General features: G+C 35.2%; 2 protein-coding genes across 4 annotated transcripts; one reads left to right on the plus strand and one right to left on the minus strand.

Annotated features, from left to right (window-relative positions):
- Nucleotides 1-516: 516 nt before the first annotated feature.
- Nucleotides 517-62,320, plus strand: LOC134842909 (glycine receptor subunit alphaZ1-like). 2 transcript variants are annotated; one of them, XM_063859441.1, is made up of 9 exons: nucleotides 517-1,241; nucleotides 29,440-29,531; nucleotides 29,865-29,932; nucleotides 43,319-43,539; nucleotides 44,087-44,169; nucleotides 47,730-47,882; nucleotides 48,494-48,708; nucleotides 55,745-55,885; nucleotides 61,805-62,320. In XM_063859441.1, exons 1-9 carry the CDS (start codon nucleotides 1,177-1,179, stop codon nucleotides 62,135-62,137), a joined length of 1,371 nt encoding a protein of 456 aa, XP_063715511.1. In that variant the 5' UTR covers nucleotides 517-1,176; the 3' UTR covers nucleotides 62,138-62,320. The 2 variants fall into 2 exon arrangements, with proteins under 2 accessions (XP_063715511.1, XP_063715518.1); XM_063859448.1 differs by lacking the exons at nucleotides 517-1,241; nucleotides 29,440-29,531; nucleotides 29,865-29,932 and adding an exon at nucleotides 37,713-37,772.
- Nucleotides 62,321-89,682: 27,362 nt separating this feature from the next.
- On the minus strand, nucleotides 89,683-106,051 carry LOC134842925 (intersectin-2-like). 2 transcript variants are annotated; one of them, XM_063859457.1, is made up of 9 exons: nucleotides 105,775-106,051; nucleotides 98,196-98,372; nucleotides 97,085-97,156; nucleotides 95,300-95,492; nucleotides 92,868-92,897; nucleotides 91,697-91,769; nucleotides 91,158-91,303; nucleotides 90,490-90,687; nucleotides 89,683-90,083 (listed from the first exon to the last, which is right to left on the minus strand). In XM_063859457.1, exons 1-9 carry the CDS (start codon nucleotides 105,793-105,795, stop codon nucleotides 89,944-89,946), a joined length of 1,050 nt encoding a protein of 349 aa, XP_063715527.1. In that variant the 5' UTR covers nucleotides 105,796-106,051; the 3' UTR covers nucleotides 89,683-89,943. The 2 variants fall into 2 exon arrangements, with proteins under 2 accessions (XP_063715527.1, XP_063715533.1); XM_063859463.1 differs by lacking the exon at nucleotides 92,868-92,897 and having other exon boundaries at nucleotides 89,684-90,083.
- Between the last annotated feature and the right edge of the window lie 38,128 nt (nucleotides 106,052-144,179).

The raw sequence follows: 144,179 nt of genomic DNA on the forward strand, positions 1-144,179 counted from the left end.
AGGGAAAAGTTTGAGTAAACTAGCCGAAACGAAAAAAAAAAGGGAAACGAACATTGGTGAAAAAAAGGATCTCTTTGACTACCAACCCCCCTCCCCCTCCGTTCACTCTATGGCACTTAGTAAATAATAAAGACCCCCCATACAGAACTAAATTAATTGTTAAGCATATGCTGCTACTGTACCTCTTAAATTGCCAATCCCCCTCCTTCATTTGCAATATACAGAGAGATCCAAAAAAATTTGTATAGCATGATGTAAGAATTGTTTTTCTTCAAATTACAACACTGATTTTGATCTTTGCTGTTCGGCTTTATTTCAATAAATGGAATGTATTTTGCTATGAATTGTTATCTATGTCGAAAGTGATTGGTTGCCCTTCTTTAATTTAGAACCAAAATACATTCTAAAAAAAAATTTGAAAACAAACTTTGAAATGATTGGTAATATTTTAATAGTAGAATAGAATTTCAATATTTTGGAAACCATTTTACTCCAATAAATTCGGCTGGTCATGTTTTCTACATTTCGTCAATATAAAAATGACCGGTTGGCATGAAGTTAGGCGCCCAACTATAACATTGCATAAATACATTGAACAATTTCATTTTATCTCTCAGCGAATCAAAGGCTCCCTAATATCCCTGAAAACCCAGTTTGCCTTCTTTGAAATTCTTATCGGCCATTTTTCATTTCATCTTTTCCCTCTTTCTAACTCATGAAATATTTCACAGAATAATCAAAAGACATTTTTTCAGGTCCGTACCAGGAAATCATAGTTATGAATCGTTGCGATTACTTCGAACTTACCACAGCTATCAAATCTTTGCCATGTCCTGGAAACGAACTCGATATGTCAATTAAGTATAGCTTTATGTAACTGACCTCAACTTTTGCAAAATAGAGGCGGTATATTAATGCAATTGAGGCTGAAATTTCCCTCCTTCTCTATCGAAAAGCGATCAAGCATCTATTATATTTATCGAGCTTGGTTCTTCTGGCTGATATTACAACTCAAAAAGTTAAAGTTCAAAAATTCCATCTCAGTAGTAGCATTCATTGATTTCTTACCACCATACTGACCCAACTGATAAATATGGGCCCTGAATTTTTCTCCAGTCTTTCCAGTTATTGATTGATTTCTGCTACAAAGTCCAAGCTTGAATTCAGTAGTGTCATATGGCTAACTTCGTCTTCTATTCTTGCCTCATATTTTGGACCACGATAACTCGCCCTTCTCAATCGTAAGTTTTATGCTTTTACAACTATCTGTAATCAATATAATCAACTATGTCATGTTCCGGTCATAAAATACAGTCTAGACATGAAGTGAACTTTGAAACTCAACCAAAAATTATCTTTTATAAAATTTCAGGCTCGGATGCTTTTTACCGGGGCGAGGTTGGCGTTTTATGTAAAGATTATAGGGACCAAATTTTGATATTTACACTTTATCCGTACTACGATTGGGTATTTCCAGAATGGGTATTTCTCAATTTCCAGATCGAAACTCTATAATTCCACGTTTTACTGGCCAAGTTGATTTGTCCGCGGCCGGCGCCACTGAAGCAAAATTAATCATGACTACGCGACCGAAACATTTTTTCCCCAAGAAGACATTCAAAACAGAATCTGTTCTTCTTTAAATTTTTTTTATTGGTTTGCTTGTATAATTTAAGCTAATTGCTTATTGCATATTGTCATGAGTCATTAATAAAAAAAACTCCTTGATAAATAATTTTTTTGGATTTTGTTTTCAAAAAATCTTTTACAGGTTACGCATTTTTTTATTCCTGATTAACTAGTATTACTGTTTATCAATATAATAACACAGTAAGATCACAATTCAATGTTGACAACACCCACAACTCTTCCACAACACCCACCACAACCATCTACCACTTCAACCACACCCCATTCCACCCCACCCCACACCCAACACACACACACCCACCCTCTGACACCCCAGACCCTCCTCCACCTCCACCCACACATACCCTTCCACTTCCCCCACACCGCCTTACTACCCCGTTACGTTTATCACCTCCCCCCGTCTACTACTCCAAGATTCCCCCTCCCCCACTTGGGGCTGTGGGCAACGTGAGGGTGGGGTAACGTTTCTTGAAGGGGGGGGGGGTAACTCGGGGAAGGGGATAAACGTGACGGGCTGGGGAAGGGGCTGTGCAGGAGGGAACGATGGACATGAATTGGATCAGGGAGAATGTAAGCAAAATCAAGTTTTGAAAAACTGAAAAAATGTAAGAGAAAAATCTAGTTAAATGAACTAGAAACAATGTATTACAAACTAACCAGATGATTTTCAGCTACTGAAACATAAAAGGATGACAATTGACAAAACTAATTGATTAAAAATAGATTATGTTTTAACCACCATTTTAATTGATTATATGAATATTTTTTTTGCTTAGAAAAACAGTCTCTTTATAATCTGTTTTTAGTCGATTACAATCAATTAAATTTTGTAATTTTTTAGAGAATTTTTTAATCTGACAATTTAATCGATATTTATCCATGGAATTATATTCATATCATATACATTTATCTTTATGCCGTTGAATGGGTGGCTATGTACCGTATGCAATCGGGCATATGGGAGTAAATTGATTAATTGGATGTACTTGCCAATCTTTTTTCAATTAAAAAATTAAACCTTAACTTTTGATGTAATTTGAAAAAAAAACTTTTGTTATGAAAAATTTTTTTCAGATATAAATGCGAGTAATTAACTGCACGCCAAAGACCTTACAATGAGCAAAAGAGTTGGATAATTGAGCGAACTGAACTTCATTTGAAACTACCAAAAAAAAATTTTTAAAGCGAGAACAATAGACTTTTTTTTGCATTTTTTTTGGGTACTGAAAAGTATTGAAAATCTGTATAGATTATTTAGGAGAGTAATATTATACAGACAGGTAAACAATAAACCGCATGTACAAATCAAACCCACCAAGGATCATGCAAAACGTTATGCAGCTTATTGAGGCATGACCCTGAAAAAAACCTATGCCAGAAGTTGCGAGATAGTATCCGACTTGATGATTCAAAAAAATAAATCTAGAAGATCTCCATTATCTTTAAAAAACAATGAAAACAATTTTTTGAAAAACCCATTTAGTTGATGCTCAGTTAATTGGTTTAGGTTATGTGGTATCAGCTCGTTTGATTTCAAAAAATTACAACATTTAAGAGACACATTTTTCCATGAACGTTGCATTATTTGTGTTCTAATTTTCATGCTTGGTAAAGTTTTTGCCACAGAGGCCCGAGTAACCCGACGATTATTCAAAGATTTCAAACTAAAAGTTTCAAGGGGAGTTTTACCACGAAGTTGATTAAAAGTTTCTTTGAGTATTTGTCTGAAATATAAGTCAAAAACGGTGTCAATCTCAAACGAATGTAGGATATATGAGGCATGCTCAAATTTTCTCTTGAAACAAATAGTTTTAAAAATACGTTTTTGCATGACAAATATTTTTCTAATAGGCTTTTTGATGTTGCACAAAATGCAACTAAACCGTAGGAAATGAGTGGCTTTGCATAGCAGTTATAAAATTTAACCAGCACATTTTTTTTCGAGAAATAGTTTCTACCCTTGAATAGTAAACCGCTAAATTTAGCTAATTTACCACAAACATTATTAATATGACATTCAAAATTGAGTCTGTTGTCCATTTGAATTCCTAAATACCTAAAATCAGAAATATCAGCGAGTACATTATTAACATAAAAAAATTTTTCATTTAAGTTATCCCGTCTAAACTTCATTATTTTGCACTTCTTTTGATTTTTGAGCGGTTTGTTATTATTGCATCAATTACATATTTTATTTACTTCTGTCTCGAACTTCGTTTTGGATGCAAATTTTTGAGCATCAACTACCGTTGTATTATCTGCAAATAATAATAGCTTAACGTTGCTGGCCGACGGCATATCATTTATGTATAAAAGGAACAGAAATGGCCTCAAAACTGAACCTTGAGGAACACTTTTTGTACATTCTAGCATATTCGAGACGGATTGATTCGAATGAACATATTGTTTTCTCCCTGTAAGATAGTTTGTCATTAACTTGTGAGTTTTCCCTCTGAACCCATCTTGATAAAGTTTGTCAAGCAAAACTTTCCGATCAACTGTATCAAATGCTTTTTTCAAATCAATAAAGCAGGAGTAACCAAATTTTTTATTATCAATTGATTCACGAAAAAAGTCAGTAATGGACAAAATGGCATGAGTACAGGAATGATTACTTCGAAATCCAAACTGATGCTTATCAATCAAGTTGTTTTTAGCGGCAAAATTAGATATGCGCTTGAAAATTAATTTTTCCAGAAGTTTAGTTATACAAGACAACAAACTAATTGGACGGTAGTTATCGGGTTTAGTTTTGTCGCCATTTTTATACAATGGTAAAATTTTTGCAATTTTGAGAAAATTAGGAAAACATTCTTTCTTGAAGCAGATATTGAAAAAATGCGCTAAATGGTCAGCCAGCACCGGAGCAGAAAATTTTACCATTTTACTACATATCCCATCATGACCAGTAGACTTTTTTTTGTTCAAGTTTTTAATTTCCTTCAGTATCTCATATCGATTGGTATCATATTAGTTTTTATTAACTGGAAAATTTGATCTATACACGTTTTGTTTGAAGTTTTTTGTTATTCATTCTCCAATAGTAGCAAAGTATTCATTGAAAACATCAACATCGAACGAAGCAGTTTTCACATTTTTTTACCACAAAAATGTTTTAAAGCTTCAAAAACTCCGGACGAGTTCTTCTTCCTCGTTATCAAGTTATCATAGTACCGGCGTTTACTCACCCTTATAGCCTTAATAACATTGTTCCTACATGAGGTGAAATTATTTGGTGGTTTCTGAACTGTTTTCAATGAATGGTGTCTGAACCCACTTTTTGTGTAACACATTTTGGTTATTCATCATTTTCTTGATTTTCAGATTAATCCATGGGTGGTTGTTTTTATTCTTTTTTCGGATTTTTTTTAAGCAATACTTTGAAAATTCATCAATCAAGATTTGGGTCATTTCAATGATGTAAAGGTCAGGATCATCATCATTAATTTTGTTCAATCAATTTTTCAGCGAAAATAAAATTTTTAAGCAATAATCATCATTCAGTAGTAAGTCATAGTTGAAATCTGAATGATAAGAAACCACGTTTTGCTTTTCTGAAATAATTTTTAGGTCACACATAAGTCCATAATGGTCACTAATATTACAATTTATTGTTGTTACCTGAGTTTCCTCCGCCGCAATTATATGGTCAATGCATGTACTTGATGATTTAGTTACTCTAGTTGGCTCGATATTTTGAACTTCTAAATCAAAAGAAAGCAGAAGATTTTTGTAGTCAAAAAAATTGCGCTGGTTACCTATAATATTGACATTTAAATCACCCTTTAGCAAAATTTCACCGCTTAATGCTTTAAATTTTTAAACAATAATCACCATTCAGTAGTAAGTCATAGTTCAAATCCGAATGATAAGAAACCACGTTTTGGTTTTCTGAAATAATTTTTAGGTCACACATAATTCCATAATGGTCACTAATAGTACAATTTATTGTTGTTACCTGAGTTTCCTCCGCCGCAATTATATGGTCAATGCATGTACTTGATGATTTAGTTACTCTAGTTGGCTCGATATTTTGAACTTCTAAATCAAAAGAAAGCAGAAGATTTTTGTAGTTAAAAAAATTGCGCTGGTTACCTATAATATTGACATTTAAATCACCCATTAGCAAAATTTCACCGCTTAGTGCTTTCAATTCAAGCAATAAATCTTCAAATAAATTCAGAAAAGTTCTAGTTTGAGATTTGGTGGACATTATATTATGCAAACATGTAGTGTAGTGTGATTGACAAAACATATTTTGATAATGCTGTGCTCCAAACTGACTGGTAATTTAAAATAACTATAGTTAAGGCCAGTTTTAATGAAAGCTGCAACGCGCCCACCTCTAGCGTTTACGCGGTTGGCACAGTCAATATTGTCATAACCTTCTAAGTTATATATGCCAATAGGATCGTTGTCTGAGAGCAATGTTTCAGTCAGCCCGATTAATGCAGGCTTGTTATCAAAGGATTCAATTAAAACTGATAATTGGTCATGATGGGCTCTTATGGATTGAACATTTAGGAAAAATGCTGTTTGCGTTGTTGTCAGGTCAGTCATTCTCGCAAAAGATTTTTTCTAATGAAACAAAAAAGATTCACGGCAAAAAACTGTAAAAAGAGTTGAAATGCTTTTGCCACTAATCAGAATCGTTTTCACGATGATTATTTCCGTTGTTGACGAATTTGGACTGTGGAGAATCTCTTTGAAGTGATTCCACAAATTGCACCAATTTGACGAGATCCGATACCCTACTGTACAATTCATCAATGAGATGATTTCTTTCCACATTAATTGGGGTTATTTCACTGTCACGTTTCGTTACTGAAACAATAGGAGGGCGAGAAAAATTGTTTTGATTATTTTGTACCACACGAGGATTTTGTTTTCTAGCATTATTTGCCTGTCTTGCCATCATTAGATTCTTGTTTTTGAATATTTGATCAACATCCTTAATATCAACTAAGTTGTGCCTTTGAAATCTACCATCTGCTTTCGAAACGAAAACTTGAGGAGCACAATTATATGTAACTGTGTACCTTCCCAAACCCCGGTTTTTTATATTAAAGTAGACAAATTTCACTATAACCACACATTTTTGGTTTTGACTCACAGGGCCGAGGGTATGGCATGCCTTCAGATCGTAGCTGTTGACCTCCACGCCCATAATTTTGTTAAAAAAGGCCAGGACATCTAGGGTAAAATTTCCGGATCGTAAAGGTAAATTTTGCAAAATAACACAATTGTTTGAGCTATGTCTTCCCATTTCATTGACTTTATTCTCTAGAAAAAGCACCCAATTTTGCAATTCAACAATGATATCATCCTTACTTTTTACATTCTCAGTTAGCCCCTGTAAAAGGCTTTTCAATTTAGGATCATCATTTACTGTATTTTTTATTTCATCGAACAAAGTATTGAGATTCGCCATTGAATAAGTTTGCGATATTTTAAATTTGTGGCAAGCAAAAAGAGCAGTTAAGAACCAACTTTTTCCCATTGAAGGTCGTCTGTTTCTCATTAAATCGGCTTCAAAAGCCTGCTTAAATTGCTTAATCATTTAAAAAATCAAATTTTACAAAATTAGCTGCTCACATAGGTGTTTATAAATTCTGTATTGTAAAAAAAAGGTAAATCAGTTATTATTCTCAGCAAAAGTTCGTTTAATTTTTTTGAAATCGATACCACCACTGAATGGGTGCGGACCAATATTTTTTCATTTACGAGCTTGAGATAACTAACATTTTTGAAAAGCCACGCATTGATAAAAAAAAATTTTGAGAGTGGTCGGAAACAATAAACTAATTTTTTCAATATTCAACTTAAATGGTCCAACCATCGATTTTTTGGTCTTAGGATGTGTTTTAAGTTTTAGTTTTTGCGCAAAAAAAGATCCCTCAAAAATCATGGATTGAGTAATAATTTATACTAAAATCCTTTTAGTCGTGATTCGAACGACTTTACAAAAATTGTGAGGGTGGGGTAACATTTCTTGAAGGGGGGGGGGGGGGGGGGGGTAACTAGGGGAAGGGGAAAACGTGACGGGCTGGGGAAGGGGCTGTGCGGGAGGGAACGATGGACATGAATTGGATAAGGGAGGATGTAAGGAAAATCAAGTTTTGAAAAACTGAAAAAATGTAAGTGAAAAATCTAGTTAAATGAACTAGAAACAATGTATTACAAACTAACCAGATGATTTTCAGCTACTGAATTATAAAAGGATGACAACTGACAGAAGAAATTGATTAAAAACAGATTATTTTTTAACCACCATTTTAATTGATTATATGAATAATTTTTTTGCTTAGAAAAACAGTCTCTTTATAATCTGTTTTTAGTCAATTACAATCAATTAAATTTTGTAATTTTTTAGAGAATTTTTTAATCTGACAATTTAAACGATATTTATCCATGAAATTATATTCATATCAAATACATTTATGTTTATGCCGTTGAACGAGTGGCTATGTACCATATGCAATCGGGAATATGGGAGTAAATTGATTAATTGGATGTACTTGCCAATCTCACCTTTTTTGAATTAAAAAAATTAAACTTGAACTGCCATTTTTGATGTAATTTGAAACAAAACTTTTTTTATGAAGGTTTTTTTTCAGATGTAAATGCGAGTAATTAACTGCACGCCAAAGACCTTACAATGAGCAAAAGAGTTGGATAATTGAGCGAACTGAACTTTATTTGAAACTACCAAAAAAAAAGTTTTAAAGCCAGAACAATAGATGTTTTTTGCAATTTTTTTGGGTACTGAAAAGTATTGAAAGTCAGTATAGTTTATTTAGGAGAGTAATATTAAACAGACAGGTAAACATTAAACTGCATGTACAAATCAAACCCACTACGGATCGTGCAAAAAGCTCTGCAGCTTATCGAGGCATGACCCCGAAAAAGAAAAAAACCTATGACAGAAGTTGCGAGATAGTATCCGACTTGATGATTCAAAAAACTAAATCTAGAAGATCTCCATTATCTTTAAGAAACAATGAAAACAATTTTTTGAAATACCCATTTAGTTGATGCTCAGTTAATTGGTTTAGGTTATCTGGTTTCAGCTCGTTTGATTTCAAAAAATTATATCATTTAAGAGACACATTTTTCCATGAACTTTGCATTATTTGTGTTCTAGTTTTCATGCTTGGTAAAGTTTTTGCCACAGAGGCCCGAGTAACCCGACGATTATTCAGAGATTCCAAATTAAAAGTTTCAGGGGAGTTTTACCACGAAGTTGATTAAAAGTTTCTTTGAATATTTGTCTGAAATGTAAGGTCATTGAAGGTCGTCTGTTTCTCATTGAATCAGCTTTAAAAGCCTGCTTAAATTGCTTAATCATTTAAGAAATCAATTTTTACAAAATCAGCCGCTCACATAGGTGCTTATATAATCTGTATTGTAGAAAAAAGGTAAATCAGTTATTATTCTCAGCAAAAGTTCGTTTAACTTTTTTGAAATAGATACCACCACTGAATGGGTGCGGACCAATATTTTGTCATTTACGAGCTTGAGATACCTAATTTTTTTGAAAAGCCACGCATTGATAAAAAAATTTTGAGAGTGGTCGGAAACATTAAACTATTTTTTTCAGTATTCAACTTAAATGGTCCAACCATCGAATTTTTGGTCTTGGGATGTGTTTTAACTTTTAGTTTTCGCGCAAAACAAATTCCTTCAAATAACATGGATTGAGTAATAAATTATACTAAAATCCTTTTAGTCGTGATTCGGACGACTTAAAAATTTTTTTTTCATTTTAAAAGATATTTTTCAGTGTCGAGAAAAACTGGTTTGAAGTTTTTAATTTTTTGTCTAATTTCGAGCGAATAAATCGAACGAGCAGGCTTGTAATAGGATTATAGCTTCATTTATAAAACTGGCCATTATTTGTCTGTGCTTCGGCCAAATTTTTTATGGCTTGACTAGTTGCATTAGCCATACATATTCGGATATTTAAAAATAAATGTGATGTAATGCTCGCTAAAGGTTTGTAAACTTTTGAATAGCATTTTAGCATCAAACATAGCGGAAAATAAAGTAAATCCTTTATGATCCCCTGCTAAGAAAAAATCCAATTTCAAACAATAGCAAAAAAATTTTCTTTTTTGTAAAAAGCAAGTCAGAATATTGTTTTGCCAGTTTTCAATTTTAATTCGTGTGTGAAAGCTACAAGGTTTCATTTTGAACTTTTTTCAGGAAAATTGAAAGAGGAAAATCTTCAATGCCTCAATGAGGTATCAAGCGATACCAAGAAAAAATTTGTAATGCCTCAACTGCTGATATTAATACTATAAATAACAAGTTTTGACAACTTCATAATGGGCAATCACGATGTGGAAAATCCTATTTCAACTAATGTGAAGAAAGTCAGGTTCATCGATTTAGTGGCGGTGTTATCTATCAAAGAAACTTAAAATCATCTGTTTTTTTTACGTTTTCAACTTCAAAATTTTTACAACAGTGTGATTGGTTTTTTTGTTTTTAAAAAATGATTTTACAGTTTATTGTCTATACTTTCAAATTTATAAGAAATGAAAATTTTTACCGCTCTGAGACTTTTGAAAACGGACCATTTGGTCTAACAACGTTCTATACGGATTCACACCGTGTTATTAATGGTACCAAAGCTTTGTGCCTGTCTGATTGTGAGTCTGAAAGCAATTTACTGGCAATGGTAGTCTGTGAGGACGAGCTCTCACTAGACCTCTAGCTTCAGTTTTACCACAGCCTGATTAATAATATTGTTACCACTTGAAAGTTCTAGACGCAAAAAAAGATCTTGAGTCGCAAAAAACGTCTGGAGTGTGGGGAAATAAGAGAAACAGTCTATGCTCAGACAAGCTGGATAGCCTTTCATAGATCCTCGCAGAAAACCACAATTATTTCTTAGTACATTATCATTATAATTAATATTTGTTTATATTAGTTATTATAAAACTTCATTTGCAGGCATGGTTCTGCATTTTTCAGCGGACATAATTCTTAAAATTCAAATTATTGCTGCAGAAGATCAAATTGGGTATATCCAGCGGGCACTTTTCTGAATTAACGCAATACAATTAGGGCCAGTCAATTGGAAGCCATTTTAATATTTTATAGATTTGGGTGGAGCCTATAAGTGTCGCTTTAATTTACGCACAAGGTCAATGACAATACTCAATTGCAAACATCAATACCAATCCCCCAGAATTAATAGGGGAAAGAAGACCACGCTAGTTTGCCCTCTTGTTGAGTTAGTACTTCTGGGGATGAAATTTAATCGGTTAATTAGGTTGAAAACACCCATTTTTTGAACCGCAATAAACGCTAGTGCATCTTGACTAAGAGAACATTCCGAATATTTGGGCTAACTTACCTAATATATCAAATACCTTCAGGTAAAATGGGTAGCCATTAATAACGGTGCATGTGTATGCAAGCTATAGCCCTTGCTATCAGGGGCGGATTTAGGGGGGGGGGGCGGACGCCCCCCCCCCCCTCAGGGATTCGACCCCCTGCCGACCCAAAGGGTCCCCCCTTTGATACTTTTTCAGAAATCTATTTTTGGCCGACCGACCCTAAAATTTTTCTAAAGGCGCCTTCCGCGCCAATACATACTAAATTTGAGGGGGAGCGCGCGCCAAAAAACGCGATTGTTTTGTCAAAATTTTTCAAAAAGTGCCCAAAAACGGCTTTTTTGACTGGTTTTTCAAAAATTTGCCTGCGGCGCAGAAAATTTAGCCAAAATAGGGGCAAAACAGTGCTTTGGGAGAGCTCGAAAAATCAATTTGGTCGACCTAAAAAAAAGGGTCAAAATTTTCGACAATTTTTTCAAAATCCGCCCCCCCCCCCTCGAAAAAATCCTAGATCCGCCCCTGCTTGCTATACTAAACAGTTTAGCTACAAAAACTCCAATCACATTCATTTTTGCAAAAAAAAATTGAGCAAAAAGCTGATTTCGGTTTTTTCTTTTTATGTGTGCATGAAAGAGCTTGCAGGAAGGCTAAATTAAGCTTCAAGATATTGTTATTAAAGGCTTCAATAGAATTATGATATGATTTTGTGCAATTTAAAGTGTGTGCAGATAACAACTTGTTTGCAGGTCATACCTAGAAATGAATGTTTTAATTAAAATGAGTTCCTACTAAGCCAAGTGAATTTATCAAGTCTTCGCTAGACATCAGCATGGAAACCAACAACTTTTAGACTGTCTTCTCCACTGCTGTGGATTGGTACAAAGCAAGAGAGCTATTTTGGAGGTTTACTTGGATATCAGTTTGATAATAATGAGCATGGGTGGTAGCATCTTCTTACCAACCTTCGGTATCATTCAACCCAGTAAAGCGGGGAAAACGAAGGAAAATTACCTGCCGAGAAATTAAACAGTCCAGGGATATTGCGACTTTCTCGACCAAATTTTGGTATGTTTCGACTTTGTCGACCAAGTTTTGGTATATTTCGACTTTCTCGGCACAACAAAAAAGAGTTCGATTTTTTTTCGACGCACCTCAGATATGTATCGACTTTTTCGACCGTCTCGACCGACCTTTTTAGAAATTTAATGGACCGACCCCAAATAGAGATGTTTCGACGCTCTCGACCAAAAATGGGTATGCTTTGACAGTCTCGAGTTTCTCGACCAAAAACAAAATTTGAAAGCCAAAACAGCAAGATTATTTGTATCAGGAGGAAGCCCTGAATCTATCAAGAGGAAACCCTCCTCGAGGAAACCCATCAAGGGGAAGACCTTCATAAACTCCCTATAAATTATCGTTTGGAGAAGTTTTGGATAATTTGGAAAGAAAAAACAAGAAAAATACATTTTAAAATTAATCTGTTTGAAAACATCCCGCTACCCCGATCGAGATTTGCATTTTTTGTTTTGACCGACTTAGGCAACATTTTGTATATTTAACCGTCTTGAACCAGGCTTGATATGTTTTGATCAACTCGACCCAAGTTGGCTAGGTTTCGTCTATGTTCGTCCGGGGAAAAACATTTCGACCCAGTTTGACCGAGTTCGACGGTATTGTCGTTGTCTCAAAAGATTGCCGTCATAATTTTTGGGACCATGTACAGGCTTTCTCGTGGCGGTTCTGTATATGATCAACAAAATTGGTGTTCTAGCTAGTTGCACTTTTAAATTATTTTATATTGACTTTTTTTTGCTAAAAGCAACTGTTTTACTATTTTGCAAGCTAAAAAATATGAGAATATAATCGAGTTTTTGGTGAATTTTTTTCGACGTTGCTTTAATCGACTCGACTCTATCTTTTGATTTTGAGTTCGATAATTTTGTAAATTTGAGTTCGACTTCAGGCTTCAACCAACTCGACTTTATGTTATGATTGCGTTCGACTGTGCTGTATACTTGTTTTCGACTTTAAGTTTTGACCAACTGACTTTTTCTTTCAACTGTGCTCGGGTTATCTTTCGACAGTGCTCGACCTATGTTTTGACTGTGCTCGACCTATGTATCGACTGTGCTCGACCTATGTTTCGACTTTGCTTGACCTATATTTTGACTTTCTTGTCCGAAAGTGGGTACGCTTCGACTGTGTTTGACATATGCATCGATTTTCTCGAACTTCTCGACTATCAAGTAACCTGAGATATTTGACAAAAAAATATATAATGTTTGCTTTTCGGTTGATTTTTGTGATGATTCTTGATTTAAAAATACACTATGAGAACTTGTTAAGTTCAAAACTCCTCCTCCAGAAACTTTTTTTTTCAAGTTTAACCTCCCAAATTTGCTTTGATTTTCTTTAACAATCTGGATTGAAATTGTTCATGTGAAAAATGTCCTCAGAAGAACTCCCGGTAGAATTTACATTGTCTTGCCGCAGGAATCTTTAAACTTCCAAAACTTTAAATATTACCTCCAAAACTTTCAGTATTGCGTTACGCAAATTTCTTCAATTAATTGTTCCGGGTTGCAAACTTCTGAAGGATGTTTTTTTAAATTAAATTTTCAAGAGCAAAAAATAGGCTGTGCTCGGCCTTGTTTTGTTTGTGATCGACCTATGTTTCGTCTCTTTCCACTAAAATCAGTCATATTTCGTCTGAGCTCGACCTATGTTTCAACCTTCTCGACTTATGTTTCGACTGTTTCGACTATGTTTTGACTTAAGTCTTGGGTATGTTTCAACTTTTTGCTCGACTTAAACTTGCTTCTCGACTGAAGAATTGCTGTCGCAAAACTGCACTTGCTGTTTTTCAAAATCGAAAAATAAGTCGAGCATCTCTACCCGGATTAGTCAGGTCTGGCCTCTAAGGCTCTACTTCCATGGACAAATATCCTGGGTCTAAGAAGACTAAAAACTAGCTGTTTTTCTATGCAGTTCGAGATTTCTCATAGCAAACGGAATGTTGTCCGATTGATCTAGTGGCATCATAATGAAGCAGTTTTAGTGGCTATTTGGATAGCAAAAAACTCTCTCACTTTTGAGAAGTGAAGTTTGATAAAATTTTAATCAGTAAATTGTGATATGGTCCAGTTGACCCAAGTAGCTCCAATTATATCAAAATGAAAATGCTCACAGATGCTTTTTCGCTATGGTTTTGCTTCTTCTGAAAAAATCTGACGAAAAAACGTTGAAAGAAAATAGAAAACAATTATGTTTTTGTAATATGAGTTGTCCTATGACAAAAAAAGTTTCGATTGGTTTTTGTGTGCTACTTCCACTGCAACCAGCTAGTGTTTTTTTTTAAAAATTTGTGAAGGAAATTTGACAAAGCAACAGAAAAATTAAGACCGTTGAAGGACTGCTTCAAACATTCACTTTTTCTGATAATCGGCTAAGCTTCACGATTTTAGCAAAACTGCTTGAATAATGCCTGACAGTTAGTTTTTAGAGAAAATAAATGTCGGAAATTTTTAATTTATCAAAACAATTCGGTTCAACTTAGCTGCTGATAGCAATAAAAAAGCAAAACTGATTCAATTCAGTTCAAATTGACAGCATCAAATATCATAATGTATTTCAGATAAATTCTTTCCTTTTTATAATTTAGTGAAGACCCGGGTTGAGCTCACATTGAAAATAAGCGCTAAAAAAGTGAAAAAACAGCGATTGTCATCGATGAATTATCGATGTTCATTGCCAGAATAGCAAATTTTATCGATAAATATTGCTAATTTGGCTTATTTTCAGCGATGAAACAGCGATAAAAAAACCAATAAAAGTGAGAAAAAATGGTGCTTTAACAGGAATTCGATCACCTCACCTTGAGAGTTATCGACCTTCATGCTGCCTCTGCGCTATCAATCTTTAAAGAACGTATAGCTTAAGAGATTATCAGTTATAACTCTCATTTGAAAGCTACTAGAATGAATTAAAATTTCTTAAGTTTTAGCGATGATTTTCTACGGAATCATTACTTAAATAGCTCTGAAAAATCGCAGGTTCATCTATGCAACAAACTCTGCATTATACATGAAAAAGTGCTGGAAAATATCGATCACTGGGATACTACAAAAATTGATAAATAACGGTGGGACTTCAACCCGGGGAGCCCTTATTCGTGTCTATGAAAAACCTATCTTTCATTGCCTTGCTGTTGTTTAATTTTAGTTCATTGTCAGATTTTTGAACCTATTTTTCTTGTAGCCGAGCTAACACTGAAGTTCGAAATCAAATGGTACCTCAATTTCTTACGTAATTATTGACACGATAAACGATAAAGCCGAACTAAGAATGAAGTGTTTTTGATAAAACCAGAATGAATTTGAGTAGATCAATTGATTTGATGAAAAAAAACACTTCTATTTTCTGACAAATAACACTTACAATTTGTCAGATTAATTAATCTGCGCAGGCAGAATTAGATCGAGCTGTCGATTTCATATTTTAATCGCCATCTTGGAAGATGACTTTTAAGACTTAGGTCGGAAGTAAAGGCACTTTATTCTGGAGATTTAACAAGACTGCTCGTATCAAGGCGAAACCCTGCATGTTCCGACTGACTTTCAAGGTCTATGGAGCAGTACTAACATGAAAACATTAATTGTAATAAAATAAAAATATATATTTTTTTAAATTTGAGAAGTTTTTTTGTGAAAATCATCCCCCATTTAAAGTACAAAGTGATAGATTTCGCTCCTAGTAACAAACAATTATGGCAAATAAGCTTCCTTCAAGCAACTCGGAACGATTATTAAGACGGATTAAAACTCCACTACCGCTTTATTAGCGCAAAACATATCGCGCGTTAATTGTGCCAAATTCGCCAAAATGGCCATCTTTAAATCCCCATAACTTTACAAAAAATGATCACAGGTAAAATATCTTTTCAAATTTAATCTCAGGACAACAATACTTTCTGAAAGTTATAAAAAGTTTTGTCAAAAATGTCTAGTCGAAATTTGTCTGAAGAAAAACCACCCCGAGCACAAATATTCGTTTACTTTCGTTACAAAAGTCCGAACAATAATGCGACGTCAGTCGAGAAAATTATTTTTAATTAACAAGGTTAATTCTTAATTCAAATCGACTACCTCGTTTAGCCATTAGAACTTGTTATCGTGCCACTGTCTTCTCGCGTTTGAGAAAATGTTTCAATTTTCTGACAGCCCTGAAAGCTTAGGACAACCCTGAACTTCCGGGCACAAGCCATTCAAGAAATCTACAAGGAAGTCTTAGATTTTATTAGACAAAAAAGGAGATCAAAATCTAAGAGTTCTAGCCAAGCAAGAAATTCAAGAGTCCAGAGAAATCCTGGACTTAGTGCAAGGCGCTTAAAATTGTATTAGCGGTTAAGGCAAATGGTTCTTAGAAAGGGGCACAGATGTTTGAATACCCCAGGGAAATAAATTTTTTATGTTGCCATGTTTTTCCTTCCAGGAAATCCCGGGTGATCTATGCAAAACTTTGATATGATGGTCAACTACTCCGAGTCTGAGAGAGAAAGAAGGAACTAAAAACACGTTTTTTAAACGCATTTTCAGTTTTCCAGAAACAGTTTTGACCGAGTGATCTTGTGACCTGATGTAAAAGACTTTTCAGTCGCTATTTCAATATTGAAAAGTGCTCCAAGTTCGATTATGTTTTAGTATGAACACTGTAATGCTTCTAAAATGTTAACAAATGAATCGCCAAATTGAGACAAACTGCTCAGATTGTATCGAAATGAAATTGCTCGCCAATCTTTCATTAGAGTACTTTTTTGTTATTTTTTTTGCATACGTTGGAGACATAAACAAAACTTTCAAAAAAATTTGAAAATAAATTGAGAAAGCTATGGTTTTGTATTTTGAGTGGAACCAGATCTAAACTAGTATTTTTCATTGGTTATTATTATGATATTTTATCTCTATGAAATATTAAATACTAACCAATCATACTCCATCAAACTAACAACCCACTTATTTGTAAGTGTTGAAACTACTTGTAGTTTCAACACCAGAGCAATTTGAATTAAACTTAGAATACAGTTGTTCTCACTCTGGAATTAACTCGCATAAGCCAGTACACTCTAGATCAATTGAGCCTAGCAGAGATTAGTTAAACACCCTGAGACTAGTAGATATAAGAGTGAGATTAGGATCGGTATTAGACTAAGAAGTTGCACGAATCTATCCGGCCGAAAATAAGATAGCGTGACGAGCAGACGGTGTACCCTATTCGAAATTACTCTATGAGTTAGAGATCCATCCTAACTCATCTGGTGCGACCAAAAAGTCTCGAACAGACCTTAACTAGCCTAGATTTAGAAAAAACAGATTAGAATTAGACAAATACAACATTTAAAAAATTGATATGTGACAAAAATTTAGTAGAAATGTCTCCACGACTCAATAGATCACAGCCAATTTTCCGAACAAAACGAGAACTACCCAGTATTGGAAGAAGACTTCGGACAAGAGACGATCTACGACTACAAAGAAACTTACCTTTAACTTTCATGGTCGTACGGCAAAAGCCAACACAAACTTTTATATTTAGAATACTTCCAGCAGTAAATTCAAAATTTCATTTACTGACGTATTATTTGAAGAATTATCTTCAATAAACTTTCATGGCGCTAAACCTATTAATTATACAATAACGACTGATAAAAACAACACTTGTCGTTTTCCTTAAATCAGCTGTAAATTAAATAACATCTTGAAAAAATATTTATTGAATATAAAACACAAAAATTAGTTAGTATAAAGCATTATTGTTAGTATATATAAATCATCCTTTCATCCAAGCTTTATCACATAAAACATAACAGCAAATCTCAAAACATTAACATCATCAAAACTAAACACTAAATTTGTTCTTCATTTAAACTTTTACCTAAAAGTTATCAAGGCTTATCCTTGTTTTCATTTAAATTAAATTCACTTAAAATAACAGATCATTAAGGCTTCCCTTGGATCTTTTAATTAATTTCACTTAACTTAAAACAAATTATCTTTATCTAAATATTCAGATCATCAAGGCTTCCCTTGGATCTTTAATTCACCTTTATCTCAATTAAATTTCATTTAATTAATTTTATATCCTGATCATCAAGGCTTATCCTTGGATCAAATAGAACAATTTTGTTCTCCCCCACACATTTATTAAAGTGTCTAACGACCTCAACTGTCGATTCACTAGCCAACCCTTCCTCAAGATCCAGGACTAATAGAAATTTTTCAATCAAACCAACCATTCTAATTAGGATAAACAGTGAAGAACTTCGGTTATTCATCCTTCACTTGAACCCTCCTCTTACTTTACCCAGGATAAATCTTAAACTTAGTAATTTTAAAATAGTATCTAACGAATTAATTGCGTTCTAATTATACCTGAACCTTGTGGATCGACTTACTATTCTCCAACCCTTGAACACAATCACTACCCCTAAGTAAGATTAAGTAAGTTTTAACACCTTAACTTAGACTAGCCACGAGAAAATAAAAATCATTCTTCGGAATCGATATATGTTTTTCTCTCCAACCCATCAATACGACCCAAGTTAAGCTAACCACAAAAAATTGTAAGAACTAACAGTTTAAGACATTGGAAATCATTAACCCAAATATTGCATCCATCATCCTAAACCTTATGTCAAGAGATATTTTAGGAAACAAACAAACAATCATAATACACAATTGCTTAATTAACGACAAAAATCACACCACACAGAAAAAACAATAGGATACATAATAACAAAAAGACAAACACTAAGAAAGAAAATTATTAACAAACAAAAACAAATTATTAGGAAACGATTTTCAAAACGAAGAAACGCAAGCACCAAAAAACTGAATTTAAAAGGTGAAACAAATTAATATACAGACACTCCGACAATGGTTGTCCGTAAATGTTAGACACTATTTTGAGCACAAGAAATGAAGTTTAAGACACGAATTGCACAAAAAACCCTCGAAAAACAGACCAAAAATGGCACAATTTTTAATGGACTTTAGGTCAAATTTTCCAATTTTTTCAAAAAATCGTGAAACCTTAATTTGCGAGACGCAAGATCAAGCCTATAAGACCCAGATTAGTGAATAAAAGCAGCCCCAGAAGATCAACAGAGAAAAATTCGCGTCCCAACCCAAACCTCTGAAATCCACCAAAAAACAAGAAATTTGGACATATTTTTCCAAATTATCCAAAACTAGAGTAAAAAATCAAAATTCTAAGCATGTTGGGCCCTAGAGATGACTATTGGCTAGGAATAGGATAAAAAATTAGATGAATACATTTTAAATTGCGCTAAGGAGAAATTTTTAAGATTTTAATATAATGAAAAACAAAGAAAATGCAAAGTGAAAAAAAAATGTATGATAACAGAGTTTGAGCGTAGCAGTACTTTGCACCCCGATAAACACGCACTGCAACCTCCACCAAATATATGGACACCTATTTAGTATTATGCAAGGATTGCTTAACATGCCAATCAAAGAAAAAAACACAAGTTTGTTGTCAACCCACTATAAAATCAATATGTTATAATCTACCACTACATACCCACGATGAAAATCAATTTCATCATCCACAAATTTTAGAATTAGCTTCCTGTTCACACACCGAATGGATTTTAAACAGAGCCAAAAAACACAAAAAAAATTACCAGAAAGTAACAAAAAAAATTATTACAAAGACAAAATATTAATTCCCAAATAAATTCCCGATTTACCCTAGCTAAAAATTTAAAAGTCGTACCAAATGTTTTAATTCCAAATTTTACAACACAAAAAGGAATTTCTAAAAAAAAATTACAACCACTCCGAAGAAGACCGTATCAAATAATTGATAAACCCATTGATGTAACATACAAACCTTTAGGCTTAAAAAAAAATCGAAACAATCTTTTACCTTATTACCCAAAAGAGTCCGCACTTCGAGAACTTAGTCAACTATACTCTTTTACATGACTTAAAGATATTCAAAATAGCTCAGAACAACATCAAAATCAAAGCACTGATATGTACCTCATCTAAAAATAATTAGATAAAAAGGACAAAGAACTTCCCAAACAAATATCAAAAAACTTAAACAACAAAAAAAATCACTCAAACACAAAGTAAAATCGAAAATTAGAAGAAAAAATTATACCACAAGATCGAAAAGAAAAATCTCTACATAGACAATCATCGCAATTTTGTAATCAGCCACGAAAAGATTACAAAACATTCATCTCGCAATCTAAAATATTAAAGAAAGTTGAATTTCAAAACCACTTTAAATCAGTTAACATTTTCCCCTCTTGAAGATATTTTTATGGACCAAACATTTTCTCAAAATTCATGCTGGAAAGCACTAGAACAAACTAGTTCAATTTCAGCCAATAAGAACCTTTCCGAATCATCACCCCATTTTTGACACGACTTCTTTAGCCGACAAATAATAACCTTCAAGCGTATCTCTAACTATAATTTTAAGACCTCCAGGTCAAAAATAAGCAATCCGCTCAAATTTGACAACTGAAATAAACAAAACCTCAATATTACGACCCTCCCCTATCAACTAGAACAAAAATCAACAATATTGTCCCAGCTTAGACCTCTAGTTACCCTCAAGCAAAAATAATAAAGTAGCCTAAAGAACAAAATCGACATGATCGTTTAGCCTAAAGTACAAATAACTCTCAAATACCCTCGATCATCCAAAAAACAAAAATAAAACTAGGAAGTCCCTTAATAGCCCTCCGACTTTCCCCTCACCAAAAATTACTTAAACCGAAACTACTTGTCAAAAAACCAATAAATAACCAGACCACACTCTAATTGTTTTGGCCACTTCACCAAACTAAATACATCATTCGCTTACTAGCTAAACTAATAACATCATCAGAAAAAATCCACGACGTTTTTTCCTATGGATTCTTCCCCGACGAATAAGGTAAGTACGAATTAAAAAAATTATTCTATTAAATTCGAAACAAAACTAACCATTCTTAATAAATGTTTTCTCTTTTTCTTTAGTCTTCCCAGTTACGATCATCAATCATCTACAAAAAAGAAAAACGAAACCAAAAATAGAAAACTTTTTTCTGAAATAATAAATTAAGATGAACCAATTACAGTAAATGAAGCAGTAAAATTTACCCCCAAAATAGCACTAAATTGATATATGAACTCTTTCCCATATGCAGTAAATATTCTTAAAATGAAAATAAATTGATAATTTCAACCCCCCAAATGAAGCTGTGAAATTAATAATTTCAAAGTAGTAAATTAATAAAAGTTTCCTAAAAAATTAAAGCAGTACTAACCTTTTCAAAGACGCTTCTTTGTAGTTTTAAATTTTCACTCGCCCATAAATTCTATCCAAATTCGCATTGCTCGCCCACAAAGATTTGTTTAAATTAGTGAATTTAACTTTTAACTTTCACTGATAATAACTCTAACCAATTTTAACATTTCAGTTTTTCCTTTAAACCGGTTGGAAAGGAATTATATAATATTCCAAACTAACCAACGCAAGCTTACTAAACACCACAAACCACAACCTAACAGCATGACTAAGAAAGGAAAACGCACGGTACCCAAACCGGATCAAAACAATCTTACAACTGGATATATTATTCTCTCAAAAATAACCGAACTAAAGAAGAACGCTTTTGCGATAAAAATTAATGCAAGATCATAACTAAAAACAGAATTAACAAAGATTTGTATATGTAAATAATACAATGCAGTATATAGATTACATACAGCCCAAAGACGAGCAGCAAGAAATTTGACAACCCAATCACACTCCAACTACGGAATGGCAAAATACACCCGATTTGTGCCTACAGTCACTACACTCAACGGATTTAAAGTACGACTTGGCATCGCAGCAAAGGAAACCCATTGCAACAGAACAAGGGCCATCTCGATGTTCAAGTATACGTACAGATCCAAGTCACCAGGCACTGCATCCAAAGTCAAACTACACGACACTCTGGAATGTGATTAGACCATTCCTATTCTCTAAAATCAACCAGATCAACACTCATCACAACCAATCAGAAATCATAATATGATCTCCCAAAACTATCGTGATAACATCTCTTCTTCCAAACCAGAAAAAAGAATATGCTCGCAACCTCTAAAGAAAAACACCATCTTCCATCCTACACTACAAAACTACATAGAAAAAAAGAAAACTCTCTAAACCCCGGATTGGTGCAACCAGATAGATCTAAACTAGTATTTTTCATTGGTTATTATTATGATATTTTATCTCTATGAAATATTAAATACTAACCAATCATACTCCATCAAACTAACAACCAACTTATTTGTAAGTGTTGAAACTACTTGTAGTTTCAACACCAGAGCAATTTGAATTAAACTTAGAATACAGTTGTTCTCACTCTGGAACTAACTCGCATAAGCCAGTATACTCTAGATCTATTGAGCCTAGCAGAGACTAGTTAAACACCCTGAGACTAGTAGATATAAGAGTAAGATTAGGATCGGTATTAGACTAAGAAGTTGCACGAATCTATCCGGCCGAAAATAAGATAGCGTGACGAGCAGACGGTGTACCCTATCCGAAATTACTCTATGAGTTAGAGATCCATCCTAACTCATGAGTTTTTCTATGAAAATATGTTCTTTAATCGGACATTTTGTGCTCCTTCCGAAGCAACGGGTTACATGTTTTTTCTTCCAGTTTTTATTTGGCATTGCAACAGAAGCTCTTAAGACAATTGCAGGAATGCTTAAAACTGTTACTGTTTCTAAATTAAGTTTATTGTTCCGACTTTCGATACGAAAGTAACCAAATATTTGTGCTCGGGGTGGGTTTTTTTTTCTTCAGACAAAATTCGACTTTTTAACTAGCGATTTTTGACGGAATATTTTTTAAAAAGCCTTCAAAAAGTATTGTTGTCTTGAGCTTAAAACTGAAAAGATATTTCACCTGTGATCAGTTTTCGTAAAGTTATGGGGGTTTAACGATTACCATTTTGCACAATTTGGGACAATTAACGTGCGATCTAATTCGCACGATTAATGCGTAAGCGGAGATTTAATCCGTCGTAGAAATCGTTCCAAATTGGTTGAAAGAAGCTGATTTGCCATAATTGATTTGTTACAAGGAGCAAAATTTATCCTTTTGTACTTTATATGGCGTGTGGGGGGATGATTTTCAAAAAAAAAAATTCAAATTTTAGAAAAAAAAATTTCATTTTACTTTATTAAAATTATTTTTTTAATGTTATTACTGCTCCATAAACCTTAAAAGGCAGTCGGAATTTTCAGGGCTTCGCCCTGATACGAGCAGTCCTGTTTTCATTCGAAAACGCTCGAATAATGTCTCAAAGATAATTTTTGGTAGTTTTTCATGTCAGAAAAGTTTTAATTAACAAATAAACTGAAGGCTACTTGCAGCTAGACAAAAAGCAAGACTAAATCAGTTCAGACTCCAGACTGACAGCAGCCAATAGCCTGAGGTATTTCAGCTAAATTTTCCCCCATTTTGATTTATTTGAAGATCCCTTGCTCGTGTCTAAGAAAGAGCCAATTTTTCATCGCTCCTCGTTTTACGATTTTCTACAAATATTGGTCAGAAATTCGGACCTATTAAGCCCGTGGCAGAGGCTAGCCTGATGTTAGAAGTAAAATTGTAGCTCAGTTTCTTTCAAAATTATTGACACGATAAGCCCAACCCATCTATGAGTGGAATATCTTTGGTGTCGCCAGAACGAAACAAAATCTATGAATTGGTTTACTTGAAAAAGCACTGCTCTTTTCTGGGAGATTTCAAGTTAATTCTGCCAGAATCTCTTTTTCGACGCAGACAGAATCTACCCTTGATGTCTAAATCACCATCTTGGAAGATGACGTTGTTAATTTAGGTCGGAATTAAAGGCATTATTTTTTGAATTTTAATTATACAAGTAAATGAGTCTAGAACTGAGCTTTAATAAAGAAGGGTTATAAAAACTTCTGTTCGCCTCCCTCGCGGCGCTTTTTGACTGTGAACAGTTTTTAGTTCAGGCCTTTGAAGCTATTTTTACCCCAACCGAAAGCATTTTTCATCACATAAAATCAACAGTCTCATTTTACCTTCCAAATTTTCCTTAAACTGCTAATATTTTCTACTGGAAGGACTGGACATGTCACTGCAATAGAATTGGAACAAAGATGGGTTCAATTTAACATTGTCTTATTGAGGAGATTTGGGCAGATGAAAGTTAATATCCAGACTAGCCAGAGTTGATTAAGTTGCACTTGGTTTTATAATCTGCAGCTTCTTTTGAAGTTACCTTCTACCAAGAAGGGCGAATGCAAAAAATGAATGAAGTGGCCTTTGCGTTGGTTTTGACAGGGCATGCTTTTTTGTCCAAGGGTGCAGATTAAACTAATGAGCTTGAAGCTATACTACCTGATTCGAAAAGTATATTGGTTTTGGGCGCTGCCTCGGGCTTAAAAGGATGAACTGGATTTCGTCACAAAGCCAAAAGGCGGAGCCATTTTTTTCAAGACGTATTGGATAGCGGCAACTATTTTATTTTATAAGGGAAAAGTTTTGGTCACTAGCGGGATTCGAACCTGCTACCTCTTCCTAAGAAACGAAGTTGTTCGAATGGGATGTGTCACCTTTTCGCAAATGAACTATTTTGAAAATTTGAAACTGTCAAGCTCCGTAAGGGAGAAATAAAACTTAATAGAGCAAATTAAATAGTTGAGCGTTTTCGTCTTAAGTTAGGCTTAAAGTCTTTGTTTAGCAGCAGGCTGACAAATTTCTATTTCACAGTATTTTAACAACTTTGTTGAAAGTCTTTACTGTTTGAATTTATCTGACAGCTGAGTTCAAAGAGGGAAAAAGCCTCTCCTGGAAGAACTCTCAGTTATTGAGTCTAGGATCCCCTCGATTTTACAAAATTGTTTACCTGCAGAAACTAAAAATCTGCATTTCACCACATGACTAATATGGTTCACATCCAATTGTGAAATAAAGGCTTATATCAATTACATGTTACATTGAATTGTCACTTTTCTGAAAACCAAACAAGAAAACCTAAGCGACACAAGCCAGTTCGTTAAGCATGGAATTTGCAGATGTTATACAAGACAAGAATTTGGTTTTCTATAAAGGCAACTTTAGAACATTTTTTAAAATTTACCTGAAGCAAAATAGGTTCTTTTTTTGCAGTCTTAGGAGAGATCAGAAAATCAAAATCGTCAACAAAAATCAAGCTAAAATTGGATAAATAACATTTTTTTGCCCCTGGTTTTATGGAAAAACAAATAAGAGCTTCGAGCATACATGAATATAGGAAAAAGCCCGAGAGTAATTTAACTGTTCCTGGACAGTTACTTGTTTCTGGTTATTCTGTAGGTCTACTTGTGTGAAAAAAAATTCGGCGCCACGACAAAAAATAACATCGAAAAATCTCCCATGACAAAAAATACCATGCTAGCATATCCCATTTACCGAAATTGCCCATGCTGCCACTTTTAAAAATCACACAAGTTCAAATATTTTTTACTCTGGAGAAAAAATTACTGATCTAGTAGCTCTACCAAGAATGCTTTCAATAGTTTTGTTTTGAGATTTTCAGCATGCAAACATTGACAGAGCTCTTATTTTTTAAATTGTGAACTAAAATCGAGAACTAAAACGTTTAAACTCTCATCAATTTGGGATTATTGAAACTAGAAATTACTTATTCATGCACACTGTAGCACCACTGTCAATTGCAAGCAGAGCCGAACGAAGCGGAGCAAGCGTTCATTGCATGCCAAAGTCACATCTATTTATGAGTTTTTAAAGATTGCCATTTTGGCCATTTTGGCCATTTTGGCCAATTAGGGACAATTAATGCGCGATATATTTCGCGCTATCAACACGGAAAGCGGAGAGTAAATACGTACTAGAAATCGTTCCAAATCGGTTGAAAGAAGCTTATTTGCCATAATTGATGTGTTACTAGTTGCGAAATCTATCACATTGTACTTAATATGGCGCGTGGGCGGATGATTTTCGCAAAAATTTTAAATTAAAAAAAAATATTTTTGTTCCGACTTTCGGTACGAAAGTAACGGAATATTTGTGCTCGGGGTGGGTTTTTTTTCTTCAGACAAAATTTGACTTTTTAACTAGCCATTTTTGACGGAATTTTTTTATATCATTCAAAAGATATTGTTGTCCTGAGCTTAAATTTGAAAAGATATTTCACCTGTGATCATTTTTCGTGGAGTTATGAGGGTTTAAAGATTGCCATTTTGGTCATTTTGAGCAATTTGGGACAATTAACGCGCGATATAATTCGCGCTATTAACGCGTAAGCGGAGATTTAATCCGTCTTATAAATCGTTCCAAATTGGTTGAAAGAAGCTTATTTGCCTTAATTGGTTTGTTACAAGGAGCTAAATCTATCTTTTTGTACTTTATATGGCGTGTGGGGGGATGATTTTCATAAAAAAAACTTCAAATTTTAGAAAAAAAAAGTTTCATTTTATTTTATTTCATTTAATTTTTTTATGCTATTACTGCTGCTCCATAAACCTTAAAAGGCAGTCGGAACATTCAGGGCTTCGCCCTGATACGAGCAGTCTTGTTCTGTTTTACATTTAATTTTTCATGTTACTACTGCTCCCAAAATTTTAAAAGGTAGTCGGAAACCACGAGGCCTCGCCCTGATACGAGCAGTCTTGTTTGTTGCACGATTGAATTTTTTGAGCTCGGCGTGGTTTTCTCATCCAGACAATGTAAACTGTAGTCAAAAACTTCAGCCGTAATATTTTAAACCATCAATTTATGCAGCCTTTAACAAAAAGAATTCAGTTCCAATCAACAAAATAAAAAATTGAAATCGAGCCAATTAGAATTTTTTGCTTGCAGTGTATGAGCTCAAAACTTTTTTTAAAAATAATAGTTGAAAAGTTTTTGAAGCATATTTGCGAAATATTGATATTATCACTGGTTAAGACCCGTTTTCCAGCTTGTGAGTTTTGTACAAGATTCAAAAATAGCCGTTGCTTTGGAAATGGAGTAGAAAGCTACAACATTTTTAGAGCCTTTTTCTGAAGTTTTCTTGTGCAAAGCTTTGGTTCTTTTGGTTAGTAGGTTTGGTAAGCTACTAGAAACTAGGTATAACAATAGCTGGCTTTAAAATGGCAAATTGAGTGGAAAAATAGTCTTTGTTTGTCAATCATCTGATTAAATTATTCTGAAAAGCGGAAGCTTTCAGACCATTTATTCTCGACACTGAGATTTTTGTTTCCTTCTCCTTCTCATTTTAGTTACTTCTTCTCAAAACCCAATTCAGAAGGGCTTCAATACGACAACATAATTAAACCATAAAAGTTTTCTGGAGGAACTTAATATCTCATCAACTCTACGCAATAGTTCGTTTGAATGTCCAGAATGTTCAAAACAAAAAACCATGGAGCCAGTTGCAGTGAAATAAACTCAAAACATCTCCATCACACTTTTCGAAAGTTATTTGTTTTTTTTTCCAATTGTTAGAGATTAGGGACGTTCTAAAGCTCTTTTTTTATAAGTTCCGGGTAGTAAGCACATCTTATGCTCGACTTGTTTTGCAAAAACTGAAAAAAAAAACATCTGAAAAAGGTTTGAAAATTTTTTCTTAATATCATTGTTTTTTTTTGTAGGAAAAGGAAAAACTAATAAAGATGAGAAAAAGATTAATCTCAAAATGAAAATTATCTAAGTGATGTTGAAATTTTGTTAGTTGAATTTCGTACTCGCCAAGATTGCAAAAAATTGAAAAAAAATTGAGAAATAAAATTTTTTTGGAAGTGTGCAATTTGTTCAAACACATATTGAGAGAAACAATTTGGTTTTCCAGTTTTTGGAGCCTGTTTTCAGGTAAAACAAGAAGTTGTGGTGCCAAGTCGATAATATCCTAAATGATTTTTTTTTTCCAGGTTTTTTCCAGACAAAAAAATTTCTACAATTTAACTAGCCTTTCTTGAAGGCAATTTTTAATTATCATTTGAAGGCTATTGATTTCTTGAGCTCAAATATAAAATCATTTCACATGTGATCTTTTTGCAAATTGGGACAATTAACGCGCGATATATTAACACGTGCTAATTACGCGGAAGCGACAAATTATTTTGGCTCAGAATCTGCTTCAAAATAGTTTTAGCTATTTGAATTTATTTTTAAGTTGCAAAAGCGAAATAATTAATTTTGTACTTCACACCTTGTGTGGGGAAAATCTTTTGAAAAATCTGAAAAAATAGCAAAGTTTTATTCGGTTCTTTTCTAGTTCCCCCCATAATGCAATGAAACTTGGCGTGGTGAACAAATCGTCAATTGTGAACAGATTTTGTTCTTCATACTTTACATCGTAACATCACGCATTTAGCCATATTAACACGTGAAACAAAAATAAAACTCGGTATTTTGAAAGGGGGGAAACTGGAAAAGAGCCTTTTATTCTTCTTTTGTTTCCATTATATCAGTTTTTTAATTTTTTTAATAAAAATTTTCCCAGATCTTGAAAGCCAGTCAGAGCATTGAGAGTTTTGCTCTGCTACGAGCAGTCTTGCTTCTCTTCTGGTAAAATGCTTTGGAATAGCCCTCTCGCTGTCGAGAACAATTGCTTCTAAATCTGCCATCGTGTGATTAAAATTGATGCATTTTAAATAGGCACGGGTCTTAGACTTTATCTAGAGGGTAAAAACAACAGTTTTAGTTCAATCAAACTGTTTGGTAAAGCTCACACAAAACTTTTTGAAAATCCTATTTTGAAAAAAAAAAGTTCTGCAGGCGTACTCAAAAAACAGGCAAGAAGCGGCATTCTTAGGCAATTTAGAAGTTTTTGACTACAAAATTCCGTTTTAACTGTGCGCGCTCTTTCCTTAAAAATATTATATTTCAGCGCCAAAAACGCCTTAGGAAAAATATCAAATCAAACATTTTTGCTTTGTGTTAACTAATGTTGGATGTCGTAAATTACTGCCAAAGAAGGGACCCTTAGGGAGGTCAGAGGGCGAACATCTGAGATAAAAAGCGTCTGCCCTTCCCACTCTTAATCCAGCTCTGATTGAATAGATCTCTGATATCAGAGTCGTCAAAAGTTTTATGTCATTAGATTTAATCATACGGAAGTGGAAAAACTCATTTTGGTTGCTCAAACTAAAAAGTTCGAATTCAATTTTTGATACCACTAAAAGAATAGCTCGAGAAAACTTCTGCGAAACGTTTTAATCAACGAGATACAGTATAGGGACAGCCAAAAAATTGAGGTCTGTTCAGATTGGAAATATCAGTTATTTTTCACAAGCAAGAATTATTTTTCTTCTGAGCTTGGGAGTTTTTTTTAAATCTGAATTTAATTTTAACAAAACTGCTCATCGTTTCCATCCTTTCAGAATGTTTATTGGTATTTTTTATTTAGAAAAGCAGTCAACCCAGACGAGGACAAACTTACGCAGTTTTTGGACAATCTGCTGGTGGGGTATGACGGGAGAATTAGACCCAACTTCAACGGTGAGAACAACTGATAGCACTAAAAAGTTTTAGAAAATAGTATTTTATCATCGTTCCGCATCTTCCGAGCTTCTCCTAATGTGCATTTGAAGTTGCTATGTTTACCTAATTGCAATTGTATAAGCGTTGAAAGTAGTGAATCATTTTTAGAGCTAATGCAACAAAAAATCGAAACAACTTCATGTACAGAATACGTATTTACAGTTGGAGCGGACACTGTATATTATTTTTTTTCTAACTCGTGAGCACTATTTATTTTTCTTTGCCCTCGAAAACAAAGAATTCGGTGCCATTTTTTTTCGAGATTTGGTTAATTTAAATTGCGATGTTTAGGAGACCCTGTGGACGTGGAGTTGTCCATCCATGTATTATCTCTCGGCTCAATCGCAGAAACAACAATGGTAACAGAATCTTCTTTCAAATACCGAGAATAACAAAAAACTTTGATCATACAACTCCATGCTATGGAAAACTGCTGGTCATTAAATTCCATGTACTTACAAAATGTATGAGAATGGAGTTGTATGATAAATAGTTTTTTCCCATTTAATGACACAATGAGAAGCATTTTTTTCGTTATAATTTTTTCGCTATAATTTTTTCAATCACTTTTGTTGATTTGAGGCATATAGATATGAGGCCTAACCATAAATGTGTCCTCTTTGAGCAATGGATAACACCAAGAAAACGTTGGGCAATTATTTTTCTTCGTTTCATGTGGTTCACTTCAGTTTAACCTCTTGCTGCTTTACATGCCTTCGCACAATTCAACATATTCACTATAAACACTAACTAACAGTTCACAATTTTATACGGTCAAAAGGAAAATTGAGGGATACAAATATAGAAATATCCCATTAGCATAATTAATATGCAAAATTTTGTTCTCTGGTTGATCCTTGACTTTCATATCCATTAGAACTCCTCCGAACTTTTTCAGATTATTTTGTCGGATCTGAGATCGTGATCCTGTAACTGCTCTGATAAACTTGGAATGTAAATCTTGCATTATTTTTTACTCTTCTGGCCTAGAGCCCAGATTTCACAATCATGAATTATTTAGTAATTCTTCAACGATCAGTTTGGAAAACCAAGTACTGCAAGGTTTTTTAAGCAACAAGAAATTTTGTGTTGTGTTGTTCCGACTTTCGAAGAAAACGAGGAATATATTTGCTCGGGTGGTTTTTTTTATTCAGACCACTTTTACAAAACTCTGATCCCTCGGAGTATTGATATCTTGATCTGCATCGGGCCAGCCGAGCGTGCACACCACTTTAATAAACTGGCATGACGCATGATTCTGTCTAAAATTGCTTGTTTTATTATCTCATTCTTCAAAATTGTTCCAAATTGAATTGAGGCAGCTAATTGGTTTTTTAACTTACATTACGAGGCCAAACTGTGCACTGAATAGGCGCTCAATTTTTTGTCTGTATGTTCCTGGATTCGAGAAAGTAATCTTTAAACATGTTCCAAAATGTAAGTGGTTTCCACTTATTAAATTTCCATGGATTCCGCGTACAAATTACTGTAACGTAATTTTTGTCAGCACATTTATTGTGTCATGGAATCCGCAACAAGTAAATATAACTAGTTGTTCTGGATTCCGCAACTATAATTGGATTCCGCAATTGTAAGTGGAATCCGAAAACTAGAAGTGGAATCCGAACTTTATTTATTACTGATTTTGCATATGAACAATTAAAAGCTAGAGCTGGATTTCTTATCTTTAGCAACCCATTAAAAACGGAATCCACAAACAAACTTTAAAACATTGGTTAACTAAATCGGTGGATGTCATCTTTTAGTATCTGTGATACATATCTCAGAAAACAATTTTTGGGATCATAATTTTGGAAACACAGCACCGAATAAATTCATTATTTTGAGTCATTGGGTTGAGAGTGTTTAGAAAAACGACGCACAGCATGTTGCCAATTTATGTCAGTAATTGGGGTTTCATCGATCCCAAATACTGGTCAGTATTTGGGATTGATGGAATCCCAAATTCTGGAACAATATGGAAAAAATATGGAATAAATTCATTATTTGGAGTCATTGGGTTGGGAGTGTTTAGAAAAACGATGCACAGCATATCGCCAAATTAGGTCAATATATGGGATTCATTCGATCAATCCAAAATACTGAAGGTGGGTCTTTGACAGAAATTGAGATTGAACGCTAGGAACTTCAACAGGTAGCTGATCAATGTAGTAATTTCGTATTGGAGATTGAATTTTTCTCGTTACCACCTAGTATTTAAAAGATATAACTTTATATGCTACTACACATATACACATAACAAAATGCGGATTTCACTTACTTTTGCGGATTCCACTTAAAAGTTGCGGATTCCACAACAGCTCAATTTAACTATAAACATGCCCTTTTATTTGTTCGAAGATTTCACAAATTGTTCTGGATTCTGCAAATATTGTTAAGGATTCCCACACTCGCATGTTTTTGCAGCAATTTTGAACGGTAGAGTCTTTTAGGTATTTGTTTGTCGAATTTAAAACAGCAAAGAAGGTCAAAGAAAAGTAGCAATGTTTTTGGTCTTTTGCGGAATCCACTTGCAATGCACAGAATGTACATTTAGGCCTCGTAATGTTATTTTTAATATTATCAGCATAAAAATTATAGTTTTGCTAAATTTGTTTCAGCAAAAAATTTCCGAGACCAATTAGATGGCCATCGGAATACTCAAGGATTTGCCCTGATATAAGCAGTCTTGTTGATTTATTAAAAGGATTGCAAGAAGAACGAGTATTTTTTGGCATATTTCAGCTGAACCTCGGAGGAAAGAACTGCGTTTTTGGCGACAAAAATGTGTTTTTCGGCAGTAATGTTTTTTCCACTAAGTTAAAACAAATTCGAATTTCTCAAACATCTGTTTCCTTAATGCTCTCTTCTATAATTATGGGTCGGCTCAAAAATGTAAGACAGAAAGTTTCAACTTAACAACCTTATAAAACTAGCCTATAATTCAAAGCATTCAATCCCAAATACTGAAGGTGGGCCTATGACAGAAATTGAGATTGAAAGTTAGGAACTTCAACAGGTAATTGATCAATGTAGTAATTTCGTATTGGAGATTGAATTTTTCTCGTTACCACCTAGTAATTAAAAGATATAACTTTATACGCTACTACATATATACACATAACAAAATGCGGATTCCACTTACAGTTTGCAGATTCCACTTAAAATTTGCGGATTCCACATCAGCTCAGTTTAAATATAAACATGCATTTTTATTTGTTCGAAGATTTCACAAATTGTTCTGGATTCTGCAAATATCGTTAAGGATTTCCCAAACTCGCAAGTTTTTGCAGCAACTTTGAGCGGAAGAGTCTTTTAGGTATTTGTTTGTCGAATTGAAAACAGCAAAGAAGGTCAAAGAAAAGTAGCAATGTTTTTCGTCTTTTGCGGAATCCACTTGCAATGCACAGAATGTACATTTTGGCCTCGTAATGTTATTTTTAAAATTATCAGCATAAAAATCATAGTTTTGCTAAATTTGTTTCAGCAAAAAATATCCGAGACCAATTAGATGGCCTTCGGAATACTCAAGGATTTGCCCTGATATAAGCAGTCTTTTTGATTTATTAAAAGGATTGCAAGCAGAACGAGTATTTTTTGGCATATTTCAGCTAAACCTCGGAGGAAAGAACTGCGTTTTTGGCGACAAAAATGTGTTTTTCGGCAGTAATGTTTTTTCCGCTAAGTTAAAACAAATTTGAATTTCTCAAACATCTGTTTGCTTAATGCTCTCTTCTATATTCAAGGGTCGGCTCAAAAATGTAAGACAGAAAGTTTCAACTTAACAACCTTATAAAACTAGCCTATAATTCAAAGCAACGATAAAATCAAACATTTCAGCCAAAATTTTTAGGTATATCACAAGTTAATTGTAGCATTGTTATATTCACTTGAGAACAGAATGGGTCCCCTTTTAGCGTTTTCGTTTCCAAAATTTGAGAAACTTTTGTTTTCTGCACCGAAATGGTATACTTTTGGCATTTTTTTGGCATTTAGAAGCGAACATCTAAATTTGCAACTGTTGACGAGCAATTTACTAGATCAGAAAATCGAACAAGACTGCTCGTATCAGGGCGAAGCCCTGAAAGTTCCGACTGCCTTTTAAGGTTAATGGAGCAGCAATAACATTAAAAAAATCAAGGAAATAAAACGGCTAGTTAAAAAGGCTAGTTAAGAAGTCGAAATTTGTATGAAGAAAAAAAAATGGTCAAAAATGGCTAGTTAAAAGGTCAAAATTTGTCTGAAGAAAAAACCCCACCCCGAGCACAAATATTCAGTTACTTTTGTATCGAAAGTCGGAACAATTACATAATAATTATTATTTCAAATGCGTTTTCAAAAATCTATAGAAATTTGGCTTTGCAAAAAAAATGAGATAAAGTGGGCAAATCCGAGTCTTTGATTAATGCTGTTAATTAGTTAATGAAACAGTTTTTGTACAATTTCGCTTTAGTCATCTGGTCCGCTCGCTATCGGTTCACTGATAGATCGTTTTAGTGAACTACCAGCTTGTTGAAAATCTTTTGTATCTGTTGTCTTGGGAGAAAATTTAATAGAAATTTCCGCCGCAAAACTTTGCCGAGTATCTGCTACAACATTTAAAAATTTGGAGACTCGTCTTTCGATATAAGCAAGAACTGATTGACTGATCCAGAGTTGCTAGTGTGCCAGAATTGTGCCGATAGGACAGTCTGTTTTTTTTTCATTTAGGTCATACGACAGATTTTTTTCAACTCAACTAAGTTTAGGTTGATAGAATTGCGCAGTTAGTTTTTCCCGTCATACTTTCCTACCATTTGTTTCCAATTACTCGGATCCCAGGTATAAAAAAAAATAAAAAAAATCGTATTCTCAGCAAGACGGCCCGGATCTTTTTCTTGCATCCTCTTCGGCTGATGTCTAGTCAGACCACTTTGCATTTTGATGATCTGGTCTACTCCAGTTTAGACTTAAAGTGATCATTTAAATTAAGCCACTCAAACCAATTATTTTTGTCACCGAAAGCTTCTTTTGATCCGACAGTCAAAAATGGATGTCTTAAAATAGTAGCAAAGTTAACTAACTATTGGGCAGTTAGACATTTGAGCTCTTGAGGGGCTGTCCCTAAGTTCGTTACAGGTTTCTCTGGGACTTCGTGTGAAATTCGACCTCCTCGCTATCTTTAGTACTGCTTCGTTATCCTAATTGGATCAAAAATGCTGAGGGTTTTTGCCAGTATATGCCTATATTTGACGGGAAAAAATTGATATTTTCTCAAAAACAGCTTGTGTTGTAGACAATTCTGGAAAGTTTGTATTTCGGAAAATTTATGATTGGGAGAGTTCATGTGTTCTTGACTTTTTTGAATTTGAGTTTGAACTCAGTAGCATAATCAATGAAATACATTGAGGAAATACATACAGATCATCATATTCGACAGGGACTCAAATTGAGCAATCAAGCCTTGATAGAAGTGAGCTGGATGGAAGAATAGTTAAGGGAAACAGTTGGAAAAAAAACATCCTTAATTTTATCAATTACAAATATTTTTTAATCACCTTGTCATGCTGACTAATGTTATGAGAAGTGAACTTATTTTGTCAACCGGGTCAATTGAGCAATATCTCCCCCACCCCCATTCTCGTGATCGCGCGATCGTGAAGATAGCTCAATAGGGACTTATGACATGCTTATAAAAACTTGAAAATAGTTTGCATGATATGAAACTATAAGCAAGATTCTCCGCCGAATGTGAAACAACAAAATTTACAAAATCAAATATCAAAAAATTACTTTCAGCGTGAAAAAAAATTGTTAGTCGGATCCGGTGAATCTATGTTAGGTTTGTTATTTTTTTGTTATAAATCAGGACTACAAGGCGACCATTTTCCTGCGTCAGATGTGGGTGGACCCCCGACTACAGTTCACAGAGTACAACACGTCAGTGAGTCTGACGCCCTCGTTCCTGAAGAAACTGTGGGTGCCCGGACACCTTCATCATCAACGAGAAGGCGGCCAACTTCCATCAGATCACCACCGATAACAAACTGCTGAGACTCAAACCCAATGGGGAGCTTCTATACAGTACCAGGTGAGGAGTTGTTAATCATTGTATTTTCAAGCCTGAAACTAGGAGACGTCCCTCGACAGATCGAAAGATCTGATGATGTCCCAAATTGGTGCTTCATCAAATTATAAATAAAACGATCTTTGATTATAACATATCAATTTAAAAATAAATTATTATTATTAGTAAAATTATAATCAAACATTGAAATTTGTACACTCCCACTTTTGTTCGGCTTGAGAAACTATCAAAAAGGGACTAGCTTTTTAGCTTTTTGGGTGGAATCCGCATAACTTATTTTGGCTCAGAATCTGCTTCAAAATAGTTTTAGCTATTTGAATTTATTTTAAAGTTGCCAAAGCAAAATAATTAGTTTTGTACTTCACACCTTGTGTGGGGAAAATCTTTTGAAAAATCTGAAAAAATTGCAAAGTTTTATTCGGTTCTTTTTCAGTCCCCCCCCCCCCCCCCCACCCCACCACTTTCAAAATCAACTTTGAAATGTTTATTTAACGTTGTCATAATGCAATGAAACTTGGCGTGGTGAACAAATCGTCAACTGTGAACAGATTTTGTTCTTCATACTTTACATTGTAACATCACGCATTTAGCCATAATAACACGTGAAACAAAAATAAAACTCGGTATTTTGAAAGAGGGGAAACTGGAAAAGAGCCTTTTATTCTTCTTTTGTTGCCATTATATCAGTTTTTTTAATTTTTGTAATAAAAACTTTCCCAGATCTTGTAAACCAGTCAGAGCATTGAGAGTTTTGCTTTGCTACGAGTAGTCTTGCTTCTCTCCTGATAAAATGGTTTGGAATAGCCCTCTCGCTGTCGAGAACAATTGCTTCGAAATCTGCCATCGTGTGATTAAAATTGATGCATTTTAAATAGGCACGGGTCTTAGACTTTATCTAGAGGGTAAAAACAACAGTTTTAGTTCAATCAAACTGTTTTGTCGAGCTCACACAAAACTTTTTCAAAATACTATTTTGGAAAAATAGTTCTGCACGCGTACTCAAAAAACAGGCAAGAAGCGACATTTTTAGGCAATTTAGAACTTTTTGGCTACAAAATTCCGTTTTTGCTGTGCGCGCTCTTTCCTTAAAAATTTTATATTTCAGCGCCAAAAACGCCTTAGAAAAAAAATCAAATTGAACATTTTTGCTTTGTGTTAACTAATGTTGGATGTCGTAAATTACTGCCTTAGGGAGGTCAGGGGGCGAACATCTGAGATAAAAAGCGTCTGCCCATCCCACTCTTAATCCAGCTCTGATTGAATAGATCTCTGATATCAGAGTCGTCAAACGTTTTATGTCATTAGATTTAATCATACTGAAGTTGAAAAACTCATTTTGGTTGCTCAAACTAAAAAGTTCGAATTTTTTTTAATTTTTGATACCACTAAAAAAATAGCTCGAAAAAACTTCTGCGAAACTTTTTCATCAACGAGATACAGTATAGGGACAGCAAAAAAATTGTGGTCTGTTCAGATTGGAAATATCAGTTATTTTTCATAAGCAAGAATTATTTTTCTTCTGAGCTTGGGAGTTTTAAATCTGAATTTAATTTTAACAAAACTGCTCATCGAGCTAAAATGTTTGATTGTTTCCTTCCTTTCAGAATGTTTATTGGTATTTATTATTTAGAAAAGCAGTCAACCCAGACGAGAACAAACTTACGCAGCTTTTGGACAATCTGCTGGTGGGGTATGACGGGAGAATCAGACCCAACTTCAACGGTGAGAACAACTGATAGCACTAAAAAGTTTTAGAAAATAGTATTTTATCATGGTTCCGCATCTTCCGAGCTTCTCCTAATGTGCATTTGAAGTTGCTATGTTTACCTAATTGTATTTGTATAAGCGTTGAAAGTAGTGAATCATTTTTAGAGCTAATGCAACAAAAAATCGAAACAACTTCATTTACAGAGTTCGTATTTACAGTTGGAGCGGACACTGTATATTATTTTTATTATTATTTATTTAACTCGTAAGCACTATTTATTTTTCTTTGCCCTCGAAAACCAAGAATTCGGTTCCATTTTTTTTTCGAAATTTGGTTAATTTAAATTGCGATGTTTAGGAGACCCTGTGGACGTGAGTTACCCATCCATGTATTATCTCTCGGCTCAATCGCAGAAACAACAATGGTAACAGAATCTTCTTTCAAATACCGAGAATAACAAACAACTTTGATCATACAACTCCATGCTTTGGAAAACTGCTGGTCATTAAATTCCATGTACTTACAGAATATATGAGAATGGAGTTGTATGACTTTTTTCCCATTTAATGACACAATGAAAATCATTTTTTTTTTCGTTATAATTTTTTCGCTATAATTTTTTCAATAACTTTTGTTGATTTGAGGCATATAGATATGAGACCTACCCATAAATGTGTCCTCTTTGAGCAATGGATAACACCCAGAAAACGTTGGGCATTTACTTTTCTTCGTTTCATGTGGTTCACTTCAGTTAAACCTCTTGCTGCTTCACTTCATGCCTTCGCACAATTCAACATATTCACTATAAACACTAACTAACAGTTCACAATTTTATACGGTCAAAAGGAAAATTGAGGGATACAAATATAGAAATATCCCATTAGCATAATTAATATGCAAAATTTTGTTCTCTGGTTGATCCTTGACTTTCATATCCATTAGAACTCCCCCGAACTTTTTCAGATTATTTTGTCGGATCCGAGATCGTGATCCTGTAACTGCTCTGATAAAATTGGAATGTAAATCTTGCATTATTTTTTACTCTTCTAGCCTAGAGCCCATATTTCACAATCATGAATTATTTTGTAATTCTTCAACGATCAGTTTGGAAAACCAAGTACTGCAAGGTTTTTTAAGCAAAAAGAAATTTTGTGTTGTGTTGTTCCGAATTTCGAAGAAAACGAGGAATATATTTGCTCGGGTGGTTTTTTTTTATTCAGACCACTTTTACAAAACTCTGATCCCTCGGAGTATTGATATCTTGATCTGCATCGGGCCAGCCGAGCGTGCACACCACTTTAATAAACTGGCATGACGCATGATTCTGTCTAAAATTGCTTGTTTTATTATCTCGCTCTTCAAAATTGTTCCAAATTGAATTGAGGCAGCTAATTGGTTTTTTAACTTACATTACGAGGCCAAACTGTGCACTGAATAGGCGCACAATTTTTCGTCTGTATGTTCCTGGATTCCAGAAAGTAATCTTTAAACATGTTCCAAAATGTAAGTGGTTTCCACTTACTAAATTTCCATGGATTCCGCGTACAAATTACTGTAACGTAATTTTTGTCAGCACATTTATTGTGTCATGGAATCCGCAACAAGTAAATATAACTAGTTGTTCTGGATTCCGCAACTATAATTGGATTCCGCAATTGTAAGTGGAATCCGAAAACTAGAAGTGGGATCCGAACATTGTTTATTACTGATTTTGCATATGAACAATTAAAAGCTAGAGCTGGATTTCTTATCTTTAGCAACCCATTAAAAACGGAATCCACAAACAAACTTTAAAACATTGGTTAACTAAATCGGTGGATGTCATCTTTTAGTATCTGTGATACATATCTCAGAAAACAATTTTTGGGATCATAATTTTGGAAACACAGCACCGAATAAATTCATTATTTTGAGTCATTGGGTTGAGAGTGTTTAGAAAAACGACGCACAGCATGTTGCCAATTTATGTCAGTAATTGGGGTTTCATCGATCCCAAATACTGGTCAGTATTTGGGATTGATGGAATCCCAAATTCTGGAACAATATGGAAAAAATATGGAATAAATTCATTATTTGGAGTCATTGGGTTGGGAGTGTTTAGAAAAACGATGCACAGCATATCGCCAAATTAGGTCAATATATGGGATTCATTCGATCAATCCAAAATACTGAAGGTGGGTATTTGACAGAAATTGAGATTGAACGTTAGGAACTTCAACGGGTAGCTGATCAATGTAGTAATTTCGTATTGGAGATTGAATTTTTCTCGTTACCACCTAGTATTTAAAAGATATAACTTTATATGCTACTACATATATACACATAACAAAATGCGGATTTCACTTACTTTTGCGGATTCCACTTAAAAGTTGCGGATTCCACAACAGCTCAATTTAACTATAAACATGCCTTTTTATTTGTTCGAAGATTTCACAAATTGTTCTGGATTCTGCAAATATTGTTAAGGATTCCCACACTCGCATGTTTTTGCAGCAATTTTGAACGGTAGAGTCTTTTAGGTATTTGTTTGTCGAATTTAAAACAGCAAAGAAGGTCAAAGAAAAGTAGCAATGTTTTTGGTCTTTTGCGGAATCCACTTGCAATGCACAGAATGTACATTTAGGCCTCGTAATGTTATTTTTAATATTATCAGCATAAAAATTATAGTTTTGCTAAATTTGTTTCAGCAAAAAATTTCCGAGACCAATTAGATGGCCATCGGAATACTCAAGGATTTGCCCTGATATAAGCAGTCTTGTTGATTTATTAAAAGGATTGCAAGAAGAACGAGTATTTTTTGGCATATTTCAGCTGAACCTCGGAGGAAAGAACTGCGTTTTTGGCGACAAAAATGTGTTTTTCGGCAGTAATGTTTTTTCCACTAAGTTAAAACAAATTCGAATTTCTTAAACATCTGTTTCCTTAATCCTCTCTTCTATAATTATGGGTCGGCTCAAAAATGTAAGACAGAAAGTTTCAACTTAACAACCTTATAAAACTAGCCTATAATTCTAAGCATTCAATCCCAAATACTGAAGGTGGGTCTTTGACAGAAATTGAGATTGAAAGTTAGGAACTTCAACAGGTAATTGATCAATGTAGTAATTTCGTATTGGAGATTGAATTTTTCTCGTTACCACCTAGTAATTAAAAGATATAACTTTATACGCTACTACATATATACACATAACAAAATGCGGATTCCACTTACAGTTTGCAGATTCCACTTAAAATTTGCGGATTCCACAACAGCTCAGTTTAAATATAAACATGCCTTTTTATTTGTTCGAAGATTTCACAAATTTTTCTGGATTCTGCAAATATCGTTAAGGATTTCCCAAACTCGCAAGTTTTTGCAGCAATTTTGAGCGGTAGAGTCTTTTAGGTATTTGTTTGTCGAATTGAAAACAGCAAAGAAGGTCAAAGAAAAGTAGCAATGTTTTTGGTCTTTTGCGGAGTCCAGTTGCAATGCACATAATGTACATTTTGGCCTCGTAATGTTATTTTTAAAATTATCAGCATAAAAATTATAGTTTTGCTAAATTTGTTTCAGCGAAAAATATCCGAGACCAATTAGATGGCCTTCGGAATACTCAAGGATTTGCCCTGATATAAGCAGTCTTTTTGATTTATTAAAAGGATTGCAAGCAGAACGAGTATTTTTTGGCATATTTCAGCTGAACCTCGGAGGAAAGAACTGCGTTTTTGGCGACAAAAATGTGTTTTTCGGCAGTAATATTTTTTCCGCTAAGTTAAAACAAATTTGAATTTCTTCAACATCTGTTTGCTTAATGCTCTCTTCTATATTCAAGGGTCGGCTCAAAAATGTAAGACAGAAAGTTTCAACTTAACAACCTTATAAAACTAGCCTATAATTCAAAGCAACGATAAAATCAAACAATTCAGCCAAAATTTTTAGGTATATCACAAGTTAATTGTAGCATTGTTATATTCACATGAGAACAGAATGGGTCCCCTTTTAGCGTTTTCGTTTCCAAAATTTGAGAAACTTTTGTTTTCTGCACCGAAATGGTATACTTTTGGCATTTTTTTGGCATTTAGAAGCGAACATCTAAATTTGCAACTGTTGACGAGCAATTTACTAGATCAGAAAATCGAACAAGACTGCTCGTATCAGGGCGAAGCCCTGAAAGTTCCGACTGCCTTTTAAGGTTTATGGAGCAGCAATAACATTTAAAAAATCAAGGAAATAAAACGGCTAGTTAAAAAGGCTAGTTAAGAAGTCGAAATTTGTCTGAAGAAAAAAAAACGGTCAAAAATGGCTAGTTAAAAGGTCGAAATTTGTCTGAAGAAAAAAACCCCACCCCGAGCACAAATATTCCGTTACTTTCGTATCGAAAGTCGGAACAATTACATAATAATTATTATTTCAAATGCTTTTTCAAAAATCTATAGAATTTTGGCTTTGCAAAAAAAATAAGATAAAGTGGGCAAATCCGAGTCTTTGATTAATGCTGTTAATTAGTTAATGAAACAGTTTTTGTACAATTTCGCTTTAGTCATCTGGTCCGCTCGCTATCGGTTCACTGATAGATCGTTTTAGTGAACTACCAGCTTGTTGAAATTCTTTTGTATCTGTTGTCTTGGGAGAAAATTTAAAAGAAATTTCCGCCGCAAAACTTTGCCGATTATCTGCTAGAACATTAAAAAGTTTGGAGACTCGTTTTTCGATATAAGCAAGAACTGATTGACTAATCCAGAGTTGGTAGTGTGCCGGAATTGTGCCAATAGGACAGTCTGTCAATAGACCGGCCTGTTGTATCGACACCTAAATCTATTTTTTTTTCATTTAGGTCATACGACAGATCTTTTTCTACTCAACTAAGTTTAGGTTGATAGAATTGCGCAGTTAGTTTTTCCCGTCATACTTTCCTACCATTTATTTCCAATTACTCAGATCCCAGGTATCAAAAAATAAATAAAAAAATTCGTATTCTCAGCAAGACAGCCCGGATCTTTTTCTTGCATCCTCTTCGGCTGATGTCTAGTCAGACCACTTTGCATTTTGATGATCTGGTCTACTCCAGTTTAGACTTAAAAAGATTATTTAAATTAAGTCACTCAAACCAATTATTTTTATCACCGAAAGCGTCTTTTGATCCGACAGTCAAAAATGGATGTCTTAAATTAGTAGCAAAGTTAACTAACTATTGGGCAGTTAGAAATTTGAGCTCTTGAGGGGATGTCCCTAAGTTCGTTACAGGTTTCTCTGGGACTTCGTGTGAAATTCGACCTCCTCGCTATCTTTAGTACTGCTTCGTTATCCTAATTGGATCGAAAATGCTGAGGGTTTTTGCCAGTATATGCCTATATTTGACGGGAAAAAATTGATATTTTCTCAAAAACAGCTTGCATTGTAGACAATTCTGGAAAATTTGTATTTTGGAAAATTTATGATTGGGAGAGTTCATGTGTTCTTGACTTTTTTGAATTTGAGTTTGAACTCAGTAGCATAATCAATGAAATACATTGAGGAAATACATACAGATCATCATATTCGACAGGGACTCAAATTGAGCAATCAAGCTCTTCTAACTAGAGCCTTGATAGAAGTGAGCTGGATGGAAGAATAGTTAAGGGAAACAGTTGGAAAAAAAACATCCTTATTTTTGTCATCAATTATATATATTTTTTCAATCACCTTGTCATGCTGACTAATGTTATGAGAAGTGGACTTATTTTGTCAACCGGATCAATTGATCAATCTCTCCCCCACCCCCATTCTCGTGATCGCGCGATCGTGAAGATAGCTCAATAGGGACTTAAGACATGCTTATAAAAACTTGAAAATAGTTTGCATGATATGAAATTATAAGCAACCTTCTCCGCCGAATGTGGAACACCAAAATGTACAATATCAAAACTCAAAAATTACTTTCAGCGTGAGAAAAATTGTTAGTCGGATCCGGTGAATCTATGTTAGGTTTGTTATTTTTTTTTATAAATCAGGACTACAAGGCGACCATTTTCCTGCGTCAGATGTGGGTGGACCCCCGACTACAGTTCACAGAGTACAACACGTCAGTGAGTCTGACGCCCTCGTTCCTGAAGAAACTGTGGGTGCCAGACACCTTCATCATCAACGAGAAGGCGGCCAACTTCCATCAGATCACCACCGATAACAAACTGCTGAGACTCAAACCCAATGGGGAGCTTCTATACAGTGCCAGGTGAAGAGTTGTTAATCATTGTATTTTCAAGCCTGAAACTAGGAGACGTCACTCGACAGATCGAAAGATCTCATGATGTCCCAAATTGGTGCTTCATCAAATTATAAATAAAACTATCTTTGATTGTAACATACCAATTTAAAAAAACAATTTATTATTATTATTAACTTTTTAATCAAACATTGAAATTTGTGCGTTCACACTTCTGTTCGGCTTTAGAGATTATCAAAAGGAGACCAGCTTGTCGCGTGGAATCTGCATGACCAAAATTTTTTCTATTCATATATATATATATATATATATATATATATATATATATATATATATATATATATATATATAGCTATGGTCAACCCGCTTCAGCCAAGTCAGCTTGATCTTTCTTTTTTTTTCAGCCTCATAAGCCTTCGTCCGCAGCATTCCCCGCAGTAAACACTATATCGATAATAAGAACAAGGAAATTTTTGTCCAAAATTAAATCAAAGCAGGAATTCCAGCTTCATTTTTGAGTTATAAAATGCATTTATTGGGGTTTGTGTATGTCTAGGATCACGTTGACTCTGAGTTGTCCCATGCAGCTGCAATACTTCCCCATGGACCAACAGAAGTGCGTCATCACACTCGAGAGCTGTGAGTTGTTCTATAAATCCTTTCAAAATAAGGTAATTTAAGAATTTAAGAAGTGGACAATCTTTTTTCAGAAGCGTCAGTTTGAACGGCAATTTGCTATTTGATGACCGCCCCAGTCTGTTTTTAACAATAATTATTTCGGAAACTAATTATTCCGAATTTTGAGCTCATTATAATATTGTGCCGACAACTCGAAAAGTAGAAAAAACCATGGATTAGGGCAGGGGCGGATTTAAGGGGGTGGGGGCATACGAGCTTTTTTTTCTCAATTATTCGATCCCCCTCACCAATCAAAGGGTCCCACTTTTGGCATTGTTTTATAAAGTCCATTTTAGGCCGGCCAACGCTAAAACTTTTCTAAAGGCGCCTTTGGCGCCAATGTATACTAATGTTGAAGGGGAGCACGCACCGGAAAAAATTTTTTTTTATTTCGGTCAATGCTTTCCAAAAAATGCCCAAAAACAACGTTTTTGGCATGTGTTTTCAAAAATTTGCCTGTGTGCAAATTTTATTATCAAAATAGGGTCTTTATAGTATACTGGGAGTGCTCGTAAAATCAATTTGGTCATCTTGAAAAAACGGTCGACAAATTTTTCGACGAAGTTTTTGAAAAACCGCCAACGTGGATTGCGATCAGTTTTTTTTAGCCAACTTTGACCATCTCAAGGAAAACTCAAAGTGCGTCAATTAAAGTGTGTAATCTTTTTAAAGCTTTTTTGCTCGTCGTTTAGATTCATAAAAACATGTCGAGAACCATTCAGAGTCGGAAAAATTTTGGTTTGAATATTTTCGGTTTTCAGGTTGATTTAGACAAAAAGTGGCAAGAGGCTGGTCTACCATTTAATTTCGACTACAAGTTTAATTTAATTTACCTAATATCACATCTCAATCTTTTTCACTAATTTAATCATCATTAACAAAAAATTTTCCTGTAAATGAAGAAAAAAAAAGAAAATTTGAAAAAATATATAGGTTTTTGTGTTCAGAGCATTCTGTGCTACTTACACACCAACTGTTTATACTTGATAGTATTATAAATTACGAAATACAATTTTAGAGAAAAGTCTCACGATTTTTGAGTTGCTGAGTAAAAATGTACCAAACTTTAAAAAAAATGGCAAAAAAACAGTACTGATAATAAGGAGAGTAATAAAAAAAACTATGAAATAGTTGTATAGGTACTGAGTTGTCTCAAGTCTTCACGTGGCTCTACATTTGAAGTATCACTAGTTATTTTGAAAGCCGAAGAAAATTGAACTACTTAGTAATATAAAAACATGTAATAACCGGCAGGTCAATCAGTTCAAGCAAAACCAATTTTCGGATATCCTCAACTATTTCACTCCAGAAGGAAGAATAAAATCTAACTTCAAAATGAAGAACGATGATAGCCAGTTACTGTGCCAGTAGTAGAGAGTGTTCCCACCGACGTTTTTAAAAAATACAGAAACGTTTTTTTTTAATTAGTGTTCTTTTTTAGTGTAAAGAAAGGATCTGAAGTAAGCTATAATTGAGGTGTTTTCGACATTCGTAGTAATATAGGCAAACTGGATAAACCCTTTTGTAGAAAAATGCCTAGAAAAACAAAAAAACCAAAATACAAAGATGTTAAAAAAACTTAACCTTTCTTCCAACTTTTTTGCGAAAAAAGTATTTATTTATTTGAAGTTATTGGTTCCCAAACTGGCACTAAAAACACGCTAAAATCTATTTTCACTTGATTAAAAAATATTTTCAGGGCTTAAATGAAGCATAATTAGGTTGTTGTAAGCCTGCTCGCTCGCTTCATTTCCTCAAAATCGAAACAAAAATCAAAAAATTTAAGCAGTTTGTTTCATTACTGGGAAAAGTTTTTGAAAATTTTTTAATGACGTTTTAATCACGACTGAAAACACTTTTTTAAGATGTATCACTCAACCATTAATTGTGGTACCTGATTTTGCGTGCAAAAAATAAAACACCCCAATGCAAAAGTTCAATTATTTCGACGGCTTCAGCAAATTGAACGACTTGTTAATAGAAAATAATATATTAACCGGTTGAACAATCAGTTCAAAAAATGTAATTGTTCGGATTTCCTTAACTATTTCATTCCAAAAGAAAGAATAAGAGCGAACTCCAGAAAGAAAAATAAGTTCAAAATCAAGTTTGAATACGTGTGGAACTTCGCTTTAAAAGTTGTTATGTGTGTCTAAATTCAAAGTAACAACTACTTATTTTAAAATCTGAACGACTTATGAATATAAAAACATAAATTAACCGGTGGGTCAACCAGTTCAAAAAACATCATTTTTTGGATTCCTTTAACTAATTCAGTCCAAAATGAAGAATAAGACCGAACTCCAGAAGGAATAATAAGTTCAAACTCAAATATAGCTAAGTGCGGAAGTCTTCGCTTTAAAAGTCTTCCTGTGGGTCTATTTTTAAAGTGACTACAGTTATTTTGAAAGGTTTAGCAAATTGAACAACTTATCAAAGTATAAAACATAAAGTAACCGGTGAGTCAAACAGTTCAAAAATAGTCATTTTTGGATGTCCTTAAGTTATTCATTCCAAAAGGAAAAAAAAGACCCAACCCCAAAAAAAAGAATAAATTCAAACTCAAGTTTAACCAAGTGTGGAAATCTTTGCTTTAAAAATTTTTTTGTGCGTCTAAGTTTAAAGTAACAATTAGTCATTTTAAAAACTTAAGGACATTCAACTTTAATTTCTTTAACTGATTTCTTTAACTACTTCATTCCAAAAGGAAGAATAAGACCCAGCTTCAGAATAAAGAATACAATCAAACTTAATTTAAGCTAAGTTTGAAAGTCTTCGCTTTAACAGTCTTCATAGGGGTTTAAATTTAAAGTAACAATTAATTATTTTAAAAGTTTAAGCAATTGAACTACCTATTAATGTAAAAGCATATACCATACGGCGGGCCAACCAGTTGAAAAAGTTTTAATTTTCGGATCCCCTTAACTATTTCGTTCCGATAGGAAGAAGATGACCCAACTTCAACGTTGAGAACGAACAAATTGATATCATGAAAGAGTTTTAAAAACAAAGCTTAAAAATTTATAGTACATGACACTGTAACGAGGTATCAATAGTGACTCTTTTTTTGCAGCTAATGTAATTTTAAAAAATCTTGTTAAATATACCTCCCCCCGCTATGGTACCTAGTAACAAACTGACACCCCCTATATTGAAAAAGTTCACGGACTAAGCATATGCGAATGTTGTACCTAGTAACGAATCCCCCCTTTTGTAAAAGAGTGAAATGGTCAAAGAGATCTAATTTCCTCTAAGAAAAATTCTAGTCATTTGTTATTCATTTGTCTTCATTTGCAATGAAAAACATTAACTGTGGTCGTAGCATTTTTATGTGTGCTTTTTTCATAGCGACCGGCTACTTTTGTTGTATATGCGTAACTTTTTCCCATTTTTGCTTCAGGTTTGGTTAAATAATAGTCTTAGTAATTTCAAATAGAAGTAAAACTTTAAATTATTTCAGTGAAATAACTTAATAAGTCGATTGATTTCACTTTTTAAACCATTTTCTTGCGTCTGCGTAGATGCGTACACCACTTCGGACATCCAGTTCAAGTGGAGTGGGGGAGTGGAGGAGGGGTCGAGTGCTGCCCTGGATCTGGACAAGGAGATCAACTTGCCACAATTTCACATTACCAACTACTCCACCCAAGTCTGCACGCGCAACTATGCCACAGGTATGCCACAAAGACTCAAAATCAAGTTATAACTGGCAAAACGTCATTAAAAATTAAAACGTCATTTATGGCCTGTTTTTTTTCAAAAATTTGCCTGCAATGCAGATTTTTTGGCTAAATCGGTTCCTTATTATGTTCTAAGGGAGCTCGGAAAATCAATCAAATTGGTCGACTTAAAAATAAAGGTCGGCAAAGTTGTTAAACTTTTGAAGCCAAACGCCGCCCGCCCTCCCTAGAAAAATATCTTCGCAAAATTGGCTCGATATTAAAACTTTAAAACAAAAAAATCATCTTGATTTCTGTAGAATTACTTTTCCTGGATCAATTTTTTTATTTATCTTTTATTTTTTATTTGTCAAGCTTTTAATTGACGTCCCAGTCTTTAATTCCGCTAATGAAACCGTGCACAAATGAAAGAACGTCAAAAACTAAATGCGATTGCACAATTTTTTCATATTGAAACCTAACCATCATTTCCATGCCAAAATATTAATTGGGATCAAATTTGATTTCAAGAGAAGAAAAATAAGTTTTAAGATTATATGTACTTCCAAGAAATCAATTATTATAATATAATATGGAACTACTTCTGACATTCAATGCGATTGCAGGCGCGTATCCTTGCCTGGAAGCGCAGTTCTTCCTAAAGCGACTGATGCGATACTACTTGATCCAGACATACGTGCCCAGTTTCCTCATCGTCACCCTCTCCTGGGTGTCCTTCTGGATCTCGGCCGAGGCATCTCCAGCCAGAGTGGCACTAGGCATCACTACTGTGTTGACAATGACCACACAAAGCTCAGGAGTGCTACAGTCTCTACCTAAGGTCACTTTTCCATCGGCGCTCCCATTTTTTTTGAAGGAGCGCGAGCTGTTTTTTATCTCCAAATTTTGCAAAACCATCCATAAAGTGCTCAAAATTAACAGAATTTTTGCCTAAAATTTGTCTGCTGTGCTCTGTTTTTCTGGGTTTCGGTTGACCTCAAGACTTTCAAAATGGTTGAACTAGAAAAAAAAAAGCAGACTAAGTATTTCTACACTGTTTCTACTCTTGTTTTAATTGTAACTATTGGCACCAAGATAGTTGTCGCCATTTTATCCTCTGCTATTTGCAAGGCATCCGGCTGTTATTTCTTAAAAACTTTTTAAAAAAACTGATATACTTCATTTGAATTCATTTCAATCAATTTTTCTCTCAATATCTTTCTTTATTTACCATTAAAAATTTCGTACATAGTTATCTTTTTAATTTGGACCGCTTTGAATGAAAAAAGTTAACATAAAAATGGATGCAATCAATTATAGCGTTACGGTATGTTATTAGGTGTTGCATTCACATAGTTTCAGAATTGAAATCCCTTTTTTTTTCAGCTGTAATTTCACAGAGGAGAAAAACTGATCGTTAATCATTTCACTTGATTTCCGTAACACAAAATGACAAGACTAATTATTCTGCCACCGCTGCAAAATGCGAAAAATTCACATCATTAAAAATCTTAAAAATTCATCTTGGTCTCAGCATACTTGATGGAATATTTTAACACTGATTAGCTCTCAAAAGGTTGATTAAAATTAAATATAAAAAAGACTAGACTGCTCGAATCAAGTCGAAGCTTTGAATATTCCTTTAATTTAAGTCGAAGCTTTGAATGTTCCGTGTGTCCTTTAGAGTCGATGGCGCAATGTTCACCTTATAAAAATGGACGAAGCTTTCAAAAAAATTAAACTCATTTTGGAGATTTTTTTTGAACATTTCCCCCTTACGCTATGTAAAGAGAAAGTGATAGAAGAGTGCTCGTAGCAAGCCGAAGCCCTGAATGTTCGCAAAACTTTTTAAAGCATAAGGAATAGTATTTGCTTTAGCACAATTGATCAAAATTTCAAAAAAAGATTTTAAAAAATCTTAGTTGTTTTTTTTTCCTGAATTTTCGTATAAACCATCCCCACACGCTATGTAAAAAGCAAGGTGAAACAGTTTAAATGTAGCAAACTATTGAATACATCAATTACAATGCTGCAATTCAACTTGGAAATATTTGTAACACGAATTAAATCTTCACATAAACATAAGAATTCCAGTTTGGCCAAAAAGACCAATAAACCCCCTTAATTTTTAAATGCCAATAAAATTACAAAAAGTGCCAAGAGCTGATATATCGTTTTGAAGTTCAGCCCTTGACAACGCTACTTTTTGGCTGATAGAACAACTTCTGTATAAATTGCGAAAAAGTCGAAACTTGTCTGGAGAAAAAAAACCATTGCGAGCACAAATATTCCATTTTTTCAGAAGTCGAAGCAAAAAGCCCCGATGCTGCTCAAAATATAAGTTAAGTCAGGAATTTTTGGACTCTCCTTCAATGTCGATGAAAAAATTTTAGTTTAAAAACTTGTTGAAATTGTGCGCAACATTTTCATTTGGTTTCTAAATTTTATATCTCTCACGCGATGAGAAAAGTACAAAGTGGTGTATGTTGCTGCGTCTCTTGACTTAATTTTCAAAAGAAATTTTGTGCCTTAAATTTACTTGAAATATTTTGTTTGCTATCTCCACCGCGCCAAAAACTATAAGAAAACTCGAAATTTTTAGGAACGTTTCGAAAAGTTTTGTGCTTTTCGGACAATGGTTAGTTTTTCCTGTTTTGACATTTTCTTGAAAACCTCGAAAAACTTCAGTTGAGATAATTCAAAAATTTGTTTACTTAGAACTGCCATTGTTAACCTTTACGGTGTATGCAGAACTGACATGTGCAATTTATGCGGCCTAATTTTTCTACTGTGCTAGACTTCTGTTATCACTAAGCACTACCTATAATAAATTGTTCCGCAACAAAAAAAATTGAAATCTTATTTAAAAAATACGCTCAACACGGCCGCAAAAAATTTCGTAAATGACTTTTGACAAACGAAGAATCAACTTCTTGCTATTTATGTATGTGAATTTGAAAAGATTATAGGAACCCGTAATTTTTTGGGCCATAAAAGAAACTCTCTCTATTAAAAAATTGTCGGTCAACAATTTTGTGTATGTGCAATTGCGTCTAAATTTTATATCCCTCATGCCATTAAAATACAAAATGATTCAGATTTTGTCTCTATGTCGCAATTTTAAAAACAAATTGTGCGTCTCAGTTCTATTTGAAATCGTTCTTTTTGCAGTTTACGGTAGAGTAAGATGAAATTTTACCGCTGATTTAAATTTACGAGTCAAAAAGAAAAAAATGAACATTTTCATCTCAAATTGGGTTGAATTTATACATAACAAGCTGACTTTATCAGAGCTTTATCTGACAAAATTTGATGTTTTTTGTGCCCTAGCCCAGCCTGTTAAATTGTTCAAAAAACGAATCATTTAAAGTTTTAATGAGCCAAAAAATTTTATGCCGAAATTATCACCGCAACTTTAAATACACATCAGTTTTGGCTTTTTCAAAAACAATTTGGCTTTTATTCAAAAACTACACCAAAACTACCGGTCAATGATTACATAAAATTACCAGTATTTAAAAGGTAATTAAACACAAAATTGCGACGCGCTGAAAAACTATTATCAAACACCTTTTGTGCAACAAAAACAAAAGCAAATACTTAAAGTCTGTTGTAATGAATTGTGAATTAAAACTTCAAAACAAAAGGTTTCTCACAGTTGGCTACCCGGATTGAGTTCACATTGAAAATCAATGTTAAAAAAGTGAGAAAAAAAAACCGAGAGAATTATCGGTGATTATCGCCACAATAACAATTTTATTGATGAATTATTGCTAATTTGGCTTGTTTTGAGCGATGAAACAGCGATAAAAAATCCAAACAAAATGATCAAAAATAGTGAACTACCGAAATTTGATCCCGCAAACATCAGCTTCCTAGACATGTATGTTATCTTTGCGATACAAATCCTTAGATGACGACAAATCAAAGTGCTCATAGTTTCACACTTTCATTTGAAAACTACTAGAATGAGGTGATTTTTTTTAGGTTTTAGCGCTGGTTTTCGACGGAATCATTACTGAAGTAGCTCTGAAATATCGCAGGTTTAACTATGCAAAAATTTATGATTTATGCATGAATCAGCAGTAGAAAATAGCGATCACAGGGATACTACAGAAAAAGCTATAAGTGTTGGTGGGACTTCAATCCGGGTGTTGATATAAAGGGCCCAGATCAAGCTAATTTTTTCCAACTGCAAAGTATAGCTAGCACATTCCTGTAGAAAATTAAGAAACAAAAAAATGACTTGGTCTTAAGTTATGAATTGAAAACAAAAAACACTTTGCTGTTGCTGTTAAAAAAATTTCGTTTTTTCGTTATAAAATAGAAAAAAGTTTAAAAATTTTTAGTCATTTTTAGTCAAATCTTTGGTACAACTAGAGTAATTCAACTTAGGTTAGATGAAAACCGTGGTTGATTTTTGAGGAAAAGGTGGGGACATTCGTTTTTTTTATTCCTCAAAAGCTCCAATTTTTTGGATTGGTCTTTTTGGCCCAATTTTTAAAACTATCTAATTTAAATTAACTTTCAAAAACCCAATTTGTATAAAAATTTCATCTGCAATTTTTTGTTCGTAAGTTATGGGGAGTTAGATTTGGGATTGTATTGACTCAAATAAGTCAAATTGGGAATTGTTAAAGTTAACCCTCGATACAGTGTTGATTTGAACTATCCGAACAAAAAGACCTAAATTCGGAAATTTAAACACTTTTCAGTCAAACTAGGTTAATATTTGAAACAAAAATGATGAGAACAACAGTTAAGTTATGGTGACTACAGAATTATTATGTTGCCTTGTTTTGTTGACTATTGGGCTCAAAGTTTTACACTAAAAATGGGCAAGTTTTGGCTAGTTTTACTTACTTAAATATTACTTCAGCAAAAAGCGAATCAATTGCTGAACAATTATATCAAAAAGAACCAAAAATAAAATCAAACCAATTTCAGGAAAAAAAATCAATAAACTCTATTTTAAACGTTTTTTTTTTATCAATTGTTTTTAATTGTGCAGTTGGTATTTTATCTAGTAGGAATGACAATTTTTGGCTGTCAAAAATATTGAGTTATCCTTGAAATTATTTACAAAATTCTATTTTTTCGGTATTTGGCTGCGAAACAAGAGAGACTCACTTTGGTCAGTTTGGCCACCAATTGACCGGTAGTTTTGGTGTAACTTTTGAATAAAAGCCAAATTGTTGTATCAATAAATTCCCTCTACCTCTTAACAACTTGAACTAGCAAACGATAATAATATCTCTCCAGGAGCAGGACCACAAAATCTCCTCGTAACTCATAGCAACAAAAATTCTTGCTTCATAAACAAAAAGTCATGCTTCATAAACTTTTCTGAACCCTCCTAGGACCCTTCGCTCAAACTGAGTTTTAATGGGTAATTTTGGGCCGCATTTTGAAAAATATATTGCACCCTTTGAATTCTGTGAAAATTTTATGCACGTTTTTTTGATCAAGTTTTTGTCATCAGAAAATCGTTTCGTTTTTTGTTTTGAAATTTTTAAAATTATTGACAGGACAAGTAAATCAGCGTTGATATAAATTTTTGAAACAGTGTTTTGTTTTTTTTTCAAACTGGGTTGACTTACGTCTGAAAATAATGAAGACAAATTGCTCAGAGTTTTAACAAAAACAAAATGCTGCAATTTATTTTGCAAATTTTGGGCGAAAAGTTTTTACCCAAAAACAAATCAAATTTGGTCAGTCAATCAGAAAAAATTTAAATTTATTTGTACTAATGCTAGCATTGCACATCAAACTGAGCTTCTTATATGTCGCAACAAAAAATAATGAGGCTGAAAATCTTTTCAATTTTCAATAAATAAATAAAAAAATTTTGATAACAAAGTTTTGACATTTTGAAAATCTATTAAACCTAAAACAGTTTTTAATTGTTTGGCTCAAAGTACTGAGATTTTTTTGAATTTTTAAACTGCCTTGGGATGCACAAGCAGCTCACGTCAGCAATTGCGGTGATAGTTTTGGCATAAAATTTGATTGACTTAAAAAAACCTTAAATGATTCGTTTTTTGGACAAATTAACAGGCCAGACTAGGGCAAAAGAGTATTATATTTTGTCAGATAAAACTCTGATAAAATCACCTTGTTATGTAAAACTTCAACCCAATTTGAGATGAAAATGTTCTTTTTTTCGTTCTGACTGGTTAATATAAATCAGCGGTGAAATTTCATCTTACTCAACCGTAAACCGCAAAAAAAAATGTTTCAATTAGAACTGAGACGCACAATTTGTTTTTAAAATTGCAACATAGAGACATAATATAAATCGCTTTGCATTTTATTGGCATGAGGGATATAAAATTTAGACGCAATTGCACATACACAAAATTGTTGACCGACAATTTTTTAATAGAGAGAGTTTCTTTTATGGCCCAAAAAATTACGGGTTCCTATAATCTTTTCAATTTCATATACATAAATAGCAAGAGTCTCCTGAAGCTGACTCATCGCTTATCAAAAATCATTTACGAAAATTTTCCTGCTCGTTTTGAGCGTATTTTTGAAATAAGATTTCGATTTTTCTTAATTTTCAAAATAAATTAATTGGCGAAGACTTCATAAAATTATAGGTAGTGTCTAGTCAAAACACAGTTGAAAAATTAGGCATTAGTTGTACATGTGAAGTCTTTCGAGATTTTTAAGAAATTATCAAAATACGGAAGCATGGAGAAAAACTGGCTATTGTGCAAGAAGCACAGAAACTTCCATTTTTATAGAAAGAAAAAGTTTTGAGTTTTTTCATAGTTTTTGGCGCGGTGGAGGTAGCAATCAAATATTTAAACAAAAAATAGTAAACAACAGCTCAACCAATGACAAAACAGTTTTTAGTCTTTATAAAATAAGTAGTATTAAGTTTATCGTCGAGGAGAAGAGTGGCTCTTAACACTTAACTTGCCAGTTGGGCATTTTATTCCCTAAAGTGCCCCAAAATTATATTCTGAATAAAGCAGATGAACAGGTTGATCAATAAAAAAGATTAAATATTTCCAGTTGAGGCAAAGCGAAAAGGGCATCAATTGTATAAAGAAAATGACTCAATTGATTAAAAAAGCACCATTAGCCTAGCACGGCGCTTTTTTAGATACATACTCATACTTCAGAAACTTCCTCTTCGATTTTCCCCATTTTTTATTTTGAATCAACTGTTGCCAAATTTCACCCTTCGATCGGGAGGGCAAGTTTTTATTTTACTGAATAAACAGAATAATATGTTTTGACAATTCAGCCTACTGTATCTCTTTAGTATCCCCCTGTGGCTCTTTAAAACAAATTGACACCCTATAAAGAACTAACTGAACGATCAAAAGCACAGTAGTGCATTAAGGGAGAAAGTGAAGGATGGGGTGAGCAGATGCCCTCTTTTCTCCCCTAGAGGAATTCGACCCCCTGACCACCCAAAAGTTCCCCCTTTGTTTATTATTTTGAAACCTCCTTTAGGCGCCAACATATACTAAATTTGAGGAGGTGCGTGCGCCAAAAAAGTGCGTTTTATTGCTTAAACCTTCCAAAAAATGGCTAAAAAAGTCTTTATTTAGTTGTTTTCTCAAGAATGAGGTTACAATAGGGTCTTTATAGTGATTTTTGAGAGCTCAGAAAATCAACTTGGTCGACCAAAAAGGCAGACAAATTTTCATTTTTTTTGGAAATACGCCCCCCCCCCCCCTCCCTTGAGATAATCTTAGATCCGCTTCTTTTTAAGCATAAGCGAAGTTTTCACCTTTTAAAGAATCTCCCCGTTGCCATAGTGGGCATTTTTGTACACATCCGAATTAATTTTCTGATAGTGCATTACGATTGATCCCATATTTTCAACCTTTATTTATATGAAAGTCTTCTGTATCTAGGTGTCGTATGTAAAGGCTATTGACCTGTGGATGGCTGTGTGTCTCCTGTTCGTGTTTGCCGCCCTCATCGAGTTCGCCATCGTCAACTACTTCTCCCGCAAAATGGCCAGCAGACGACACAAAAAGGCAGTCGAGAAAGCGGTGAGCAAACAGTGTATTACGTGATAATTCACTTCATGTTTTTTGACCTTGAAAATATTTAACCCACGATCGGCTGGCGTGTAGATGGCATCAAAATTCAACCTTTTTGGGTCGACCAACATGATTTTCTGAGCACTCCCAAATCACTTTAAAGACCCTTTGTCAACCAACACTTTGAGCCAATTTTTGAAAAACTGATCAAAAATGCCGGTTTCAGCCCTTTTAAAAATATTTGACCAAAAATTTGGGCGTGCGTTTGCTCCTCAAATTTAGTTATATTGGCGTCGAAGACGCCTTTAGCAAATTTTTGATGTTGGCCAGCCAAAATGTATCTATTAAATTTATACCAAAGGGGACCCTTCGGAAAAATTTGGCAACCAGAATTGAAGGGGAGGTTGGGGGGGGGGGGGGGGGGCTTGGTGACCATTATTCAAAAAATCTCCTATCTTCTTAGAACTTCTTATAAGATTTTCAGGTAATTTCCGCTATCTTAAAAAATTTGGCAACCAGAATTGCAAAAAAATTGCAACCAGAATTGAGGGGGTGGATTAAAACTTCTTAAAAAATCACTGTTCAGAAACAATTGGTTTTCGAGGTTTTTTAAACACTAATTTTAGGCCTCAAAATTTTAAAAACTTTAACCGCTCTTGCTTCTGTAGTCGAAAACGAACCAACTTACCATTATCAAATAAGTTTCAAGAAAAAGAGTCTGCTGAATCAAAATGAGGACAAAGCGAAAGCCACTAGAAGTATTTCTTAAAAATTATGTGAATAGGAAAAAATATTGAACACACTTCCAAGGTTTAGATAATTTCATTATGAACAAAAAATCTACACGTCAAAATGCTTGAAAAAATACATGGAAGACAATAAAAAAAATTCTGGACATTTCTCAAACTTTCAAAAAGCTTTCCATCAATTTTACTCACATGGAAGACGTCAAATTAAAAAGTTTGTTAACTCTTTTTGACATGTATTTTTGCGACTATTTCGTTTTCTATGAAATCTTAGTTCGTTTTCTGTTGTCTGACATGAACTATCTAAAAATATGATAAACATAGCCTGAAATTTAAGAAGATTTTTCATTGGTAACATGCTGTTCTGTAAAATTATGGGAGCATTTGGGCGCCAAGCTCCGGTATTTTGATAATTGTTTAGATTCCAAGGACGTCCTCATAAATCCATTAAACTTGTTGAGAAACAGGAATAGCTGGAGAAATAGGAATCGCATGATTTATAAAAGGACGCATGTTTTAATACCAAGCAAGTTTTGGCAGCTAGCAAAAGTTTGGAACTCAGAAACAAAACAAAATTTGGAAACAAGTGATTGGCCATGCTTGTGGAACCAGTTCTAAAATAGAATTTATAATTGGTTATAATTAAAATTTTCTTTTCATATAAAATATTCCTAACTAACCAATCATATTCCATCTCTAACATTTACACTTATTTGTAAGTGCTGAAACTACTTGTAGTTTCAGCACCAGAGCAATTTGAATTAAACTTAGAATACAGTTGTTCTCCTTCTGGAAACTAACTCGCATAAACCAGTATACCCTAGATCTATTGAGACTAGGATATATAAGAGTAAGACTAAGATTGGTATTAGACTAAGAAGTTGCACGAATCTATCCGGCCGAAAATAAGATAGCGTGACGAGCACACGGTGTACTTTATCTGAAATTACACTATGAGAATTACCAAATGGGTCCTAACTCATCTGGTGCGACCAAAAGTCTCGAACAAGACCTCAACTAACTTAGAATTAGAAAAATTAGATTTTAGAATTAGACAATTGCAAAATTGCAAAAAAAAGTTAGATGTAAAAGACAATTTATTAGAAATGTCTCTCCGACTCAATAGATCGCCGCCAATTTTTCAAACAATACGAGAAATACCGGGTATTGCGAGAAAACCAAGGACAAGGCAAGATCTACGATTAGGAAGAAATCTACAGATTCATTTCATGATAGTACGGCGGAAACCGGAACAAACCTAATATTTAGAATCTTTTCCGCAGTAAATTCAAATTTTCATTTGCTGACATGAAATTTGAAGAAATCCTTCAATATCCTTAATGGTGCTAAATCTACTATTTATACAATAACGACTCATAAAAACAACACGAGTCGTTCCCTCCAAAACACCTGCAGTAAATTAAAACATTTTGAATAAAATAATTTATTGAATAAAAATACAAAAGTTAGTTAATATGAAAAAAATTGATTCATTCGAATAAAACACAAAAAAGTCGAAAGACAAAACCAAACCAAAAGATTCATTTTTGAAACAAGAATACAACTAAAACAAAAAAGAGAAAAACAAGTGATAAAAAAGAAACATAAGGTTGAACACAAAAAGGTACTCTGCACAAAGAGACCATAAAATTATACCCCCCTCCTGGCCTCACCAAACAGAGGGACGTCCTGAGAATGCTCTATAGCCGGCTTAACCCACCGGGCTACAACCACGCTTTGTGACCACACTCTATTTTCGCCAAGAGTTGCTCTAGGGTGAGCGACTCTTAAAAAAAAACCAAACTAATATAAAAACGCATTTGCGATAACCACTAATATCGAATCATAACTAAATCTAAAATAACAAAAGAAATTAGATATGTAAATGATAAAGGCGGTATGTATAAATTTTGTAGAGCCCAAAAAACGAGCAGCAAAGGAGACGACAATCCAATCACATTCCAGGTTCGGAATGGCAAATCTATTCGATTTGCTGCCTATGGTCACTACCTCAAATGATTTAAAGTATGGACTCAACATCGCAGCAAAGTAAAACCATTGAATCAGACCAATGGCCATCTCGATGTTGACTACACGTACAGATCCTAGTCACTTGGCACTTCACACGGAAAAGTCAAACTTCACCCTGCACGTTGTCTCGCTCTAAACTTGACGAAATCGATACATCCTTGCATCGATCAGAAGTCTTGACACAATCAACCAAGACTACCACAATCAACGAGACCCATCTAGAGATACAAACATAAAAATCTTCCTCCTTCAAACACAAACAACCACACTTCTGTTTTCTCCAAGAAGTCAATGCTCGCAACTTCAAAAAGAAACTATCACCCGTCCTTCACTACATCAAACAATTAAAATCTATAAAATCTTTAAGCCCAGGATGGGTGGAACTAGTTGCCAATGGCCATCTCGATGTTGACTACACGTACAGATCCTAGTCACTTGGCACTTCACGCGAAAAAGTCAAACTTCATACTGCACGTAGTCTCGATCTAAACTTAAAAAAATCGATACATCATTGCATCAATCAGAAGTCTTGACACAATCAACCAAGACTACCACGATCAACGAGACCCATCTAGAGATACGAACATAACAATCTTCCCTCGTCAAACACAAACAACCACACTTCTCTTTTCTCCAAGAAGTCAATGCTCGCAACTTCAAAAAGAAACTACATCACTCGTCCTTAACTGCATCAAACAATTAAAATCTATAAAATCTGTAAGCCCCGGATGGGTGGAACTAGTTGCCAATGGCCATCTCGATGTTGACTACACGTACAAATTCTAGTCACCTGGCACTTCACACGAAAAAGTCAAACTTTACCCTGCACGTAGTCTCGATCTAAGCTTAACGAAATCGATACATCATTGCATCGATCAGAAGTCTTGACAAAATCACCCAAGACTACCACGATCAACAAAACCCATTTAGAAGATACGAACCTAACGATCTCCCTCCTTCAAACACGAACAGCCACTCTTCTCTTAACTCCAAAAAGTCAATGCTCGCAACTTCAATAAGAAACTACATCACCCGTCCTTCTCTACATTAAACCTTTAAAGACTAAAAACTCTCTAAATCCAGGATGGGTGGAACCAGTTCTAAACTAGAATTTAAAATTGGTTTTAAAAATAATTCTCTATTCATATAAAATATTCCTAACTAACCAATCATATTCCATCTCCAACATAAACACTTATTTGTAAGTGCTGAAACCACTTGTAGTTTCAGCACTAGAGCAATTTGAATTAAACTTAGAATACAGTTGTTCTCCTTCTGGAAATTAACTCGCATAAACCAGTATACCCTAGATCTATTGAGACTAGGAGATATAAGAGTAAGATTAAGATTGGTATTAGACTAAGAAGTTGCACGAATCTATCCGGCCGAAAATAAGATAGCGTGACGAGCAGACGGCGTACCATATCTGAAATTACACTATGAGTATTACAAATAGGTCATAATTAACTTGGTTTGGTTTTCACGGATGTGTTTTCAAATGAAGTAAATTCCAACAAAACTTGTCCGGTATGGCGGCGCAAAATTTTGCTGTTAAAAGACAAATAGCGGATTGCAGTGGTTGAGAGCAAAATTGAGCGAAAAAGTGGAGAGTCTATGGAACAAATGACAGAATATAGTTACAAATTTTGAAATCCAGTGACAACAAATCAGCAAATTGCATCTGGAACCCGATTATTTGCATTTTTTCATCGAAAAGTTTTCACCGGCCAAACCGCTTTAGTCAACAGGCAGAACGGCCAATAAAATGTAGCCACTTTTTTTATGTACGCCAAAATTAGTCCAAATTTTTGATCAGATTTTATCAGATTGTCAGATTTTTATCGTTCTTTTCTGTATTCCGGCTACAACAGCTTCGTGCAAAAGATGCGTCTGTAGGAGACTCAGAAGCAACCAAGTACAGGTTTTTGCTTTGTTAATAAACCAAGCTTGGCGTCGTTTGGAGTTACCAAATTAGTCTAATGAAGATGATTAAGTTATGCTCAAAAATCCGAATTTCTAATGACATGCAGCGTCGTCGATGACTTAATCCGGCTCAGAAACCACTTGAAGTTAACTTGAAGCTAGCTAATTAATCAGAGTCATGGCTTTTTCAGACGATGACTTTATCTTTGTTAGTTCTTGACCTTGAATGTAAAAAACTAAACCTAGTTCATAATTTTTTTAAATTGCTACAGTGCTGATTTAAATTAATTTAAATTAACCGGACAAACCGAGCTAAACTTCAAATTTTAAACGCGTTTTTCTCAAATTGGGTTGAGTTAAGCTGAAAACTTATGAAGACAAAACTTGCTTAAAATTTTACCCCAATAATGGGCCATTTTGGCTTTTCTTAGTTAATCAAAAATTACGCCAAAAAATACCCAGTCGATCACAGACATAAATATATTAAAGTGAGCTCCTTACGTAGCCCAACAAACTTTAAGAAGTGTATATTCTCCAAAAAAATTTGCAAATCGTTTAAAAATTGTTTTTAAATAAATAGTTGGTATTTTTTATAGAAAAACGACTTTTTTGGCTATCAAACAAAAATAAATTATTTTATGCAATATTTTGGAGATTATACCTTGCTTAAAGTTTGTTGGACTACGTAAGGGGCTCACTTTGATATAATTATGTCTGAGATTGAATGGGTATTTTCGGCGTAATTTTTGATTAAGTAAGAAAAGCCAAAATGACCCATTTTTGGGGTAAAATTTTGGGCCCGCATTTCGGAAAAACAAATTACACCATATTAATTCTGCTAAAATTTTAAGCTAGTCTTGTCTTCATAAGTTTTCACCTAAACTCAACCCAATTTGAGAAAAACGGGTTTTAAATTTCAAGTTTAACGCGTTTTGTCCGGTTAATTTAAATCAGCACTGTACTTCAGACACGTTAAACAGCAGTCAGAACATAAAAGACTTCGCTCTGATACCAGCAGTCTTATCTAAACTTCAGCTCTCACAAGTAATTTTAGAGGAAACTACAGCAACATGGAAAAGTTGAGATACGCAATATAAGATTTGCAAAGAGAGTGAAGAGCACATTTTGAATAAAAAAGTTTTACCAGTTGTTTATATTTATTTCAAAAGTGAAAAAGAACAATTGGAAAATTGGCAAAAGGTATCTAGAGACGTTTTTTTTATTTCAGAATAAGAGAGAAAAATCGGCAAATAGGCAGAAAGTATCGGGAGACGTCTATTTGTGTCTGACAGATGTCTCTCCCCGTAAAGAAGAACTCCACAAACGACATGTCACTGACTGTAACGGAACAAACGGGACTAATGGAACATCAGAGCAGTCTGTTCAAATTCAATTGGACGAAAAAGAAGCGGAAACTCAGCCAATCGCAACAATCGGAATGGCGCCGCCTCCTCCGAAAGAAGATTTGACAAATTTGATTGACTCATTCAGCCGCGTTGCTTTTCCGACGGCGTTTTTGTTTTTCAATATTTTGTATTGGGTCGCATATTTGTCTGAGTAGTTAATCGTCATATTCTGAACAATGTAAAACTGAAAGTTATGATTATAAGTTCGGTTATGTAGCCAATTTCCAATTATTAATAAGTCCAATAAATTAGCCATCCATTAGAATTTTAAAAATCATAAAAAACAGCTTAAAACTATGTTCATAGTGTTTGCTAATGCTAAAATGTAGAGAATTTGAGGTGAGTATTATCATTTAATTTGAAATTAAATTATTTTACCTTTTCGTATTTTTAAAGGTGACTACCTAACAAAAATATCCGATGCTACGGATATTGTATGAATAAATATTGGTCTCCGAAACCACTTGGTTGGAATTAAAATCTGGATGACTGCAATGACTGCTACGTTACTTGTTCCAAAAGATAAATATACAAAAAATTCTGTTTCATACAAATGCCCAGACTACATTGGAGTTTACGAATTGAGTGTAGCCTATTTAAATGACCCCATGAAAGAACCCAGTCTGGAGATCGTCATTAAACAAATTTTCTGCGTTTTTTCAGATGTCTCTGAAGGCAAAAAAGCAAAGTTTTAATTGAGCTGGTGGTGTAAAACCTCCATCATTTTTGTTAAAAAACTCATTTCAAACAACTACAGAAATGAAAAATGATTTGCTTAGAAATCAAAAATATACGAAAGTTTCTGATACTAAGAGAAAAGATTAGAATCATAAATTTATTAAATTTTTATTTCCTATTTTTGTCGTCTTTATGGAGAAAGTTTTTAAATTCATTGCGTGTTAATTTGCTAATCATTTCGAATGAATCGGAAAAAGGTTTTTGAGATAATTGTAGAGTTTTTGAATTCTCGTAACAATTGAGAATGTACGGTGATTTTTAGAGTTCATCACTTGTTTCAGTAATCTTTTACAATTATGATTCAAATTGAAGAGTTCGTCGGACGTGATTTTTTCGCTGAGAGTCACAGATTCTCATTCAGAGCAAATAACTTTACAGAGAACTTTCAAGAATTCGTAAAAGTGAAGCTCTTTAACTTTTATGATTTCATTTTTTCCCGCAAAAAATAAACTGATTTGGACTTTTTCTTCAAATTTAAGACGCCAGGTAATCTGTTGATTTTGAGATCAATCTTGTCATGGTTTGATTTTGAAGTCGACTTGTACATAAACACGCCATATTGAACAACAAGTTTAACGTATGTTTGATAAATTGGGTCAGTTGCTGTTTATTTAAAATCTTACGCAGTTGATGAAAGATTCCACAGAAAGTTTCAAGATTTTTATTAACAAACTCAATGTTATCTTTGAGTTCCAGGTTTCTATCGAGATACTTGATAGAGATACTTCGATCGAGATACTATCAAAAATATACGAAAGTTTCTGATACTAAGAGAAAAGATTAGAATCAAAATTTATTAAATTTTTATTTCCTATTTTTGTCGTCTTTATGGAGAAAGTTTTTAAATTCATTGCGTGTTAATTTGCTAATCATTTCGAATGAATCGGAAAAAGGTTTTTGAGATAATTGTAGAGTTTTTGAATTCTCGTAACAATTGAGAATGTACGGTGATTTTTAGAGTTCATCACTTGTTTCAGTAATCTTTTACAATTATGATTCAAATTGAAGAGTTCGTCGGACGTGATTTTTTCGCTGAGAGTCACAGATTCTCATTCAGAGCAAATAATTTTACAGAGAACTTTCAAGAATTCGTAAAAGTGAAGCTCTTTAACTTTTATGATTTCATTTTTTCCCGCAAAAAATAAACTGATTTGGACTTTTTCTTCAAATTTAAGACGCCAGGTAATCTGTTGATTTTGAGATCAATCTTGTCATGGTTTGATTTTGAAGTCGAGTTGTACATAAACACGCCATATTGAACAACAAGTTTAACGTATGTTTGATAAATTGGGTCAGTTGCTGTTTATTTAAAATCTTACGCAGTTGATGAAAGATTCCACAGAAAGTTTCAAGATTTTTATTAACAAACTCAATGTTATCTTTGAGTTCCAGGTTTCTATCGAGATACATATCCAGATACTTGAAAATAGAATTCTGCTCTATGTCTTCAATTTTCCTTTGTTTTGAATAGTTGTTTTTTCACTCCGTTTTGTGAACCTAACTGTTTTGGTTTTACCTAGGATCAAAATCAGTTTGATTTCTTCCAACCAATCTTTTCATTTTGTCAAGGCCTATTTAATGGTTTTCAATCAGTATTCATTTTGCAGATTGCTTTTTTGGCTGTATCATCGGTAGAGAGATAGAAACTGGTGTTTGCATTCAGTTTTGGTACAACATGATTAAACAGAAAGAAAAGTAGAGCTCCTGGAATTGAGCCCCAAGGGGTTCCGCGTTTTTTTTTTAAATTCGCGCTCTGCATCTGTTGACGCTTAGACATGTTTGCGTTCTGATATATATGAAACTGGAAAATCATATTCTGGTCCTTTTATACTTTAACTGTAATATTTGTTCCAAGAAGTTTCAATGGCTGGTTTGTTCTAATGAAATCGGATTTCTTTTACTAGAGTACAATAGCGTCAACTGTACCTCTTTTTTGTCTGAATTCAAACTCTAAAAAATTATAAAACTCGTCTGGAGAATAATTGTTCTAGTGTTTTGCCGAAGACAGTTAAAAAGATTTTTTGGCTAAAAATGGAAGGCTCAAGATCAATAAGATTTTATCTACCAGTATCAATTTTGCTAAATTCATTGAGCTCAAAAAATGTTGTCAGGACAAGCTCCAAAAGTTCTCCTTTTGAGAGTGCTAACGTGATTGATGTTGTGGCAGATCAGGCTGAATCTTTTTTCCAATTTTCCAAGATTTGTTCATTTTCACTGTTTGCCACTTGTCTCAAAAACATTGTTTTTTTTTACATTTTTTTTTGCTGTTGTGTCTGATGTGTGGTTTTTGGAAAGTGTTCGCTGATTTTTGCTTCTATTTGCTAAAAAATTTTTGAACAAATCTACATCTGTGTTAACAGTCACGGTGTTCAAACACTTGTTTTTTTTGCAGTCCCAGTAAGATTGTTTTTCAAATGAAAAAAAATCCCTTCTGTTTTTTGAGGCTTGCGTCTGCAGTTTGTTTTGATAAAAAAAATTTTCTCGTTCAATATTTTGATCAAAGATATGAAATCTATTTTTATTTCTAGCTACTGCAATCCCATTGTTTGTCCATTCTTATCGTTTGCGGCATTTTCATTTTGGTTACCAATCCAAAAAGTCTTTTTTTACCCTTCTTTCTTTTTCAGGGATAAAAACTTTCAGTTTGTGAAAACGAATTGCGTGAAAATGAGTGAAGCGCTCCTCGCAGCCTAAATGTTTCGCCTTTTCTTCTAAAGAGCCGAAATCAAGTTTCGAGCTGGATTTTAACTGTTCTATTATATATTTTCTGCCACATGAGTTGATACCACATTCTAGAGAGATTTTTTTTCCAGTTTTACTTTTGTCACCTGCCATTTTTTACGTTTGTCACCTGCCATATCTAAACTTTAAATAACCAGAAATTGATATGAAATCGATGTTTTCTTTACTGTACTGTTGCCTTTATGAATTGAAAAAAATGTAGGCATGGTTTTGATTTTGTTGATAACCTTGTTGGTTCTTTGTTATTCTTATTGTTTCGCGATATTCGAAATAGATTATTTGTATCTTTACATAGCGTGTAGGGGATGGTTTTAAAAAATCTGAAAAGATAAATTTTTGATTTTTTGAAAGTTTCACCATTTTTCAAAACGAACTCTACTCTATAGAGCGTAAAAGGCAGTCGGAAATTTATGATGATACCAGCGGTTTTGTTATATTTTGTTGCGAACACTTGTATTAGGATTAACTATACAGGCAATTCAATACGCCGGAAGATCAGAACACCTTTAAGTTTTACTTGAAACGCAGATGTTGAAACGACAACGTTAGTTTGGTAAAAGGCACATATCCAAATGTGCCTTTTAGGGGCATTCTCTTGCAGTCGCCTGGCGTTATCATAAACATTTCTCGTCTAATGACTAGTAAGCACGCAACACGTATCAGTTTGGTTACGATACTCACGTACTGAAATAGACCAAAAAGTCTTTATTATCACGTAAGAACAAACCTGTTTTTCAATTAGATGTTGACCAAATTGCCCATTTTAAAAATAAGTGTAGTCGCAATTTCCTACTTTTCGATATGCATATGTAATTCTTACTATATTCAATTTCCGCCCCGAGTTGATCTTATTATGATCTGATGAACCTAACAAAGGGTACCGGATATGCCAAATCAAAATGCTTCGAATGGTACGGGAAAGATACTAATATCTGAACCCGCTATCGAAGACAACAAAGGAAGAAGTAGTTGCACACATGAAAAGCGGCAAAACTAAAAAAACTGGAAGCTTGTTTCGAATCTTATGAAAATATACTGCCAATAAATAATTTGGATTTAACTATAAATTAACCGGAAAAAAAACGAACAACATTGAAAAAATTAAACGCATGTTTCTGAAATTGGGGTAAAATTAGACAAAAGTTAAAGGAAAAGAAGTTTGCTCCGATTTTCACCAGAACTATCATGGTGCAAATTATTTTTCGAAGTTCGCAATCAAAATTTTACTCCAAAAGCGGTGCATTTATGATTTTTCTAAGTTAATCGAGAATTAAGCTAAAATTACTACAGTGATTGATAATAAATTGTATCAAAAAGTAGTCTTCTAAGTCCCAAAAAAATTCTAGAAGGAAGATATCTCCAAAAAACTAGGCAAATAAAGATTGTAATATGTTTTTAAACGAAGATTTTGAAAATTAATTCAGTAAAAACGATCTAATTCAGTAAAAATTGAGTATATTGGATGTTCATAGTCCGTCACAATAAAATTTAAAATTAATGGAATATAATCGAAAGGTAATAAATTGAAATTTTTTTTTTGGTTAAATCATTTAAATCTAATATAATCGAATATGATCAATTATAACGATTTAAAATCCCATTTTATGGAAAACTTTCCAAAAAATCAAATACACTGCTGTAGAGGGGCGGATCTAGGATTTTCTCGAGGGTGGGGCAGATTTTCAAAAAGAAATCGAAAATTTTGACGACCCTTTTTTTTTCAGGTCGACCAAATTGATTTTTTGAGCTCTCCCAAAGCACGTTTTGCCCCTATTTTGGCAAAATTTTCTACGCCACAGGCAAATTTTTGAAAAAAAGGCGTTTTTAGGCACTTTTTGAAAAATTTTGACAAAAAAAATTACGTTTTTTCGGTGCGCGCTCCCCCCCTCAAAAATAGTAAATATTGGCGCCAAAGGCGCCTCTACAAAAATTTTAGGGTCGGTCGGTCAAAAGTGGATTTCTTAAAAAGTACCAAAGGGTGGACCCTTTGGGTCGGCAGGGTGTTGTGAAAAAACGGTTTCGATAGTTTAAATTAATCCAGTGAGAGAAGTAACTGTGTGTTAGAAAGTTAGTCGGAGACAATAAATTGGCGGTCAACCGAAGGTGACAGACAAACTCCGAAAGTTAAATACTAGTTAGCGCCAGACAGGTAAATGAATTAAATAGCACAATTAGAAATGGAACTGGAATTGAAACATAAACTAAATTTAGATACTATGACATTTCCCTCCTTGTAAAAATTCATGACTCTAATTAACGTATCCAATGCAATGCTGTTATCAATAAATCAATAAGGTTAATAGCAAGTTTCAACTAGAGTTTTGTCAATCAACACGACAACATTTGAAAGCATAAGCTTTTGAGTTTTTGCCGCTGCACAGCATGCCCTCTCCCTGGACCTCCATATGTTATAAAGTTTTGTAAGTTTGTTTTTGTAAGTTTGTTACTCATGTTTTTCTACTTTTTCTCTTCATTTCGCTCCTGACTTATCCGCCTTTTGAATGGTATCAATCATAACTGCCCCCATCTTAGTCACTTCTGTTCGTTTTATGCCCGACATTCTTGAACTGGTTTCGTCCAATGAACTTGCCGAAGTCGTTGTTTCCGCCCCCGCTTTTCCTCCCTGGTTGCTGGAATTTGCTTTGCTTCGCGTTCCACTTCCTGTGGTATATTTCCTTCGGTTCTTTCTTTCCTCCGGTTAGTTTCGATCTCTTTTTCGCGTGCCAACGTATACTCTGTTGCCGTATCATAGTTGCTAGGTCGAATCGTGATGGTTTCGGTTTGTACTTGGTCCTGTCCCCCACTAGACGTTCCTTGTCTTTCTCCTCCAACGTCTGCTCCCCCAAATGTCGGTTCAACAGCTTGTTTAGTTGAGATTAGCGGGAAATGGTCCTCTTCGTCTGATTCCGAGTCCTCCGCGGTTTCCAAATTTTGGAATCGTGATCGGTTTCCCATGGTGCAGTGAGAGGTTCCCTTGGTGCCTTTTGAACTGCTTGGTTGGCTACTACTCGCTAGTAACTTCCGTTTTAGATCCCAGGGCGTTGGTGGTGCAGCGATTTGTCCCGGCGCCCGTTTTTTCGGAAATTTTGACCTCTTGAGTGCTACTCCTGATTTTCTAAGCACAGCACCATTACTCATTTTAATAGTGTGTTCACTTTGATTAACTATACTGGAGTTTAATGATCTATACCTATTCATATTCCGCTCCCCGGTCTTCTGCAATACGACTGCTGGTGGTACTTCGGCTGGGTCATTCGGTGCTCGCACAATTCCAGGCTCATCATCTTTGTTCGCGGCTTGGTCATCAGCCAATTTCAGTGGATGTCGCCTGTTTGTCCGATCGTAATCTGTATCAGATCAGACTCCCCAGTTCGTATCTATGGGCTCCGGCATTGCTGGGGCGTTTGGGTCTCGTTCATCTAAACAGGCAGATTTTGAACGTATTACATTTTCCCACTTAGATTCCATAATGATGGCATTTTGGTCAAATTTCTGAGAATCGTGTTAGCTTCCCGACCGTGGTGCGCTTCAAACGTTGTTATGTTGAGGGTGGCGTTTTTGGCAAATCTTAAGGCACCGAGGGCTCTCTCAACCATCCGATCCAAGGGTTCCGGTTTATCCTCCCGCGCATACGTAAGTACTGAACTGTTGATGCTGCCAATCGTGCGTTCGACACATCCTGTTGCCCTATGATCGTTAACTGGCGAGATGAGGATCTCAATTCCCTGTTTATGACAGAACGCTCGAACCTCCTCGGACATAAAGTTTTTTCATTGGTCACTTCGAATTTGTAGCGGAACTCCGTGGGCAATAATATATGCATTTAGAAATTTAACAATTTTATCCGACTGCTTCCAAATACAGACCATAGCCGATGGCCAACAAGAATAACGATCCACCGCTAACAAAACATACTTTTTAGACTCCTTCAAGTAGTTTATTGGCCCCCAAAAGTCCAGTTGTACCGACTCATTCGGTTTCTTCGGCTCAGGTATTTTCCCTAAATCATCTTTCGAACACAAATTTTTCAAATTCTTACCAGCTAATGTGCATTCCTGGCAGTTCCCGGCAATGGTCGCTAAGCTACGGAACATGTACGGGTACCAGATGTCTTTGGCCGCGTCATACATACTTCATTTCCCGTGGTGATAGTAATGCATTCTATTGTTCACCGCCGCTTGCAAGGTGTTAGGAATAACTAGCCTCTCGTCCATCCATAGGCATCCGTCGCTTACATGAAAATCCTGAGTATACTGTGCATAGTACTTACTCATCGCTGCAACTTTTGAATGTAACTGAGGGTCTTTACTTTTAATCATTTCGAATTGTGAATCTTTGAATGGCTTGTAATTGTGGATCGGAACTATATTGTGATTCTATAAATCGAAGATCAAACAATTCGGGAAGGGCGGTTTGCTTACTCACAACTTTACAATTTCTCGGGATAACGGACAAAACTCGATTTTCTGGATTAACCGGTGGATAACTTTCGCCAGGGTAAACCGACGGAATAGAGATGATGGTGTTAGTTTTAGTGCTCCGGACTTCTGTGGTAATCGCTTGCATATCCTGATCAATCTCCTCTATTTCATCGCTACTACTAATGCTGGGGTGTCGTGTCGTTCCAATAATTTCCTGATTTTTCTCTCCATAATTTAGTTATATTTTGAATTTTGAATGTTTGTATTTGAAGAATTTAAGTAACCAAAGTCAGCTTCAATAATAATCCCAACTAAATTTCCACTAAACTTGATTGACCTGCCGGAAATGCAATTCGTCGCTCTGTGATTGGTCCAATTTCCACCGCATAATCGTTCGCCCTCTACCGGTTGTTTTCTATTCGATATATTACAAACGCGTTTATTATTAGTAACCGGTGGAGACTGAGACTCGAGTCTACCTTTGGAAAAAGCTTCCTTTTCAAATCCGAGGGCGGATCTAATTCTACTAATTTTCGCCACTGTAAACATACTATCATAGGTGCTGACCAGTTTAGCATCCAAGCTGGGGTGCCTCGATAGGTAATCTGCGAGTCTAATTTTTACTCCGGGTTTGTGCTCTACTTGAAAATCGAACGGTATAAGACGATCTAACCATCTGGTTGATCTACTGAACAATGTTTTGTTCTTTTTGCTGTTCCCATTTAGCAATGATACAAGTGCCTTATGATCCGTAACGACTAAAAATCCCCCCCCCCCCTACGACACATAGTTTCGGAAATATTCCGCCCCCTACACAACTGCCAGCATTTCTAATTCATTAGTAGAGTATTTTTTCTCTGCCTCGTTTAAGTACCGGGATGCGAAGTATATCGGCCTCCAGTCGTCGGAATTTAGTTGCTCAAGGACCGCTCCGAGCCCGTTATGACTAGCGTTGCATACGATTCTTGTGTCACGGTGTATATCAAAGTGCCGAATTTCTACTATATTAGCCACCTGCTTTTTTAGATTATCGAATGATATTTGACATTCACTATTCCAAATATATTCGTTTTTTCTGCTTAATCAAGGACGAACCAAGGCTGATGATTCCGCGAGTGCTGGAAGGTATTTGTGCAAGCTATGAATAGAACCCATAAAAGATTTTAGCTGCGACACCGTTTTTGGTGCTTTTAGCGATTCGATCGGTTCAGTTTTTCGGATTAGCGGTGTTATTCCGGTACAAGTTATTTTATGCCCCAACCATTCACATTCTTTCCGCGCAAATTGGCATTTAGTAAGCTTAAGCGACATATTCTTACGATCTAACTTCGGTAAGATTCTTTCGACCGCCGAGATATGCTCAATCTCAGTGCTTTTGGTGACCACAAAAATGTCGTCAATTAAAGCGTGCGCCTGCGGAAACTCCGAAAGGATCGTATCCATTACTTCTTGAAATTCCGCTGGCATGGTTGTTAGGCCGTAGAACCCCGTTTGAAAGCAATACGTGCCCGTCGATTTTCCTCCTACCAGCGAAAAATTGCATTGGACGCTTGTTTCCGGGCTAAGTGGTAATATTACCGTACGCATACGTAAGAACCATAGTAGAGAAATATACATTTCCTGGTTTCCATTCGATTATCGTTTGTCCTACCGTATCCATGAGCTCTTCAATATTCGGCATTTGGTATTTATTCTTGTGGACTTGCTTGTTCAACTCCCGGGATTCTAACGCTAATTTCACTGATCCGTCCTTTTTCACCGTTATTACAATCGGAGAAACAAAATACTTGTCCGAACATTCCTTCAGTTTTTCGATGTGCCCTTGCCAAAAAAATTTATTGATTTCCTTATCGACCTTATCCTGCAATGTGATGGGCACTCTCCGTATTTTTTTTTGAATCGGCGTTAACGTTTCGAAAAAATCCGCGTGTACCTTATAATTCTTAATTTTCCCGACTCTGTTAAAAAGGTTTTTAAATTGCTTACTGAAATAAATCTGCCAGGGGTCTAATGAGTCTTCCCCCTCTGTTGCTTCGGCCCCAGGTTGTTATCCCTGCACCGACATCACGTTCTCCTCCGGTGCCTTCTGCACTATCTGCAATCCCAGATTTGGCATTAGGTCTCTCCCAATGATCGAGGGTCTGCTTCCTCCGATTACTCTGATATTCGCGTTAGTCACCCATCCGTTCGTTTCTAACGAGACGTCCATCGTTCCTAATAGCCGTAAAAGATTGTTTCCGTAATCCCTGAATTCGTCGTCCTCCGGTGCTGGCGCCTTCACGTTCACGCCTGCGGTGCCCAACGTCAGCTTTAATTCTCCAATGGTAAATATTGAAATCGGTGATCCAATATCTATCCAGACATTCGTTTGATTCCCATTTACCTTAATTGGTAGTCGAGCGCCGGCCACCTTCAATTCAGTCTCTCTCCGAGATTTGATAGCCATGACAACATAATCTCCTGAGCTGTCCGAATCCCACAATCGTTGCTTCTTTACCGGTGTGTTAACCCAGCCAACTGAGTTTTCATCTGGCGAATAAGTATCCTCAGCGTCGCCTATTTCGCTAGTTTCCATATCCTCCTGATTTTGGATTAGTCCCACTGCCGGTCTTCCCCGATTATTCCGCTTTCCTCGACATGTTCTCTCGTACTGTCCCGTTTTCCGGCAGAAATTACATGTCGCATTTTTGGCTGGACATTTAGTAAGGTGTTCCGGAGTAAAGTTGGGTTGGTCACAATTATAGCATCTTCTAGAAACTCCTCCTCTCATCTCTGCTCGTCCTCTGAATGATCCACGGCCGCGCTGTCTATTATTTCGGTATCCTCCTCGGATTGTTTCCACCGGTTCCGTTTTGATCTGAAACGCTCCATTTCCACCGGTGGTGCCACTAGTTGTTGCTCCCCCGGTTGCCGATCCGTATGATTTAGCATATTTGTATCCACGTTCGTATGAAAGTGCAATACGGTATACCTCCTCTGGTGTCTTAGTCGAACGGCATAGCTCATTTTGGGCCTCTCTATTGTTCATGTTCACAATGAACACATCCCGCAGAATTCTCGTCTCCAACGTTCCAAAATTACATCGGGCGGCCAGCCCGCTTAACACTGAGTGGAACTGCTCCAAGGATTCTCCTTTTTGTTGTTTCCGTGCCAATAATTGGAAAGTTTCATAAGTTTCATTCCGTTTCTTCTTAAATTCCGTTTCGATAGTATCTAATACCCTAGAGTACCTTGTTGTAGATAAATCCAGATGTGGCCTCCTCTTATGTAGCTCATCCTTCCCCCAGACACAAATACAAGTTTGAGATAAGCGTTTGCTCCGACGCCAGGCGATCTTTTCCGTCTACCTCCTCCGGTAGTGCCGTAACCTGCGCCGCGGTTAACATACTGGCATAATAGAAATTCTTCGGATTTAGGCTATGTTTGGCCACCATTCCCCATTGAAAACGATTAAACCAAAACTCCTATAGCATCGGTGGCTCTGCGAACGTCGAGGGCCAAAACGACGTAATCCTCAGTGGGTTTTTCCCCCCACTTTGGCCTGTTGGCTGCGCCATGTGAAAATACGGTTTCGATAGTTTAAGCTAATCCAGTGAGGTAAGTAACCCTGTGTTAGAAAATTAGTCGGAGACAATAAATTGGCGGTCAACCGAAGGTGACAGACAAACTCCGAAGGTTAAATACTAGTTAGCGCCAGACCGATAAATGAATTAAATAGCACAACTAGAAATGGAACTGGAATCGAAACTTGAACTAAATTTAGATACTATGACAGTGTCGAATCCCTGAGGGGGGGGGAGTCCGCCCCCCTTCCCCTAAATCCGCCCCTGCTGCTGTATAATCAAAAAATATCAGTTGCTTTTGGCTTGATACACGTTACAGAAAAAAAACGAGATTTGATTTAGCTTTGAAAGTATTTTCAAATTTATGCACAATTTTTCTCAAATTTATACTTTCTCGTTTTTTAGCTGATCTTTAATTTCTTTCCGTAATCCAATTTACCTCACTTTGACGTCCCTTATAATTCCTCCAGTACACACTACCACACGTTTACTACCATCCTTCACCTTCCTACTTTTGTACCCCCTCACCTACATCTCAACCCCTACCCTTGTTTACACCCCAGAGGTATAAGCGGGGCTGTGAACTTAGGCGGGGTAAGCTGGGAGGTCAACTGGGGGGATGAGGGAGAGGGGGTATGGAAGTAACCGAGGTAGGGGGTTACTGGGTAACTGAAGGGGGATAACTAAGTAACTGAGGGGAGGGGAACGTAAACTGGGGGAGGGGGGGTGTGAACTTGTTCATTTAGAAGGGCTGTGGGGGGGGGGGGGTTAACTGTGGAGAATGGGTAAACATAAGCGAAGAACAAACTGGGGAAATGGATGAACGTGTGCTGAGAACATGAAGGGTAGGGGGATTAAACAGGCGTAGGTTTAGATATCGAGTAGAGCGTGAGTATTGCAGTGGTTGTTGAGTTTTGCATATAATTTCGAAAAAATAATAAGATTATAATCACTAAGAAACAATTATCAAGGATTTTACAAGGATTTTAATCCATAATAATTGATTTTTTTTGGATTGCGTTTGTACCGAATTAGGTGGCAGCATTGGTACTCAGCTGTAAAAACTAAATTAAACAAGACTGCTCGTATCAGGGCGAAGCCCTGAATGTTCCGACTGCCTTTTAAGGTTTATGGAGCAGTAATAACTTAAAAAAATTAATTGAAATAAAATAAAATGAAATTTTTTTTTCTAACAAATCAATTATGGCAAATAAGCTTCGTTCAACCAATTTGGAACGATTTCTAAGACGGATTAAATCTCCGCTTACGCGTTAATAGCTCGAATTATATCGCGCGTTGATTGTCCCAAATTGGTCAAAATGGCCAAAATGGCAACCTTTAAACCCTCATAACTTTATGAAAAATGGTCACAGGTGAAATATCTTTTCAAATTTAAGCTCAGGACAACAATACCTTTTGAATGATATAAAAAATTCCGTCAAAAATGGCTAGTTAAAAAGTCGAAATTTGTCTGAAGAAAAAAAAAACCCACCCCGAGCACAAATATTCCGTTACTTTCGTATCGAAAGTCGGAACAAAAACTGTAAAGAGCGTTCCTAGAGTTCAAAGTTTTGATTTTATTGTTCCGACTTTCGATAAGAAAGTAACGGAATATTTGTGCTCGGGTGGGTTTTTTTTTCTTCAGACAAATTTCGACTTTTTAACTAGCCATTTTTGACAAATTTTTTATTTCACTGAAAAAGTATTGTTGTACTGAGCTTAAATTTGAAAAAATATTTTACCTGTGATCATTTTTCGTAAAGTTATGAGGGTTTAAAGATTGCCATTTTGGTCATTTTGACCAATTTGGGACAATTAACGCGCGATATGATTCGAGCTATTAACGCGTAAGCGGAGATTTAATCCGTCTTATAAATCGTTCCAAATTGGTTGAACGAAGCTTATTTGCCATAATTGATTTGTTACAAGGAACGAAATCTCTCTTTTTGTACTTTATATGGCGTGTGGGGGGATGATTATAATAAAAAATTTCAAATTTTAGAAAAAAAAATATTCATTTTATTTTATTGCATTTAATTTTTTTAAATGTTTTTACTGCTGCTCCATAAACCTTAAAAGGCAGTCGGAACATTCAGGGCTTCGCCCTGATACGAGCAGTCTTGTTAGCAGTTTATGAGGTATTATGGTTAATTGCAAGTTTTACAAAAAACACGTGAAGAGCAAATGGGATCGTTTTTTCATTCAAATTTCCATTTATTTGTACAATAATAAATATTTCAAATTTGAGATCCAAATTTAAATTTATGCGTGTGTGTCTGGGTGTTTCTGTGCGAGCATTTCAGTCACATGGGGGAAGGTATTCAAAAAGAGCCTTAAAATTGTCAGCTAATCAGAACTGAAGTTGTTTCATATACCGCTAGACAAATTTAAATCTACCGTTAAACGATCGAATAAATGATTTTAGCTTGACGAAGCAGGATTTAAGTTTATTAGATCTTCCGGGTGCCGGACAATCAGAAACCGAACGAATGTAACAAACGAATTCACTTTTAAATGGCGCTGTGAGATAGACAACAATTAGAATGGGCTTTTGCTCAGTTTTTAACAACTGAACTTTGAAGGATGAAATCAAAAGTCTTTGAAATACAAGAAAAAGTTTAAACTTCCTTCTGAGATTCTTTCGGCCTCTTGTCGTGGACCCACCTCTTCTGTTCTAAAATGCTAGCTTCAAATTTTTTAAAATACGAAAAAATTATAATGGGCATGAATCTGTGTTTGCTACTGCTCTGATACGGTTTTGTTAGTTTAAAGACAAAATTCGGGCCATAGACCGATATTTTAGCAGAGCAATCTCTTGGCATAAAATTTGAAAAAACTACATCTTGTTGAGGACCAATGTAATAAAACTGACGCATAATTGGCTGAGAGACCTAAAAAAAAACACTCTGTTTTAGGTTCAGCTACCCTAATTAGGACAGTAATCTCAGGATTTGTGATTCAAACTATCAATCTTCAAAAACAGATGATTCTAAATTGATAACAAAAAAAAGTGTAAAAGAACACTCGTGTTGAATGTAAGCACAGCGAATCAAGCGGTAAATCCCCCTTTTCAACAGTTTCTCCTCTGCCTTGCTAATTGTTTTGAGCTGGTTAATGGATGGTTTGTGCTATCGACGCGTAAGCGTACATTAATTTCGTTTTAGAATTTGATCCAAATTGACTTGAGGCATGCTATTTAGTCTATTTTGGGGAAAAAAATTTGACAGACCGATTTTTTACCAGATTCGATAAACAGAACTGACAGACAAATGTAAAGACGCCGTTCAGTTTGCTAAAAACGTTGATTTCATGGTTTCTTAGAAAAATTGCTTTCGTTCTTACCGCTACCTTTTCGAATTTTTTCAATTGCATATTATTTTTTGTATGTATAATCGACCTACGTATAGATTAATTGAAAGGGGTCCAACGCTCAAACGACACTCGGAACACTCAGGGCTGCGTCTTAGGACCAGCAGTTAATTTATCTCTTTAGTTTTGAATTGTCCTCAAAATGTAATATAATCATACTATTTTGCTCTAAACAGTGAGCGATCAAGCCATTAGGCCCCCATAATCAATGGTACTACCGACTTTGGTACTACTTATGACATCCCTAATGTTTTATCAAGACAAAAACTTGACTACATGATCCTCTGGTGCAATATAAAAGGCGAAATGCGCGGCAAAAAGACATTTGTGTTATATCGAAATTTTATGAAACAGTCAATTATTTTTGGCCATTATATGAAAATGATGACCAGTTTTTAATATCCAAACTTTATCAAATTGTCAGTTTTTTTAGGCAATTGATTTTGTGTTAAAAAAATTCCGTTCAATTTTTTCTCTTCTAGGAATAAAATTGATCGTAGTGTTTATTTAATTTATCCGGACGCAACAAACAAAAATCGAAAAATCAAACGCGCTTTTCTCAAAGTGGGTTGAAAAAAGTTCAGAAACGTCAATACTCGATATCTAAACCTACTCATTTTTAAGGCCAGTTAAACCCCTCTAGCCCTTGTTTTCTCTGTACACGGTCATCTTTCTCCCCAGTTTAATCTTCCCCCTTATTTAACCCCACCCCCCAGCCTACCCCCTCAGTTTAGCCCATCTCTCACAATTTACCGTTCCTCACAAGTTTACAACCCCCGTACATCTCCCCCCCCCCCACGTATACGTCTACCCAACCCCCAGTTACCCAAATATTCCCCTCAGGTTAACATGTTCCCCCCGTTACATGATTACCCCCTAACCCGGTTAACCAATGCTCCTCCCTGTGACTTCCTTGCTTACACCGTCAAAGCTTACACCTCCGCTTATACCTCTGTGGTGTAAAGTGGGCGAGGGGTGGGGATGTAAGAGGGGTTGCTTAAGGAAGGAGGAGGGTGGTAGTAAGGGAAGGAGGAGGGTGGGATAGTGTTTACTGGAGAAACTGTTACTCTGCCGTATTGAATAAATTGCATATTGTATTGTTTTTATTTCTTTTTTTTTGTACGTATAATCGACCTATAGATTAATTGAAATGTATCACGAAGAGCACCAGCAACCAGGAACCAGTAACTTATTATCGTCTTATGATCGGATTTTTTCTGTTATTAATATATAAGCATCTGTGCTAAAAAAATTGTTTTGGAAACCTATATTGATTTTACTCATCATGTGGAAAGTGTCTAGGTACTCTACTTTCACTAATGCTAGTGTTAACGATATTTACTGTAGTTTGATGAATCTTCACTATCCGGTTTTTTGAACAACGTTAATATATTAGCCAATTAAGTCTAACAAAAATATTTTGAGCAAGATTTTGTAATCCATTTGTTGTACTGGTGATGTATTTTCATTAGCCGCATCATGTAAGACCCGAGCCGATATTCTAGAAAAAGCCAAAGGTTTGGTTTTTATCAAAAAAAGAAGAGTTTTAGTTATATCATGTCTAATAACAAATTTTAAACAGAAAAGACCCCCCGCTAATGAGATGTTTAAGCTTTCAAAAATTATATAGATTTTGGGTTCAACGCGAAATCGCGCTAGTTTACAATTTACTGATTTTGAAATAGAGGAAAATTATTACTTGTTTTGATTTTAAAAACTTACTACTTGTTGTTCCGACTTTCGATACGAAAGTAACGGAATATTTGTGCTCGGGGTGGGTTTTTTTTTCTTCAGACAAATTTCGACTTTTCAACTAGCCAATTTTGACGGAATTTTTTATATCATTCAAAAATTATTGTTGTCCTGAGCTTAAATTTGAAAAGATATTTCACCTGTGATCATTTTTTGTAAAGTTATGTGGGTTTAAAGATTGCCATTTTGACCAATTTGGGACAATTAACGCGCGATATAATTCGCGCTATTAACGCGTAAGCGGAGATTTTTTCCGTCTTATAAATCGTTCCAAATTGGTTGAACGAAGCTTATTTTCCATAATTGATTTGTTACAAGGAACGAAATCTATATTTTTGTTCCGACTTTCGATACGAAAGTAACGGAATATTTGTGCTCGGGTGGGTTTTTTTTTTCTTCAGACAAATTTCGACTTTTTAACTAGCTATTTTTGACGGATTTTTTAAATATCATACAAAAAATATTGTTGTCCTGAGCTTAAAGTTGAAAAGATATTTTACCTGTGATCATTTTTCGTAAAGTTATGAGGGTTTAAAGATTGCCATTTTGACCAATTTGGGACCATTAATTTTGACAATAATTCGCGCTGTTAACGCGTAAGCAGAGATTTAATCCGTCTTATAACTCGTTCCAAATTGGTTGAACGAAGCTGATTTGCCATGATTGATTTGTTACAAGGAACGAAATCTATCTTTTTATACTTTATATGGCGTGTGGGGGGATGATTTTCATAAAAAATTTCAAATTTTAGAAAAAAAAATTTCATTTTGTTTTAATTCATTTAATTTTTGTTGTTATTACTGCTGCTCCATAAACATAAAAAGGCAGTCGGAACATTCAGGGCTTCGACCTGATACGAGTAGTCTTGCTATACTTTATATGGCGTGTGGGGGGGATGATTTTCAAAAAAAAATTCAAATTTTAGAAAAAAAAGTTTTCATTTTATTTTATTTCATTTACTTTTTGTATGTCATTACTGCTGCTCCATAAACCTAAAAGGCAGTCGTAACATTTAGGGCTTCGCCCTGATACGAGCAGTCTTGTTTTATTTTAAATACATAATGTTCAATTTTTTGTTTGAAATTACCTGCATCCCATCAGCAGCTCTGTTTGTTTTTGGTATGGTAACTTAAAACAGAACATTGAAATAAACAAATTTAAACTGTGGCTATGCAAGATTCACAAAAAGAGTTCTGACCACATTTTTGAAGAAAAAAACGGAGAAAAACTTTTCGTGTCATTTTTTCCGCGTAGTATGATGAAAGAACTAAACAAACGCCTGTAAAATTGATGAATTAGGCGTAATCGACAATAATACAAAAATTCTCTTTTTTTAAAGCCAAGGAACTAGATTTTTTAACCAAGGAAGCGCTATATGAAGCACTGGAAACTAATTTTCGTTTTACTGAAATCAGTTTTTTTGACGCAATTTGAACATTTTTTTTAAAAAAAAAACGATAGCCCTGACTTAAAATTACGATAAATTTTAGATTTTTCTAACGGTTTATTTCATTTATTTTATTTCATTTAGTTTTTTTTTTGTTATTACTGCTGCTCCATAAACATTAAAAAGCAGTCGGAACATTCAGGGCTTCGACCTGATACGAGTAGTCTTGTTATACTTTATATGGCGTGTGGGGGGGGGATGATTTTCATAAAAAATTTCAAATTTTAGAAAAAATAATTTTCATTTTATTTTATTTCATTTACTTTTTGTATGTTATTACTGCTGCTCCATAAACCTAAAAGGCAGTCGGAACATTTAGGGCTTCGCCCTGATACGAGCAGTCTTGTTTTATTTTAAATAGATAATGTTCAATTTTTTGTTTGAAATTACCTGCATCCCATCTGCAGCTCTGTTTGTTTTTGGTATGGTAACTTAAAACAGATCATTGAAATAAACAAAGTTAAACTGTGGCTATGCAAGATTCACAAAAAGAGTTCTGACCACATTTTTGAAGAAAAAAAAACGGAGAAAAACTTTTTGTGTCATTTTTCGCGCGTAGTATGATGAAAGAACTAAACAAACGCCTGTAAAATTGATGAATTAGGCGTAATCGACAATAATATAAAATTTTTTTTTTAAAGCCAAGGAACTAGATTTTTTAACCAAGGAAGCGCTATATGAAGCACTGAAAACTACTTTTTGTTTTACTGAAATCAGTTTTTTTGACGCAAGTTGAACATTTTTTTTATATAAAAAACGATAGCCCTGACTTAAAATTACGATAAATTTTAGATTTTTCTAACGGTTTATTTCTCGACTCTAGGAAAAGTTTTGAAATCATTTTAATGTCGTTTAAATCACGACTTGAAAAGCATCAATATGCTCTATCACTTGATCCATTCGGATAATTGATTGTGGTTCGTGATTTTGCGTGGCAAAGAAAATGAACAAAAAAGCAAAAGTTTAAATTTCTAAAGCACGCCCAAAAAAATTCCTCTCCATTTTCAAAGATCGGAACAACAAAAAATCTAAAATGTGCAAAACTTTCTGTCAAAATTTTGAACGTATTTGATTGAAATGGTGCTAATTGTAGTGGATAATTTGGAGACTCAAAAATTCTATTGACCGCTTTGTACATTTCGTATTACTCAAAAATGATGTTGCCGTCAATTTCAGTGAGATTTTTAGTGAAGGCGAACAGAAATAGGAAAAAAATCCATTGCGTGAATCGTCAGCAGAAATACAAATTAAGAAAATATATGTCAAATATTGAAATCTAGGCAAATTCTTGAAAATTTCGACTGCTCTTTTTTTTATCAAAACAGATCCTGGAAAAAATTGCAGTTCAAAATTTTAAACTTGTATAATCTCACTCGCGTTCAAGCAAAAATTTGTAAATTTCGAGTTTGTCAAGGCTATATTTGAATAATTCACAGCTTTTACTTACAATTTAGATTGGTTTCTAAAGCCAGGCTGTTATAATTAATTGCTTCAACTTTTTTTTACTTTGATCCAGAGGCGAGTTCAGCCTGCTTTGTTTTCACCCTTACATAACATACAATGGCATTGGCTACATGATATGATACTTGAATTTAGGACCAAAAGTTTCCTTTATGACGCAAAGTCTTGAATATTTTGATAGTTTTTCACTGTAGCAGATGCATCTCATGGCAAAAGTTGTTGAGTTATGAATATGGATTTTTTTTCATTTTTATTTCACATTTTCTGCAGTTCACGCAAAGTCAACATCGCAGTGTTAAAAAAACCACTGTTAACGTACTATTTTGAATAATAAGCTCATTGCTTAGTCTTTGAAGAAGTTGTTCGGATGGTTTCCTTTTCTCCAGACAAACTTCGAAAATTAACGAGCATTTTTTATTACAGTTTGGGACAATTAAAACGCCTTATATGGTGATGGATTGAGGGCGGATTGGAACAAACTTAATATTACAACTGCACCTTTTAAATCTGCATCTATTATATTTGTTAAACTAACATTTTCTGTTAAAGCTGACTTCGATTTTGTGAGAAAGGCATTAAGCCAATAGGAGCGCTTAACAATTTTGATTGGTTGAAACTTTTCCAGCTTTTGGTCCCTCCACTATGAGAACCCTTCCCAAGAACGTTAGAGCTTGATATCAACCACTCCACTAGCAAATTGCGATCCTCCTAATCAATCATATTTTTAACTGTAAGTATAATATGAATTTTGAATTTTATACCAAACTACAACTAAACTTGACCAAGCTTGACTTCAATTTTATGATTTCTAACTTCTTTGCGTGTATTAATTGGTTCAGCTTGTTGCTTGCTCCGACTTTCGCCTCGAAAGTAACGGAAAGTTTGCACTCGTGGTTAGTTTTTTTTCTTCGGACAAACTTCGACTTTATAACTTTCCATTTTGGACGGAGTTTTTTTTCATTCAAAAGGTTTTGTTTGTGCTGAGCTTAAATTTGAGAAGATGTTTCACCTGTCGTCATTTAAAAAAAATTGTTTGCGGTTTAAAAATTGCCATTGTGGCTAATTTGGGACAATTAACTTATATCAAACTATTAAAGCAGACGGAGATTTAATCCGTCTTAAAAATTGTTCCAAACTGCTTGAAGGAAGCTTGTTCGCAATAATTGACTTGCTACTCGGAGCATAATCCATCGCTTTGTACTTTGATGGCGTGTGGGGTGATTTTTTTCACAAACAGACTACTGCAGAACTAGAGAACATGTGGTCGTCGCTGAACGAGCTAAATTACTATCGGTAGTGCAGGACCAAGGTCTGACGACGACTTCCACGGAAGACTTCGTGAAGCTGCTCAGTTTTTTAGGGTTTCCGAGCTCAAACAGACCGTTGATGCAAAAGATAAGACGATTCGAATGAATTTCATCTCGGGACTGAGATCAGCAGATTTCAAACTCAAATTACTGGAGTTAACACTAGGTACAGTTCAAGCAAACATAAATCCAACTGATATGCGAACTGTTTGAATATTTTAGCGATCAAGTACAGCGTTTTGCTGAGCCTTTTAAGGTTAAAACTAAAGTAGAAATTACGTACAAATCAAAGTCAACCTTCAGAATACCAGCAAACGCTGATAAAGCTTGCAATGGTAATAAATTGGAGTTTCCAAACTGAGGAGAAAACCACACGGGGAAAAATCTTGTCCTTCAACGGGTAGGAAAATTAACTGATGTGGTATGATAACAGACTGTGCTATAAAGTGTCGAAGTAATTTAGGTTAAGCAATAACAACACAATAAATAGTAGATTCAACCACATAGTAAACCTCAATGTTGATGGGGGTCAGTTCTCAGAGGGAAACTAGACAAAATGGCACTTAAATAGGAAAGTTGTTCGCATCATGTCTCATCGACTTGACGGCTGAAATGGAAAATGTCGCCATTGATGGCAATGAGGTGAAATTGAAAGGGGACACAGTTGCTGATACAACAGTTACATTTTCGTGCATCTCAGACTAGCTTGGAAGATCTTTGCTAGATAGAAATAGTAAGAGTCGAGAAGCACGAAATAGAGAAAAACTCTACTTCAAAGAAATAGCAATTCATGAGTTGATATGGAATGATCAAATTTACTCAAAAGCATTATGGCCAGTTCTTGCGATTGAAGAAGGATTTTGAATTCTCTAGGCGCGACCTCTTAGCAACACAGTACGCGAAACAAGAGCTCTCAGAGACATTGCCAATTGTCAAAAGATTCAAGCCCCAGGTGAAACTGAAGCCTAAAGTCAAACCGTTTTTTGAAAAGCACGCAAGGTTCCGTTACCGATGCGGGAGACAGAAAAAGCAAAGCTAGAGAAAATGGTCAGACAGAGAGTTCACAGGCCAATGCAGTCCGGAGGGTTTACCAATGCATCACCAGCCGTCTGTCAGAGAACGGAATGTGGTGACCTGAGATTTTGTGCCGACCACAGATTTCACCTAAATGGCAGAGTAATGGACGAAGACTTCAATTTAACTGACATGGAGACTTTTTTTTATTAATTGCATAGAGCCAATTTCTTCGGAAAAGTTGACCTCGCAGATGCGTACCATCAAAGAGAAGTTGATGATGAAGCAAAAAAAAAAATCTGCGCAAACAACACCCAAAAAGTGCTGCTCAAGATATGTAGACTACCTTAAAGAATGAACAACTCTTCCTCAATCTTTCAAAACTGCATCGAGAAACGCAAAGAGGTGATTATCTCCCATGACGACCTGTTTTTCTACGGAAGATCACGCGAGCAATACAAAAAGCGAAGGATGGCAGTCATAGGATGACTCAGAGAAAAAAAGCTTCACCATCAATGTGACAAAGTCAAACTCGAAAACACTCACTATTTTGTTTATGGGTATTGGGTATTCAGTTTTAACTAGGCATATTGAGAAGATTCGCAGTGCCAAGATACCCGCGTCCAACAAAGAACTTCAATCAATTAATGGACGGACACTTTTCTACGGACAAATTATTCCGAACTTTGTCACCGAGAAGCTCTGGCTCAATGACTTAGAGAGTCAAGACCTTCAATTGACAGACCAACTCATAAAGTGCTTTCAGAGTATCAAACAAGAACCCTGCCCAGAACCAGTCATCCAATTCTTCTCCTGGAACAAAGAAAAGACTATGACCACCGATGCTTCAGAGCAAGCAGTTGGCGGGTTTCTCTCAAAAAAAAGGTTATCCAGTCATCCAAGTCTCAAGGAAGCTATCATCAGTTGAGCGCAATTACTCCAACCTAGAAAGATAAGCTTTGGCAATCGTGTTTGTGGTCACAAGACTGAATCAATTTTTCATAGGAAGCAAGTCAACTCTACAAAAAGATCACACTAGCTGGCAGTGCCTCTTTGCGCCAGAAGGACAGACACAAAAAACAGCATAGGCTAGAATAACCAGACTTGCTATTGCGCTGATACAAAATAAGTACGGGCCAGAAAAGCAGATCTGCTATGCAGAAGCTCTGGGCAGATTGCGTTTAAACAAGATGACACCGCAAGAGGAGAAAAACTGTTTCTTTCAGAATGACATCTACTTTGCAGACACGCAGTCAATAAAGCTGAACGACATAAAAAACTACTTCCATCGAATCAAACATTTCAAGATGTCTTCACACGGATACAAAGTACTGATTGGAGACAACGCGCAGAAGGTGAATCACACTTCAAGAAGGAAGACGAAAGATTGATAATACGAGAAGGCGTCATCTACGGGGGCGTTGTATAATTTATACCTCCGAAGTTCAGAAGTCACCATAGAAAAGGCCCACGAGACGAATCCAGGCAGACTGGCAACAGAGATGCTTGCTTGGTGACCTGGCCGTGGAAAGACTTGTCTCAAGTGGCGAGATCTGTCAGAAAAACATACCATCGCTCGGAAAAATTGTTTCCAAATGGCCAACAGCAGTCGTATGGTAACGAATCCATATGGAACAGGCATACATCAAAAAGCAGGGGAAAATATTAGTTGTTTTTGACGCAGGAAGTGACTGGATGGAAGCATTGCCGGTCAACGAAAGAACTACTGTAACTGTTGGGAAAGGTCTGCCAGCAGTCTTTGAAAGACAACGGATCCGAATATGTGAGCGATGACTTCAAAGCTTGGCATAAGTGTCAGGGTTTCACAAAATGGAATCACCGATATACCACCAAAGAGCAAGTAGACTAGCAGAAACAGCAACTCGGACAATTAAACATAAAATCACTCCAACCAGTACTAATGACGCAAAAAAACACTTCTAACGTCAAGGGAAAAGGATCAGCTGACTTGGTTGCGGACGAAATCATCAGATTACATACCAGCATAGATATTGACGTATTTGAAAAAGTCTTTTTAAGTCGAGCAAAGACAAGAAAGCCCAGCCTGTAGTTTTCATCATTCGTTGTGGAAGCTACAAAGCAACGCAGCCTGATACAACCCCATCAACCCGAACAGACTTTTCTTGTAAACGACAATCAGATTGCAAGATGTAGTCATGAGATCAATACCATGGATGGAACGAGTGACATTGTCGACGATGAAACTTCAATGCACTATGAAACCGAAAAACAAACTTCAGTAACTCCACACTATCAACCTGAACCGTTCTCAGACGAGCCCAACCGATCTCCAAGATTCCGGAAACCAACTAAACACTATGGCGATCCAATCCCAACAGATCTTCTTGGAAAAGGAAGGAGAATGAGATGATCTGAAAATTCATCGAAGTTAAAACTCTCAGTATGAAACACAAAGGTATATAAATATATACAATTATCTGGTATTTTGAAGCGTATTAAGTTGGTTTAGAAGTGATTCTACACTTTTTGACGTCTCTTTATTATCAGTTGAAATCATCCAACTGTCAAAATGTGTCAACCACAATAGATTCTCATGATAATAACCAATCCTATGCATGATAGCGATGCTATGTGTATTTTGAATACATTTTTACTAAAATTGAACCAAAAATGAGATCACGGAACAAAAGATATTTATTCTAATCATTTATCTTTTTTTAATGTGTATTTTTCCCACTGATAACCACTATAATTACTAACTGGCTTTGAGCAAAACTTATTACAGACATCGATCTCAAAAAAATCTTCATGGCATATCCATTGCATTGATGCTCGTCAAGAATTGTGAGTAGTCAGGAAGTGTAAAAATATAATGTTGATTACATTACAAAGCCGATGTTTTTGTCTTTTTAAACTTTCCAACTCAACTGACTTCGTGCAAATAGTATCATCTATGAAAACAGATAAAAAAGTAGTGCCTGGTAAGTCTACAAAAGAAAAAAAAAGGAGCTCAATGCTCAGTTACGATAGTTTCATTTCATAACAATATGGGTCTTGCGAAGAGTTTATAATTTCAGCCTAATTTTTATACAATGCCTGATTTTGTTTCAAACTGATAAGACCAATCAATTCGAAGAATTTATTGTCGAATTTGGTCATCACATGTTCAAAAGTAGAAGTAGAAATAGACAAGGATGGGTCTCGATAAACTGTGTTCAGACTTGGTTAGGATATGTTCATACTGGAAGAATTGAAACAAATTAATGGCATTTTTTTACTCCAATTTTTTTGTTCAGATGGCAGTTGCCGCATCATTGTAAAGTTCAGTTAGTTGCATTTAAAGACAAATTAAAATAATTTTCTATGATTTCAACTAGAAACTTGGAACGTTTTCAGGATTTATTTTTGTTCATGAAGAATTTGATTTATCATCCCTCTTAAAAGTGTTTTTCAACTTCACTTAGAAGTTAAATTTTTGTTTTCAGCAATTTTTTTTTGTTTATTCATAACCTCAATAATTTTCCCACTGAATCATCATTCCTTGTAACGACCACTTGTTGTACATTTGTATTTATGGTCTTTTTTTTGTCTTCTGAGTTTTTTTCGTGTGGTTTAAATTGGTTACGAATTCGGATTAACAAAAAATAAAATAAATTTTTCGGCCAGTCCGGCTTTCTTTGACTTTAACTATTGAGATATAAAAAGAACTGGTATAATTCTGGAAAAAAATCAACCATACTTCTCAGATCTAACCTTGCAGAACAGCTCCAGGTCTGTACAGGTCTGAACCAGACCTGACCTATCCATGCTCGCTCCACATGTGAGCAGGTCTATTTCTGATCTAGAGCAGGTCTGGTCATCTGAAAAAATCCATATCTGTCCCAGAACTGAAACTGACGCGCCGATGTTTAAGTGAAACATTGGTTAGAGCTGCCCAAGATCGGAAAAAGTCAGGTTTTTAAGCAGATCAAATCTGATTTTTGAATTTTTGTAAGGTACGGGTTGTGCGATGGCAGTCACGAGACACGATTTCCAGAGTTGGAAACATCGTCTGTCCAAGAGCAAATGGACTGGCAGAAAGAGCAACTCAGACAATTAAACATGCCATAAAATCACGGCGAAAAAAATAATCAGTCAATTTTTTGCGTTTCTCTATTGAATTGAACTTTTTTTAAACTAAAAGCGATGTTTCATTTAACTTTACTTTTTCTTTATAATTATTTAGTTTGCTAGTATTAAAACCTATGTGAAAAAACGTGTCACTTTAAAATTGAATCACTGATTTTTCAATTTCTTATACAAAATACAAATATTTTGAACAAGCTTAAACTAGGAAATATTGTGGAAAAACATATCAAACTTAAGAACTTTGGCTAAAATTCTTGATGATGGTATTTTTGTTTCAACCATTGAAAATAGAAGGCTCTTTGTATTTGAGTAAATATCATATTAAAGGCCTTTCAGTCGTGTTTCGAACTACATTTAAAATTGTTGAAAATTTTTTCACAGTGACGAGAAAAACCGGTTTGAATTTTTTGATGTTTGGTCTAATTTCGAGCTAATAATGTTAGCGTGTATACTTGGAATAGCTTATTTAAGCTTAATATAAGCCCTGGAAACTTAGTTTTACTCAAGTAAAAGTACTTTTTGGAGATTTTAGCGCAATTTTGGGTATCAAAACTTTGGAAAATTACAAAAAAAAAATCTGCAAACATTACGAGGCCAAACTGTGCATTTTGTAAATTGTAAGTGGATTCCGCAACAAGGACAATATTTTTTTTTGTTCTTTCGTTTCTTGTAATCGTTCCGACAAAAGCTTAATCCAGGAACATACAGCAAAAAATTGTGCGCCTATCAGTGCACAGATTGGCATCGAGCTGAAAGATTTGAAAAATGTTTTGAAATTTTTTCAAATATTTTTTTTGTTTGTCTAGTCATTTTTTTTCAAAACTTGTTTTCCAGTTGACCTATTTTGCTATGACCCTCAAAGATGCTTAAATTCTTTTTTTCATTGAGAGCTTTTTGTTTATCACAACATGCAGAAAACACGAGACTAAATTTAAAGTTTTTTTGTATTTTGTTAAGACTGTGGTCGGAACGGGAACATTCTGCGCTACTTGCATAGTAACCGTCTATTCTTAAGTTTACTATAGTTTTGACTTAAAAATCGGCTGCTCAGGGCATAAACTAGTATGCAATAGGCCTTGAAATGCTTTTCAAAATGAATATCACGAAAAGCAAAAAACGATCTAAAAGTTGACTGCTCAGAGCATATAAAAAGATGCAGTATTTGATAAAGTCGTTTTCAATAACTGCTATCTAGTAAAGCATCAAAAATAGAAAAAAAAAGTTTCGTCTTTAAAAGACTATTTGGGATACTTTTGATTTTAGACATCAAAAAGAGGCATCTAGCCATACTATATAAGCTAAATGATACCCATTGCAAAAAGAAAACTAAAAGTAATTCTATCAAATACGTTTTTATGATAGTTTTAAAAAGTTTATGAAATTTTATGACTAGCATGATGAAATATTTTCACATTTTTTGTGGATCGTTATGACTAGCATTTCACAGAGGTCAAATCGAGCTGTTTCTAAAAACTCTTGAACGTTATTGGTGCGTAGCGCCGATGCGCATGATCAACGCCACCGCCAGCCAACTGAGCGAAACTTTTTGCTTAAGAACCAAACTTTCAATAGGATGAATTCTGTCAACTAGATTCTTCTAGGTAAAAATCTTAAATCTGCAGGAGGGCGAAATCTGTGTCATTCGCTCATCATTATCGGTGCTCATTGTTGAGATCGTACTAACAATTAATCCCCTTTAATGAGCAGAGAGAGAGAGAGAGAGAGCTCATTTATCAATTCTTCTCAATTTATTTGGGGGCTTTTTTCGGGAAAAGTACTATTATAAAAACATTATCCAATTGCACGTAATCTGACATTAATTATTTAATCATTTAGATTGCAGAAACATTATGCATTTTTTGCAACTAATGAAAATTAAATTTTAATTTATAGTTTGCATCGCACTTTTCGGCTTCCGAATTCCATCAAGTTCTATGATATAAAACTGTTGATTTAAACTAAAGGGATTTGGCGACATTTTCGGGTTGAATTCACATTTTTGGGTTGAGGCGACATAAGATGTCAGCTACGTTGGCGTCAAGATTGAAACTTGCTAACAAGGACTTTGAGTTTGACTGTACCCTGTCCGTCTCCGAGGTCGAAGTCCTGCTCTTTGGATACTTTGCCCCCACTTGCAGGTAGACATGTGAGGGGGAATTCTTTGGCGCATACGTACTCTGTCAGAACAGGAAGATGTGACTGTAAAGTTAAATACAGGGCATAATTTTTGTAGCTTGTAATAAATCTCTGCAAGCTTTGCGGAAAATATTACTTTAAATTTTTTTTCAAGTTGAAAGTCGAGAGCAATTGTTAAAACTAAAGGATTCGAAGTTGTGTTCATCTTATTTGCAAGATAGGTTTTGTTATTTCATCATTGTTTATTTTGCTCTGGTTGCAGTTTCTGTAAGCTAACTATTGTCCATTGGCGGCTATATTTCCACGTTTATGGTACGTTGCCCTACAAGAGCGATTACGCTCAGTATCATAAACATCATGATAGCTAACATGTTTTGTAAGACTAGAAACAGAAAGTCCTATTCGCAAGAGCATTAGATGGGCCAACCGACTTGGCTTACGACTTACCATCTGGCGCAAATTTGCGCTTGATGTAGAGTGCGATCCACATAGTCTCTTTTTCCAGGTCACAGAACACCAGTTGACCAGGGTAGTGCCAAGAAGGCTTCTCCCCTCCCTCCCCCTCCTTCGCCCCTGGCGTCTTCAGGGTCTGGTCTCCGAGGGTGATTTTGACATAAGGACTGAGGAGGCTGGCGTCTTTATTGTCTGAAGGCAATTCCACTTATCTTTTTTGTATTTTTTGATACTAAATCTTTTTGATATTTTTTGATTCCAGATCTTTTTTTGTTCTTTTTACTAGATCGTTTTGGTACTTTTTGATACTAGATATGTTGTGTACTTTTTCACTAGATCTGTTTGATATTTTTTGATACTAGATCTTTTTTGTATTTTTTGATACTAGATTTTTTTTGTACTTTTTGATACTAGATTTTTCCGTTTTTTGATACTAGATAATTTTGGTACTTTTCTGCGGGAGGGCAGTCTAATAGTAGACATGACAAAAAGTAGACACGTCGGAAGCCAAATCAGAATTGACGCATCTACTTTATGAACTGTCTACTATTTGCAACGTAACCATGAATGTGTTTGAGTTATTTTGTAATCAAAATGAAAGCCTTTGCTTGGGATGGCAAAGAAAACCTGTTGACATTTCAGGCCAGCGTCATTTTTGTTACCTGAGAGAATGGCGACATTTTCAGCATGCAGCACCTCTATCTTGATCAGTCCCCTCCCGTCCGGACAGCCGACGATTCTCTCTCGCTTTCCCACCATCTCCACGTAGTCAGAGATCGCATGTTTAAGGGCACTCATCCAACTTTTCCTAGAAAAATCATACAAAACTTTCAGAACATTAATTATGAAAAAATCTTCACGTTGAAAACGACTGAAAGCGAGTGAAAACTCTTTTTTCAAATAATTCGATTTTAAGTTTTTCGCTACCAAGCATTTAAGTGTTAGTAAAATTAGAAGTTTTTTATACAGAACCTAATTTTTTTATTGAAAGTCAAGTGTAAAAACGAGCCTTCCAATCATTACCTAACATAATTGTGGGAAAAATAACGCATCAATACATTGTTTTGGCGTACACTAATTGCAGAAAATGCATAAACAAATATTGTCGAGTATTCGAGTGTATTAGTCGAGTATTCGAGCTTTTAATTCGAGTATTTTTAAGTTTTCAGCGAAGATTTTCAGAGTTGCTTCTAAAACTGACCTTTTGGCGGCCCCATCAGCCTTAAGAGTGTATTTTTTCAGCCGGTATTCGAAAGAAATGTGATTGTCCAGACCTAAAACAAGAACAATCGTTAATTTGCAAGCTATCATGGCTATATCTTTCATGATGGTAAATGGCATATTTATAGGCTTCAAGAAACATTACATGAGGTAAATTCGACAATTGGTTTTCTTTGTAACTGTGAAAAATGAACCAGATGGAACCATTAAATGTAAACGTGGTGCAAAAAAGTAGATTAATGGATAGTCCTTTTGACAAAAGGACAATTTCAGCTATTTCAGATTGTTCAAGTGAGACAAAGAACTTCCTATTTAAGCCTTGATTACGTCGAAAAAAGGCTTATCTAATGGGCCACAATAAAAGATTTTAATGATGTATTCGCCTGAAGATTTTAATAGGTTTTTATTTGCCCTCTGAAAATATACATTAAACGCGTATTTTGGGGTAAAGAACAGGGGGTATTGAAGATAGAAGAGATAGAGAGAGAGAGCATTATACGGCGGATGGGGATCAAGTTAACTTCCTTGGAGTTACATTTAGAACAAATGGGTAGAAGAATTGTGTCAATCGGAGATTAAAAAACCTATTTGCAAAATTCAACTGCAAACACTCGAATAGGTGTAGGGGTTAAATTGAGGAAGCGTTGTTTTAATTGCACTGTCAACCGTACATTTTTATTTACAAGAACTGTATTTTCAATTAAGGCTGGGTTTCCATCAAGTACAATTTTATAACCGCATGTAATTTTATGTCATTTTCCTTCAATTCGGTAGTCGAAAATTTACTGAAACTAATGAAAATACTGACAAAAAAACGAGCTTAAGTTTAGTATTGTATTTTCTTTCCAGTAATGATATTAGACAAATCGAAAGTCCACTGATGGTGCCGAACCTCTACTTCTTTTTCGCTTTTCCGGTCAGATTTTGCATACGGAATGTTGAGTACAAGCTATTTTCAATCGGTGCCTGTTAAAAAATTATCTGCTTAAAAATGTTTACCTCATTCACAAATCTGAGAGCCAATGGTTAAAAATAGGCCTTTTTTCCTATTAAAAGTTGCTATCGTTTTTAATTTTTTGATGGGTATGTCTTAATAATTGGGAAAGAAGAGATTTTGATGGTCTGATACATATTTGACAATAGCAATATACCTCTTTCCTCCAACACGTGACCAACAGTAGCTTTCAACAAAAAATCAGAGCTATCTCGAAAAACAATTGAAAATTTGTAAATATAATTATTATTAACATCAACGTATAGCATCTTTTCCAGATGAAAAATTATGGCTTCGACTGGTTATTGCAAATTAAGCTGAAAAAAAAACTATTCAAATTTTTGTTTCATCAAAAAAACGCAAGTTTAAAAAATGCATTTTTTTCAGATTCATGGTTTGAGAAACTACTAATTTATCAACACCTAACGATGTAAAAAAAGTTGTCGGTAGTTAATTTACATCTATCAATAAAATAATTTTTTTGATGATGAAATCTTGACAATTTTAGGATAGAAATTTTGTTTTGAGCCTGGAAAATTGAACAAAAATTCTAATGATGATAGATTTTTCCATCAAAGTTAGTATGCGGAATAACAATTCATCGGCAAATCATATTAGTTAGACAAAATCATCATTTTTATTGGTCTGCTAATTGGCGCAGAAAAAAAATTAAATTTCCGAAAAAATTAAAAGAAGAAAATAGCAAAAAAAGAAAAGCTGTCTAGCTTTTGTGCTCAATTAATGAAGTGTGAGTAAGCTTCTAGATAAAAATGCTGCAAAATTTTGCCAAGACAATGTCGAGACAGGATTCTATCGCTTTTTTCTGACGTCTAGCCTAAACTATTTTGTTTTTGTCAGTATGCGGTTTAGCGTAAGCTGAAAGACTTTAAGCCTAGACTAGGTTTAGTTTTATGAGCAGAATTAAATGTTCGCCAATTGCAGGCAAAGTAGTTATCAAACAAAAAAGCATGCGCTAATTTCTTGTTTCGCGTCCAATTCATACGTTTCAAACACCGAATATCTGAAACATAAACAGTTTACAATTACATGTTCATCGATTTTACTCGAAATTTTAAAAATATTTTATAATTTTGATGACTTTTTAATCATGATAGAAAAATTTTATCCTTAAGTAGAGAAAATAAGTTTGTTGATGTAGTCGGTTAGCGTGCAAGTAGCAGAAAACCTTCCAAGCACATTCATATAAGCTTAACAATTAATTTTTTTTTCTAATTTGTGTAGTTTATGTGCGTGGTGAGATGAGCGGAACTAGACAAAAGCTTAGAACGAGAAAAATTCAGCATAAATGACTTCAGAAGATTGAAACAACTGAAATCGCAACTTAAGATATACGTTTCTCAACCTTGTCTTTTTTTGCTGCATCATACTCTGCATTAAGAAAACAGTCAAAGTATGAAATATCTACAAAAATTCTGGGTTCAATTTTTCTGTTTGCGCAAAACTTTCAAAAAAAATAATTAAAAACTGTCGAAACGTTTGAACTTCCATAAAAACTGTAAAACATCAAGAAAATCAATTTTATTTTTTATTTGTTTTTGTAGAAGCCAGAAGTCACAGTTGGATAATCTGATTAAAAATTTTCATAAATTTTACTACCAAAAAACCACCAATGCTTTCATTTGAGTATAACCAGAATTTTCAGTGGCTGTGTAACAAGCACAAATTGTCTAAACATTGCTTCTCAGCAAAAAAAATAAGTTAACAAAGCAAAAACCTTTTTTTAAAATTTAATTCGTTAAAATTTTTTCAATTTATAGGAAATTGCGGGTGGTTGTCGAGGCTGTAAATTAAGCCTCACTAAGAAACCACTAAGAGCTTAATAAACAAAAAAAATTGTTTCAATTGAAATACCGCTTTGACTAAGCGGATTTAGCTTCAACCGAAGAGACAATTGCATTATTTGTTCTTTGTAAAAGCCGCCTATTTGATAAGCTTCTTCCCGGCAAAATTTCTTGACTAAAGCTAGAACCACAGCTCAAAAGGGTCTGTTAGAGTATATTGCTCTGCACCATCGCAAATTTATTTGAGGTTGTTGTTTTTGTGTGAAATTAAAAAACATGAAAAACGTGAAAAAAAATTTTCTCTGCGCAACAATTTTCCTGGTAAGAAGCCATTTAATCAAACACCAAATTCATTCCAAATCAAACTGAATCAAAACTTTTTAAGTGTTCTCTTTACATTATAATAAATTTGTTGTGCAAAAAACTAACTTTTCTATTTTTGGACTATTTCTTCTGCTCGATTTTGTTAAATCTGGCGCACTTGGAAACGTTTAGGTTCTTGAATGTGGTTGATTTTTGACACAATATTTTTACTAGACGTTATGTGGGAACTAGCACACTCATTTGGTACTATTTGGTTTGAAAAGAAAAGCGTATTTTTTATCAACAAATCGAGCCAAAAGGAACTCAATTTTAGATTTTATATTGTCGATTGAAAAGTTGCGAAGCTTTAGTGTCTGAACAATTTATGTCTTGTTCGTTTTTTCTTAAAATGATCAGATGAATGAAAAAAGTGATTCAAATGTTCATTTTGTCAGATAATTTAAATCAGCATGGAATGACTAACCGAGTACTCCGGAGGAGGAGTTGAATGCTTGTACGTCTGTGATTAGCATGGGTTGTCTGTATTGGGTGAGGTATGGCTCATGACACCTGGCGTCGAACAGCTTCTTCTGGGCATCGTGCCACGCACACATGCTCTCTGTGAGGAGGAGGAAGTCGTTGAACAGAAATACGAACAGATGCTTCCCACTTTTAGACTGAAATGCGCCGATAACTTCATCATAATAATCACAATAAATTGTTTGCAACTAAGGTTTCATTCACTGGAAAATTCAGAACATTTACAACTATATGAAATCTCATTGCGAGAACGCTTTTAAATACACCAATATAATTTCATCACCTTGCATGATACATTTAAAAGCAAATGAGGGGTTTTATGCGAAAGTATACATATATTATTTTTGTTGCAGAAAAAAGACATTTGATCATCATTCGAGCTCAACGTTTTTTCGTTTCGTTTTATTTTGGTAAAGTAAAATGTGTGTCCATAAACGAACAAGATTGATCGTATCAGGGCGAAGCCCTGAATGTCCCAACTGCCTTTTAAGGTCTATGAAGCAGTAATAACATTAAAAAATTAAATGTAATAAAAGAAAATGAATTTTTTTTTCTAAAATTTGAATTTTTAAATGAAACTCATCCCCCCACAGCGCCATATAAAGTACAAATGGATAGATTTTGCTCCTTGTAACAAATCAATTATGGCAAATAAGCTTCTTTCAACCAATAAATTGATGGTTTAAAATATTACGTCCAAAATTTTTGACTACAGTTTACATTGTCTGGATGAGAAACCACGCCGAGCTCAAAAAATTCAATCGTACAACAAACAAAACTACTCGTATCAGGTCGAGGCCGCGAGGGTTCTGACTGCCTTTTAAAGTCTTTGGAGCAGTAATAACATGAAAAATTAAATGTAAAATAGAAAAATATTTTTTGTTTATTTAAAATTTTTGCAAAAATCATCCACCCACGCGCCATTTTAAGTACAAAGTGATAGATTTCGCACCTAGTAACACATCAATTTGGAACGATTTCTAGAACGAATTAAATCTCCGCTTAAGCGTTAAAGGGAGAAATATATCGCGCGTTAATTGTCCCAAATTGACCAAAATGGAAATCTTTAAACCCCCATAACTTTACAAGAAAAGATCACAAGTAAAATATTTTTCAAATTTAATCTCAGGACAACAATACTTTTTGAAAGATATAAAAAGGTTTGTCAAAAATGGCTAGTCGAAATTTGTCTGAAAAAAACCACCCCGAGCACAAATATTCCGTTACTTTCGCATCGAAAGTTGGAACAATAGCCAAAAAGTCTGAAAAAAATCGAGTTACAACAATAATTCGGCATATGACACATTTTTTGGTCGACCAAATTGATTTTCCGAGCTCTCGCAAAGCACTAAAAAGACCATATTGGGCAAAAACTAGCAAAAAAGGCTTTGAAAACTTTAGCCAAAACCTTGAGTTTTTTGGCGCAATCTCCCCCCTCAAATTTAGTATATATTGGCGCCAGGGGCCCCATCAGAAAATTTTTAGGGTCCGTCACTAAAAATTGGTATCTCAAAATAATACAAAGGGGGGACCCTTTGGGACGGCAGGGTGTTGAATCCCTGAATGCAGAAAGGCGCCCACCTACCGCATCCTGTTTGAGATGCCTAATCTCAAACAGGGCGTTCGACGCCCCCTCCCTAAATCCCCCTGATATGACGTGTTTCGGACAAGTCTTTGAGACCTCACATAGACATTTTCGTTTCCATCAGTTGGTGATATTGTGCCTTACCTTGACAAGATGTCCATAATAGAAGAGTTTGCGAGGGCCCAGTTCATTTGTGTTCGAAGTGAGGGTGATATCCTGAAAAAAAAAATTACAATTTAAACTGCATTTACAGTGTTTAGTCAGGCTTTTAAAGAAGTTTTTGTACCGGCTATGCTGAAGGTTTTTAGCTTGCAGAGATTAATAACAACGGGCACAAAAGTTTTCATTAAATTGAGCGAGCAACGCCTACTTTTTCCAATCTATGGAGGACTAGCTTTCAATAGGTTTTATCGTCAGGTCCACCGATTTGAAACTTTCATTCTAGAAAAAGAAAAAAGATTTTTTTTTGCCACTCTTCTGCAAGGGTTGATAAGAACATATTTTAAAATGTGGTTCGTTGCTCTGGACGACATGAGTAATTGTAAGAATTATCAAGCAAGTCATGTGAATGTAACTCAGCTAGTGAAACGAAATCAAAGTTCTGAGATACAATCGGCGTTGAGTATCACGGCTTTTTTTCTTTCCAAGTAAATTTTTTGTTTCAAACTGTCCGACGTTTTTGAAAATTGACATGCGACTAATCAACTCATGAAAAATATCATATTTGCCACTGCATCACCTATGGCGTTTTCCTTAAGGCTGTTCTGGGATCAACGAAAATTATAAACTCTCACGCCAACCAGAATACTTTGCTGACTCCAGAAGCACTAGAAATAGCTCAAAGACTACCGACAATCAATACGAAGGACGAGTACAGAAAAAAAGAGCTGACCATCAAGTTCTGAGGAGCAGCGGACTGAGCGAACGGAACACATTGTGTATTGTTATGGTGAATTTCACCTAATTTTTAATTCTTAGTTTTATGCATCTTACAAACTTTATGTGCAGTTTTTGTTTCAATTCAGAATTTCCTGATCATGGTTTTTACCGAAATGCATTGAATCTTATCCGAATCGGAGTTTTTTCCTCAGTTAATATCATATCTGGTTCTCATACTTAAAAAATGAAACAACTCGTAACATCATAAAATTAATGCTCATGCGATGCGAATGAATAGGAAAAATAACCGGAATCGTTTAGGTTTCGGCGAAAAAACGAACAAACATGTGAAGCGATAATGCCTCAATGGACTTACTTCTGTGTTGGGTCCCCATAGCACATGTTCCTGCAGCCACTTGAGCTGACTCTCGTGGTCGTCTAGCTGTAGCTTCTCATTCAGATGACTACTGATCACTTCTGCTCTCTCAATCGCAGTCAGAAGGTCCTGTTTATTGTTAACTCCCAGCCCCTCCCCATTAGCAGCACCATTTACCTGCAAAGAATGGGTTAGTCGTAGTTACAAACCGTATTTTCTGGTATTCATCCATTTCATCCGAGATACGTTTCACCGCTAATGAAATTATTGGCTCATTTCGCCCCACACACATTTCGCCCCTCAAATCCTAAATCTAGTTTCAAACGTGATTATATAACTTCAAATGTGCAACAAAATTAGAAACACAACGTGAAAGGAAAATATGAGTGAAATTATGAGGGGCGAAACGTGTAGGGGACGAAATGAGCCACATTCGCATTTTTTCGCAGTACCTTTTTTAAAAATAACAAGACTGCTCGCTCGTATCAGGGCGAAGCCCTGAATGTTCCGACTGCCTTTTAAGGTTTTATGGAGCAGTAATAACATTAAAAAACTAAATGTAATAAAATAAAATGAAAATTTTTGGATAAAAATCATCCCCCCACACGCCATTCAAAAAACAAAAAGATAGATTTAGCTCCTTTTATCAAATCAATTATGGCAAATAAGGTTCTTTCAACCAATTTAGAACGATTTTAAGACGGATTAACTCTCCGCTTACGCGTTAATTGTCCCAAATTGGCCAAAAAGGCAATCTTTAAACCCCTATAACTTTACGAAAAATGATCACAGGTGAAATATTTTTTCAAATTTGAGCTCAGGACAACAATACCTGTTGAATTAAATAAAAAATTCCGTCAAAAATGGCTAGTTAAAAAGTCGAAATTTGCCTGAAGAAAAAAAAAACCACCCCGAGCACAAATATTCCGTTACTTTCGTATCGAAAATCGGAACAATAATTCCAAAAATATTCCTAGAACAGAAAAAGAAAAAGTTCATCAGTGATACTTTTCTCTACTTCATCTGATTTTTTTTTGTGTGAGGGACTTTGAGTAAAAAATAGTCCATTTGTATAGTCAAATATGGTCCGTTAATTTGTCTTAGAAGTCGTTCCAAAGTGAATTGATGCATCCTTGATTGGAATGTCTTTTTAATTGTTCGCTTTATCTTAACATACCACCTTGTACTTAACACAGCGTTGAAAATTTTCATTTTTATTTTTTGAAAAGTTCATCGATATTTTCAAAGCAAACAATACTTCATAGAGCTTAAAAGGCAGTCGGAAAATTAAGCGCTTCGCAGTCTTGATTTTTTGAACATGATGCTGCAATGGTAGAGATTCGAACAGGTTGTGTACACTTAACAACCTGTTTGAAGTGTTGTCGTCGCCCTGAATGATCCGACAACACTTGAAGCAAATTAAAAATGTTTTTGGTTTACGAAATGGCGAAATAGGAGAAAAAAGAAGCAGTAATGTACAATTTTTCGCTAATGTGCACTTTTTCGCTATTTTACACTAAAGAATGATGTCTTCAGCATCTCTTATTTTATTGGCCAGACCAAATAATTAGCTTCAGTTGAATTTGGAACATATCAATCAGCCGCTCAAGCATTATATGAGAACGCAATTCAGCGCGCATTAATTATCCCAAATTGATAAAAACAATTTTTAAACCCCCAAAACTTTGCAAAAATTGATCACACATGAGTTTTCTACATTTGAGCTACTGACATACGCTTTTTTCAATAGGTAGTGTAGAAAAAATACCAAAAACACTCAATTATTAGAAAGTCGAAAATTGATTGAATAGAACAACCAGCCCAAGCTTAAATATTCGGCTTTTTCTTCAAAATCGAAAAAAACTGCTTGCGCAGAAAAACTAAATTTGAAATTTTTTTATGTCATTAAATTTAAACTGATTTTTTTTGGTGATAGTTCAATTACATTTTGATTTGGATTTTTCAATATTTCGAAAAAGGTTCAATTTTTGATTTTTTAAATCAATTTAATCCGATCGTTTGTGCTATTTGCCATTCGCTACCCGGGTTGACCTCCATACACCGAAAATTCTAATCATACAATTCCATACATCAAGTGTATGGAAAACTGCGTGTCATACAATTTTCATACAGTTTCACAAAATGGTTGAAATAAGATATAAACTAGTTTCTGCGACTCTTTGATTCTAGTAAAACAGTCAGGTGAGGAAAAAAGAGGATTTTTTTTTTGAAAAAACCGTGTATAGAATTTTTATCTCATAGAAAAATTATAGAAGAAAAAAGCTAATATTTTCAAATTAAATTCTGCCTATTGCGGAAAAAATGTATGGGATGTAAATATGTTTTCTCACTTTTTGAAAAAAAAGATGGAAAGGCTTGTTAGATCAAACACTGCTAAATTCATTTGAACATACCATCTTGAAAACTTTTTTCAAACAAAAACAGAGTCCATTATTACATGTTATATTAAGTTCCTCAAAACTACTCCTCAAATCGATTATTTTATACTGCCTACATCGTCACTGCCAGAAATTTTTGAAAACGGTCAAAAACAATAACAAAATTCACAAATTCACGATTGGATTTTTTGTGGTTTCTTGAATTTGCATGGCATAGATTCAGGAGAGTTATTTGTTTTTTAAGCAAAAACTTTTTAATAGAGATGTACGACTGGTGGCTGTGTCAGCCCTGAAAAATAGGATTAACTGGTAGCTGCAGCCTTTTTCATAATAGTAAGATTTCACTTTCTTCTTCGGGTAAGGGAATTTTTCGATGTTTCTTAAAAAGGATTAATACAGTTTTACGATACCACTAATACAAGTTGACTGAATAGGCTCAAGAGATTAGAACAAGAAAACTTGATGAAAAACTTTGATTCGTTTCAGCGAGAAAAGCTCCCCGAAGACCAGGCTACTAAGCATTTTTATAGATTTTATGATAAATTTAGAAAAACGAATGTTACGAGTGAAAGAATTATAAAACGATAAGAGTTTTCTTTCAGATTAAACAAAAAAGATTTCCCAACTGGTTCAACACAAATTATAATCTGGAATCATACCGTTTCAAAAAATGGAAGATTTGATTTTAAGAAAGATTCTGGCTTCTATTTAAGTATTTGTGAAAGAAGTCAGTCTGTGTCTTGATATCTGTGTCTAACACTGACGCTCAATTGGTCATGTGAGTTTCTTCCACGTCCGCGGAAAATGAGCTGGCTACGATCAACAAAGGACTCTGGCGAGGTTGAATTTTCAGATGATGGTCTTGTCAGTCCGACTCTTGTCTGTTGGTCTTTCTTCAACCTGCTAATCTAGGCATGATAAAGGATGGTTGAATTTTTCCTTCAGATTTTGTTGGTGCCGGGGTGTTTTTGGGTCAGAAAGCGAAATCCGATTTCCTAAGAATGTGTCCGTTATCGAGGGCTACCGTAAGATCTGTGCAGTTAGACTGTCCCTTTTTTCGGTTCATTGTTTTTCTTAGCCAGTTAACTCCTTTGCAGAAATGGGTTCATTGACAGGACTCTCAGTCTGTTGTTTGCCGTCATATAATAGCCTTTTCTCATCCGATGGGCAAATGTTGAGGTACCCAGCTTCAAGTTGTTCTTTTTTGGTCTTTCCCGTGCATTTTTGGTTGACTTGGTTGACTTTTTTTGTTTAAGCCAACTGAACAGGTGACCAGGTTTTTCCACAAAGTTATAGGAGAATTTTTAAGATTTAGGAGAACTTTTAACGGAAACCATTCAATTGACGGTTGTTTTGTAAACCTAAAAACTCGAACTGTTTTATTGGTTGCTGCGTTTGGAGTTCGATTTGGTTCGTCAAGAGACAAGGCGAGCAGTTTAGTTTTTACTGTGTGAACAATTTTTTAACCATTCTGTTGGGTCTCTCATCCCTTTTATAAAACTAAATTAAAACTGTTCTACTTGCAGAATTTTTTTAAATTACTTTAACTAAAAACATGACCGTTGGTTCAGTCTGACTGATTTTGGAAATCTCTGAAGATAAGCATGGTCTTCTAAAAAGTTTACATTTGCATGAGTCGACGTAGTATTCATCACCTTCGGCCGAGGAAGTTTTGAAAACCGATCGTTGCATGTGTACGCCCCACAATTCATTCAATGACCCGCAAAACTTTTCTCGGTTTCTTCGTTCGCTTCCAAATCTATCGTTTTTTTTCCTTTTTTGAGGCTCTCAGAATCATTCGGAGGTTTTTACGCACTTCAAGCCAGTTCTACCGTGATGATAAAAAGAGCTCTCTGTACAGATGCAGACAACCAGTTATTATCGACCACGGCCTTCGTTCCAAACTGTCCCCGATATTTCTCCTAAAGGTGGGTCATAAAAAAAAGAAAGAACAGCTGCGGAAACAACCAATTTTTGTCGATGAGCGAGAATTTGTCCTTTCTAAAATCGAAATGAGCCTCAAATTTCTCCAGAGGCTTTCCTAACTCTACTGCAAATTAAACCAATCTCACGATCTTTTCTTAACTTGCCATCGAATTCCTTAATATTTTTTGAGCAAGGGTTGGTGCAAAGGACGGGGGACAAAAACAATTCTAGCTCAGAGTCGAAAATAGTTTTCAAAGGATCAGAGACACTTTTTGTCAAAAAGTTTACAGCAAATTCCTTTTTTTTGTGTGAAATTATCAGTTTTTGAACCCTGAACTCGAACAAGGAGAATAAATTTGTTTTTGTCCAAGAAGTGTATAAGTGAGTTTAACTCGAGTGAAGTTGTTGATAAAAAACACCAACACTTATCCGATAAAAAAAAATTAAAATCTAATTTTGGAACAACCGAAGTGATGCAACTGCTTGTGAAATATTCTGTTTTCCAAAAATGTTGTTCTTCATGAATTTCGTTCTTCATAAACTTTTCTCCTTTCTTCTTTTTAAAACTTTTTTACAAGTTAGTTTTAGGAGAGCTTGTTGATTGTTGCAAGCACAATTTCATTATTGTGAAGTAGGTAAGGTTTTTTTTGAAAGGGAACCTAGAAACTAATTAAGTATGCCCCATTGAGTTCCCTCGCATATGACGTCTTTAGAAATACAACAGAAGCAATTGATTTATACACCGAGTTAATTTACTGACCTGCTATGATTTGTCTTATTACCTTGATTATTGTTTAACGAAAATAGAAGAGCTTTATGTTCTGTTGCGATTTCAAACTCTGAACCATAAGAAAAAATATTTCTAGAACTTTTCTTTTGCCCGCGCCACCTCTTCTAATTCCGTCCTCGAACACTTTATCTCGTGGGAGTTTATGATTGTGGGTGCAAACGCTGTAGTGATCGCTCTAGGATTCTTTGTCCATTTGTTCAAAAGTTGCATATAGTCCGTCACGTGAAGCATCAGTCTTTGAACATGAAGTTTTCTTCAAATCGAAACAATTTTTTTCCGGTGAAAATAATGATGCGGTTCTTCAGTTCTTTGAATGCGTTTGAGTGTGAGTGTGATTTAATCCAATTGTAAACTAATTGTTTGTTCAAAATTGGGTTTAACGGGTAACCTAAGCTTAATAGAGCAGGAAAAAATTTCCAATTAATTGTTAACTGAACCAAAAAGAGATTGTACTTCAGAGATAATGTTCGCGTTGGTTAAGTTTTTGAACATTTCAACCAATGCATTTACTCCCTTCTCAGATTTTTTAATTGTTAATCACTCAGGTTTCTTGGAAAATGCGGTTTTTCTTCAGCGCCTTTATTGTTTTCTAAATTTTTAAAAGTTTCATTGAAATTGACTTGTGTTTGTCTACTTACATTTTGAGGCAAAACTATCCTCTGTCTATCAGTTGGTAACCGGTATGTCTTTAACAGGCATGCCCATGACCCGATGAAAATAATTGGGCAGATTGACAAGTTTATAAAACCAGTTACAAAGCGGTATGTGCCAGTGCTTTCATTCATACTGAATGAATGTTTCCTTGTTTGCTTGTTTTATCGCGTAATTTTAACTGACTATATGCGTTTCTAAGACAAAAATTGCTGAATCACAATCTTTTTCAAGATGAGGAGTAATAAAGTTGCATAAATTTTGTGTTTTCGGCGTTTGGTGTTTGTTTTGAAAAATCTGATCATTTAACGTTTCCTTGAGAATTTCCACATATTACAAAAGGGATCAAATTTTTAACGTTCAGGCTAGGTTTTTTTAGCGAGTTGAATTTTTTGTACGGCGCTCTTTGTTTGTTATAAGAAATTAAAGAGTCCCTTTTTATTGGTGGTTTCTTGATATAGGGCATTGGGTGTAGCCTTTTGAGAAGGATTTTCTGTTGAATATGACATTTTTTAATATTAGAAATGAAAACATCAACTATCTAATCTTGTTCAGATGATCCTACTATGCGCTCGATCTGGCTAGATTCAAACATGCTCCCCAAAGTTGCTAGTAAGCTTCCTGACTTTTTAGTTTGCGGCATAGCAATATGTTATGTTCGAAGCTGATATTTAATGGTTGTAGGAATTCATTTTCTGAAAGATCAAAAACTTATTGAATGAGAGTGACAAGACTTGTATCCGAGGGTGTTGTTGTGAAAAGACTCAGGCACTTTCCACAACCAGGATTAAGTATAAGATAGATCTGGTTTTTTTCTGCCTCGCACCTTCTTTTGCTTCCGACTTTTCTCTTCTCTTTTGAAAAAAAATTTTCACCTGCGATCTGTCGTACCTCGTTTTTTGTTGCTGGGGTTCATTACCTTCCTCTGCTAATCATTTTCTGAAATTTGAGGTTCTTTCAGCAAGGGTATCTTTTTCTACGCCATGAATGGTTTCTTCAGGCTATCGACGTCGAGATTTGGCTTTGCTATGATTGCTAAGAGAAATTGATCAATCCAATTGTTCCATTGGGTGGGCGGTTCTATGTTTGGCAAAAAAATGCGGTTCTCCCTAGTTTCCAATCAAATGACTGCGGCATGAAAATTTTTAGGATACCTCTGCTTTAATTTGAGGAACTAGATAGAAAACAGTAAAATGACAAAGCTGGAATTGAAACCGTTACTTTTCTATTAAACTAGAAAAGTGTCTCAAATTCCAATGGATTTTGAAAAGACACACATTGGCAGGTACCTGTTTCGCAATATCTGGTCAAAACAAACTAATTAAGAACATTATTCACAAATCGATTTTTAAAGTTTAAATAGTTTCAAGCTAATTATATTTCATTTGCTTCTACTACACATTCATTTTACTTTCGTAAATTCATTTTCCTTTTGTTGCGGCAGAGAATTTTTTTCGAATTTTTTTTCAGTCAAAATTACGGCTTAAGTTTATTGGCTGCAACATAATATATCACGCAATTCTTTGTGACGTTTCTCTCTGATACCAGATGTTGCATGAAAAAAAAAGAGAAAAAATCCGTTCCACTGCGGGATTGAAGCAATAACTTGCCATTACGATGATTCACTTTTTGATATGGTTTTATTAAATCCTACCGAAAACTTTATTAGTTTTTGTGGTGCCTAGGTGTAAGGGATAATGCATAGTTTGACTTGATTAATTCAAATTTCATAATATCTTCGTTAGTTTTTGGGATGCCTACGTGTAAAGGTTAATATTTTATCGAGCTGAAAAATAAAAAAATATAAACTAACGGTATTGCTGGTTCCATCCATGAGGCAGCGTGCATATGTAGACAAAAACAACCTCTTACTGTCTCTTCAGGAAATATTCCCTTCGTTTGTGCTTCATGTGCTTCGAAAACTGACAAAAACAGACACAAATTGCGGAGGTTTTTAATTTTTTTATACTTGAACTTATAGAAACACTGATCACACTAAGCAGTGTGAAATATTATTCAGATTATACTGATGGCTGCTGCTTTTTTGAGGAAAGCGCAGTGGCATAAAGCTATTATGGAGAATAACAAGAAAAACACATATTAGCTATTTCCACATATTACAAAAGGGATCAAATTTTTAACGTTCAGGCTAGGTTTTTTTAGCGAGTTGAATTTTTTGTACGGCGCTCTTTGTTTGTTATAAGAAATTAAAGAGTCCCTTTTTATTGGTGGTTTCTTGATATAGGGCATTGGGTGTAGCCTTTTGAGAAGGATTTTCTGTTGAATATGACATTTTTTAATATTAGAAATGAAAACATCAACTATCTAATCTTGTTCAGATGATCCTACTATGCGCTCGATCTGGCTAGATTCAAACATGCTCCCCAAAGTTGCTAGTAAGCTTCCTGACTTTTTAGTTTGCGGCATAGCAATATGTTATGTTCGAAGCTGATATTTAATGGTTGTAGGAATTCATTTTCTGAAAGATCAAAAACTTATTGAATGAGAGTGACAAGACTTGTATCCGAGGGTGTTGTTGTGAAAAGACTCAGGCACTTTCCACAACCAGGATTAAGTATAAGATAGATCTGTTTTTTTTCTGCCTCGCACCTTCTTTTGCTTCCGACTTTTCTCTTCTCTTTTGAAAAAAAATTTTCACCTGCGATCTGTCGTACCTCGTTTTTTGTTGCTGGGGTTCATTACCTTCCTCTGCTAATCATTTTCTGAAATTTGAGGTTCTTTCAGCAAGGGTATCTTTTTCTACGCCATGAATGGTTTCTTCAGGCTATCGACGTCGAGATTTGGCTTTGCTATGATTGCTAAGAGAAATTGATCAATCCAATTGTTCCATTGGGTGGGCGGTTCTATGTTTGGCAAAAAAATGCGGTTCTCCCTAGTTTCCAATCAAATGACTGCGGCATGAAAATTTTTAGGATACCTCTGCTTTAATTTGAGGAACTAGATAGAAAACAGTAAAATGACAAAGCTGGAATTGAAACCGTTACTTTTCTATTAAACTAGAAAAGTGTCTCAAATTCCAATGGATTTTGAAAAGACACACATTGGCAGGTACCTGTTTCGCAATATCTGGTCAAAACAAACTAATTAAGAACATTATTCACAAATCGATTTTTAAAGTTTAAATAGTTTCAAGCTAATTATATTTCATTTGCTTCTACTACACATTCATTTTACTTTCGTAAATTCATTTTCCTTTTGTTGCGGCAGAGAATTTTCTTCGAATTTTTTTTCAGTCAAAATTACGGCTTAAGTTTATTGGCTGCAACATAATATATCACGCAATTCTTTGTGACGTTTCTCTCTGATACCAGATGTTGCATGAAAAAAAAAGAGAAAAAATCCGTTCCACTGCGGGATTGAAGCAATAACTTGCCATTACGATGATTCACTTTTTGATATGGTTTTATTAAATCCTACCGAAAACTTTATTAGTTTTTGTGGTGCCTAGGTGTAAGGGATAATGCATAGTTTGACTTGATTAATTCAAATTTCATAATATCTTCGTTAGTTTTTGGGATGCCTACGTGTAAAGGTTAATATTTTATCGAGCTGAAAAATAAAAAAATATAAACTAACAGTAGTATTGTATCGTGTCCCGGATCCTAAGGGGGGGGGGGTCCTTCCTAAGGGGGGGGGGGGTCCTCACGTAAAGCAAAATCCTAGGAAAGGGGTCCTTAATTTTTTGGAGGACCCTCATCCTAGGATTTTGTAAACGAAAGAGATTTTCCACCCAAAAAGCAGAAGACCCCCTACTTAGGATCTTGCTAAGTTTAGCTTAACAACAAGGGACACGATACAAAAATCTTTCTAATTCCAAATTTTGGGGTCCTAATTATTGGTCCTGATTAATTATATGAATCATATTAATTGTTATGCTTGTTTAGGGTAAATGAACTTTCGACCTAGTTGAAATTTGTTAGTGAACGGGGAATTGACTTTTATGGTATATAATAAAAATTCGCCGGCCATTTTGGCAGCGTAGCTTAACTGTTGGCAGCAGTAAACTAATTCCTTAACTTGACCTAAATTTTATGGTGAAAAGGCAGTAAATTGAAATTACTCTCAAAAGGCGGCGGCCGTTTCTGGGCAAAATATACCAAATGATAAAATTGTCAAATTTTGAAATAAGAAAAATGAAATTAGAGGGAACTTGGTGTACTGAAGATATTGATAATGAACATTTACAATTAAGAGTGTTTTCAACCGCAGAAAAAAACTCATTTTTCAAATTATGTAATGAACGCTACGTCGTCTTCCTCGAAAGGGCAAAAGAAATTTCAAAGAAAGAATACGAGTTGATTTTCAAAGAACAATTTTATTTGAGTGAGCTTCAACAAATCTCTTGGTGCATTTCTACAAAACAAAAGTATGGCACTGTGAGCGATTTGAATATTGCTGATTATGAAAACGTTTTCGACTATTCGTTTGACTTTAACTCATTATGGGTTGATAAAGACTTGGAGAGAAAAATCCGTCTATGTTTCAACAAGCTATCAAAATACAAAAAACTTCCGGTGGTTTATTTAATTTTTTACCACCGTTATCTTAATGAGTCTAAATGGTATTTGCAAGGTCACTTTTATTTCCACTGGCTTGAAATTCAGCAGGTTGGAGAGGTGTTGGAAAAAATAAATAATGAAATTGCAAAAAAGCAGAGTAACTCCTATTGATTTGAAAATAATTCACGAAATTTATACGTCTTTGAAACAAACTTATCCTGATAATTCTAACCGACGCAACTATTTTCTAGCTGCATGTTCTCTGTTTTTTGTTAGTTCTGATAACCTTAACTACGACATTTTAATTAAGTTGAGACCTTATGGTGGCTTGATTGGTATTGATAACTCTTCCTTGGACAAATATTTGAAAAATTCCAAAATTTTACGATTGCACGCTATTTTGCACGATGCGGCCGGATTTATACACGAATTTTATCAACAGGGTCCCACGTACTGTTACATGTTGCCCTGGAACTGTAACAACAGCTTATTGGGACATTTGAGTGGAATAGCGTTCTGCCTTTTCATTAAGTTGAAAAAACCAGAAGTTTATCATTTACTAGAATGCTAGGCGAGAGATCAGTTGTGCTTGACGTGGAAGGCTTTCGTTACAAGAAAAACGCCTTTGTGGTTAAAGAATTAGCAATAACAACTTCAGACTACAGCGATCGACTCATTTTCCTACCTCCAGTGAATTTCAATATACTACCAAAGCTTGAACAAAAAGCTTACAACTGGTTAACTAATTATTTACACGGTCTCCATTGGGAAAACGGTGATTATCTTTATATAAACTTGAATCAAATACTTCAGAGTTTTGTGCTGAGAAATCCTGGTGCCGTTTTTTACGCTAAAGGAAAAGAAAAGACAGAATTTTTGGCCAAGTTCTTGGACCGAAAGATTGAAAACCTAGATGATTTGGGCTGTCCTCGGGTTGAAAACTTATATTTTAAAAATTATCCAAGTTGCAATAAACATATTCCACATTACAACTCCAGGAATCATTGTGCCTTGAAGAAAACCAAGGTTTTTTATGATTGGTTGAAAAATGAACAACAGCGAGAGATCAGCGAAAGTGGAGACATACCTATCACAAAATTCAATGCTTTGTGCGTGGATGACTCCAGAGGGTGATATTAAAATTTCATTAACGAGAATAGAGCGTATTGATTGCAGTGGCCAAATTGTTCAGAGGAAGGAGCAAATAATAATTTCCGAAGAAGAGTTGTCTACGTTGAAGAGGTTTTTTCCAGTTATTGATCAATTTGTATACTTCCAGAGATTCAAGTTTATCAGAAATGTTAGCCAGCAAGCGAGGAGTATGTCTTCCCGAACTAGTCTTAGTACCCAAACGTCAGCCAGGAGTTCAGATGGATCTAAACAGCAGTGAATTGCCAGATGAGATTAAGACGATTGTGAAAGAGGATACTGTGAAGAAAATAATGTACTACAAAAAAACCGCAAATATCCCAGCAAACTTTGTTTTAGAAATGCATGACATAAATGATAGAGATTTCACACATTATGAAATTTTTTACTGTTCTCAAAAGTAATTTAATTTTTTACAAGCTTCATTCGCAGAGAGAAAAAGTCTAACGCAGTCTGTAGAATAAATAGTTTCTCAAATGTCAGAAGCAACAACAGCAGTAGATGAACCTGACGCAACATTAGTAACAGAGTTTGTTTATAACGAGACAAACAGTGAAAAAAAATCATGGAAGTTTTGTAACAATGTAACTTTGCCAAGGTCTGAAGTAGTTTTTGTTGCGCAAATGGTAGTAATTCTAATTTTACTAACTTTCTGCATTCTCAAACTTTCTTTCACTAAATTAAGTTGCGAAGAAACGTCAGTTTGGTTCTCGATTTTATCAGGCTTGGTTGGTTACGTACTACCAAACCCAAGAATATGAATAAAGTGATTGATACTTCGACAAGAATTTTTATGGCGATAGTGGGACCTTCAGGATCCGGGAAAACTGAGTTAATTTTGAAACTTCTGATGGGAAATACTTTTTACCCTAAATTTGGAACCGTTCTATATCTTTACAAAGAGATGCAACCTGCATTCTCAGAAAAAGTGTCTTCTCGCGAAGTGAATATGGAGTTCATGAAATTCGACGGATTCGAATCTGTGAGAAAATTAGAAAATGTTCTTCTAGTTTTCGATGATTCATGTGAAGACATCTATAATGACAAGGAATTTGTTAGGTTAGCGACAGCGGGTAGACATAGAGGGATAGATGTAATATATGTTAAGCATAACTTGTTTCAACAAAGTCGATGGTCGCGTACGATTGATTTGAACACTTCACACATCATTCTGTTCAAATCGCCTCGCGACGTTCAGCAACTAGATCTATTAGGAAGACAATTGAATGTATCAAAATTTTTGAGAAACTGTTACGAATTAGCTACCAGAGACTCTTTTGGACATCTTCTAATCGACTTGGACCCCCGTACATCAGATTGTTTGAGATATTGTTCAAATATCACACCACCTGGGCCAACAGTTTTTTATTTACCCTTATCTGAAGCAGAAACTACTCCAATCACAAATGAAAAAGAAAAACTTATCTATTCTGCGGCATATGGTACAACTGAAACCTGACCAGCTAAGAAGATTAATTAGAAAAACTTCAAATCGTGAGATCATAACACTTGTTTGTGAATGTTTGCTCAATGTAGTCAATGGAAACGTACCCGTTAAAATCGCAAACATCGAACGATTCGAGACAGCATACAAATACTTATTAACTCCAAAAACCAGTGTTGTCAAAAAACGTGCGATTATTTTGAGTAAAGAAGGCTTCCATTTAGTTCGACAAATACTTTATTTTTGTTACAAGTACCTCACAACTTAATGATGACTGCTGAAGAATTCATTCTAATTCCGAAACATTTATATGTTAAAGAGCAGCCACATGCTGCACGTGTTCTTCATGATAATAATATTAAACATAAAAATGCTCAACTGTCCTATCTTAACCGGCTTAGACCCCAATTACCTCCACAAACTAGTAAGACTACTGCAACGAAGGAAACATTTACGGATAATGTTGAGCCCCAACAAGAACAGCTTAAACTGTTAACGGACGATGAAGAAGTACCGGTCGAACGTGTTAAAGACGAAAAACTAGAAGAGAAACACAATAGACAGACCGAAAGCATTTTAGGACAGTTACAAGTTTTAGAAGACAAAAAATTTGTTAGAGCAAAAACCGTACTTGAAATTATAGAAAATTCAGAAAGAGTAACCATAAACCATGACAATGAGGTGATATATGTAGATAAAGTACCAACAGGACTTAAAGCTACAATATTTTTATACGACATACAACAACCAACGAAAAAACTACACAATCCGGCGTTCATTAACATTTTAACTGCTCTCAACTTGAATGAAAACCTGGTAATAAATCGAAATGCCAAACACGCGGTTCAGTCAGCGTCTTTTAACGCTCAAGAGAAACGAGAACCCGGACCCTCAAGAACCCGCTCAACATCGCCCACTTGGCAGGAAAAAAGTAGTGCAAACCTTAAGAGAAGTAAAAAACACAAACGAAAAAGTCTCAGCGGTAATAGAAAAACCCAAAACCAAAAACGTGAAAAAGAGTCAGAAGAAGGCTCTGACTCATACGGAACGCCCCATAACGATTCAGATTCTCCAACGTCAGAAAAGACGAAGGCGCAAACAAAACAATGGGAAAATTACCAAGATTGAAGAAAAATTGTTGAAAACTAAATACAGTGACAAAGGTCCCGCGTTATTTGGTAGTGTGAACAACTTGATAAAAGCAAGCAATTTGTCGCGAAAGAAAGTTAAACATTTCCTTCATACTGAACCTGCTTACACAAAATATCGAACTGTGATCCGAAAAACGCCGCGACTCAAGGTCATAGTTTACGATATCGACGAAATCTGGTCATTAGATCTGGCCTTTGTTGATAAACTTGCCCAGTACAACCATGATGTTAAGTATCTGCTTGTTGCAGTTGACTGCATGTCCCGCTATCTCAGAGTGCAACCCTTGAAATCAAAGTATGCTACTACAACAGCAGAAGCGTTCAAACTAATGATAACGACAAAACAACCGGAAAAAGTATGGGTGGACAAGGGCACAGAGTTTAAAGGGTCCTTCGAAGCATTATGTAAAAAGAAAGGCATAAACACACATAGCACAGAGAGCGAGAAAAAGTCCGCATTCGCTGAGAGAAATATCCGTTCCTTGAAAAATCTTATTTATAAGTACTTGGAGGATAAATGGACTTACTCATACATTGACAAATTGCAAGATTTTGTCAATGCAATTAATTCGAGAACAAATCGTGTCACAAATCTTGCACCAAATAAAGTAACTAAAAAAGATGTTCCTCGCCTGATTTCATTAAGAGCAGAACAGTCTTTGAAGTTAGTTCGACGTCCAAAGCTTTATGTTGGTGATTATGTTAGACTTGCCAAAGTAGACATACGTTTTCGCAAGGGTTACAAACAATCGTTCACCGATGAAGTGTTTGAAGTTTTTGACATACCAACACGAAATCCCCCAACATACAATTTGATTGATTCTAACAGAGAACCGATTGAGGGAAAATTTTACGAGTCTGAACTGATTCGCGTTCTGGAGAAGGACAATCATGACTGAGGGCACTTCCGACAGTCTTTTCACCCATAATGTTCCCCCTTCCTTCACAATTACCCTAGTTTCATCTGCATCAATGAACGTTTTTAAGGATAACACTCTGGCCAACTTCAAAAATCTCCTGAGTGAAGAAATAAATTTGCAAGGTGAATGGAGAGTAGCAGTTACAGAAATTACCTTCCCTACTCAGATAAACAACGTAACTGACAACAACATTGTGTACTACAAAAAAGATCGGGTTATAGCAAGCATGAAAGTTGAGAAAGACAAGATCTCCAGACCTTACCTTGGAGAAACAGCAAAATTAACAAAAGGAGAATATACGAGCATTGATCAAATACTGGACGAGATTCGTCGAAAGACAGAATTAGAGAAATTGGATTACGTAATAGATCCAATAACCAAACATCTTTCCTTATGGCTGCATTATTGGGAAGGTATAACTTTTTCAAGCCCGCAAATTCCTAGTCTACTTGGATTCAAAGGCGTCAGAGATGGAACTGGTTATCATATAGGTTACAAACAAGGAAGCACGAAACATAGCACATTCTCTACCCAAGATCTTATTGCTGACTATCCCGTTGATGTATGCGCTGGTACTCAGCTTATGTTTATTTATCTGGACATAATTCATTATCAAATAGTCGGAGACACAAAAGCACCCCTTTTACGAGTCATTGATACAAATCGTCGAGTGAAAAACGGTTACGCATGTACAATTGAACCGAATCATCGTAAAGTGTTTAGTAATTTGGATTTTAAAAAACTTTTGGTCAATAATATTTCCAATATTTCTGTGAACTTGCGCACAGAAACTGGAGGACTTGTTCCTTTCGCTGGAGGGGGAAAAGTTGTTCTGACTTTGAAATTTCAAAAGTTTAGCAATTGATCAAAATGGATTCATATTACCACAACCAAGCAAACCTACCACATTTCTAGGGGCATTATAGACAACGAGGCAGTGGCTTCGGTGCATTAGCCTTGGGAATAGGAAGAGTCGCACTTCCACTGGCTCGAAAATTTGTGATACCCGCGGCTAAAAAAATCGGAAAAGAACTACTTCTTCAGGCAGCTCCAGAACTGATAGAAGTTGCAACAAAAAGAAAAAGTCCTAAGCAGGCACTCAAAAGCACCGTTAGAAAAACAATCAAAAAGCAAGTAGGAGGAGGAAGTAGATCTCGGAAAAGTCATCCGAAAAGAACGACGGCGTTTAAACGAAAAACGAGACGCGTCATTCCCAGAAAACGAACTGCACAGAGAAGTCGCTCCGATTTTTTTACAAGGGTTAAAAATGATTTCTAATTTAATCCCGAGTGAAGCAACTCACAGCTCCTTGGACTTATTTGAGAAACCGCCTTTGCTTGTCACTTTTGAAAATGCATTCACCCAAAAAATTGGACCTTCCTACTCCCCTGATGGTCCTATGCTAGAGTTTGAAGTACTCGGCGACAGAAATAATTTCATCGATCTTCAACGTACTCGTTTGGAAATAGTTGCACGAATTGTTCGAAGCAATGGAAACGTGCTTCGAACACATGCTACAGAGGCGGCAAACAGAGATACGCCGTATTTTGTTAACAATCCTTTATCTTCATTATTTTCTGAGTGTACACTGTCTCTGAATGGTGAAAAAATATCAACTACCAATGCTAATTTTGCCCATAAAAGCTTTATTGAGACCGAGTTTTCATACGGTAATGATGCCAAGAAAACATGGTTGGCTTGTCAAGGTTATTATTATGAAGAAAATCCATCAGCCATTGACGGTGCTGGAAGGAGAGCTGATGATGTTACGGAGCGTAAAGGTCTCGTTGCGGCCTCGAGCGAGCTGAAGCTATTTGGTAAAATTGCTTGCGATTTTTTATCGTGTGACAAGCATCTACTTAGCGGTGTGACAATAAGATTGTCTCTTAGACGTTCTCCTAATGATTTTGTTGTCATATCTGAAGATGCAGCTAAACACTACAAGGTCCAAATAATCGAAGCTAACCTCTATGTCAGAAAGATGACTGTGACTGACTATGTTCTCTCATCAATAGAAAAAACTTTGTTGAAGAACCCGGCAATTTACAATTACATCGAAGTAGTACCAAAAACGTTTCTCGCAACTGCAGGAGTACAAAGCTGGCGACAAGAGGATGTTTTTGCAAAAGAACCTGTTCGAAGAATGATAGTAGCAATGAGCATAAACGAAGCATATTTGGGTACTAATAGAACAAACCCTTTTCATTACCAGAAATTTGGGTTGAATGAGATCATTGTTTACAGAAACGGTCTACCCATTGCCGGAACTCCCATCTCAACATCAGACAATAAAAGAATTTATTACAATACGCTTGAGGCTCTTGATTTTGTTTTAAACACTAGTCATGGAATCAGTCTCGCTAATTATGATAATCATTATATTATGGCTTTTGATCTCACGTCTACTCAGGAGGCTTCACACGATTTTATTCATCCTGAATTGACCAATTGCACTATTTCGCTCGAACTCAAGTTTGACGCAGGTCTCGCTAATAACGTCGAGTTATTGTTTATGGGAGAGCGTGCATCAACAGTTTATGTGCGTTCAGATAGAAAAATTACCAAAAACACTCTTATGACCTAAGATAGACATGGATAATCTTCAACTAGTAGAAATTATTAACCGTTGTAAACATTTGAAACATCGCTTTAGAGGTGTTTTTCCGGCAGATTTGCCATGCTCTTCAGTACTGAAAAACGATAATACGTTCATGATTATGAATGCCTCACCATCGGATCAACCTGGAACCCACTGGTTGCTTTTTGCTCAAGCTGGAGGACAGATATTCTTCGCAGATCCTCTAGGTAAACGATTATGTGATTATCCCCTCGTGTACAAGAATATGCGACGAACAATTCACGAGGGAAATCAGCTACTGTTGAAAAAACCAATACAATCAGCTGATTCAGTGTTATGCGGACTTTATTGTATTTATGTTGCTCATGTTATAATTACAAACAAATTTCCAATAGGTTTCAAACTTAATGATCATGATTTGATAAGATTTGCCAAACATATGTTATTCTAAATTAATTTATTGATGTTTTTGTAAAATTTATAAATTCGTTTTTTTTTTTTTTCAATTCATTCTTATTAACAACAAAGTTTTTTTCTGCAAGTTTATGTGAACCGCGAAAAGTTTCATATCAAGTCCTTCGAATTATTAAGGCATGGCCGTTTGGTTTAAGGGGCAATAGCTAACCCGGCGTTGCTCGTTGCTACGCTCCTCGGGAACGCCTCCCGCTTGTGTAGTAACAATTTTTTTTTTTTTTTTTTTTTTTTTTTTTTTTTTTTTTTTTTTTTTTTTTTTTGGTATACAAGAGCGAAAGAAAACCAATATTTAAAACTTGAATTTCTTCTCCATGATAAATTTCACAAACAAAGTGTTTGAATCAATTTCCATACAACCATACCCACTTAAAATTATGTCAATTATTTTAGAAAACTCAGCAGCGTTTTCACCATTCAAAATATTAGTAAAGCGTTCAATTGTTACGTTAGTAATCAGGTCAGTTTGAGTTTGAACAGATTTAGTCTGCGAGCCGAAGCAAACTTGAGGCAATCGTCTGCGAACTGGAACACCACTAACATCTAAGTTGTTGATAGAGTTATAATTCACAGCTATTTTCAGTTTTTCCATCAGAGGGCCAGACAATTCATAGTTGGAGCAACCCAAAATTAAATATTTGAATGTAGAGAGAAGACAAGGAACAACGAAGGCTTTTGAAGTCATCTTGTTAAGTAAATCGGTAGACTCTTTCGTAAATTCGACCAGCACATGATAATGTTTTTCGTTGTCAATCGAATGGTTGCAAAAATCTAATTTATTCGAATGGGAGGATACTGCAAAATTTGCTTTTGAAGCGAAGCCTGAAAAGTTGGGTTCATGATTCAGGATGAAAAATTTGTAATTTTTACGGAATTGTTTGAAATAATCAGGGGATTTCTCATACATTGCTTCAACCATTGCTTTGAAGTTTCAATCGAATAACGAGTTGATAATGTTACACAACCCGACAGTTATCATCGTTTTCACTTTCGCATTCCTTTTCAGAGCATGAAGATTTTTTAGATTTGTTTCGCTTTTTTCTAAGTTTTTCAGTCACGTCGCAGTTTTTTGCTTTCGTCAACCTTTTAATTTTTGTGTAATTGTCCGCCAAGGACTCGAATTCACCAGTTGACAAAGTTATTCCTTGTCGATACTTAAAAGTTCCCTCTTCGTCTTTTTTGTACAATTTGATAGTTATGTAAGTACCGGTCTGTGCGAATGTTTTTGCACCGACTCTAACTAAACGTTTATCATTCGAAGATATATCCCTAAAATCATCGAAATAGTCTACATCCGTGTCAAGAGAAGCGTACATTATAAATGAATAACAACCAACTGGTTTTTAGTGTGGAACGTTGAAGAATGACTGATCACAGTATACGAGACAGATCATGCGCTCCCAAAGTAAAAATTTAGGTGATAAAGTTTACGAGCGCCCTAAGCCATATTGATAAGACTTAATCACCAAGGATATAATTTCTTTAACGATAAACCTCTTTTTATATGGGTATTTAGTTACTTTTTCCCCCGGCTATTGTCTAAAAATCTTCTAGTGTTATTTATTGTGACGGTTATTTTAATGACTGTTATGAATCATGGTAATGAATTTCTAACAGCATAACAATGAATGTCTGGCAAACTATCATGAAAACTTGATTTTGAGTGCTTTCGCCCGTAACCACTATAATAAAGCTGTCACATAAATCTAAAAAATCGGGTTTTCACATTCATTCCTAACATGACCTCAGGCGTCATGCTTAAAAGAATGAATAAAATTTGATAGCCTCGCCTAAAAAGTTATTAGCTTTGACCTAATTGAACTATGCCACCCCTTTCCTGATCTCATTTTCATTAATAAACTTTTCATACTTTTCATTCTCTCAATTTCATTTCGGTAGTTCAGTCATTTCATTTTAACAAAACTTTAAACCTCTTCAAGTCATGACTAGTCCTTTACAAATAATCTCAGTGTCTGATCGAGAAAGAACCATTATCTACCAAACATACACGAGAGAGTCGATTGCAGTCATCCATCAACAGAAAGAGAGAGTCTCTCCGTCTACAGCAAGTCCGTTCAATGACTTGGCTCCCCGAAAAAACGACGAGAATCAAAACGAGGAATGGACTACAAAAAGTCATATCATGCTACCAAACTACCTCCTTGATCACATCGATCTACTTAGACAGAATCGAAAACGAATGTACGAGAGTTGCACTATTCACGAGAGCTATCCGGCATTAGAAAAGACGGAGATAAACGACACAACCTCGCTCGAGCAGTCTCCAAGAAAAATTCTCTTCGCGTATGACTGCGAGTCAATGCCGTTGTATGAAAATCAGGAGGGATGTATTCGTGACTATGCAGAGCGCGAAGCGTACTGGGATATTCCGACAGCAATGTCTCCCGAGTCGTTTGTTAGGGGACCAGTTTCAACTCCAGAACAATCAACTTCCTATTCGGATGCTCGGGTTTCATCTAGTGCGGAGACAATTGATCTAGTCACCCCAGATCTCATTCAAGGCACTCCTCCAAATGCAGCTTGCTATGCGCCAAAAAAGAGAAAACTACAGTTTCGAGGTTTCTAATAACTTAAACAAAAAACTTTCCTTCTTTTGTTTCAAATATTATTCCAAGGTTTTATATTTTCATTTTTGTTTGATTTGACTTCTAAGCTGTTTTAACATTACTGTGTGTATATTTTTTGTCTCAGTTTTTATTTTGCTTAATAGATCAATTAAAGTTTGCCCCGTAAAGTTTTCAGCAAAATCTTAGAGAAAAACTAGAAAAAAATCAGAAATCGAGAATAATTTTACGCTAAAATTGTTGTTTGAGAAAGAATGAGAGAGAGAGAGAGAGAGAGAGAGAGATAAATACACTTGCTCACTAGTGAACCCCATTTGGAATATCCTTTTCGGGATATTGCTTTCTTTTCAAAAGAAAGATAAATATGGAAGGGTCCAACATTTTCTTGTTGGTAGTCCAACCATATTTATTTGGCTTTTTTATCAAACACTCTCTGTCCTCTCTCTCTCATCATACTTTGTGCCCGGTGGGGTTAGCCAGGTCTTACGCAAAGTAACAGAGAGTGTTTTAAGCCATAAATCTGCATTATATTACATTCATATACATGTTTTGGGTGAAAAACGGACAATTTTTTGGTAAAAATGTGAAAAAAAAAAAAATTATGTTTTTTTTTCGAAAAATGAACATGACCCTTAACCCTGCTCAGAAATTCATGGCAAATTGATTGAGGGTAGTTTCAATGGATTTGGAGAGAAAAAAAATTTTTTCCCAATTTTTTTTTTTCAATATTTTCACAAAAATCAGATTTTCTCAAAAAATCACAACTTTTCAGGCGTCTACTCTCATTGATTGGGTTATAATTGTTTTTTTTTTGAATTTCTACGCTTGTCCTAATTACGTATCAGATAGCTCCTAAAAATTTCAAACCACATTCACTTGAATTTAAAACGAACGAATAATTCAAGCTAAAAATGAAGGAAAAAAGAAGTTAAAAAATTATGTTTTTTAAATTTCGAACTTGACCAGTAGAACTGTGCTCGAGGTCCCACAAAACTTACTGGTTTTTTTGTTGATAGATTTAAAAGACACTTTTTTAAACATTACTTTTCCTTTTTTCACAACATAAAAAGTTTGAGGTTTTCCTTTATTTTGAAAAAAAAAATTTCACTTGAAATTACAGAACGGGAGGCGTTCCCGAGGAGCGTAGCGACGAGCAACGCCGGGTTAGCTATTGCCCCTTAAACCAAACGGCCATGCCTTAATATTTCGAAGGACATGATATGAAATGTTTCACGGGACACCGAATGACATGAAGGAAACTTTGATTCCGATATCTTTTACACATTCAAATGACAATCTATGCTTATCATGCATCGGTAACTATCAAGGTGTCAAATTTGCAAAATTTTCATTTTTTAAGTTTACTATTTTTTCAACTTAATTAGTTAGTTGAGGGCTTTACTTTCTGAATACTTTTATCTCATAAATCTACTTTTTATTATACCTATTTACGCAAACCAAGAAGTGGGCTTGAAATCATTAGGAAATTACTGTTTCACGGTTAAAATTAGTCAGAAAAAGTTTTAGGCTCTATCTGAATCATTCTAAGCATTAAATTTTGTAATTTAGTGCTGAAATGTTAATTGAAAGTCTAAACCAGTCGCCTAAAAAAAGCCAAAATTTTATCGCTAACCCTTAAAATTAACAGCAAAAGTTTGAGGCTGTAAATGAATCAGTTTTTAGTATACAAAACCCCTCCACTTGAGCAGAGTGATGAGACATATAGAGCTTAAAGCTAGAATAAACCCTGTTTTTGGAAAGGAAAAGACTTATTGCCAAGACGGCGAAGTATAACTCTCGTTAATGGCTTCTACTTGCCCTTACCCGCAAAGTTTTTTGGTGCTAGTCACTTCTCGCTTTTGCTTTTCCATAACCAGTTCTACTTGAAATTCTCCTAAATTTTCTTGAAATTTTCCTGAATTACTTCAGTAACTTCAACAAACAATGCCGAACTCTACTTCTATCGCGACACCTGTTCCTTGCCAGCAGTGCGGAAAAATACTGAGCTCTAAAAGGAACTTGAGAAGACATGAGCAAAAAGTTCACAAGATCCTTCCTCCCCCTCCTCCTCAAACTGTTTGCGATGAGTGTCTAGAGTCATTCGAGAGTTTGTCGGAAGCCCGAGAACACGTCGAGCTGGTACATGACATGACTTCGAATAGTCATTGTATCTATTGCCATACAATATTTCTCACCGCGGAAAGCTATGGACAACACTTGCTGAAGAAGCACGCATTGCCTGTTTGGGACGGCATTGAGACGACGTCTTCCGCTGCCCCAACGGAAAGCGCGTTCAGAGGCAAATTGCGTCGATACGATCTCAAAGTTGGTGAAAAAGAAATGGATTTGCTTCAAGTCATGATGCAAAACAAGGAGGAAATAGATGCTCTTATACTGGAAAGGGTCAAAGAGGGTCCGAACAAGGTGCAATTCCATGTGGAAGTGGGAATGATCAAAATTCCCACTGTGCAAGACGGGGACAGTGGAAACTTCGAAAGGACCATGCTGTTTCTGAACACTAAGACATTGACAGTGTACTTCGAGGGAATAGCTGGGGTTCAATTCTTGGAACTGATTGAACATATGGTCAACCAAGTCAATTCGTTCTCTTCTCATGGTAGCGGATGGATTATTGACAGAATTGAAAAATTGCAAATCAGTTTCGCGGCCTTCTCACCAATAAGAGCAGGATCCTACCTCGAGCTACCTGATGCACTCAGCGCAGCATCTACTCTGCTCACAAATATCAACACTAAAGATGATGACCGTTGCTTTCTCTACTCCTTTGTTGCCGCATATCACAATGTGAATGAGCCGGCCCTCTACCCCACATCTAGACGGTGGCTGGAGAAAAACAAAGTCTCAACCTACAATCTCGACAAAGAAGGAATTGTGAAAATCAATGGGGAATACGAAATGCCAATGGGTCTGATGGATATGGACAGATTTGAAAAGTTGAACAATTGTCAAATCAACGTCTTCCGGTAAGCAAATTCTAATTTCCTTCTAAAAATTTTAAAATTCCTTCAATAATGTTCTTCACCTATTCAAACACCCTTTTTATTTCATTTCAAACCTAGGTATAAAAATTATTTTTCTGTTCAGGTACAACGATGGCGAATTGTTGCCCATAAGAGTATCGAGCAGATTCACTACTAGCCTGATTGTGGACTTGTTGCTGCTGACAGATGGATCAAAATATCACTATGTGTTGATAAGTGATCTCCAGAAACTGGTCGAGTACGTGCGGCACAAAGTGCACCGATTTCAATCTGAGATTTGTCGCAAATGTTTCCACACATGCGCTTCATTCGAAACTTTGAGAAGACATCAAGAACTGTGCTACCAAGACGAAGATGTCGTCATAACAATGCCCAAGCCGGGAAAAGATGACCACAAGTTCAAAAACTTAACAGCTCGTTGGTACGTACCCAGAGTAATCTACTTTGATTTGGAGTCACTGCTCTTACCAGTATACGGACCGCAACCTGATCCGCGAAAATCTAGCACGCAAACAATTGAAATCCATCAACCGTGCGGCTACGCGTTAGCAGTAATCGAATTTGGGAAAAAAGACCTGTTAAAGTTTGAGCTTAAAAGAGGACCGAATGTGATGGAAGAGCTAATTAGCTCCCTTGAATCGTTAGCGAGACAAATTTACGTAGAAAAAAGGAAATATTACACTTTCACTGGTATAACAGACCAGGAACGGGAAGATGCTACAATTTGTTGGATATGCGAGAATGATTTTTCCGACAATGATCAAGTGGTACTTGATCATTGCCATTACACCAACAAGTTTCTGGGTTGGGCACACAATGAGTGTAACGTTAATAGAAAAACAACAAATTACATTCCAGTGGTAGCTCATAATTTGTCAAATTATGATTTACACTTTATAATCAAAGCGCTGGCAAAAAGCGATTCGGAAAACACTTTTTCCGTAATACCCGCATCTGAAGAAAAATATATATCCTTGACAATCTCAGTCTACATAAAAACGTACACGGACAAAAACGGAAAAATCAAAAAACTCTACGAAAATCTGAGATTCATCGATTCGTATAGGTTCATGCTGGCATCGTTGGCAAAACTTGTCGATAATTTGCCCAACGAAAAGTTTTTTCTGCTGGAGAACTATTTTGAAAAACTCGGCCACTCACGTGAAAAAGTCAGTCTGTTGAAACAGAAAGGGCATTACCCCTACTCATACTTCAACTCATTCGAAAAATTCCGAGAAACTCGCCTTCCCCCACGAGCAATGTGGAAAAATAGTCTAACAGGAGGGGATGTGAGTGTTTCAAGAAGCGAGTACAATCATGCCCTTAAAGTTTTCACCGAACTGAAGTGTGGCTCACTTGGTGATTACCACGACTTGTACTTGACTACAGATGTGCTATTGCTTGCTTCCGTTTTCGAAGCTTTTCGTGAAGTTTGCTATCAAACATACGGGCTGGATTGCGCCTGTTACTTCACGGCAAGTAACCTTTCCGGGGACGCCTTTCTAAAAGTTTGTAAGCCCGAACTGAAACTCTTAACGGACCGTGAACATCTAGACCTTGTGCAGCGAATGATACGAGGAGGCATGTCGTCGATTTACGCGCGCCGATTTTACAAAGCAAACAATAAATACCTCGACGATTTTTCGCCCTCAGAACCATCAAGCTACATCCTCAATATTGATGCAAACAATTTGTACGGGGGGATAATGAAACACTGCCCTTTGCCCTTAAACGATTTTTCAATAGTTGAAAAAAGTCTGGCAGACATACTGCTCACCAGCGAAACATCAGAATGGGGTTATATAGTTGAAGTCAATTTAACCATACCCGAAGAGCTTCACGACTTCTTTGCTGATTACCCCCTTGCCCCCTCTCGTGAAGTAGTGGACATCGGTGCAATGAGCAACGAGCAAGTCGACATGTTGGGAAAATTGGGAATCACCACACTGTCAAAAGTGCCAAAGCTTCTACAGACCTTGCATCCTAAAGAAGGTTATGTTTTGCACTACCTTACCCTAAAATTGTACCATGAGCTAGGAATGAAAATAACTCACCTCGGAAAAGTTCTTCAGTTCCGCCAAAGTCACTGGATGGCACCCTTTGTCGACCTCAACACCCGCCTACGAAAAGCCGCGGTAAATAAATTCCAGGAGAACTTCTACAAGCTAATTGTTAATTCAGCTTTCGGTAAGACAATGGAGTCTAAGTTAGGAAGAAAGAAGCTGGAGATTGTAAGGAATGAGAGAGAACTTTTACAAAAAACAGCTCTGAGCACAATGAAAAGCTTTCAAATCATTGACGATCAATTAGCCACAATTAGCTTTTCAGTAACAAAAATATTGTGGGATAAACCTATGATAGTTGGTGCGACCATCCTAGACCTCGCCAAGCGTTTCATGTTTCAGTTTCACTATCAAAAAATGAAACCAAATCTAAACTTGGAACTCCTTTACTCCGACACGGATAGTTTTATTTACGCCATAAAAACTGATGACGTTTACCGAGACTTGGAGAAAATAAAAGCTGATTTCGACTTTTCAAATTACGATAAGGACCATTTCTTGTTCGAGGATACCAACAAGAAAGTTGTGCTGAAGTTCAAAGACGAGACTGGTGGGAAGCCGATCAGAGAATTCATCGCCCTAAAACCGAAACTATATTCGGTCGTCCTTAATGGTAAATAAAATTTAAGCCACCCTTCCATCCCCCATTCCTACCTTTTACAGAACAAAAATACCACCACCAACCTACCTACACCCCTTAATTTGTTGCATTAAACTATGGGCATTTAGCTGATTTAGGCAACATTATACAATGTTGCCTAAACGTTGATTTATCTGACAACATATTCCCTCTTGTTTCCTCTTTTTTAATCATAATTTAGAGTCTTCTGCTCTTTTTTGGTAAAATGAATCAAATTTTGTTCGGTATAAATTGAGTTGCTGAAGTGAAATGAAGCTATCCCCAACGTTGTAGAAAAGAATAATAATTTTGCTATTGTTTAGAAGGCACTCAAAAATTGAGTGCCAAAGGAATTAAACGGAGTGCACAGAGAGAACTGGTCCACCAAACCTTCAGGGACACATTATTCACTGGAAAAACAATGAGAGTATACAACTATAATATAGTTTCGAAAGGTCACACCAATATGACAGTGAAACAAAACAAACTTGCATTATCACCATTCGACTCAAAACGTTTTCTACTTTTCGACGGAATTTCGACAGTGCCCTTTGGCCATAAAGCCGCTGAAGAAAATGCTTTTCTAGAAGACATTTACATGGACACCGAGTGGGCCAACTCATACAATGAAACTGATAACAGTTCTCCCGATTTTACACTCCCGGATTGGGGATTTTTACAGCGGCCCTACTCAGAAGCAGAGCTGCAAGAAGAAGAAGAAGCTTCTAGTAGCCGAGTCCGTGAACGTCCCCCTATAAAAAACCCATTTATTTTATCTGAAGCTTCAGAAGAACGACCATCTAAAAAACACCGCAAAGAAAACCAAAACAATAAACATTAAAGTCTGAAACATATATTTTCAGATGATTTTTACTCTTCGTCCTTTTTATACTTCGACTTGTATATGTTTTGGTTTTTACCAATTTACAACTAATAAAATACTCGTATTGAGCTCAATCACTGTTTTAACATAAATAGCTTCAGGCAAATAAACTAGTAGACACAAACCAAGTGTTAATTCAAACAAATGTGTGAAATCCTTAGGCTTGTTTTGAATAATAAACTTTAATAGCATGACAAATCTTTGACGAAAAGAAAGAAAGCCAGGAAATGATATCCACATGAAACTAGGACGAAAAAAGAAAAGTTCAGGAATTAGGACGATTAATTTTAATTATCGCGGGAAAAGGGACCGCTTTCAAAGGAATTAGAAGGAATTATTGTATCGCGTCCCGGTTGTTGAGCTCAGCTTAACAAGATCCTAAGGAGGGGGTCTTTTACTTTAGGGGTGGGAACTTGCGATCATTTACAAAATCCTAGGATAGGGGTCCTCCAAAAAATTAAGGACCCCTTTCCTAGGATTTTGCTTTACGTGAGGACCCCCCCCTTAGGAAGGACCCCCCCCTTAGGATCCGGGACACGATACAATACTACTACTAACGGTATTGCTGGTTCCATCCATGAGGCAGCGTGCATATGTAGACAAAAACAACCTCTTACTGTCTCTTCAGGAAATATTCCCTTCGTTTGTGCTTCATGTGCTTCGAAAACTGACAAAAACAGACACAAATTGCGGAGGTTTTTAATTTTTTTATACTTGAACTTATAGAAACACTGATCACACTAAGCAGTGTGAAATATTATTCAGATTATACTGATGGCTGCTGCTTTTTTGAGGAAAGCGCAGTGGCATAAAGCTATTATGGAGAATAACAAGAAAAACAGCAGTTTGAAAAATAAGACTGCTGAAGTAATGGTAACTAGAACGACGATTAAAAAGAGAGTAACACTTCGATTGAAGCCACTAACTGCTAGTGCTGTATACTTAGTTATAAACGCACTAATGTCGTGGGCAAATGGCAGGAAGTTCAAAATATATTGGAGAAGCACGAATCAAAAGGAAATTGAAATTAAATTGAGATAGCGAAAAAATTGCGATAGTGAAAAAATTGAGATAGTGAAAAATCAAGCAAATTTTAAATTGCATGTACGGCTGGTTCGCTTTAATCGCCCAAAGCGGTTTTCCTGGGTGGTTATCTGCTAGGAAATTCTGATGTTTTTTCACGTCCCTGTGGTGAAAATAAGATATTGGTTCACATTTAGGGGCTAATTAATGTAATCGAAAAGGCGCCCCTTGGGAATTAGAGAAACAAACTGAAGGTAAGCTAGTGGCAAGACGTAGAATGGTAAGTCAATAAGCAGCCAGGACGTTCAGAAGGTTGACCTAAAGACAAGTAAAAATAGAACTGGATATTTACTCGTAAAATCTGTCGCCGCCAATGCAAACATCCGACAGTAATAGCACGAAACTGCTTAATAATTTGACAAAAAAATTCGTCTGCAATACTATCCCCCACATTTCAAAATCTCAATTTTTTCAGTTGTCTTACGTGTTATTATGGCTGAATGCGTGATTTTACAATGTAAGGTATGGAGAACAAATGTGTTTACAAGAGTTCCTTTGTTCACCATGCAAAATTTCATTATATAATGACAACTTAAAGTTAGTTTCTCAAAATTGAACTTCAAAGGAGGGGGGATGGAAAAGAGCCTATTTCTACGCATTATCACGCCCTTGTATCTATCAATGACGTTCCAATGTTTCAGCGACATCTGAAATTATTTAAAATGTTTCTGGGAATCTGCTGATTGCTAATTAATTTTGAATAAGAAAAGTAGAAAAAACACGTTAAAAAAACAAGTGTTTACAACAATGCTTTGAAAAATTTTCCAAACAACAGTTTTTTTTCAGCCAATCCTGAAGAAAATCATTAAATGTTTTTAAAGTTGACATCGTGCTTTGAGTCTTGTTAGTTAAATTTGAACCCGCATCCAGTTTCATAATCGATTATAGTTCTCTTTGCTTTTATGTGTCCCTTTATAGGGTTTTGGGCTCAAATAGATAGGATTTTTTTTATGAGCAAAAACGATTTGGGCATGTCATCGAAAAAAAGTTTTATTCAAGAATATTTGTAAAAAGAAACAAACAAAAATTAAATCTAAGTTTTTGGAGTAAGGACAGAAACAAGTGGAAGTTTACTAATTTAAATGAGGTGAAAGTGAGCAATTTCTCTTGCAATGTCTAAATTGCTGCAATTTGATCAAACTTTCTGTCCAAAATTTAAATCAATCTTCATTGCAAAATACACAGTATCAGCGTTACTTCCTGTTCAAAAACTTACTAGCATTATTTTCGGGCAAAATGTAGCAGCTACTTGGCGTCTTGTTTACCCGTATTCTCCAAATATATTGGTTTTTACTGATTGCTAACTGTGCATGTTTGTGTTTGGAATTGTATATTCCAAATTTTCCCGGTATAATAAGTTAGGAACAGGAAGGGCAGGATAATAATTCCCTTCTTACGCTTAAGGTATCTGATAACAAAAGAAAAAAAATATTCACACACACTTGAGATGGGTGGGCAGTCTTAGTTTTTAATATTCAAGGCATACGAGAAGCCATATGAGAAGTTCCAGAATTAATTTGTGTGCTCGGAGAAGTAATCTAGCTTTTTTCTTTGCCTGAAAAGAGAAGTTTTTTAATGATTGATTCTCAAAAAAAGCAGCAAAGCAACATAATCAATTTTGCAAAACAAACATCATATGCCCGGAGAAAGAACACAAAAATAAGAAATTTATGACCTGCTCTGAATGACGCAGAATGTTTGCTGGTTGGCATACATCATGCCGACGTGAATTTAAGCCGAATTGAAAAATAAATGACTTCAAGCCAAAAAAATTTTTCTTAAAAAACCACAAAATTGGAAAATATTGAGTATGATTTTTATTAATTTATGCAAATTAAGAAAATCCTATAACATTTATGGGCCTTTCTGCGTTGAGGCTTAGGTGTTGCTTAAGCTCGGTGAAGTCTGTTAGTTTAGAAAAAAGCGTAAAAACGATTTTTTGATCCATTTTTTAAACATCGAGAAAACGCTTGGAAACCCTTTTGAGCTGTTAATTTTTATGTATTGGATATCGTTTTGCCAAAAATCTATAAAGGTAGGTAGTTTAGAAAATGATTGAGCCGTGAGTAAGGCGTTTTGTTTTATTTTTTATGGATTTTAATGGGTTATCAATGATTTAAAATTTTGAGTTGTATGGGAATATAACCGATGGCGTGGTTCTAAAGTTTAATTGCAAAAATATATAATGGCAATCTTCCTGAGCACGGTTATATAATGATTTGATTTTTAAAAATTTTTCTCATACTTTGAGCAGTTTGTCAAGTTTTAAGAATATCAAGAAAGAAAAAGTTGTAGAGTGTGTTTTTCTACGACAGGAAAGCATAAGATTGAAAAAGTCTATCGGTCGTTAATAAGTAACAAGACTTCTCATATCAAGGCGAAACCCTGAATGTTTCGACCGCTTTTTAAGGTCTATGAAGCAGTAATAAAATGAAAAACTTAAATGTAAAAATATGAATTTTTTTATTGATATTTTCCTAAAAACCATCCCCCTTACGCCATATAAAGTACAAAGTGATAGATCCTAGTAACAAATCAATTCTGCTAAACAAGCGCATTCTTCAACCAATTTGGAATGATTTCTCAGACGGATTAAATCTCCGCTAACGCGTTAACAGCGCGAAATATATTGCGCGTTAATTATCTCAAATTGGCGAAAATGGTTGCCTCTAAACCCCCATAATTTTACAAAAAATGATCGCAGTTGAAAGAGTTTTTCAAAGTTAGCCTCAAGATAACAAATTTTTTTGAATGATATAAAAATTTCCGCCAAAAAAGGCTAGTTAAGAAGTCGAAATTTGTCTTAGGAAAAAACCACCAGATCACTAATATTCCGTTGCTTTCGTTACGAAAGTCGGAACCAAAAGACTGCTCGTATCAGGGCAAATGAATGTTCCATCTGTCTTTTAAAAAAATCTATGAAGCAGTGTTTGCTTGAAAAAAAATGAAGAACATGTTGGAAAAAAGGACAAATTTACAAAAAAAAGTTTTTTTTTTAAAAAAATCAATGACCACACGTGCCATATAAAAAACAAAGTGATAGGTTTTGCTCCTGGTAACGAACAAATTGCGACAAATAGCTTTTTTCAACCAATTTGGAACAATTTTTCGAGGGATTAAATCTCCGCCTACTCGTTAATAGCGCAAAATATATCGCGCGTTAATTGACCCAAATTGGCCTTAATGGCAATCTTTAAACCTTCATAACTTTTTGAAAAATTATCACAGAAAAAAAAAAAACTTTTCAAAAGTGAGCTCAAGACAACAATACTTTTAGGCTGATATTTTAAAAATCCGTCAAAAAACCTTTGTTAAAAAGTCGAAGTTTGTCTGAAGAAAAAAACACTCCGTAAATATTCCGTTACTTTCGTTACGATAGTCGGAACAATAATTAACGCGCAATAAAATGCGTTCTTTCAACACTACTAAGCCGCGAGTTGATGCGTCACAAATTGGATTGAAGCAAGCCATTGGATCTTATCAGACACCATATTTATTCAATGATCATTTGTGTTAACTAAAGAGGAGTTACGTTTAGTCAATTTGTCAAAATTAGCTCAATTATAAATCGGTAAGAGTGTTAATATCGTATTTCAGCGTGTCTGATTTTCAACTGAGTGATGATGACCATTAAGTTACACAAAAAAAAGAAAAAAAGTTGCAATTATAGAATTAAGAAATTGTTGGAGTAGAATGATGCCAAGTCAAAATTGATCATGATTTTTGAAAAAAAAAACGCAGCTAACTTGAAGTTCAATATTTTGTTTCAATTTTAAAGCAAAAAAATCAAAATTTACTTGTACCAGTTAAAGACAAAATTACAGTTGAAGTAAGATGTTTCATAGTCAAAAATAATTAAACAATTAACAATCTGGAGTTTACCATTTATCTCAATTTCCGTATTTCAGAAGCAACCAGTAAAACTAATTATTGGGCCTATATCGAAACTAAAATGAATCATAGGATTCATAGAAAAACACGAGTTCATTTCTAAATATCTGATAGTAATAGTCTGCAAGAAAACGTAAAATTTCGTACTTGCATGTTTCTACCGTTAAAATTGATCGAAACTTATAAAACCCAATAATCATAGACCATCGTAATCAAAGGTACATTCAAGTAAATTTTCACAGTCGTACGATTATTATCCGAAAACAAGTTTGGTCACATGAACACACTAAATTTTTCTAAAAAGTTAATAGGCTTAAACATACGGTGGAGAATCCAAAAACATTTCAACTACTTGAATTGAGTTCAACTATCTTACACCCAACAAGCATACGTATATCCAGGCGAAGTCCTTAAGGTTTGAACTACCCTTCAACGTCTATGGCGTATTCTTTAATTTTTTATTAAAAGGACAAATTTTCGGAAGAAAAATGAATTTATCTTGGTTTTTGATTTTTCTATAACATTTTCCTTTCCAGACGCTAGTTCAAAAGACATATTCAGCAAGCCTCAAATAAATTCGTACTAAGTTTTACCGGATAAAATTACTACTTACTCATTAATAGTATGAACTAAATTGCTTGTTATTGTTCCGACTTTCGATACGAAAGTAACGGAATATTTGTGCTCGGGGTGGGTTTTTTTCTTCAGACAAATTTTGACTTTTTAACTAGCCATTTTTGACGGAATTTTTTTCATATCATTCGAAAGCCATTGTTGTCCTGAGCTTAAATTTGAAAAGATATTTCACCTGTGATCATTTTTCGTAAAGTTATGGGGGTTTAAAGATTGCCATTTTGGCCAATTTGGGACAATTAACGCGCGATATAATTCGCGCTATTAATGCGTAAGCGGAGATTTAATCCGTCTTAGAAATCGTTCCAAATTGGTTAAAAGAAGCTTATTTGCCATAATTGATTTGTTACCTTTTGTCTTTTATATGGCGTGTGGGGGGATGATTTTCATGGTTCCCCCCTTTTTAACTCTAAACAACTTAACACCCTACAATTTCACTCCCTACTTTTTGTTGCCTTAGCAATATAACATCGCTACATTTTAAAACAATTTCTATGACTTAACACCGTTTTAATCCAAAATGAAAAGAAAACTTACTTCAAAGGGGATTTCGGTAACCATCAAAGAATTAAACGAGAGAAACTTTTGCCATTTAAAGCCAGACAAATTTGCGCTACTTAATTCGCGTAAGTTTTGAATAGAAATGACCTTGCAAATGATTTCAATGAAACGTTTCAAACCAAAATGAAATGGCCTTGCCAATATTTTCAATGAATCATTCCAAAATGAACCAAAAACAAGCAATAGTTCAATGAGCTTCAAAAGCCCGCAAATAATTAGACGTCCTTTGACTAATATGGCCGGATTTTCTAGACATTTTCAGCCGGTATAGAAATTTAAAAAAGGTTTAACCAATGCCAAAAGCCTTAAAATCATTATTTTTAGAATCATTCTCGAACTTAAACTTATGACCTGATCGCTTTGTCAGCTTTTGTTGAACTGTTGGCACATAAACGCAAAGCTAAAGGGTTTGCCAGCCCGTAGTCCCAATCTAGCATCCCGAAAATAAGGGCGATTGTCCTGGGAATAAATTGCTAAGGCACGAGTCATGTTCTTGCGTTTAGTTACGTTTCCGGGAGTCTGCAAGGAAACGTCTTTTCAAAAAAGCTGACATAAATTTCAGTAGGATTAAAATTTGAATTTCAATAATACGAAAGACTAAACAAAAATGAAATAAAATTTACAATGGTTTAGCCCAAACTAGATAACGCTTTGAAAAAGTACAGATCAGTTTTGTCTTCGTAAACGGACATTATGTTTTGTACTCTTTCATTTAATACTCGATACTTTTTCTTTTTTGTGAATTTATGGCCACTCGATGCGTCATAAAAGTTGAGTTTATGTACGGAAGCGTCTTTTTGCAGGCTACCCACTACTTTCCACATATTTGGGTGGGCTCCGCTGAAATATGATTGAATCCCGAAATGCCATCCCTCGACAGCATTTGTTGTTCGAGCAATCCCCATCACGGCCGCATCTCGCTGGTTCCAAAGCGAGGTTGGGAATGAAACTTCACGGTTTGGCACCAAGCTTTTTATATAAGTAGAGCCGAAGTACAGACACAACTCGTCAATTTAAGAATTGACGCTATAAGAATTGGCTTGTTTTTAGATGAAACTGTGATCTCGAAAGAAGACTCAATCATAATGTGTTTATTGTGTTTGCGTTTGTTTATCACTTGAGTCAAGTATAAAGTGACTCTCAGAATTTAATTTTTGTCAGAATTTTTACGGCAAATTGTTTTGAATTAGCACAAGCAGCTTTTTTAGTAATCATAAAGGTTTAGCGAAAAGTCTAATTGAAAATAAATTACAAACCTGTAGATAAGAGTCTTAAGTAAACTGGGAAGACTCCTTTTAGCATGTATAACTAAGATAAACCAAGTTTTTCATTATGGTGCGTGTGTTAATTGCAGGATTAACTTTGGTGTGATAAGAGTTAAGATACGAAATTCATAAAGCATTAATTTTAATAGTGAAATGACTAGGTGTTAAAATGTACTGTGTTAAACTGGAAAATAGGAGTTATGTTATTGTCGATTTAAATTGTTTAGTAGTGAAATGACTTTAAAGTTTCAAAATGTACGGTGTTAAATTGTATGTCATTAAATTGTAGGACACCATTTTCATAAAAAGTTTCAAATTAAAAAAAAAATTTTATTTTATTTTATTTTATTTCATTTAATTTTTTATGGAATTACTGCTGCTCCATAAACCTTAAAAGGCAGTCGGAACATTCAGGGATTCGCCCTGATACGAGCAGTCTTGTTCTTCTTACTTTCGAAGATGCTCGTTGTGGTTTTTTTGTTCAATCAATGTTCGCCGACCGAAATACTAATTTTCAAAAAAAATTTTAAATCTTATTGAAGATACGGATTTCTTGCGCTCAAATTTGAATTGATATTTTATTTTTATTTATTTATTGTAAATTTTTGGCGGTTTGAAGTTGCAAAATTGGCAATGTTTCGTACTAAATTATGCGCACTTTGAAGAATTTATTCAAATTACTGAGACCGTAACGCGAATTATTTATGCATGGCGAATTATCCCGCAAAACGAAATTGTTCCAAATTGAAATGAGTCTAGCTAATTGAATCAGTCGTAATAATTTCATATGACTCAACGTTTCACACTTTGATATAGCCCAAAATTTATAGGTTTCCAATTTTTTTCCCTAAAAGCTATTGGATATGATTTAGGGGACAGTCGGAACATTCAGAGCTTTGCCCTGGTATATGAGAAGTCTTGCTATCCTAAACGGTCAAACTGACATTTTTAAACCTTCGTAATGTGATAAAATAACTATTAAATTTTAGTTGACATTTTAGAAAACCCGTCAAAAAGGTTTCTTACAAAGTCAAGTTATTTTGGAGATAAAAAACCGCGCGAGCACAAACAATGCGTCATTTTCATTGAAAAACCGAATAGCAAGACCGCTCGTTTCAAAGTATTAGGGCAAATCCCCGTATGTTCCAACTGTAGTTTAGCTTGTCTTTTCTTGAAAAAAAAAGATAATTCGCCATGCATAAATAATTCGCGTTACGCTCTCAGCAATTTGAATAAATTCTTCAAAGTAAGCATAATTTAGTACAGAACATGGCCAATTTTGCAACTTCAAACCGCCAAAAATTAACAATAAATAAATAAAAATAAAATATCAATTCAAATTTGAGCGGAGGAAATCAGTATCTTCAATAAGATATAAAAAAAGTTTTTGAAAATTAGTATTTCGATCGGCGAACATTGATTGAATAAAAAAAAACCACAACGAGCATCTTCGAAAGTAAGAAGAACAAGACTGCTCGTATCAGGGCGAATCCCTGAATGTTCCGACTGCCTTTTAAGGTTTATGGAGCAGCAGCAAAAACATAAAAAATTAAATGAAATAAAATAAAATGAATTTTTTTTTTCAAATTTGAAATTTTTTTATGAATATCATCCCCCCATATAAAAGACAAAAAGATAGATTTCGTTCTTGTAACAAATCAATGATGGCAAATAAGCTCCGTTCAACCAATTTGGAACGATTGATAAGACGGATTAAATCTCCGCTTACGCGTTAACAGCGCGAATTATATCGCGCGTTAATTGTCCCAAATTGGCCAAAATGGCAATCTTTAAACCCCCATAACTTTACAAAAAATGATCACAGGTGAAATATCTTTTCAAATTTAAGCTCAGGTCAACAATGGCTTTCGAATGATATGAAAATATTTCGTCAAAAATGGCTAGTTAAAAAGTCGAATTTTGACTGAAGAAAAAAAAAACCAACCCGAGCACAAATATTCCGTTACTTTCGTATCGAAAGTCGGAACAAAAAAGCCTTCCAAGGATAAAATTTTGTTGGGAAAATTCTAAAAAATTCGGAAAAGCCTTCTAAGCAGAAAATTTTCATCAAACTGGGTCTTCAGAATAGTTTGGGAGAGCTCGGATAATCAATTTGGTCTTCCTAAAAAACAATTTTTGTTGTCTTTATTGAAATCCACTTTTCATCATGGTATTCCTAAACCCGCTTCTGAGCTTTACTATAAAAATTACCGCTTGCGGGAGAGTTTTTTATTAAACATTTCATGATTTTCAAAATCAATTAGAACAAATTACCAGGCTGGCGAAATATTTTAAGCTTCACATTGATACCCTGATACGTGTGGTTTTTTTTCAATATAAAAACTTTATTGCTATCAGTTGGCTTATCAGCTGTAAGAACATATGACAGGCAGTCCTTTAGAATATGGCGACCTGCCAATTGCTGAAAAAAAATAACAATAGTCAATGCGGCACAGTTCACTTTGCATATAAAGATTTTTATTTTGTTTTGCGAGATCTCAGAAAATCGAGTTAATAATTCATTTGAGTATTCAATGTTTAAATTCATCATACGTACCAGAGCCGTATCGGCTTCAATCATTGTATAGTTTCAGTTAAAAAAATGAATACAAGGGGCAGCCGTGGTGGCCCCAATAGTCAATGTTGAATTGTTGAAAAGTTTGATCACGACGATATTTTCTGGACTACTTATCACTTGATACTGGGTTGAACAAAATTCTGGACGGCTCCCGACTTGCTGTGCTCACCATCCCAATTCCCAATCAGCCGAGTTGATTCCAGTTTTGTTTATTTATCTGTTTTTCTTAGTCTCCAATGATCAAAATACTTGCCGCTAGTTCTCTTTACCATTCCATCAATAAGCTTACTGATCCTGTTCACTCTTTCCCTGGCCTGAATCTTGACCCTAACACGTCAAACTACTGTCTCGACTACATAACATCAGCCTCTCTTAGGAACTGCAAAATTGTTCTCTTGCACGATTAATTGAACAACACAATAACATCGCACCCGAACAATGGAAATATGTCCCAAACAGTTGAAGAACTCATTGCGACCCTTAAAACACGCAGCACGAAGCGTTGAACGGCTGGCGACAAGCGCGAAGCTAAGCGACAAAAATTTTAAACAGGTACGCAAGTCTGAGTCCTAAACCTAAAACGTTAAACTCAAAAAATCAACAGGTGTGCTCATCGAGTCTCTGGCTCTGCGCCCCTTTGAAGATGTGTAAATATAACACCTGAAATCGGATCAAGTTAGTCTCTGATTCTTGCAGTACCTGCTGCAAGAAAATCCTGAAAAATGAAAGCTCTTTCGACTGCGTTTGCTGTGGTTGTCGAATGCATCTGAATGAAGATTGCACTGGTCGAAGTGAAGCCGCTGTCAAGGGAGTACCAGCCTTAGGAAAAAATGCTTCATTGATATGCAACAAATGCAACGAAGAAAATTGTCAAGATAAGTTGATCCAAGCTGCCCAAGAAACAACAACCTTTAAAGAACTTCGAGAAACTGAATTGAAAACCTTGGAAAACAAAATGACTGACCTCAAGAAAACAGTGACCAAAATCAAAACGCCGCTAACCACAAAATAACCTGATTCAGATCATCCAACCCAACCTAGCTTGGTTATCGGTCGCCAAGAAGCGCTACCGAAACCGACTTTCGCATACGGGGAATCCCTGAATCAACGGTGAAGGAAGCAAGATTGCACCAAGAACACGATCTCGCTAAAGTTCAAAAAGTGTTGACCCGTATGGATGTCTATACATTGATTGGCGATGTCATACGCCTGGGCGATGTCATATTGGCGATGTCATACGCGTTGTCATAACTGAAAACTAAACGTTGAACACTGCAATGGCAGGGCTTTACGCGAACCCTTGGATTTTATTTCTAAATCCTTTGTTATTTTTATTATTATTATGATTATTATGACTATTATTATGATTATGATTATTATGATTATCATTATGGTTATTATGATTATTATTATTATGATTGTTGTTAGAATTTCATGACTCCGGTTCAGCTAACTGGAAACCGTCAAAAGGCGATCTAGGAATCATAGAAAGTGTGCAGCTGAAAGCGATCTAGTGGGTTTTTATGACAAGCAATAGCCATATCTACTATTAAGACAAAATCGTAAAACTTAACATTCTTCCTTTGTCTCTATACCATGAGCTTCATGTTCGATTGCTGTTTGCAAAATACTCGCTGAAAAAATTGACATCGACTGAAGAAGCCATGTAAGCATCACTGACATTGGAAACCGAAGAGCAAAACAAATGCGTCGGAAGAAGTGCGAGTCGGTTTTCTGGTTTCAAGCATGTCATTTTACTAATCTGTAAAACGAATAATTCAAATGTGACATACTGTTTGACCCAGAACGCAAAAACAGACTTCTAGTAATGTACTTGGCGCATTTTATGCGAATGCAACAGCTGTAGAGACCTGAAGAAACTTACACTTATAACTGAAAACTAAACTTTGAACACTGCAATGACTGGGTTTTACGCGAACCCTTGGATTTTATTTCTAAATCCTTTGTTATTTTTATTATTATTATGATTATTATTATTATAATTATGATTATGATGATAATTATGATTATGATTATTAATATTTTTATTATGATTTTTTTTAGAATTTCATGACTCCGAACTCAAATTCATCGAATGATTTTGCTCTTTTTGCTCAGCCTTTGCCCAATAGCGAGCAATTTTGTCGTTAAAATTGTCTAGAATCCATTATTCTTCATTATAATTTTTGTCGAATTTGGGAATTTGTTCTGTTATTGAAGTCAACTTGTCATTTTGACGAGCAACAGAAGATTCCAGCGGAATTGGTGTAGATTCCTTAAGGCGTATTCGGTGTTTATATAGTAACCCAGCCCCCGGGTCGAGGTTGTGGTTTTATGATCAGACGGTTGCGACCACCAAACTTTGGTACTTCTAGACTGCCGCGGCCGAAAATGGGAATTTTCAGACCGCCGCGATCAAAATTTGGTATTTCCAGACTTTGCGGACCAAGGCAATGTGTCAGCGATCGGCGCGACCGAAGGAAAGTTGAATGCGATCGGCGCAACCAAAAGAATGTTAACCGCGACCTGCGCGACCGAAGAAAATTAGTCGCGGCTGTCAAAAAATTAGTCGCGGCGGTCGAAAAATTAATCCCGGTATAGTTGAAGAAGTAGTTGCGGCGGTCGAAAAAATAGTCGCTGTGGTCGAGAAATTAATCGTGACATGGTCGAAAAAGTAGTCACAGCAGTCGAAAAATTGGTCCCGACGGTCAAAAAACTAGTAATGGCGATCGAAAAATTAGTTGCGGCATGGTCAAAAATCATACCAGGCATGGTCGTAAAATTAGTCGCGGAGGTCAAAAAGATAATTGCGATATGGTCGAAAAATATACCTTGTGGTCAAAAAACTAGTCGAGGCGATCGAAAAAATAGTCGGGGCATGGTCGAAAAGTAGTCCCGGCATGGTCAAAAAATTAGTGCGGCAGTCAAAAAATTAGTCCCGCCCGACAAAAATTTAGTCGCGGCAAGGTCGAAAAATTAGTCGAGGTGGTCGAAAAATAAGTCGCGGCATGGTCCGAAAAAAATTAACCGCGATCGGCAGGAACGAAAGAAAATTAACAGCAATCGGCGCGACCGAAGAGAAGTTGACCCTTTTTGACTCTATCGACCCTGTTCGACTCATGATTTGACCCCGTTCGACCCATGATTCGACGACTTTGTTCGACTTATGATTCCACCCTCTTCGACTCTATCGACCCTGTTCGACTCATGATTCGACCCGGTTCGACCCATGATTCGACCTTATTCGACTCATGATTTGACCCTTTTCAACGCAGCATGATTAGACCCTGTTCGACTCATGATTCGACCCTGTTCTACCCATGATTCGACCCTGTTCGACTCATGATTCGACCCTGTTCGACTCATGATTCGACCCTGTTCGAACCACGATTCTACTTTGTTCGACTATAGTCTTCGTTCGACTGTCTTCATTTGCGACGAAAATCGTTTGACCGTGTTGGTCGAATCGTTGAGTCGAACACCTCAGTTCGAGCAGTCGAGCAGTACAGCATTGAGAAATTTGACTTAATTTTCGATCGCCGCGACCAATGTTTTGACCGCCGAGACAAATTTTTCGAACATGCCGCGACTAATTTTTCGATCGCCGCGACTAATTGTTTGACCGCCGCGACTAATTGCTTCACCGACGCGACTAGTTTTTCTACCATCGCGACTGAGATGCGGTTTTTCCATAGTTTATCCTTGACTTAAAACTCTGTCTAGTCTATGGATTTTTGGTTGCGGAATTAATAGTTCCGCCACCGACCATGTCAAAAAATTAGTCGCGAACGTCAACCCGGGCCGTATACCTTTCATTACGCACGCGTGTTGGAAAGCATGACAAACTCAAACCAAATGAATTTACTCTAAGAGAGGAAACTGATATCTTGATTATATATGGACGGGTACAATCTTCAAAGAGAATACATATTAAATTCGATGTTGCTTCCAGGGTTTATGAAAGTATTTCCCCGGTATAACCTTGGAGAGTTGGTTGCGTAGAAATAACGTTAATGAAATCAGGGCGCCTGGTGGACGCTTAGCTTGTCTGATTCTTGAAGGGAGACAATTTAATTTATGTCGATAAGAAGTAGTCTTGTCTTTTTAAACCGACGAGAAGACAGGAAGTTTTAACTAGATTGAAAGGATTATTGATGAAAGCACCAAAGGCCCTTTTGGGCAGATAAAAAGTTGAAAATGTATTTTCAGAAAATCTATGGACAAATTATATGAATGAACTGAGTTTGAAAAGCAAAATGAGACTCATCTGGTAAAAAAAAAGAGGAATCAAAACGAGAAATGAGATAAAGTAAGACATTAGTTTGTTAGTTTTTAGTATTAACTTTTTTTTTATCAAAGCTTCACGTAATCTCATGTGTCTTCATAACAATGTAATGAAAATGGAAGGCTAAGAGTTTTAAAAGAAGCTAAGAGTTTCAATCCCAGCCAATGCTTAGTGTTCAATTTTCAAAATTGGGTTTATAATCAAACGGTTCGGCATATATGAAAATTGGTTCTAGAAACAAATTTCCCTTGTATAATTTTGTTTGCAAGCCGGGAACTTTTGAGATAATTTCAAAACACTACCCCAAGTTGGCAGCTATATAAAAGCTAGCCAACCTCAGTGTTCCATAATATGTCTTCTGTCGTAACAGGTAAATGATCAAACAGCCTCGCAAAAATAACAAGATTGTTTGTATCAGGACAAAGCCTTAAATCTCCGACTGAATTTCAAGGTCTGTAAAGCAGATATGAAAAATTTAAATGTAATAAATTAAAAGATTTTTTTTAATTTGAGTTTTTTTTTGTGAAAATCATCACCCCACACACACCATATAAAGTACAAAAAGATAGATTTTGCTCCTAGCAACAAATCAGATATGGCAAATAAGCTTCATTCCACCAAATTGGAACAATTTCAAGACGAATAAGATCTCCGAGTATGCGTAAATAGCGCGAAGCATATCGCTCGGTAATTGTCCCGAATCGGCCAAATTGGCATTCAATAAACCCCCATAACTGTAGCTTATCAAAATCAGGCTCAGGACAACAATACTTTTTGAATGATATAAGAAACTATAAAAATGCATCTAATAACTTTCAGAAACTAGCTGAAAAACTGCTAAGTTTTTTTTTCAAATTGCTGCTGTGGAAGGGTAGAATTTTTTATGTAAAAAGGTTTTTATGTAAGTATGCCAAACACTACAGTTTTTGTCAGGGATCATACTACAGTTTTTGTCAGGGATCATGCTCCAAAAGGCAATTGTTGTGCCAACGTCTTCCAAAAGGACTACTTTGCTCTGTATTTTCGAAAAACAACCGAAATCTGTCTTAACTTTTGGGGGTGAGGTTCTGGTCAAAATTGTAAATGCGGGGAGGGAGAAGGAGGAAGGAGGTTGATTCTGGTATGGGGATAGGCTGGTGGGGTAAGGAACAAGTAGGCCAACAATTGGATCCTTTTATGTGGGATCAAAGGTTTTTTGCAGGTTTATAAAATTTTTGATCAGAAAAAGAGTAGGCCGTACACTCGCTCTGCAATAATTTTGCAATAATCACTTGAAAAAGAAGAAATACCTACAAAGTTTTGCTCATTGTGCAATAACACGAAAGTGATTTAAAAATTATTTTTATTTGCCTTTAAACAGAATATTTTTAACTTTGATAAAAACAATAGATTAAAGTCGATCTTTTACTCCAATTTGTTGTCTGAGGGCAACATGGGATTCGATTTTTTAAAAATGTTTTAGATCAACATAGTTTTTTTCCGATGCAATAGGATACCTAAATGAGGGCCTACTGTATAATTTTTTGCTATCGCGAATCGAAGAATAGTGAAAAAAAGTAATTTATAATGGACTGTTGTGGCTCAAAAAAAAGCTTACAGTATAACCGATTTTCATGTTTAACGTGGACAACAATTTGGAACGAAAAATTGATTAGAATTTATTTTTTTTAAATCAAAAATTAAATTATTCAATATCATTCAAAATCAATGAAATGCATTTTTCTTCGATTTTTCTTTTGTTTCGCGTCGTGCACAATTTTGCAGTAAATGCTGCTTATATCGAATGAATAAAACAAGTTTTTGCTGAACAAGTACACAACCTACTGAATATTTAAAAAAACTGGGAAGGATGGCTCTAAAAATTGTGTTGGAGGAGGATAGGGGTTGATAAGAAAGACGCACTTTTTGTTCACAGTGTCCGCGAAAGGCCTGCAAAATCTAAGAAAAAGGAAAGGAAATCAGTTATGTTGGATTTTTTTTGGTCTAGAAAGGTTAACAAAATAACGCTTTCTCATGCTACCCTCAGACATGGATCAAAATCGATAATAGTCCACTGTCTTATCATAAAATTAAATTCTCAAAACCAATTATTATAAGATAAAAAAACAGACCCAACAAACCCATCTCTATCGAAAAGGACCCACCTCCCACCAGAACCCCCATAATGTAATTTTTTATTCCCGAGCGTTTAAACCGATAAATTTTGATCAATTTGTTGAAAACAGTGTTCAAAAAAACTGTGTTTGGAAGACTTTGGCCGAAAACTTGCGTTTCTTGACACGTAAATCCTGTCAAAATTACGCAAAATTATACAAACAAACGCCCATACAAACATTTATATATATATATATATATATATATATATATATATATATATATATATATATATATATGTTTGTATGGGCGTTTGTTTGTATATTTTTGCGTAACTTTGACAGGAATTACGTGCCAAGAAACGCGAGTTTTCGGCCAAAGTCTTCCAAACACAGTTTTTTTGAATGTTTGTTTCATATATATACAAACATTGTTCATCCCAGGTTGAGCTCACATTGAAAAAAAAACAGCGATCGCGATCGACGAATTATCGATTTTCATTGCCACAATAGCAAATTTTATCGATAAATATTGCTAATTTGGCTTATTTGCAGCGATGCAACAGCGATAAAAAACCTATCAAAGTGAGAAAATTTAGTTCTCTGGCAGGGGTTCGATCCCCTATCCTTCACATTTGCAGAACTGTATGCTACCTCTGCGCTATCAAACCTTATTTAAATTTAAGCTAAAGAGGTTATCACTATAAGTCTCATTTAAGAGCTACTAGAATGAGTTAAAATTTCTTAAGTTTTAGCGATGATTTTCTACGGAATCATTACTGAAACAGCTCTGAAAAATCGCAGGTTTATCTATACATAAACTCTTAATTATACATGAATCAGCGCTGGAAAATAGCGATCACTGGGACACTACAGAAAAAGCGATAACTAACGGTAGGACTTCAACCCGGGATCCCTGCAAATTTCTAAGCAAATTAAGAAAATCGTTGAAAGCAACAAAATTAATTAACTAACCTAAAATGACAAATTTTTTAGAAGTACCCACACATCAAATTTGCACAAAAAACAATTGAAACAGACTAAAAACTAACAAGTTTTAATTTAAAACGTACAAAAGACTGTTTCGGTTGAAAGAATCATCTCAACAAAAAGGAAAACTTTGATAATAATGGAGTTTCATTGACGTTATCCTTCAAAAGTAACAACTTTTTTTTTTATAAATGACTTGCAATTGATCTTATTGCATTGACAAAGTTTGGCCAAAAATCCATATTTAATTAATTACCATCGTATACTTTTAAATTTTAATGAACACAGACAATAAAAAACTTTTAACCATTTTTATCAATATAACTCCAATGAGTGATCAACCGAAAACTGTTAAGTTCGGAATTTCACATTGTTTCCGCTATTGATGGGGATTTTTTGGCAATAAGGACAACTTTCTGATGCGCTCTGATTAAATGAGCAACAAAACTTTGAAAAACTTTTTATGACTCTTTTCATCCGGCTTTATCTAATAGACCCTTTTATTCAGCACCGTTTAATTAGAACTGCACTCGTAAATTGCTATTAGTTGCAGAGACAACGGCATAAACATGAAAAAAATCATACATTTCACTTCTTCAACAAAAAAGTAGTGGCTTATGTCCGATGCAAGTAGTAGGTGCTTGCATAGCTGTAACCCAGAAGGGTGTTGAGTGAGACGCTTGATTGTTTCTAGAATGTTTCAAACGGCTCATTAATTGTTCTAGATTGTTTCCGAAATTTCAACTGTAGCTGATCACTGTTCACTAATCCTATACCATTATACACCATTACTTGAAAAAGTAACTTACAATCTCAAAGAACATTTATCCATAAAAACTAAACAAGACTGCTCGGATCAGGGCGAAGCCCTGAATGTTCCGACTGCCTCTTAAGGTTTATGGAGCAGTAATAACATACAAGAAAAATTAATAAAATAAAATGAAGTTTTTTTTCTAAAATTTGATTTTTTTTTTAAATCATCCCCCCACACGCCATATAAAACACAAAAGGGTAGACTTCGCTCCTTGTAACAAATCAATTATTGCAAATAAGCTTATTTCAACCAATTTGGAACGTTTTCTAAGGCGGATTAAATCTACGCTTACGCGTTAATAGCGCGAAATATATCGCGAGTTAATTGTCCCAAATTGGCCAAAATGGCAATCTTTAAACCCCCATAATTTTACGAAAAATGACCACAGGTAAAATATCTTTTCAAATTTGAGCTCAAGACAACAATACCTTTTGAATGATACAAAAAAAATTCCGTCAAAAATGGCTAGTTAAAAAGTCGAAATTTGTCTGAAGAAAAAAAAACCCACCCCGAGCACAAATATTCCGTTACTTTCGTATGGATAATCGGAACAATTACTTTCGTATAGAAAGTCGGAACAATAAAGACCTAGTTTGCTCAGAAAAGTATGAACAACCTAAATTTGAAACAATTATTCAGA

This window comes from Symsagittifera roscoffensis, chromosome 1, assembly GCF_963678635.1.
Source record: "Symsagittifera roscoffensis chromosome 1, txSymRosc1.1, whole genome shotgun sequence".
NCBI classification, from domain to species: Eukaryota; Metazoa; Xenacoelomorpha; order Acoela; family Convolutidae; genus Symsagittifera; species Symsagittifera roscoffensis.

Coding starts and splice junctions, on each gene's coding strand:
- LOC134842909 (XM_063859441.1), top strand. CDS start 1,177: ATGGCTAACTTCGTCTTCTATTCTTGCCTCATATTTTGGACCACGATA. Junction 29,532..29,864: donor AATTAGACCCAACTTCAACG/GTGAGAACAACT, acceptor TGCGATGTTTAG/GAGACCCTGTGGACGTGGAG. Junction 44,170..47,729: donor CGTCATCACACTCGAGAGCT/GTGAGTTGTTCT, acceptor GCGTCTGCGTAG/ATGCGTACACCACTTCGGAC.
- LOC134842925 (XM_063859457.1), bottom strand. CDS start 105,795: ATGGATGGAACCAGCAATACC. Junction 91,304..91,696: donor GCTGATGGGGCCGCCAAAAG/GTCAGTTTTAGA, acceptor TGATTTTTCTAG/GAAAAGTTGGATGAGTGCCC. Junction 90,084..90,489: donor GCGCAAATTTGCGCCAGATG/GTAAGTCGTAAG, acceptor CTGTTCTGACAG/AGTACGTATGCGCCAAAGAA.